This window comes from Ambystoma mexicanum, chromosome 5q (genome assembly GCF_040938575.1).
Source record: "Ambystoma mexicanum isolate Mex_15411 chromosome 5q, UKY_AmexF1_1, whole genome shotgun sequence".
NCBI classification, from domain to species: domain Eukaryota; kingdom Metazoa; phylum Chordata; class Amphibia; order Caudata; family Ambystomatidae; genus Ambystoma; species Ambystoma mexicanum.
The window spans coordinates 585375232-585519410 of record NC_090933.1 but is presented as its reverse complement, the minus strand read 5'-3'; the positions used below and the strand labels follow the sequence as shown (position 1 = coordinate 585519410).

General features: G+C 45.9%; 1 long non-coding RNA gene across 1 annotated transcript; it reads right to left on the bottom strand.

Annotated features, from left to right (window-relative positions):
- Positions 1–27372: 27372 nt before the first annotated feature.
- LOC138498609 (uncharacterized) lies at positions 27373–135833 on the bottom strand. The gene is made up of 3 exons (XR_011278781.1): positions 135675–135833; positions 30438–30591; positions 27373–28317 (listed from the first exon to the last, which is right to left on the bottom strand). It is a non-coding gene; the product is annotated as an uncharacterized lncRNA (long non-coding RNA).
- Positions 135834–144179: the final 8346 nt, after the last annotated feature.

The following is a 144179-nucleotide window of genomic DNA, read 5'->3' as shown; positions in this document are numbered from 1 at the left end:
GCTTTTAAGGCATGCTCTTGGACTGCTTGAACTGTGTTGGACTGAACATGTCCAGCTGTGGTTCCCGTGCCAGGAGGCTCCGTGCGTCTGGCATGCAACGCCGCCTTCCATTGTGCCCGGCTCTGGGGAGACGCAGTAAATGATAGCGGACGCTTGGATATTAATGTGGCATTGTCCAATCCGTGCAGACGTCCAGACTGAGCTGCGGGTGCAGAGAGGGGGGCGGCGGGGGTCGGTGTGTGGGGTACGAGTTCAGGCATGCCCCTGTGCAGCGCCAGAGTTAGTTTAAGGCCTTGTGTGAGCTGCCTCACTTTCACCCTCATTATTTTTGTAGATTGCCTAAGCCTCGGCGTTTAGCGGCCTGTCAGGTTGGACACCGGCACAATGCTGTGTTTTCCTTTGAGGAGCACATAGAAAAACAAGCCACCTTCTGGGTTTAGGGGACTTTGTGACAGATTAAGGGCTTAATAATTGAGTTAAATCGCCTTCCTTTGTATGAAATCCACAACCTCCCCCCGTTCGCGATGTGAGGTGTGGCCACGAGACCACCTTGACATTCTCTGGAGGTGTTTGCCACCTTCGGTGCCTGGGGTCCCGCTCACCGGTCGGTGGCGTCCTTAACGGGCAGACACAACCATTACACTATTAGAGGGCCCCCGGACACGCTTCTGTGTATTTGTGAATGCGTGTCACAGGTTTTCGACGTCAACACCCCCACAGTTTCGTCGAAACTTAATTTCAGTGTCACTTGACATGCTGGAAAAGTCGAGCGCCATATTTGAAAGGGAAATACTAGATTGCTGGAAAGTACAAATGACTGCCCCCTTAATCGAATAAATGAACGTGATTTCATGTATTTTACAGGCACGCGCGTGCCGAGTGTCTTTTCAAATCCACATGGCTTTTCCCACATCACAATGAACACAAACCCAATAACCATAGTGCGCAGTGTGGGGTGGACAAAAAAGCAATGATGACTTGTCCTGGTGGACCGTTCCGTGGAGTTGGTCACGATGGAAATTCTAGGTGGCATTTAGTTGCCACTGGAACCCGTTACAGTTCTATGGGTTTCTTGGACACGAACGAATTGTAATGCAAAACCCTGCAGACGATTTCAGGCGCATCCTGGTGCCTGTTATTAATCTTAGTGTGACTAAACGCACGTGCCGCGCCTGGATCCAGCGCAAACCATTTGTCGCTGGCATTGCCACTAGAGTTAACAGACATGATTTGCTTTGTACTGCGCCCCTAAATGAATTTCAGAAGTAAATAAACTTTGCAAGAGTTCTCCCCAGTGGCAGCCATTTTGAGCCATGCTGCTGCCTGTTCTCTGCAAGCCTCTATATCTTTAGATACAGGGACGCAGAGGGGCACCGATCCCGTGCAAACCTGTTCCCTTCATGCCCACCACAGCTGAATGACCACCACAGCAGAAAGAAAACGGCATACAAAATCTCCCGGCATGCAAAAAAGGGCATGAACCCAAGGGGAAGAACTGGGTGGCACTCGAACACACATCGCACTTAATCCCCACAACGCCGCGCTGTCCAATGCCCCTATTCTTTCTGTATTAGTTTATTTACAAGGCTCGCCGAGTAAACAAGAATATCCCGGAGAACATGTCCGGCTTTGATCTCTTTGTAGACTGTAGAGTCTGTGTGCTTTCGGATAAGCGACAGGAGATAGGGGGCCTCGACAGAGGCCTTCATGGCACGGCACGTTGCAGAGTTACTCTCACTGCATGAGATACCTTCGTCTTATAATGGTTTAAATAACATGGCAAGTATCGTTTCCAATTGAATTTATTAAAATAAGGAATGTCTGTTATTTTATGCAGAGCCACCCTCTCGACACACACGATTTTCCAGCTAAAGACATTGCTTCGTTGTTTCATATTCCAGGCACCCTGCTGTGCGTGACTGCTGTGCTGCGTGTCTGCTGTGCTGCGGCTGCCTGCTGTGCTGCGTGCCTGCTGTGCTGTGGCTGCATGCTGTGCTGCGGCTGCCTGCTGTGCTGCGTTCCTGCTGTGCTGCGGCTGCATGCTGTGGCTGCCTGCTGTGCTGCGTGCCTGCTATGCTACATTATGGAATGTAAGGGATGGAAAATGGCCACGGTGGGCGGTAGCGGACAATCTCGCTGCGTAGTGTCCGGCTACACTCAGCCTCCATCTTCTCTCCAAGGGCCGCAAGGGGCACTACTGCCGTCCCAGGGGAACGGCGTTCCATTGGTAAGGGTCCCAGACTGGCACAAGTGATGCTCGCGTCTTTGGTTTGTGAGCCTATCAGGGGCCCTCCAGACTTTCTGCAAAGGGATCCCCAGGTTTTGTTTTAAGCCTTCCCTTCTTAATTCTCAGCGTAGCGTCTGGCTGAGCGTGGCCCGCAATAGATTGTTGTGATGGAAAAACGTGCATACATAAACACTCCGTTTTCCTTCTTGGGGTGCATAACGGGGGAGTCATTTTCACAGACCATGCCCATTTTTCTTGGGTTTCTATCCCTTATCGCTTCTTCAATCTACTTGTTCTTTAATTTTTTTCGTTTTTATATTTTTTGCAAAAACAGTTTTTAAACGTGGCTGTTACGAGGATGGAAAGGTGATCTGGTATTGATATAAAGATCCGCCACTATAGACATACAAAGACAAAAGCTGCCCACATCTCCATCTCAATTTAACAGCATTTAAGCAGTCCAAAAGCACGTCTTAATACGGTCTGGATCCTAGGGTGTGAATCTTGTCTGTGAATCATACATACAATGTATATTATTATTTTTAGTGAACCTATATAGTACCATTTCCAAAAAGCCCCTGAGACGTGACCTGATCCAACAGAAACAAGTGGGCTGAGCAAGGGGGCAAGCCTAAGCGAAGAGTGAACTCACAAGACACAGCTCTTCTTTGGGTGCGAAACAGCCACATTTTAAATCACACAGCAAATCCTCAATGCACTTCTAAAATGTGACTTTTCATATATATACTTAATATCAACAATTCCTATATAATTCACAATACTTTCTGCAGGCAAACTAGTCCAGGCGAACCATGGCTCTCCGCCTGCTGGGGCGATGCATGGTGGTGAGGCCCTGTCCCCTCCTCAGCGTGCCTTCAACAGGTGGTGTTACCGAGAGGCAGCCCCCCTTTCTTGCCGGGCCCAGCTGCCCCCGGTCCCGCCACCCCGTTCCCCTGCTGTGAGCCTCCGATCGCTGTGCCCCATTCCGGCTCCGGAGTCCCCCGCAAAGGGATCTCTCTGTCCCCAAGGTCCTCCCCCACCTGCCCCCCTCCTCCCCTCCTTACCAAAAACAGGTTAAGTGGAATGGGAAAAGAACTCTGAGGTGGCTCGAGGGCTCCAGGCGGCGGCGCAGGCATGGCAGCGACAATCTGGCAGGACAAGGTGAAGACCTATGCTCACCTCGTCCCCCCAGTGCTATATTGAAGCCCCCCAGGATTGGTGTCACCGTTCCCCCTCCCCCACCGAGAGTCTGAGCCCACAAAACCACCTCCACCGGCCCTCCACTGGGGAGCCAGTTACTCCTTCTCCCCTGCCCGCCCACACTAGCGACCCCGTAACTGTGGGTTTTCGCCTTTGTGGGCTGAGCAAGGGTACATGCCTAGGCAAAGAGTGAACACACGTGAAAAATATCTTCTTTGGATGCCAAACTGGCCACATTTTTTTTTATCTCACAGCAAATCATCAATGCACTCCAAAAATGTGACATTTCAGATATATACACAATATCAACAATTCATTCATAATTCACAGCATTTTCTGCTGGAAGTGTTTCAGGTGGACCATGGCACTCCACCCTGACAGGCTGATGCATGGTGGTGAGGCCCTGTCCCCTGCCCACCATGCCCTTAACGGGAGGCATTACCGAGAGGCAGCCCCCCTTTCTTACTGGGACCAGCTGCACCCCCGTCCCTCTGTTCCCTTTCCCAGCCGTGAGCCTCTGGTCGTCATGCCCCATTTTGGCTCCAGAGTCCCCTAGAAAGGGATCTCAGTGTCCCTATGGTCCTCCCCCACCTGACACAGGGCGCAGAGGCACAGGTGCGTGCCCTGTCGCGGTTTACTACGAGGTCACACTTGACTCAGGGAGTTCCTTCACCCCCAATCACGGTGGCGCACAACAAAGCACTATTAGTTTGTTAAGGTTCAAATGGTAAAGCCTCCAAACCCATCTCTCACCACATCCCAACAAATACCTGGTGCCACAATGAACTAGGAACCAGGCCTGTGTGTAGTAAGACTATAGATGTATTAATTTATTCAAACCAAATTCGGCAAACAGACTAACATCAGCCACCAATGCTGTGGCACCACAAGAGCAAAAATAACTTCCGTAATGGCACCAACCCAGAGATAATACTGAGATATGCAGTCACAATTTCCTGCAGCGTTCTTTCCAAATCACCCACCAATACGGGAAACAAACAATTCAAGACACACAGTGATTGCAGATTTGGTTATAATACCCTTTTCTCCCAGCAACCCCCACCCTCCAAACATCAATTAGGCTTGGCGCCTCTGAATTGAAGGCAAGTGGCAGAGAGTGGAAACAACATGGGAACATCGTTTTTGGGATTCTGATAAAAATGTACCCTTTGGAAAAAGGGATTCAATGGGAAAATCGTTTTTTCACTTATTACCACGGATGCAACATGAGAGAAAGAAAAGCAATGGGAAAATTCATTTTGCCACGCTGAAAAAGAACAGGAAGAGCTTTGTGGTTAGGGTAAGGGCACAATGGGAACAAAGGGGTACCACAGATGCAAAGGAAATATAAGGGTTCAAACTTCTGATTTAAAATGAAGGGGATCGATGGGGAATTTCGTTTTGAACCCTGCACACTCAAGTGGAAACAGAGTTTTGGGATTAATCCTTTTGGCAAATCTTTATGTCTATACTGGCTCAAACACACTGGGAAGAGCTTGTAAGTTTTGAATGCCAACAAAACACACCCCGTGATTTCTATAGGGGAATTCATTGATTTACTTTAATTAAATATGCTAAGGATCTATACAGACAAACAGGATATTTTGCTATGGGGAAATAACTAAAACAATGAGAAACATGCAGGGCCTATGCAATCTATGGCTTTGGGGATCCTTTTAGTTACAGGAGAGGCCTTGCAATGCGCATCGGGTAACAGCAGGGCACCTCTGGGACAGCAAGGGTGTCAGTCATAGATAGCGTCCTCTGACCCCTCCAAGGGATCCTAGTCAGCTTCAATGTCTCCTGGTCCCTATCTCCAATGCAAGATTTGGGGCCTCTCTGCTTGGGTGTTTCTTGCATGAGTTCAGCAGCAGGTTACCTCCCGTAATAAATGAAAAAGCACAGTTCTGATGCAAACTGTTTACCTATAGGGCAAATTACATCACAAACTTGTAATGATTCCCGTGTAAGGGATTGGTTGGTTTTCTCTACACACCTCCCACCTGTGTGCTAATAGGACAAGGAGATGAGTAGTGTGAATTAGGAAAGCTGTTGGAGGAGAAAGCTTTGTCATCCCAAACAGACATATGGGCTCAGCCTGTTTAGACTCTGAAAATCTACCAACATGCCAAGTACCCTAATTTTCCAAATCTTTACATGTATGGGTATATTTTTAAGAACTACATTTTAAGGAAAATACGATGATGCTAATATGAAGTCGGCATGCCCTTCCTATGCACAGATATGGGTTTTCTTCATTTACTCAAGAGATGTATCAGTGAAAGATATGCCACTTCATAGTTGACATGTTCATTTTATCCTTCACCCTCACACCAACTTTCAAATCTCTTGGAATCAAGGGAATGCCCAAATCAAATTTTCTTTAATAACTTTAGTTATGTTCATCACACAAAAAATATTTTAGCATGGTTCAAATGGGGTTACTGTCACCTTTAATAAAAGTCTGCAATGACCGTTGTGGCATATAAGCTGCACCTTCTATGAAATAATATGTGTTTTTCTATTAAATAAACTCCAGTTTTTTCTTTATTCGCTTTCAGTTTCATTTTCCCTTGAGTATGTGATCAGCCGCAGGCTGGCTCATGTTTATCTTCGCCTCTCACTTCAAGGTCTGTAATGGCACTGGCTACAACCCTAATGGACAGTTTATGGGAATTGCAACATCAAGGTCACTTCTGCAGACAGAACAGGCATGGCCTTATCTGTTTACACTGGGGTTTCATTCTAGACAGTGTATTTATTTCTATATTTTTAAGCAATGGTCCTGACTGATGGTTGACAACCAGACATCCCTCTTCAGGATCAGCAGAGGAAAGGTCTTGGAGATTGAGTTTCATGTTTAGGAGAAATTACTGGCTGCCTGTAAATTTCTGCAAGCAATGGCTTTTAAACTCACACACAATACACTTTACATGACATTTTATAAAGCACCTAATACAATTTACATGGCATGTTTACCTCCGGGTCCCAACAGGTATAGGAGCCGTGAGTTAATCGCCATGTTATATTTATTTTCATGTCTTATTCTTCGACTTTAGTGATCATAGAATGTGCATGAGCCATCACTCTGGAAACTTTCCCAAGTTCACTTCTGGGTATCCGGTTCACCTAATTTTTGTTGATGTGGCCACACTTCATGGTTGCATGCAGCCCTCTGTTTATCCTTTCAATTCTTTTTTATTATTCATTTTTTGAACTACCTTTGTCCTAGTACTGACTGGTTTCTTGTGTTTATTATATCTACACACACGCTGCAGCTCCATCTCACACTGAGGCTGATCAGGTTTTACAGCATTATTATCACACGGGTGGCACTGGCTTTAGTGTAGACTGTGTAATCCGTCTGAGTTTGTATACATTAGCCAGTTGCCCCAGTTTTTAATCTATCTTCAGTACACATATCTAGTGTTTTTTTAATTTTCATTTACTCCTCAGGGGTCACCTTTACTTTTCATCTGACTCTGGTCCTGAGGAAGGCTTTACCAATCAATGCCGAAATGTAGGATACACCAGCTTTTGTAATACTCTACCGAGCAGGTGGCAGATGGCTGTGTTCAAACTCATGCAACGACTCTAAGTAGGCCCTGAGTAGATCTATTGAATATCAAGCATGAACTTGAACATTTCTTTTCTTGAGTCTTTGCAATCCATACCATCAGGCAATATATGTAACCATTGGGTTAGATTGCTTGTATATCCAGATACAGACCTGTTATGAATGATTTAATAGCAGTTCAACTGTATGAAATGAATTGATGCATGTTAAACTATTTCATGCCAATATTTCAAAATATCTTACAATGCTTTTTGTTTTTGTTGTTTTTTTTGTTTTTAGCACATTGAATCTAGGTTGAATTAATAGCTTGGGAATACTATTCCTTCACAAAAAAAAATATTTTTTTTTGTTTCTGTATTTTTTGAACTGTTTATAATAAATTGTGATACAGATTTTGACTAGAACATCGAGCTGTACGTGTTTCTTAATATAGTACTTCATACAAAATAATGTATGTTTTTTCTGACACAAAGAGTGTAGAATTGATTAATACATGAGACGGGCCCTTGCCGATATATGTGACTGACAAGGGCGCGTGCTCTAGCAATTAAGACTAACATTTATACCACACACCTCTTTAGGAGAGTTTTTGGAGGGATTTACTTTCATACAGAGACAGGTTGCAGTTAATTGGTTTGACCAGTATACCTTGAATCCTTTTCCTGTTGGGACGCACACTTGTATTTACTTGTTATTTTCCCAGTCCCAGACAGAGCAGGGAATCTCCCTTTAGTTTATCACTTGTATCCATGTGTAACATACTTCTATAATATCATAGTTGCAAAATACAAGAATATCACTTCTGGATTGTCCATATGTATGGGGCAGTTATATGAGAAAAATATGTTCGAACTCTGAAAGTGTAGTGAGCACCCCTCTTAGAATACTGTCATTTAGATGAGGAAAAGAGAAGTTATTGTATTCCTTATTATTACAATGAGTTTGGTTTCACTTGATATGACTGGAGCACAATCTGGTATTACATTCAGGATAATGTACACACTGTTATCTGTCCCTTTAACTAAAAGTGCAGCTCTGCATGGATTCAGTAAAACAGTATTGTCAGCCACATGTCTTTCTTTTTCATGCTGAAATGCCTTGAGCATATCTATGAACGTTTGAGAGGCAAGCCCACTTTCTTTCCTTTGAGATTTAAGCCTGTGGTTGGTCGAATAGGCCTCATGTCTAACATTACCATTTTTGGGCTGGCCTTATACTTCAATAGGACTTCCCAAATCACTATGGACTCTTTATTTATGGCATTCAGGGGCTATATTTCACACCCCACAGGTGCCCCTCCTGGCTCTTTGATTCCAGTGAGACAGAGAGAAGAGCACGGAGAGAATGGGGTTTCTGTTCCCTTGTGGCCTGGGTTAATTCCAGGAATCTCTGTTAGCGCATGTCCACCCTTTTCCCGTCCAGAGGGAGTGGCACTCTGGTCTGCAGCCCACTCTTTTCGAATTTGGTCCTGGACCCCTCCCATTCCGGTAGCTCCACCTCTGGCCTGTAGAGGCAAGGAGTTATTTAATCTGCCAAAAATAAAAGAGAGGTTAAGTATTTTATACAGTACTCATTTCTCCGGTACGATCAACGTGCAAATTGACAACAAAACAAACAACGAGCTACACATTACCTTTCAGTTGGCATATTCAATTTCAGACATGATCATTGCTTTTGGTACATTCCTGATAAGTGTAAGTTATTTTACTCCCTGTAAATGTGTGATTTTCTCCATCAGGGTTTCCATTCCTTACTTTTATTCTTCAGATGGTTCCTGGTCTCTAATCTCACAGGGTTCTTCAATCAGTTGCAAATTCTGTCTGGGATGGCAGCTCTTCAACTGATTGATATGGACCCATTTCTCTTTTGTAAGTTCTCATTTAGGGATGCGATCTCAAAGGTGACAGGTGCGATTTTATTGACAATTTCAAAAGCCCTGTGCCAAGAGCGGAGGAACATCTGCTCTTTGGTCTGGTTCCTTTGGATATTTTACAGGCAGACCCAGTCTCCTACTTCATACTCTTTCTTAGTGGTCTTTAAGTCGTAGTGGGGTTTCATCCCCTCTGCTGACTTCTTTAAATTTCTCTGAGTGCAATGACAAGTGTGCTGAAAGTGTTTTGTACATTTTCAATGTACTCATGAGTTGTGGACGCGTTGATCAGGTTCTGCTCTTGAGTTCTGTAGAGCAGATGCTGAGGTTGCACCATTTTCTGTCCTGTCATGAGCTCGAATGGAGACATTTTTGTCGCATAAGATAGTGTAGACCTGATGGCCATCAGTACAAGTCATAATCGGATGTCCCAACTAGGTCCATAATTCGCCACAAACTTCTTGATGATCTCCAAAATTGTTTTATTGTACCTCTCAACTCCCCCACTCGAGTCTCGGCGGTAGGCAATGTGGAGTTTTCTCTTTACCCCTAGTATCTCCCACATCTTTGTCATCACCTTACTGGTAAAATTACTTCCTTGGTCTGACTCAATCCTTTGAGGAAGGCCGAAACAAGAGAAGATGTGATTGATCATTAGGACGGTAGCTGTTTCCGCCTTGCCATTTGGGCCAGAAGACCTTCCACCCACTTAGAAAAACAAGCATGTCACGATCAACATGTACTTGTTTCCGCCAGAGGAGTGACTCACTGGCCCAATGAAATCGACTTGCAACATCAAACAAGGCAGTGTCATTCCCCTTTTCTGCAGGGGAGGTTGGTGTCTGAGGGAACTTGGCTGAAAACGAAGTACACACAAGACACCCCTTTAAGTATAGGTCGAGGTCCTGACCCATGTGTTGCCACCTCCCAAGATTTCTAAGGTTGTATGAAACCCCCTGTAACCGGCAGTGGTCATGTAATTGCAGTGACTTAACATCAGGCTTTGAAATGAGGTAGGTACCACTCACTGGTCCCATCCAGATATGAATCTCCGTACCAACAAACCGTCTTGGACTCAGAACATTTTGGAAAACAACACCCGGAGATCCTCTTTCCCGATATAATCAGATTCTGTCAGAGGAAAATTCATGGGGTTTTCAATGTTGATAACATTTCCCAAAAATAGGGTCCTCTTTTTGTGCCATAATCAAATCAGCATCTGGAGTTTCTTTACTCCACCGGACAGTTGAGAATTAATTTTGAGCATGTGTTTGGGGCCTGGTGACAGCTGCGACCTGGATTTCCCCCAAAAGTGATTTGGCTTCTAAGAGATCCTCGTGGATAGCTCTAGTTTTGGCCATATTGTCAGCCAGGTAATTTCCTGTTTTGTCTGGTAACTCTATTTTGAGTGACCTCTGATTTTTTTCCAATAGATGGCAATTTCATTAAAGGTGACCAGATCATCAATTGCTTGGATTAATTTCCCGTGCTTGAGCGGTTTGTTATTCACACACAGCATGCCTCGATTTTTCAATTGAACAGGTGCTCCACGACCCATTCCTGACATAATCTGAATCAGTGATTATGATCAGTTCTTTGAATTGCTGTTGCACGGCAGTGAAGATGGCTTGATGTACAACCATCAACTCGGCCACCTGACTAATTTGGAGCCCTATTTTGTACCAAGCAGAGGGCTCTGGGATATCATTCACCCAGGCACTACCAATGTCAGTCACTAGTATTTTTCACCCGTGATTATCAACATGGTAGGACCATGCATCCACATAAACTGTGGGTATCCCCTGGCACGTGTCTTCCCCATAGACTTTGTGCAGGGAATTAAGGTACGCCTCCATATTGTCTTTGGTTTTTACACTTTCATCCTTGAGACAGTTCTCTTGAGCACAGTCATGCAAGTCAGCCAAAACATGCACTAGAGGACTCTTCTTGTTTAGGCCATATCTGACCTCCAAAGGAAAGCCTTCCATGGACAGAATCCAGGAGATATTGCAAAGGCTGGTGAGGAATCTCGACAATGATGTGCTCCCCTGGATGAATGGGCGGTAAATCTTCAATGCCCACACCGTTGCCAGGCATCCCTTTTTGCAATCGTTGAACTTTTCCTCCATAGAGGACAAAGTATTGCTTGCGTACGAGATCACTTTGTTGACCTTGTCGTGCTTTTGGCATAATACTACCGTTAAGCAAGTATTTGAGAATCCCATCTCCAAGAAGAATTCCTTGTTCATTATTGGGTGAGCCAAACGAGGCACTTGGGAAAGGCTTCTCTTTACTTGTTTTACTGCCACAGATTGTTCGGGACCCCACTCCCACTTGACCCTTGAATTTAATAAATGGACCAAGGGTCGCATGACCTCTGTGTAGTCCTCTATGAACTTTCTACTATAATTAGTGATTCCAAGAAGGCTTCTTAGTTCAGGCAGAGTAGTAGGGTCTTTCAATTTCAATAATGATTCCACCTTTTTTGCCTGGGGACTGAGACCCGTAGGGGTGATTTCATGCCCTAAGAAGTTCACGCAGGTCTTACACCACTGTGCCTTCTGAAAGGACAGTTTTGCTCTGGCTTTCTGCAAATGGGTCAGAACATAGAGTATTTCAGCTATGGGTCCTCCACAGTTGAGCTTTTGATTAAAACATCATCTACATAGGCTAGGTTCCCCTTTCGCCCAAGTTGGGCATGGCCTTAAAGGATAGTTCCGGGACTTTTTTTTTATTGTCCCTACGGGTCGGCCATGTGTTTGTAAGCATAAATCGGTAGATCGTAGGAAACTTTCCTATGGACCTTACCCGACTTTTCGCCCATTATCGCACTCGAAATCAGCCGCCATTTTGTGATAATCCTATCATTCCGCCGCATCGCCCTGGCTCACCTGCCTTTGCGGCACTAAATCAAATCCCCCGCCCCTGAAACAGACATTATCAAAACATTCATATTCCCCGCCTCTCTCCGTGACGTTACTGTGCTGCGTAGGCAAACGCGCCCAGGCGTCTTCTACGCGACTCCACACAGACCCCGGAAATCAACACAGATCAGCTCACAATACAGCGCACCACAATTCGGAATATGAAACTGTACTTTGAAATCAAACCGCAAGATTGTAAATGTGGTAAAGTACATTTATTTGACATCAAATGTTTAGAGAATATTCAGCGATTTGCATTTTTATTTGCTCATGTTCCAAAAAGTTCGTATTGAGGAACGCGATGGTCCTTTGCTGTACACAGGGTCTTAGAGCATCTCACAATACAGCGCCACAATTCGGAATGTGAAACCGTGGTTTAAAAGCAAACGGCAAGATTGTACATTTGGCAAAGTACGTTTATTGGACATCAAATGTTTAGAGAATATTCAGCGATTTGCATTTTTCTTTGCTCTCGATCCAAATTAGTTCGTCTTGAGGGAAGCGATGTTCGTGTGCAGTACATGGGGTGTTGTTTTACGATAAAAATAAGCTCTTCGGTCGCACTGATAATCGCATGGCTGTTCCAACAACGAGGCACTAGGCCACCACAACGGTAGGTATGTTGCATCTAACCGTTAGTACCGCGTAAGGGCATACTTGTACTTGGCGATCGTCCCATAAAATGGTCAGGGTGGTAACGTTGTTCATGCGGAGAAGCAACTGGCGGCTGTAGAAGCTGTCCGCCGGTGTCCGGTACTCGTGACACAGACAGTAGTGAACGATGTACCTAAAAACATAAAAAATGAAATTAGTCTCACCATCAGATCCTTATTAAAATCATAGCGAGGACAGCGCTACTGGGTGTACACAAGTGTTTAAAGGCGTGGCGAGGCAGGGAGGGGGGGGAGTGGAGTACAAGGTAAGTAGCATAAAATAATAAATAAATAGGGCCAGCTGGTGGCAAGTGCAAGGTAAGTGCAGAACAAGTGCTGGGAAGGGGGGGCTGTAGGATACTGAGACAGTCCCCCAGTGCAGGGGTTGACAGGGAGGCAGTGCAGGTGGAGAGTGGAAGGGCCCAGGACCGAGGTCGCAGACAGTGGACCAGTTGTAGCAGGGGAGAGGGAGAGAGAAAGCAGAAGCAAAGAGGAAGGTTTTGAGGTGCTTCAGTAAAAGCAGATGTTTCTCCTCAAGTTAGTGCGCGGTAGAAAACAATATGCCACATAGAACGAACAAGTACAACTGAACCCGTCTTTAAAGCCACTGTATAGTAATGAAATTGCGGTATAAACTCATCAAAAGTTACTTACATTATATTTGCATTTTCCATTGTGTCTCTGTGTAGGGCAGACCCGAAACACCACTCCTTCTTTGCCGACGTTACTTCTTCTAATGAACGTGGCTCATCGTTTCGTTTCTGAAATTTTATTCATTATCTTTTTTTTTCAGGATGGTCCCGGCCTGTCAAGGTCAAATCACAATAGAACCTTATACTGGGTCGTGGGCCGTTCCGCCACCCGAGCAAAACATCAAAGCAGCTGACCTTCACTTTGAGCGAGCACACATTTCTAGTTAGCTGCAGTTAGTGTAAGGGCATCTTGTCTGCGTGCCTTTTTTTTTATTGTCCCTATGGGTCGGCCATGTGTTTGTAATACGGAAACATTCTATAATTTTTGTAAAAATGATTTATATTACTGTTTGGTTTAATTGCAATGGGCCTGCAACATGAGGAGACTCGAGAGAACAGACAATAAAATTACAATCATTTAAACCGTGATGTGTATTTCTCAATGAGCTCTGCTTTAGGTGGACATGGAACAGAGGCAATGTTGGGTGGCAATGCAGTTGTCCCCTGCATAGGTTCGTTCACCACTCCATGTATGTGCCTATCGAGGACATCTACGATAAGTCTCTCAATAAACTCATATTGCATATCCTCAAACACTGGTTTGATCACCCATTGTTTACTTCTTTTAGTGAAGGCCTTATTGTAGCGAAGCGTCCCTAAAGTTCCGGTCGTCCTACTTTGTTGACGGCCAACATTATGGTTATGTGCCAAGACCGCTAGAAGAGTCCGATTTATCATGCCTTCCATGCCAAAATGCAATCTTTTGGGCCTGTACTTTAGGCACATATTGTGGAACACCTCCAAATCTCCTGTGTGGCAGAATTCCGTGAGTCCCCTCAAATCTCTTGTTATAGTTTTATCAAATACAATCTTTTCAATGGCCTTGTGAGTGGGTGATGAAGGAATCAACCACTTCTTCTTCCGTGCCTCCTCTGTGGACAAATGGCCATGTTCACATTTGTGGAAATGCTCATTTGTCGACCATCGATGTACGTTGCTACAGTGCAACATTACTGACCGCCATTTTTCCAGTAGAATTTCCAACGACCCTTCACATGTTTTTGAGCTCCACCAAAGATGGTTGCTGATTGACTTGGACCACTGTGAAATACCTTGCATATCTTTTTTTTTTCCTGCAGCCGACAATTTTTTATTGATTGTTTTTGCAAGATGCCATACGTCAAATTGGTGATTTATATTTTTGTACTCTTCTCTCATTGTCTTGGCAATTGAAACGTGTCTGTCCGTGGCTATCAGGTCGATCACCATTCCCCGCGATTGTAGTTCTTGCAATGATGCTACAAAGCCAACTTTCTCCATGGCCACTGAGGATGTACTTTGTGACACCTGCACGACCACCGAACTCACAATTTTCTTACTTTCCATGTCCTGAAAGTGGTAGGTGCAGTACTTGGCTGAAAATCCTGGGCTGTCGCACTGTCCATCACTGGCTAGCCTGAACCGTTTGCCCGCGAATGTACTATCAATAGACATTTTTTCCATTCTCCAAGCTTCGCTAATGGCTGGAAATAGATAATCGGTTTGGTATTTGTAGAACTGAGTTTTCGCAATGAAATGGATTCCCACAAACTGAAAGAAAGACTCTAACTTTTTAAAACTTGAACCACTAAAAAGTGCAGCCGCTGCACAAAGTAGATTGCCTGCTGGCAGTTGCCCCAGCATGGGTTGTGCAGACCATGCGAACGGATGATATTGTGTACAGGTGGCATGTATTTTAAGGTTAGTGCCTCGAATTGCACGAGTCACATTAATCAATGGCTCCCCACATACTTCCCCACCAACCCAATGCCCACATTTCATCATCATAATAATATCCATCAAACAGCTATCGAATACAATGAATTTGGCCTCTTTCCTTATACTGTCACTCTGCGTCCCAGCTGGTTCGGCCTGTAACGTTGAGGACATGTCACTCGCATGAAAGGTACAATCTCTGATATCGTCTTCCGCTATGCTGAGTGATATTGATGGTGTTTCATTGTCGTCCACTTCATTCGCTTCCATTGCAACATCTGTTCCTTGTCCGGAGATGGGAGAAAAAAACAATGTCTTCAACTTTCGCGCGCTCTTATTTTTTGCGGGTGTGGATTCTGTGAATTGATCTCCGACTGCATCCAAACTACCAGGAGGACATTCACTATCAATGGCTGGTGGTGGTATAGCTCCGTTGTCAATCACTTCATATTCTTCCCATTGGCACGATGCATCTCCAGTCTCAAGTCCCTGCCAAAAGGTTTGACAAGCAACATCTCTCGTTCGCTTCACTGTCTGTGTAGATCTAGTTCTTACACCCACTCGCAACTAGAGGACAGATTAGAAAAGGGATGTTCAGTTTAAACACAACTTACAGTATTGAACTATTGACAGTGAAAGACAACATAATATAGTGAACAGGACACTAACCTTCTTTTGCTTTCTTTTCTTTGAAACTTTCTTGCCTCGAACTTCAACATCTGGACGCTGTTGCTCCGACTCGTGTGTGCATGTCTCCACTTCCTCTCGCGCTGCAACGACTATATTTTCATGATAAGCACATCCATCACTCACTGAGGCTCCATCGACTCCCTGAAACATAGAACTTTCATTAGTATGTATAATAATATTGAAAACACAAAATGTACTTGGGGACCAATACCCATACGTACATCTCAATAGCAAAACACGAATGAACGCATTGTGTAGAACATTCAAACGACAATAGTTCACGCATTGTTGATCTAGTTAGATTGAACTGTCAAGATCCATACCTCGGGCTCCGCATAGACTTCCATTGATGATATTATTGAAGATGACGCTTCAGCAACTCCCTGAAACACAGTAATTGCATTAGTATGGTTTTCTATTTTGTTTAAAAGAACATAAACTTTCTGCAGGCGTCAACGGCTCATCTAAATAGACCTGCACAAAGGATCAGTTGTCTAAAATAAATAATGGATATCTAAATATGATTCGATTTGCTCCATCGTTGGAAGTGTCACCACCCAGAGATCTGCATCAACTACTAGGGGTGATGTTCTTGTTGAAGAAGCTCCGTCAGCTCCCTGAAACATAGTACTTGCGTTAATAAAGAAGGAAGTATAGCGGATGTAATCACGTCATTTGATCTCGCATGATTGATCTGTCAGTATCCATACCTCGAAATGCATAAGAACATCAAGGGACGCTGTAACTGCGGTGCACACTTCTGCAAGCTGTTGCGCCGACCCGTAACTGCATGCTCCCCCTTCTTCTTGGACTAATGCTCCATCGACTCCCTGAAACATAGGACTTTCATTAGTAATGAACACAATATTGAAAAAAGAAGACACATAGGAGGGCGACGACAGAAGGACATACCAATGGCTAAAAACGAAAGAAACATTGTGTGTAACAATCACGCTACAAGAATGCAAGATCTGATGATCTCCATCGATGGAACTGTCCGGAAACGTACCTCGAGCATCTGAGTGACATCTACGGTTGTCGTCAATGCGTTGGACTCCTCAGCATCTCCCTGAAAGACAGTACTTGCATTATTTTGGATAACAATAATTATAACTGAAAACAAAGACTAGAGGACGAGTACTGTGGTGTACCATTAGGTAAAATAATTACACGATCAATTAAAACTATTGATTTACATGCCTAAAACAAGTCAGTGTCAGAATAGCTAAGTAAGATTACCCGATAGGCGCTTGAAGTGGCTGATGACTGCAATAACGACACGGATGGAGAATCTTCCGCCTTCATATTGAGTGGATACATAAATGGGGAAATTATTGTTAGCTAATGCTACACACTACCGCAAGGCCGAGAGACAAATACGTAAACTTGACTCACCAGTGGAGGGATGTGGACGAATAGAGTGGGAATAGCGGTTGAGAGCAATTTTCGCCTCGCTCGCGGTGTTTTCTTCTTTATTAGCAATGATGTGGAGTACATGTCTGGGCTAAAGTGCCTGCTGCAGATGAGGTATCGATCACCCCTCTTGTCCGCAAAGACTTCTAGGACTCTACTTTCTATCTCAGAGGCTGGATATCCGCAATATCGGACCCATTCTCTTATCTGATCTATTGTCTTAGGGAAAACATGCATTATAGTACCTTCAGATTTGTTATGAGTCTTCGAAGGGCAACCGCCAATGGAACAGGCAGGCATTATGGAAAGTTCTGAAAAGTAAAGATCAACAATTCTCTATGAATACCAATGTGTTAAAACATTAAATGACACATAAAAGGTTCAATGCAAGGTCCGTTTTGGTTCTTGGAACTATACACGTTATTCACATGCGGATAAGTATTTCAATAACTTTCAAAAAATAGAAAAAGTAATTTGACTAAACTCAGAACATGTGACTAGTTCCTTGCATGTACTGTCGTGAACGAAAAGAAAACATGGATGCAATTTGATGACTACTAGCAAATAGATATAAATTAAAAAATTGGACGCAAAATGATTATGGTACATGGACTTACCTTGACGAACAAACAGTTAGATGCAGGGATCAGAGTAGTTTCTTGTCGTAGAACAGGGAGCAGTTCACAGGTTGCAAACTGACGAGTTTGCTCAAAGTGGTCACGGAAGTTCACAGAGACGAAGAGCAGATAACCAGCACCTTCACGGGTTGACTAGCAAAGCGCAAAGAAGTTCTCATTAGAAATATGAAGTGGGTTATAAAGAATTCGAAACAGGGGTGTGTTTGTGAATGAATGACGTGTATATGTCGTGGCATTATGCGGATTGCAGGGGGGCGTCCTGCGTGAGGGGGGATGCTTGGCAGGAGACACGGGGTCTGGAGGTAGACATGGGAACAACAACCCATGCTCTATAGACCACTTTGAAGTGTACATGGTCTTTGGCACCTCTTGGCCTTTATCGCTCCCTGACAGCTCCACTTGCCAGCAGCGCAAGTACCCTGGTGCGAACTGCCTTTGATAGGGCGGGGGGGGTGGATCGGGGCGGTGGTCATGCAGACAAGACACAGGAAGACTCGTGAATGGAGACACACTTATGTGGATTGCAGGGGGGCGTCCAGCGTGAGGGGGGATGCTTGGCAGGAGACACGGGGTCTGGAGGTAGACATGGGAACAACAACCCATGCTCTATAGACCACTTTGAAGTGTACATGGTCTTTGGCACCTCTTGGCCTTTATCGCTCCCTGACAGCTCCACTTGCCAGCAGCGCAAGTACCCTGGTGCGAACTGCCTTTGATAGGGCGGGGGGGGGGTGGATCGGGGCGGTGGTCGTGCAGACAAGACACAGGAAGACTCGTGAATGGAGACACACTTATGTGGATTGCAGGGGGGCGTCCAGCGTGAGGGGGGATGCTTGGCAGGAGACACGGGGTCTGGAGGTAGACATGGGAACAACAACCCATGCTCTATAGACCACTTTGAAGTGTACATGGTCTTTGGCACCTCTTGGCCTTTATCGCTCCCTGACAGCTCCACTTGCCAGCAGCGCAAGTACCCTGGTGCGAACTGCCTTTGATAGGGCGGGGGGGGTGGATCGGGGCGGTGGTCGTGCAGACAAGACACAGGAAGACTCGTGAATGGAGACACACTTATGTGGATTGCAGGGGGGTGTCCAGCGTGAGGGGGGATGCTTGGCAGGAGACACGGGGTCTGGAGGTAGACGTGGGAACAACAACCCATGCTCTATAGACCACTTTGAAGTGTACATGGTCTTTGGCACCTCTTGGCCTTTATCGCTCCCTGACAGCTCCACTTGCCAGCAGCGCAAGTACCCTGGTGCGAACTGCCTTTGATAGGGCGGGGGGGGGGTGGATCGGGGCGGTGGTCGTGCAGAGAAGACCCGTTTGCCGCAGGGCCTCACCAAGGAGAGGCCATCTAACTGAATGTAAGAGGATGGCTGCAGGATCTACTACATGGAAGGCAGGGGGGTGAGTTTATAAATACCTCACCCTCCCAGGAGAATATACACTAGATTCATTTAAAAAATCAAAACAACCATTGTTAAAATATATGTTGGGCTTTATTTTAGATTTTAGTTAAACATAAATAATAAACATTACACATTGTAAAGTTGAGGTTGCAGCACATCGAGGGAAAATCCGCGGTATTGTCCACTGTCACTGGGGAAATGTTGTCTAATGGCAAGTACCGCACAGGCAGGTATTACTCTCCGAACGCGGTGTCCGAGCCTCCCGTGAAGCCACCAAGTGAAGCAACGATAGGCCACCAGCCTGTACCACCTGTGAAAAAAAAAGATGCAAACTGTATTAAACTGACCAAACTTTCTTATCAATGTTGATTCAGGTAACACATGTCATTTTTCTTAGAAAAAAATTATATCTAGAAAATGCACTATATGGAACCAATTTACATGCGTTCGAATGATATGTAAATGTAATTTTATATGTGGGAGACGACCATGAAATAGTGGTGGCATCCCTGACATCACAAACAGAGTATACTTACTCGTTACTCGGATTACGCGGACGAACAGTGCCACGAAGTTCGTGCATAAGCACCATCATCATCCTCAACACTGTCCGTGAGAGGCAGGCTTCCCTGAACTCTGGCAGCTCGGTGATGCATTGCGGACTTTGCTCGCCTTCCTGCAGACTTTGCTCGCTTTCCGAAATGTAGGCCAAGCACCCGGAATTTTCACGGCAGCAGCAGTTCTCCTCCTCAGTTGGCATTAGCTCGCACCGATTGCACGTGCACCAGGTGGAGACGCCGTCCATGCGACATGGTCCAGGCTCTTCATCCGTTGACTGGTCCTCCCAACTGCCGTCCGAATCCCCATCGTTTTCGCGTGCTTGCCTTTCCAGTAGTTCCTCCTCGGTGTACTCGGGCTCGTACATATACGGCATTATTGTGGCCATTGTGCGGTAAAGATAGTAAAATAATTTACAGAGATGGTACAGGTGTTCACACGGGCTACAAGCGGCGAAGGTAGCTGACCAGAGCACTGAAACGAGTCACAGAATACTCAAAGTAACACAGAGAGAGGAATGGAATCGAAAATCTGCTGCTGTATGTTGTGAAACGGTCTGTTTATACTTATTGGGGAAAGAGGCGTCCTGCCATTTCCATGGCAACACGTCAATAGCTGAGGCGCAGCGATTGTTGACACGAGACGTGCTTGAAATGGGCAGTACGCGTCTGCTGATGTCAGGCTCAGGGGCGGGGGATTTGATTTAGTGCCGCAAAGGCAGGTGAGCCAGGGCGATGCGGCGGAATGATAGGATTATCACAAAATGGCGGCTGATTTCGAGTGCGATAATGGGCGAAAAGTCGGGTAAGGTCCATAGGAAAGTTTCCTACGATCTACCGATTTATGCTTACAAACACATGGCCGACCCGTAGGGACAATAAAAAAAAAGTCCCGGAACTATCCTTTAAGTAGGAAGATATTACATTTGTTGGCATATTTTATGTATCCAAAGGGGGTTCAAGTCCACATGTATTGCTACCCCCCTCCCCGAAGGTAAAGGCAAGCTTGTACTGGTCTTCCCTACTCACGGGTACTGTCCAGTATCCGTTGGTCAGGTCAATGGCGATATACACCTTTGGCCCTTGCATCTGGGCCAGTCCCTGATCGATGTAAGGAAGGGGCCATCTTGACATCTGGACCTGTTTATTTAACTCGCTAAGGTCTGCGCAAAGTCTCCATTGGCCATTGGGTTTGAGTATCCCCAGTACCGGGTTGTTAAAGGTATTGTGGATTGTATAAATTATCCCACAGGATTCTTAATTTTTAATAATCTCTGTGAGTGACTCCATAGACCAGAGAGGCAACCGGTATTGCTTCACAAATCTGGGAGCCATCTCGTAGTCCATTGTTATGGAGATTGAATGTATCTCTGTGCGTCCACAGTCATACAAATCCACAGCAAAGATGTCCTGAAAATCCCAAAACACCTGTTTCAGCTTCTGCTTTTGCTCCTCGGTCTCACAGGCATCAGCGAGATTGATTCCTTCTTCGACCATCTGCTTAAAGCCTGGAAATTCCTCGGGTTTGGCAATGTTTGTGGTATCCTCCAGCTGGGTGTTGAGATCTCTTGTCATGGTGCTGGCATGGACATGAGGTTTCAAGGATGGGAGGTAGTCACTGTTGACTTGAAATACCACCTCTTCCTTCCTGATGTCACAGGTCACCTCTTCCCCACCATAAGGGCAGCAGGAGTACACCAACAAATTCCCCCCGGGTGAAAATCTTTTCTGGAGGGATATTGTTGTCAAAATTGTAACAGTCATTTGGAAGTGGTCCAATGATCCCATTACCTAAGTCAATAGACTAATGTTGGGCATCAACCGCCATTCCAATAAATGTGTCTGCACCCAAAGTGATACTTCTAGTGTCGCTGTTATCCACCAATATTCAAATGGTGTCATGTTCTAGGTCAACTAGGGCCGTTGGATGTAAATACAAAACTTGCTGTTAGAGGTGAGAATTCAAATTTCTGTAAGCATCCTTGTTTTTAAGATTCTGTCCTCGCTTAATTGTTGGGGGGAATTGTAAATTGTCATTCCTGTCCTAGGATCTTGACCACTTCTCCCATTTAAACTTCAACCACATGCAGCAGGAATTGAGCTGACCAAAATTCTTTGTCAGTGCTGTCAAAGCCCACGCGGTTACCCCTCAGTCGGGAACAGGCTTTGTAATTAATTAGGTCCAAATTAATTGCGAATCGATATAGAATGTCACTGCCTAAGTAAAACGCGGAGGGGACATCTCTCACAACCCAAAAAGGATGTTCGATGCTTTTGTCACCAATGGAGATTTTTAGCATACACCTGCCGGGCTAGAGATGTTTGGAATTTGGAGTTTCCAGGCCCATTTCCCACTATCAATCAACGTAAATGTGGGAAAGGTGTGATCTTTTGGGAGTTTCCTGAATAATGATTTGCTGATGAAGCTTCTTCAATTATTCAGGCATACGCAATCGAGAACAGGCTCCCCCGTCTTTACCAGAATGGGGAAAAACAGCTGTTCACCCTTTATCTGGATGTGGGTCAAACTTTGAGCTGGTTTTTCATCATCTTTTATTTTGGGAGTTGGGTTTTCTTCAGATTGTGAATTGGTATACATTTTTAGAGTATTTCCTTCCAGTGTGGAATGCCACTTAAAGCTGGGAGGGAGGTTGATTTTCAAAAATGGGGAACGGTTCCCATCACCAGTGTGTTCTCCTACAGAGATGACAGTGATGTCTGGGACTTGATTGTTCCTAAAGTGGAATTCTCTTTTATCGGACCATTGTTCAATCATGTGGCATGTGTCATTTAAACTCACATAATTTGTACTTTGTTTTAATTTGATTGGCTGGTTAGTGTGAGTCCAGAGGACCTTTTTCATGCAGTCAATCAGAGGTGATAACCTCCGAAGGAGGTCATTCCACAGTAGACAAGGTGTGCCCTCTGGAGTGACGACTAACACCCGGTGTTTCAAACTATGTCGCCCAATTTTGATCTCCATATCCAGAGTCCCTTCAATGGAAATATCATTTTCATGGAAGTTTTGGAGTTGTCCAGGAAGAGGTGTGAGGGAATTTGGTGACTCTCCCCCCTACCTGAATTAATTTGGTCAAAGGCCTTTTTGGACAGGAGGGTGGCTTGGGATCCAGTATCCACCAGCGCCCAGCATTCACATTGACCCTGTACCTTGACAGAGGCATAACATCGTCCTTCTCTCTCGTCAAGGGGTAAAAGAGAATGTGCATTTTGTGCCAGCGTGGCAGTACATTTTTTTTTATATTGAACTCTGACACTGTGTGATCTTGGACAGTTTTCCGTATCAGAGTCTGGGAATCTGTAAAGAAGATTTTTTGCCCAGATATCTGTGGGACTGGAAAGTTCCCTTTTCCCCCTGATTCTTTGCTGTCCCCCTTTTCCTGGATACAGTTACCAGAGCCTGTTTGGGGGAGGATCCCTCATTGCATTCAGGGTCATCAGGTTGGCATTGTTGGGGTTCAAGGATTGGTTGCTCTGGGTCAGCCCTCATACTTACCCAGTCTAAATCATGGGGCCTCATTAGGAGTGTTGCGGTAAGGCAACAACGATGCCGGTAGTGCTACTGGTGCCGTTTCTACCTCGCTGCAACATTCTGAGTATGCTCGCGGGTGCCGCTCTGGAACGCCTGGTCAGACCAGGCGTGCAGGGCAGCACCTGCGAGCAGTACCAGATGGTAGCAATGGCCCCATTATTAACAGGACCGTTGTTACCATCCTCCCCATTCCCACTGAGCCCTATGGGGGCTCAAATGGAATGGGGATGTACGGGTCTGGGTCCCGCAAAAGGGAATTACCGGCCCCTCCAAGGTCGGAATGGCCCGGTAAGTCCCCTTTTGCAGGACCTGGACACAGGTTTGGGGGTAGCCAGGCCCTTATTACTCGTAATGAAGCCCATGGTCTTTTGGGACCCATTTCTCCTTGGGAGGTATCCCTCCATCCCTGAAAGAGAAGATGATGTTCCCTGAATCTTCCAGGGATTCTTCCCCTTCAAATGAGATGATGCGGACTTCCTCCATAAAGTGGGTTTTTCTATGATGATTTCTCCTACTTACCCTCAGTTCCCTAGGTTCTAGTTTTACGGGGGTATAAGATTGGTGTTCAGGTTCAGAGGTTTTGTTCTGGTGAGCATGGAAGCTTCTTCTAGGGCTTTGCATTCTCCCTTCCCCCGGGTCCGCTCCTCTGGAACCTGTTGGTTGTCAGAGGTTCATACCTGTCATTCCTCTGGGGCACTAGACCCGGGTGTTGAGCTGTTCTGGGCAGTAATTTCCATTACATGCGACCCAGGTCTTCTGTTAAATGTTGGACCTGGCTCTCAGTTGAGACATCCTTTCTGGTTGGTAGATGGGTCTGGATTCATACATTTGCTGCTCCCGGAAAGGGTAGCTGTCCCTTCTTCTCCCAGAGTAGCTTGTGTATTGAGAGTTTCCCTGATAACCCTCCATTCTTGGTCTCCCTTCTCCCTGATTTGAGAATCTGTTGTCCTGAAAGTGGGAGAGAGAGGAGGATTGTTCTGGAAATTGGGGTTTGAAGGGTATCTGGGAAAGAAACTTAGGTTGGGGGTGGAGTATTTGTTCCCTCCTGAGGGAAGTTCTGAAGGAAGTTTTGAGAAAGCTTTCCTATGGCAGTACATACCTGATTGGACCCCCCCCTTGTGCCAGGGGAGTCCATACATACCCCAAGATGGGTCTGTTACCGTTGTATCTAGGGCTGATATAGGTGGTAGGAGCGTTGGTCGGATATCCTGACTGGCTACCACCGATTGGGTAGGATCAGATGGTCTCCTCTGCCTCTCATTCTGCTTATTAGTATTAGTGGGAGGAGTAATTTTAGGCCCCAAATTTCAAAGTCCAATTGGGGGTATTTTTCACCTTTGCAAAAGCGGGTGTGGTTGACGGTTTGGGGTTTTTAGGATTATTTTTGTTTACAGAGGGCTTGACCTGTTCTATCACCCAATCTAGGGTCCTACGTTCAGGGATTACCAATTGGGTCATAATGTATTTCGGGAGCGCATGGAAGTAAGTGTTAATGAACTCCTGGCTATTGGTATTCACCCGCCTATAGTTCTGGGCAAATGCCCATTTGAGCTCTTGCACAAACTCTCTGCGTGCTTGGTCTTCCCCACACTGCAGGTTGTAGGCCGCCTTGCGGGCCTCCTGAGAGTTCTTGTGAATGGAGAAATGCTTTAAGATAGCCGCCTTATAGGTGGGTCATCTTTGGTGATCTTGATCCTCCAGCCCTACAAAGAAGCTGGAGTATTCCGGGGAGAATGTCAATTTGGCGAACAACATGGAATTTTTATCATTCTTGGTACCAAAAGAAGTCATGATTTGGTTATACATTTCTATATGCTCCCATACAGAGTATTTGGCATTCTTGTAGCACTGAGTCATAAACCTCTTTATGGCCTTTATCTGCCGAATTGGGTCTTTCACAAGACCTCTTGTCTGTTTGGCAGAATTTATTTTCCGCTACACCTGAGTCCACTCACCCTCTGGCTCAGAGCTGCTACTATTGGTTGTCCACTCCCTGTCCTCTAGGCGCTCCTTAACTCTCTGAGACTGGGAATCCCTCCCAGAATGACGGGATCTGGTCTGTTCTCCCCTGTGGTGCTGTGGGCTCTCACGGTCACTTCCCTGTACTCCCCTTTTCAAACAGGGGAGTACTCATCTTCCTCATTCCTTCTTCCAGGAATGGTGGAGAATTCCCTCCACCTCCCTGAATGTGTGAAGGTTTTTAAAATACTCTTTTGAGGCCTGGACTTTGCTTCTTCTCTGTCTGCAAAGTGTACCAGGTGGTCTCTTTGTAACTTTAGCTTCTTCCAGTCTAACTCCCTGATCCTTTCATCATAGGAGCCCTCCTGGTCAGAAATACATGCTAGGGTATTTTTAAATCTGGGTAAAGATGAATGCCTGTCAATAACTAACAGGGACTGGCCTTCTGGCTCAGTTTGAGTAGGCCTGGTTGAGTCCAGCTGCCTCATGTTTCCCTGCTCTTGAAAACTGGCAAGCATGAAATTAGCAGAACCCTGTACATATAAGGTGGAGAGTTAGCTTGAGGTCCCTGGTAAAGTGGTAATGACTCTGTGATCAGAGGGTGCTTTTCCATACTCTAACTGGTCAGGGTGCCTCAAAGCCTGTTTGTATTTGGCTATTTCCTTTTCCAAACACTCAGATTTTTTTTTCTTAGCCCCTATCTCTTGGTGTTATATAGAGGCCTGAGATTTCAACTCTGATACCAGTGCTTGAGTAGCTTCTAGCACTGTATTGTGCCAATACCTGGTCACTGAGTCCCTTGTTCTCCTCACAAAGGGACTCAATTTCCTTCTCTGAGGCTTGTATTGTCTGGGCATATTCAGACCTCTTCATTTGCAGGACACTAATCTCTTCCCTTTGTGCACATTTGGCCTGTGTTGCTTGCTGTAGGTCAAACTCTGCTTGCCTCAAATGTTCCATTAATTGTTTGTTTTCTATCTTCACATCAGTCAGTACCTGAGAACATAACTCACTTTTCTGCATGTCCATCCTTAACTGGCACACTTCCTGACACGGAGCACTTTTCTCCTGACAGAATTTGCTATTCTCTTCCCTGAACTGCTCTCTCTGTTGTTTCAGAGTGTTGAAAGATTAGCACATCTGATCGAATTCCGCATGGGAATTGACATCCCTAATGATCAACTGGCTAATTTCAGCTTTCAGTTGTTTAATCTGCGCCTGAAATGCAAAAATGTCCTCTAAGCAGGTTTTATTGTGAACAATGTGCTCACTTAAATTGTGTTGACTCACTCTCAGGTTCTCAAAACTGTCTTGATAATCCTCTTTCAGTGCAGAAAATTGAGCCTCAAGCTCTAAATGTGATTTCTGTTGTGTCACTAACTCATCTTTTAGCTACTGAATCATGTCTGTTGTTTCAACTCTCTCTGTGCTTGGTCCAAAAGCTCAGACTGGTTTTGCACAGAGGTTTTACTATCCTGGTATCTTTCTTCCATGATCATCATATGGAAGTACATATATGCTGTGAGCTGAGTCATTTTAATTTTCTCATCTCTACTTGTCTGTGTCATAAAAAAAATCTGTCAGGGCCTGGTGTAACAGCCCCTTATCCTGCCACATATCAACATTTGCAGAGGTAACTACCTGCATCATTCTAGCGTGCCACATTTCATGGTCCTGTAGTACCCATTCACCTTTAATAAGCTATTTGGATAGTAGGGGATTCCTGGCCATATTGATTTCTGTGGTGCTCATTCTGAAATGTGTTCTGCACCCACTATGCTCTCTATGCAAGGGCAAAATATCAACCCTGTTCCTGCTTCATTTGTACTCACAATGAAGCTCAAATCAACACTGTTTTATCTATACACCGCCATGAAACCCAGGGTACAAGTCTGAATAGCGCCTTCACAACGCAATACAACTTTCCATCCACTGAAATTGAATTGCTCCTAAATGAATAGTCTGCTACTACAGCACTGTCACGAGTGGAAACTCTCTACTAATCTCGGCACAAGCCCCCAGTTTTGTTGTGGTTTATTACGCAGTCACACTCACACTCAACTCAGGGAGTTACTCCCCCCCCAACTCATTATTGTTTAAGGTCCCCTTTGGTAAGTCCTCCAACCCGTCTTGCACCCAAACCCAGCAAATACCCGGTGCCACAATGGACTAGGAATCAGGCCAGCATGTAGTTAGAATATTGATTTATTTATTTTATTTAAGCCAAATTTGACAAATAGACTAACATCAGCCACCAATGCTGTGGCAACACAAGAACAGAAATGACTTCCGTAATCGCAACAAATCAGAAATAATACTGATATATGTAGTCACAATTTCCTGCAGCTTTCTTTTCAAATCAACCACCAATACAGCAAAAGAACAATTCAAAACACACAGTGATTGCTGATTTGGTTATAATACTTTTCTTCAGGCAACCCCCACCCTCAAAACATCAATTAGACTTGACCACATTGAATTGAATGCTAGTGGCAGAGAGTGGGAACACAATGGGAAAATCATTTTGGGATTCTGATAAAATGCACCTTTTAGAAAAAGGCAACCAAGGCGCAACATAGTTTTTTTTATTTATTACCTCAGATGCATTATGAGGGAAAGAAAAGCAATGGGAAAAATAGTATTGTTGCACATAAAAAGAAAAGGCAGGGCTTTGTGGTTTAGGTCAGAGCACAATGGAAACAAAAGGGCATTTTCGTTTTGCACTCTGCACACTCACATGGAACAGGGCTTTGTGATTCATTCTTTTGGTACATCTTTATGTCTATACCGGCTCAAAACACATTGGGAAGAGCTTGTTAGTTTTGAATGTCGACAAAACACATCCTGTGATTTCTATAGGGGAATTAATTGATTTACTTGAATTAAATATGCTAAGGACCTACACAGACAAACAGTATATTTTGCTATAGGTAAATAACTAGAGCAATATTTGAAAAATGCAGGGCCTACACACAATCTATGGCTTTGTGGATAGCTATACTTATAGCAGAGGCCTTGTAATGGACATCAGGCGATAGCAGGGCACCTCTGGGACAGTAATGGTGTCAGTACAGGATAGTCCCCTCTGGCTCCTCCAAGGGGCCCCAGTCAACAGCAATGTCTCCTGGTCCCTGCCTCCAATGCAAGGTTTGGGGCCTCTCTGCTTGGGTGTTTCTTGCATGAGTTCAGCAGCACTTTTCATCCTGCAATAAGTGGAAAAGCTCAGTTCTGATGCAAACTGGTTTACTTATAAGGCAAATGACATCACAAAATTGTCATGATTCCCACAAAAGGGATTGGTTGGTTTTCTCTACCCACCTCCCACCTGTGTTCGAATAGGACAAGAAGATGACGGGTGTGAGTTGGGAAAGCTGTGGGAGGAGAAAGCTTTGTCATCCCAAACTGTGATGTGGGTTCGGCCTGTTTAGACTCTGCAAATCTACCAACATGGAAGTACCCTAATTATAAAAATCTTTACATGAACGGATATATTTTTTAAGAACTACATTTTAAGGCAAATCAGATGATGCCAATCTGAAGTCGGTATGCCCTTCCTATGCAGAAATATGGTTTTTCTTCATTTATTCAGGAGCCTTATTAGTGAAAAATATGCCACTTTACAGTTCCCATGTTAATTGTATCCTTCACCCTCACACCAACTTTCAAATCTCTTGGAATCAAGGGAAGGCCCAAATCAAATTTTCATTAATAACTTTAGTTATGTTTATCACATACAACTCAAAGAGGGCTACTGTCACCTTTAATACAAGTCTGGAATAACCATTGTGGCATATACGCTGCCCCTTTTATGCAATAATATGTATTTTTCTATTAACTAAACACCATTTTTTTCTTTATTCACTTTGTTTCATTTTCCCCTGAGCATGTTTTCAGCCAGAGGCTGGCTCATGTTTATCTTCGCCTCTTCTTTTAAGTCCTGTAATGGCCCTGGCTGCAACTCTAATGGACATTTTAAGGGAATTGTGACCTTAAGGTCACTTCTACTGAAAGAACAGATATAGCCTTAGGTTTAAATCAAGGCACTGTATTTCTTTATTTCTAATCAATGGCCTTGATTGATGGTTGACAACCAGACCTCCCTCTCCAAGATCATCAGCAGAGGAAAGGTCTTGGAGGTTAAGTTTCATCTTTAGGAGAAATGACCGGCTGCATGTAAAAGTCTGCAAGCAATGTCTTTTAAACTCACACACAATACATTTTACATTACATTTTATAAGACACCTGGGCCTTATATCCATGTGTAACATACTTTAATCTCACAGTTGCAAAATACATGAATATCACTTGTGGATTGTCCATATATACAGGGCAGTTAGATGAGAAAACAGTGTCCAAACTCTGAAAGTCTAGTGAGCACTTCCCTTAGCATACTGTCATTTTAATGAGGAAAAAGGAGGTTCTTATAGTTCTTATAATTTCAGTGAGCTAGGATTCACTTCAGATGACTGGAGCACAATCTGGTATTACATTGAAGATAATATACAAACTGTTATCAGTCTCATTAAGTAAATATGCAGCTCTCCATGTATTAAGTAAAACAGGATTGTCAGCCACATGTCTTGCTTTTTCTTGCTGAAATGCAAGGCACATAAATTTACACTTTTGAGATTCAAGCCCACTTTCTTTCCTTTGAGATTTAGGCCTGTTTTTGGTTCAATAGGCATCATGTCTGACATCACCATTTCGGTGCTGACCTTACACTTCAATGGGACTACCAAAATTACTTTGAGGTTCTTTATTTCTGGAATTCAGGGGCTGCATTTCACCCCACAACCTTAATTTGGATGATGAAAAAGGAAGTTCTTTAATTTCTTATAATTGCAAGAAGTTTTGTTTCAATTGAAATTACTGGAGAACAATCTGGTATTGCATTGAAGATAATGTACACACAGTTATCTGTCTCTATAAGTAAAAAATGTAGCTTTCCATGGATTTAGTAAAACAGCATTGTCAGCCACATGTCTTTCTTTTCCTTGCTGATATGCACTGTGCATATCTTCGCACTTTTGAACTTCCCAGCATATGTCTCAATCATTTGAGATTTAGGCCTGTCTTTAGTTCAATAGGCCACATGTCGGACATCACTATTTCTGTGCTGGCTTCAGACTTCAATGGGACTTTACAATCAGTCTGGCCTCTTTATTTCTGGTGTGCAGCAGCTATATTTCACTCCTCAGGTACCCCCCTCCTGTTTCGATGATTCCAGTGAGACGGAGAGAAGAGCAAAGAGAGAGTGGGGTTTATGTTTCCTGGTGTCACAATATGTCTCAGACTCAAATCTATGGAATAAGGAATGACTCACCATGACTAGTTCCAGACCTCTGGCGTATCTCCATCATGGCACATCCACTGTTTTCCTTGTCCTAAGGGAGTAGTGATCTGGTCTGCACTCCACTCTTTTTGGAGTTTGGGTTTTGGTCCTGGACCCCTCCCTTTCCAGTAGATCCACCTTCGGCCTGTAGAGGCAAGAAGTTATTTAATCGGCCGAGAAAAAAAGAGAGGTTAAGTATTTCATACAGTACTAATTTCTCCAGTATGATCGACATACAAATTAACAAAACAACCAGTTACACATTACTTTTCACTTGACGTATATAATTCAGAACATGATCATTACTTTTGGTACATTCCTGATAAGTACAAGTTGTTTCACTCGATGTAAATATGTGATTTTCTCCACCCGGGTTCCCATTCTTTACTTTTATTCTTCAGATGGTTTTTGGCTAGACCCTCACTGGGTTCTTCAATCAGTCGCAAAGTCTGTTTGTGATGACAGCTTTTCAACTGATTGATATGAACCCATTTCTCTTCCATCTGTTCTCCTTTAGGGATGTGGATCTTATAGGTGACAGTTGAGATTTTGTCGACAATTTCAAGAGCACTGTGCCAAGAGAGGAGGAACTTCTGCTCTTTGGTCTGGTTCCTATGGAAATTGTACAGGTAGACCCCGTCTCCTACTTCATACTCTTTCTTGGTGGTCTTTAAAACATAGTGGGTTTTCATCCCCTCTGCCGACTTTTCTAAATTTTGCTGAGAGTAAGCAAAAGCATGCTGAAGGTGTTTTCATACATTTTCTATATACTCATGGGTCGTGGACTCGCTGATTAGGGTCTGGTCTTGAGTTCTGTAGAGCAGATGTTGAGGTAGCACTATTTTTCGTCCACTCATGAGCTTGAATGGAGACATTTCTGTCACAGAAGATGGTGTAGACCTGACTTGCAAATCTAACCAAGGCAGTGTCATTCCCCTTTTCTGTAGGGGAGCTCTGTGTGTGAGAGAACTTGGCTGAAACTGAGACACCCCTTTCAGTTTGGGTCAAGGTCCTTACCCATTTGTGGCCAGTATGCAACCTCTCACAAGATTTCTATGGTTGTATGAAACCCCCTATGACCGGCAGGGGCTGCATCATGGGTGTGACTTAACATCAGTCTTCGGAATGAGGTAGGTACCAAACACTGGTCACATCCAGACATGGATCTCCATACCGATAAACCATCTTGGATTCGGAACATTTTGGAAAACTTCATCAACACCTGTAGATCCTCTTTCGCGATATAATCGGATTCTGTCAGAGTAAAGTTCACAGGGTTTTGCAAATGTCAATAATATTTCCCAATAATCGGGTCGTCTTTTTGTGCAATAATCAAATCAGGATCTGAGGTTTCTTTACTCCACTGGGCAGAGTTCATTTTCGGCATGTGTTTGGGACCTGGTGACAACAGTGACCTGGATTTCCCGGTACACGGATTCAGCCAAGTCATTTCCAGCTTTGTCTGGTCCCTCTATTTTGGAATGACCCCAGATCTTTTTCCAATAGATGGTCATCTCATTAGAGGTGACCAGATCATCAATTGCTTGGATTAATTTCCTGTGCATGAGTGGTTTGTTATTCGCACACAGCATGCCTAGATTTTTCCAATTAATCATGTGCTCCACAAACCCATTCCTGACATAATCTGAATCCATGATTATGACCAGTTCTGTTGGTGCTGCACAGCAGTGAGGACATCTTCATGTACCGCCATCAACTCTGCCACCTGACTACTTCTGGGACCTATTTTGTGCCCAGCAGAGGGCTCTGTGGCATCATTCACCCAGGCATCCCCAATGGCAGGAACTAGTTCTTTTTCCCCCATGATTATCAACATGGTAGGTGCACCCATCTACATAAACTGTGGGTATCCCCTGGCACGTGTCTTCCTCATAGATTTTGTGTGGGGAAGTAAGGTACGCCTCCATATTGTCCTTGGTCTTTAGATGTTCGTCCTGAAGACAGTTTTCTTGAGCACAGTCATGCAAGCCAGCCAAACCTTGCACCAGTCGACTTTGTTTTGGCCATATCTGACCTCCACAGGAAAGCCTTGGATGGACAGAATCCAGGAAGTAATTCTGGAATTACTCACATTCCCTCTTCGGATTCGGTCACTTTGGAGATATTGCAAGGGCTGGTGAGGAGTCTTAACTATGATGTGCTCCATCTGGCTGAACGGGTGGTAATTCTTCAATACCCACACCGTTGCCAGGAGTGGCTTTTCTGTTAGGCTCACCTCCTCTCCGGTGTTACTTCGGTGAGCGAGCTCTATTCAAGAGATGTGGAGATTTGTAGCTGACAAATCCTGCCTACTGTTGTAGCCCTCTGCTGCAAGGCGACAACACACAGAGGGATCAAACAGTCGGAAGGCAGGACACAACACCCATGACACACCTGTTTGGAAAAGTAAACAACAATTAGTTCACTCTTCCTCGGTAAGTCAACCCCAAGAACCCACAAGTAACTAACCCACCTCTGTAAGAGGAAGTATCGACCCCTGAAGGAGGACTGGGTAGCATGGGTAAGATGGCTAGTGCACCGGTGTGGGATTCAGCATGGAAAGGACAACCCTGAAACAACAAGAGCCCCCACTATGAATGCAGAGATTATACAAGTGATACCAGAGTGATTCAGGAATGAGAGTTCTCTTACCCATAGAGGAACCGGAGAGGAATGTCTTGGAAGTCCAGAGGGTCCTAAGCCTATCTTGATGGCACGAGGATGCCTGCAATGATATAAATCCAAGTACAGCAGTTCCCTATTTCCGACGGTACGCGGATGTCTAACAGTACTAATAATGCGTAGCGTCTCTAGTCCAAGTGCTGGGAAATCGGAACTATCCGTGAGGTTAGTAAATGGATTGATTGAAGATCTGTGAAGCAAGCTGAAGTCCTCAAAGCAGAGCAGGCAGCATATGGCAAGAGCAAAGCAGGTGAAGTCCGTGAAACAGGCTGAATTCCTGGTAGATGAGCGGGCGGCGTTGCACAAAAAGGGCAGAGCAGTCAAAGTCTGTGTAATAAGCAAAAGTCCTGGTAGCAGAGCGGGTGGAGTAGTACACAGGGGCAGAGCAGGTGAAGTCTGTGAAACAAGCGAAGGACCTGGTAGCAGAGCAGGCAGATTTGTACAAAGGGGAGAGCAGGCGAAGTCCGTGGAACAGGAATGCCGAGATCAATGAACAATAGAATCAAGAAAGACAATGTGCAAGGAACGAGAAGGTAAAGCCACTTAAATCAGAAGTGCCGAGGCATGGTAGAGGCGGTCCTTATTTACTTGGAATCATGTGACTGTGCGTCACGTGAGCGGGGTGGCATTTATCTTCTGCTGCCATGACAACAAACCCAGAACGATGCATAACATCTCCAGGGCAGCCACCAGCGTGTTGTGAAAAGGCATGTGAATGGAACACGCCCCCTGACTGGCAGCCCCTAAAATCTGGGACTGGTTAGTGTTTTATTCCGGTATGGCAACCTACTAGGTACAGAGTGCACAGCATGCCTCCTATTCCTGACAGTTTCACACTAATTGAATCTTTCCTCCACAGAGGACAAAGACTTGCTCGTGTACAAGATTACTTTGTTTACCTTGTCGTGCTTTTGGTATAATACTGCCGTTAAGCAGGTATTTGAGAACACAGTCTCCAAGAAGAACTCCTTGTTCTTTATGGGTAAGCCAAACAAGGCGGTTGGGAAAGGCTTCTCTTAAGTTGTTTTACTGCCTCAGATTGTTATGGATCCCACTCCCACCTCACCCAGTCATTTAATAAATGGACCAAGGGTCATGTGACTTCTGCATAGTCTTCAATGATTTTTCTAGTCTGATTAGTGAGTCTAAGAAGGCTTCTTAGTTCTTCAGTTAACTCCTCAGGAAAGGCCAGTTTCTGAGAGCATGAAGGCAGCCCTCCTCAGGAAGTTCTGTAAAATACCAGAACAGTATCTCAAGAGCTTCAGAGAGCTTGGAAAGAATAGTGAACAGACATTTGAAGTGTTCAAGCACTTGTTGAAATATCTGAGTGGGTGGGTGCCCAGTAACAAAGTTTACACATTTGAGGGGATGTACAATTTGATTGCGTGTGAGCATGTATTGAAAAATTGTGATGTTGACCTACACCAGCATCTTGTGAAAAAGACTATCACAGACCCTAGTGAGCTTGCAAAGGCTGCCAACAGGTTTGTGAGTACTCGAGTCCAGAAAAAGGCTCAGGCAAGCACACCCAAACCGGAAGAGAAATCGGCGGACAAAAAAGTTAACACCGGTGGGAAGGACAAAGACCCAACCCAATCCTATTCGAAGTCTGGTCCCCAAAAGAACAAACGGAAATCCCAAAACTCTAGTTCAGCCGTGCACACTGAAAAGAAGATCGCAGGCACTTCTAAGATTGGGACACCCATGTTCTCACCACCCAAAGGTTGTTTCATGTGAAAGTGGCTGGGCCATAGGAAAGGGGATCCTGCTGGCAAGGGCTTACCCAAGCAAGGCATAGTGACTGTTGGACTCGTAGAAGAGGCCATCATTATATTATTATGGGCCTCTTAGAGGACTTGCCACTAGTCCAGGGAGTGGCTGAATGTGGATTGGTTACACTGAGCGGAAACTGGAGCAGGTCTCCAGAAGAAATCCCAGTTCCCAATAATACTGAACTCTATCTCAAACATGTGCCTGTAAATGGACACAAAACCCCTGCCGTCTGAGACAACAAAGCTAGTGCCACTACTGTCATCCGGCAGTGGGTACAGCCAGGCCAGTATATTGATGCACCTGATTTGTGCATCAGTGGGTTTGATGGAAAGAGTAAGTGCCCCTTGGCAATAGTAGAGTTCAGCTGGCGAGGTGAAACAACCCAGCACCATGTAGTGGTGAAAGACTCCATCCTGTCCCATGTCTGTTGGGTACTGATCTTCCTGATCCTGAAATAGTCGCAGTGGCTACCTGATTGAGGGCCAAAGAGAGTGCCAGATTGAACACTCTGAGAGCCTTAGGGCCTGGAGTGCTTCCGGAGGGCTTGTTGGAAGTTCCACAGACTACTGAATCACCTACTCCTGCAGAAGAGGGGCTAGTAGCCACTGAGGACCCTTCTTTGGTAGCAGGGGAATCTGTTACTTCAGAGTTGCCTGGTGCAGCGAAGGCGCAGCAAACAAACCTGAGGGGGAGGACCAGGTGGGTGCAGATCTGAAGGGCTTGCCCTAGCTGGATGAGTTTGCATCAGCTGCGGCCCCAGACAAGCTGACTTCTTCACAGCCCAGAAAGAGTGTCCCACCCTGGCGGGCCTGTGGAAGCAGGTGGAGGAGCAGGCAAATGGCGAGGACCCTGGACTGTTCAACGTGGACTGGGAGGATGGACTCTGCGTCACGTGAGCTGGGTGGCATTTATCTTCTGCTGCCATGACAACGAACCCGGAACGATGCATAACGTCTCCAGGGCAGCCGCCAGCGTGTTGTGAATGGCATGTGTATGGAACACACCCCCTGACTGGCAGCCCCTCGAATCTGGGAACTGGTTAGTGTTTTATTCCGGTATGGCAAACTACTAGATACAGAGTGCACAGCATGCCTCCTATTCCTGACAGTTTCACACTAATTGAATCTTTCCTCCACAGAGGACAAAGACTTGCTCATGTACAAGATTACTTTGTTTACCTTGTCGTGCTTTTGGTATAATGCTGCCGTTAAGCAGGTATTTGAGAACAGAGTCTCTAAGAAGAACTCCTTGTTCTTTATGGGTAAGCCAAACAAGGCGCTTGGGAAAGGCTTCTCTTAAGTTGTTTTACTGCCTCAGATTGTTATGGATCCCACTCCCACCTGACCCCGTCATTTAATAAATGGACCAAGGGTCATGTGACCTCTGCATAGTCTTCAATGATTTTTCTAGTATGATTAGTGAGTCTAAGAAGGCTTCTTAGTTCTTCAGTTAACTCCTCAGAAAAGGCCGGTTTATGAGAGCATGAAGGCAGCCCTCCTCAGGAAGTTCTGTAAAATGCCAGAACAGTATCTCAAGAGCTTCAGAGAGCTTGGAAAGAATAGTGAACAGACATTTGAAGCGTTCAAACACTTGTTGAAATATCTGAGCGGGTGGGTGCCCAGTAACAAAGTTGACACATTTAAGGGGATGTACAATTCGATTGCGTATGAGCATGTATTGAAAAATTGTGATGTTGACCTACACCAGCATCTTGTGAAAAAGACTATCACAGACCCTAGTGAGCTTGCAAAGGCTGCCAACAGGTTTGTGAGTACTCGAGTCCTGAAAAAGGCTCAGGCGAGCACACCCAAACCGGAAGAGAAATCAGCGGCAACAAAGTTAACACCGATGGGAAGGACAAAGACTCAACCCAATCCTATTCGAAGTCTGGTCCCCAAAAGAACAAACGGAAATCCCAAAACTCTAGTTCAGCCGTGCACACTGAACAGAAGCTCGCAGGCACTTCTAAGATTGGGACACCGTTGTTCTCACCACCCAAAGGTTGTTTCATGTGAAAGTGGCTGGGCCATAGGAAAGGGGATCCTGCTTGCAAGGGCTTACCCAAGCAAGCCATAGTGAATGTTGGACTCGTAGAAGAGGCCATCATTATATTATTATGGGCCTCTTAGAGGAGGACTTGACACTAGTCCAGGGAGTGGCTGAATGTGGATTGGTTACACTTAGTAGAAACTGTACGGGGTCTCCAGAAGAAATCCCAGTTCCCAATAATACTGAACTCTATCTCAAACATGTGCATGTAAATGGACACAAAACCCCTGCGGTCTGAGACAACGCAGCTAGCGTCACTACTGTCATCCGGCAGTGGGTACAGCCAGGCCAGTATATTGATGCGCCTGATTTGTGCATCAGTGGGTTTGATGGAAAAAGTAAGTGCCCCTTGTCAATAGTAGAGTTCAGCTGGCGAGGTGAAACAACCCAGCGTCATGTAGTGGTGAAAGTCTCCATCCTGTCCCATGTCTATTGGGTAATGATCTACCTGATCCCGAAATAGTAACAGTGGCAACCTGATTGAGGGCCAAGGAGAGTGCCAGATTGAACACTCTGAGAGCCTTAGGACCTGGAGTGCTTCCAGAGGGCTTGTTGGAAGTTCCACAGACTACTGAATCACCTACTCCTGCAGAAGAGGGGCTAGTAGCCACTGAGGACCCTAGTTTGGTAGCAGGGGACTCAGTCACTTCAGAGTTGCCTGGTGCAGCGAAGGCGCAGTGAACAAACCTGAGGGGGAGGACCAGGTGGGTGCAGATCTGAAGGGCTTGCCCTAGCTGGATGAGTTTGCATCAGCTGTGGCCCCAGTCAAGCTGACTTCTTCACAGCCCAGAAAGAGTGTCCCACCCTGGCAGGCCTGTGGAAGCAGGTGGAGGAGCAGGCAAAGGGCGAGGTCACTGGACTGTTCAAAGTGGACTGGGAGAATGGACTCTTGTATAGTCACCCAAAATATTCTGAGGGTGAGGGTACCAGAAAGCTTTTGAATCCCCAATGCTACATAAAGTTCCTTTTGGATTTGGCTCACCAACTTCCTTTAGCGGGTCACTTGGGAGTGACTAAGTCAACAGACTGGTTGTCTGTGTACTTTTACTGAGTGCAGTTCGGCGTAAAGGTTAAGAAAGTTGTCCAGTCCTGCCGAACTTGTCAAGCTTCTGGCAAGTCAGGTGGAGCCACAAAGGCCCCCTTAATTCCACTACCCATTGTTGGGTGGACCTTTGAGAGAATAGGCATGGATATTGTGGGTCCTGTGGATCCTCAAACCAGCTCAGGGAACAGATATATCTTTGTGGTTGTAGACCATGCCACAAAATACCATAAAAGCCCCAGTGGTTGTGAAGGCTGTGATTGGGATATTCTCCCATCTTGGATACCCCAAGCAAGTCATTTCTGACAGGCGATCAAACTTCATATCAACATATATGAAGGCCATGTGGGAAGAGTGTGGAGTGACCTATAGGTTCTCTACATCCTTCCATCCACAAACAAATGGGCTTGTAGAGTGGTTCAGCAAGACCCTGAAATGCATGATAGGTGGCTTGGAAGAGCACCTAAGGAGAAAATGGGATATTCTCTTGCCATGCCCTATGTTTGCCTACAGGGAGATGCCACAGAATGGAGCAGTGTTTAGCCCCATTGAGCTTCGGTTTGGACACCTGTATGAGGTCCCCTCAGTCTAGTGGAAGAGGGATGGGAAAGCAAACCCTCATCCCCTACACGAGATGTGGTGGACTATGTACTCAGCCTTCAGTCTAGAATGGCAAAGTACATGGAACAGACAACAAAGAACCTAAAGGCCAATCAGGAGCAGAGGAAGCACTGGCACAACCAGAATGCCACAGTGACAGTCTATTCTCCAGGCCAGTTGGTGTGGATTATGGAGTCTGTTAAACACAGTGCCCTTCAGGACAAGTGGACCGGGCCTTACTGTGTGCTAGAAAAGGTCAGTGAGGTGAATGATCTCATTGAAGTGAAAGGACCTAAACAGATGTGCATGATCTTTCACGTCAACTGGCTAAAACCCCATTATATCCAGGATTACTTGGTCACGGCATTAGTGACTGATGGGGAGAATGAATGAGGAGGAGACCGAACCACTCCCAGACCTCCTGCACACTGAAGCCACAGATGGGTCAGTTGAAGGTGTTGACCTTGCAACAGACCTGTCAGAACAACAACTGACCGACTGTCACTATTTACTGGGACAGTTTGCTGGTCTGTTATCTTTGACTTCCCGTCATGCAGATTGGCACATCCATAATGTGGACCCCAGGAGGAAGTAAGCCGGTGAAGAGTAGGATTGACCGGATGTCCAATAAGGTCAGTGACACCATCAAGGAGGACATTTCCAAGATGCTCTCCCTTGGAGTGATAGGGCTAGCCCAGTGGTACTGGTCCTTAAAAAGACCCAGTGGTGGGAAGACTGAAGTTTGCTTTTATGTGGACTACAGGGGCTCAATTCTGTCACAAAGACAGATGCTCACCCCATTCCTCGGGCAGATGAGCTCATTGACAAGCGTGGTGCTGCCAAGTACATGAGTACTTTTGACCTTAAAGTGGGATATTGGCAGGTCGGCTTTACAGATGGTGCAAGAGAGAGGTCAACAATTTCACCCCGGAAGGACATTATCAGTTCACTGTGATGCCCTTCGGATTGTAGAATGCCCCTGACACTTTTCGACAGTTGGTTAACCAGGTTTTGGCGGGTCTGGAAAACATAAGTGTCGCCTATTTAGAAGACATTGCTGTCTTCAGCCACATGTGAGAGCATCATTTATCCCACCTGAAACAAGTGCTTCAGGTGCTGCAGAATGCAGGTCTGATTGTCAAGGCCAGGAAGTGCCAGATGGTGCAGGACACAGTGACTTACCTAGGCCACCTGGCCAGTAGCGGTAAGAAACAACCTCTGGAAGCAAAGGTATAGGCTGTGAAGGATTGGGACATCCCCACACAAAGACGCAGGTGAGAGCCTCTTTAGGTCTCTGGTCATTCATCAGAGGGTATGGGACCATTGCCATGCCTGTGAGTGATGTAACCTGCGAGAAAACGCCAAAAAAGGTAACTTGGACCCCCTCCTGTCAAACCTCCTTTCAGGATTTAGAGGATGGATTGTGCAGGGCCCCAGTTCTGGAAGTACCAGACTATGGTCAGGAGTTCATTATCCAGACAGACGCCTGTGATTTTGGGATTGGAGCAGTGTTAGCGCAGCTGCACTCTGAAGGGGTAGAGCAACCTGTCGCCTACATTAGCCGGCTTTTGAAAAAAAGTGAAAGGAAGCGAGCTGTCATAGAAAAGGAGGTGTATGCAGTCATGTGGGCCATAAAGAAGCTGAAACCCTACATCTTTGGTTCTCGCTTTACGATCCAGACAGACCACCAGCCTCTGTGATGGTTAATAGCCATGCAAGGGGAGAACCCAAAGCTTATGCGTTTGGCCATCCCTATAGGGATTATATATGGACATCCAGCACAAGTCAGGCTAGCCGCATGGAAATGCAGATGGCCTGAGCTGGTTACTTTCACCTTCATGATGAACCAGACCTTCGGTAGGGTGGTGGTTCACATGTTGACGCTGGGGGGCATGTGAGGAATTCAACCATCCATACAAAGCGTATGCGCTCATCTGGGCTTTTTTGAAATTTTGTAAGAAATAGAATGATGGGAGATCAACCTCAGAAAATGTGTGGGGCTAATCTGCATACATTTTCCTATGCTCGCTGCTAAACAAACACATAATCACATATACTCCTGGGGGACACAACCTACAGACGAAGTCCACCCTATCACATTTTGTCAGAATGTGACAGCCACGGGTACATCAAGGCATCTCAGGAAGGGGATGGCAACACCTTCCTACTGCTATGTCCAGCCTAACTAAATATCAAAGGTTCCATGGATCTGCCCTGTTCTATTGTCAAAGTTCTGTGTGGTGGCAGCGCATACTGATGAGTTGAATGAAGGCAGGCCTACGAAGAGGCCTGTTCACAGAACTAACACAAGGGACAGGAAACTAACACCTATTTGATATGCAATGTTTCAACCTGAAGCCAGCTCCCATCCCCTCTGTAAAACGGCCAGTGAATGTCATGTCTGGGACAACTGTTTACATTAGGCAACCCCTGTAGGGATCCCCTTTTCAGAGGGAGGAAGTATGTGAATTGATGGAGACAAAAAGTCTGTTCTCACCACAAACTCCAAGGGAGACCTGCACTTTGATCGGGAGTCACATAGAAATCAATTAACCAGAGACACACTTTGATCCACAACAGACAGGAAGATGGGTGGGACCTGGTAGTACATGTTGTCACCGCTTACATTTCCTGTTGCACAGCACTCTGGTTATGACCTCACACATAACAGAAGATTGTTGGTGGGGACCCAGGATTGGTTCATTAAGGTAGGCTTAGCCTGCACCAATCACTGAGGCCCATTTGGCTTTAAAAGAGGGCTGGGCCCCTCACTTAGCAGATAATTCGATGACTTTGAAAGGAGCAAGAAGAAGGACTCACTTGGACCCTGGCTGAAGGTGCAGTCTGCCTTACAGCTTCTGCCAGTGAAGGATGGCCAGGATTTCGAATAGGGAAGTAAGATTCCCCCCCTAAACATCTCCCAGGTAACAGAGGTAGATCCCAGACTCACAGGGCACATCCAGCAACTCCAGAACCGGCACCCACCGAGCACACTGCATGCCCTGCTAGGTTCTGCCAGCAAGCTTCCTAGGCGGGAACTTCTAGAGAGTCTCTGAACAAAGGACAAGTTAGATGCCTGCCAACACTCTCCTCAGCTTTGGGCCATCCACCTTAAAGGACGACACAAGCCCTGCGAAGAAGCTAGGAGGAGTGCCACAACAAGCATCAACCAGCATCCATCTTTAAGGATTTTTTGAGACAGTTGAGCCTTTGAACCATGACCGGCTGCATCACTGACTGTTGTCACGCCGCAGTCACTAAAGCCATTGAAGAAGCCTCGCCCAGCGTCCAGATCCACCAACAAGCACAGAGACAATGATTCTTCACCCCGAGCCACCGTGTAGGCAAGCCTGCAGGTGTCCGTCCAGCCTTGCTTGCTGAACTGCCTGCTGCCTGATACCCGCAGCTGTCTCCCTTCTTGAACTCTGTTGAAGGAGCTGCAAAGCGTCCTGGAACCGACTCTAAGCTGTCGAGCATCAAGATCATCTCAAGCACCAGGTACATTGGGGTTCTGTCCCCCTGGTCCTTCTCCGAAGGCCCCTAGTGACATTTATAACCCCCTGCTTCCTTGGTGCTGAAACCAAATAACCTTGAACAGTTAAGGCGGATTGCCTTACCGACTACCCTCCTGTCAGTCTCCAGAGTGCATCCCTTTCCTTCGTGAAACTGTCTGTCCTCTGTGTTTCTTTACAGGGAGGGTTGTATTTTGTATTGTGCTAGAAATGTCTATTGTAATATTTATAATTTATTTGTGGTTCCAATCTATTTGGATATCTTCTGGTGTACTAGACATGTGGGACTGATTTGTGCCCCAGAAGTTGATTCATCACACCTGAATAGGTCGTTCCTGATGATATGCAGACCCCACAGGCTGATGGTGCTGACATGCTCATTGGGTGCGCTGACCCATGGCTCCCCCAGGACAGTCTGGGATTGATCTGAGACCAAGCGAGCAATGCCCCTGGGCATATCCGACCAAATCAGGCAAACAACGAAGTCAAATGTTTGATGTGCTCCTTTCTGCCCAATCTCATCAGATCATTACCCGCAATGTGCACATTTACCAACCCAGGGCTTGACAGCCACCTCCTCACCTGTCCTTCCACAAATGAAGGCACCTAGCACACTTGCAATCCTCCACAACAAATCCAGTGAATGTCCATGGCCGCCACCTTGGACAGCAACCACTGTCTTTCTCGCACCCTCTGCTCCATTCTCCACACGAACAAGTGCTCCATGACCTATAACACTGGCTTCTCTGTCTCCTTCCTCAAAGAGACAGAAAAGACAGTGCATTTAGAAAATATCACAGTGTGTACATTTTATTAATTTATTTTTTTAATTTGTTATTTCATCATCTGAGCCCTGATCGCCCCCATTCTCCTCTGTTTCCCCTTTAATGCAGGAGGTGTGGTTGAATGTATCCCTTACAAGCGTGTGATTTCCACTGCTCCAATGCCTTTAATTTCCCTTCCCACGTACCCATAACCTGCAGCAGTAATGGCTGTCCCAATTCTGAAAGAATGTGGGGCAAAACCCATCCCCTCTATCCCAGAGACCTTCAAAGCTTTCTCAAAGATCTTCCTGAACTGGCACCTGGATAGGCATGCCCCATCCACTTGCAAGGACAACGGGCCCACCAGGTTACCCCTGCACCCTAGGTATCCCGTTGCCCTCCTATCGAGCAGATGTTCACCATCGTATGTGCCATCATAGTCACCCTGGGCCATTTACTCTCCTGTTCGGTTTAGACTTCCTCAAAAAAATGTGTGCCATGGCCCCTGCCTTGAATGATAAATCATCCCTGGACAAGCCTCCTAGAAAATCGGTCATGGAACTCCCCATCAGTTCCCCGACCCTGAAAGCCCCAAAGAACGCTGCCATGAAAACTGCTCTGAACAGCGTCCTTTCCCAGATATCCCGATAGATTTGCTCCAGTACCTGCACCATTGTTGCCCTCTGCTCTAGGTCCAGAGGTCTCCTACTATCCCCCATCCCCCCCCCCCCTGCCCTAACCCCCCCTGCCCCCCTCCAGTGCCACTGCATTTCTCAAACGGGTTAATGCCTTTTTAATTGCAAAATCAGTGGAAGACGGGGGCCTTCCTTCTAGGCCCGCAAAGAAACCAATGGCTACCATCTTTGTTTTGGCTACCCCTACTGTCACCGACCGCCCCACCCCCCAGCATGCAAGTGACCCAAAAATCGCCTTGCGGCATGTTTGTAGAAAATGTCAACAAGGCCTTCCCCGCTCAGAAGTCCCTGAATTCCATTAATGCTTTCTCATATGCCCTCTTTGTCTTCCCTGATACCGATGCATTTATCAGGGATGCTAATTCCAGGCACCCAGCTCCCAAAGAGCCTCAGGGAAATTCGCCATTGCTAGGTCCTCCCCAGGCAACCATCGATGGTACTCCTGCATTTTAAAACAGGACAAAGCATCAGCCATATTATTGAGGACACCTGGAACATGTTTTGCCCGAAAGCAAATATCTGCTTTTAAACACAGTAAGACCAATCATTTTAGCAACCTCAACACATTTCCACTTCCGGCTGTCTGGCCACCTCTTACCATACAACGTGTTGCCCAAGATTGCCCCAAGTCCCACACTCTGTGCTGTATCTGTGTATCGGCCAAACTGGTCATCACATTTCATTTTTTCCCCCCTGTCCCGTACCCAGTTAAACTCCCTCCGGAAATTGTCCCAAATGATCAGTCCGGTTTTTGTTCATTGGTCAGCCTGGTGTGGTAATGTGGTTTAGTTAAGCCCGACATTGCCCTCCTATGGAACGGCAGAAAGACCTCCCCATTGGAATGATTATGAGGACAAAATTCAACTGACCTACCAAACTCTGCATCTGCCCAAGGGTCACCATTCTGGCCCTGAGGCAGGCAGCAAATGCTCCCCTGAAGTCCCGCACTTTGTCGCCAGGTAGCCGGCATTCACCTGCCTCCCAGTCAATCTCAATGCCCAGAAAACACAACGAGGTGGTGGGTTCTCTGTTTTTTCCACTGCCAAGGGCAACCCCATGTTTTCTGCTACCTCTGAAACGTTCTCAGCACACTGGTGCACTCCTCAGTCCCCTTCTATCCCATGAACAGAAAATGGTCTAGGTAATGCAGTACCTTTGCACCCTTACATTTCTTTTTGACCACCAACTCTAGAAACGTACTAAATCTCTCAAAGTAATCGCATGAAATAGTGCACCCCATTGGCAAGTGCCTGTCGTAGTAAAATTGTATCCCTACTTCAGGGGTGCACAACTGATTTTGACAGAGGGCCGAAAGTACCTTACATGAGCGCTATAGTGGGCCGAAAAGTAAATGTGGGTGGGGCGGTAGGCGGGGCGTGGCAGGAGGCTTTTTAAACCCCCAATTTGTACTAAACACATGGAAAAAGAATGTTTTTGAGGGGTAACGATTTTTATTTGCATTTTGTACTACACATTTTCCATTGTTATAATTTATTTCTATTTAGTTTTTGTATCTCTCCTGTTTAATTAACTTATATATATTTTATTGACCTTAGATACACTATGCCCCATGGCCCCCTCACCCCAACCAAACACTATGCCCCATGTCCCTCACCCCCAACCAAACACTATGCCCCATGGCCCCCGCACCCCCAACCAAACACTATGCCCCATGGCCCCCTCACCCCCAACCAAACACTATGCCCCATGGTCCCCTCACCCCCAACCAAACACTATGCCCCATGGCCCCCTCACCCCCAACCAAACACTATGCCCCACGGCCCCCTCACCCCAACCAAACACTATGCCCCATGGCCCCCTCACCCCCAACCAAACACTATGCCCCATGTCCCTCACCCCCAACCAAACACTATGCCCCATGTCCCTCACCCCCAACCAAACACTATGCCCCATGGCCCCCTCGCCCCCAAGCAAACATTATGCCCCATGGCCCCCTCACCCCCAACCAAGCATTATGCCCCATGGCCCCCTCACCCCCAACCAAACATTATGCCCCATGGCCCCCTCACCCCCAACCAAACACTATGCCCCATGTCCCTCACCCCCAACCAAACACTATGCCCCATGGCCCCCTCACCCCCAACCAAACACTATGCCCCATGTCCCTCACCCCCAACCAAACACTATGCCCCATGGCCCCCTCACCCCCAACCAAACCCCCCAACTCAGCACACACACAAACATGCACCAATACAGACCCGAACCCCCACCCCCCAACTCAGCACACACACAAACATGCACCCATACAGACCCGAACCCCCCACCCCAGCACACAAACATGCACCCATACAGACCCGAACACCCCACCCCCCAACTCAGCACACACACAAACATGCACCCATACAGGCCCGAACCCCCCACCCCCCAACTCAGCACAGACACAAACATGCACCCATACAGACCCGAACCCCCCACCCCCCAACTCAGCACACACACAAACATGCACCCATACAGACCCGAACCCCCACCCCCAAATCAGCACACACACAAACATGCACTCATACAGACCCGAACCCCCCACCCCAGCACACAAACATGCACCCATACAGACCCGAACACCCCACCCCCAACTCAGCACACACACAAACATGCACCCATACAGACCCGAACCCCCCACCCCCCAACTCAGCACACACACAAACATGCACCCATATAGACCCGAACCCCCCACCCCAGCACACAAACATGCACCCATACAGACCCGAACACCCCACCCCCCAACTCAGCACACACACAAACATGCACCCATACAGACCCGAACCCCCCACCCCCCAACTCAGCACACACACAAACATGCACCCATACAGACCCGAACCCCCCACCCCCCAACTCAGCACACACAAACATGCACCCATACAGACCCGAACCCCCCACCCCCCAACTCAGCACACACACAAACATGCACCCATACAGACCCGAACCCCCCACCCCCCAACTCCAAACCCCCACCCCCAACTCAGCACACACACACTCAAGCATGCACCCATACAGACCCGAACCCCCACCCCTCCAACTCAGCAAACTCTCAAACAAGCACCCATACAGACCCGAACCCCCACCCCCCAACTCAGCACACAAAAAACATTCAAATCAAAACATTCATACACATCCGACACACATCCGACACCCCCCCACCCCGCATCTCAACATACACACAAAATACATTCAAATACAAACATTCACACACCCCCCACATCTCAACATACACACAAAATACATTCAAATACAAACATTCACACACCCCCCACATCTCAACATACACACAAAATACATTCAAATACATTCATACACATCCGACACACCCCCCACCCCCGCATCTCAACATACACACAAAATACATTCAAACACAAACATTCATACACATCCGACACACCCCCACGCCCCCGCATCTCAACATACACACAAAATACATTCAAATACAAACATTCATACACATCCGACACACCCCCCCACCCCCGCATCTCAACATACACACAAAATACATTCAAACACAAACATTCATACACATCCGACACAACCCCCACCCCCGCATCTCAACATACACACAAAATACATTCAAACACAAACATTCATACACATCCGACACACCCCCCACCCCCACATCTCAACTTACACACAAAATACATTCAAATACAAACATTCATACACATCCGACACCCCCCCCACCCCCGCATCTCAACATACACACAAAATACATTCAAACACAAACATTCATACACATCCGACACCCCCCCACCACCGCATCTCAACATACACACAAAATACATTCAAATACAAACATTCATACACATCCGACACACACCCCCCCCCGCAACATACACACACAAACATAAAGCAAAACAAACCCGACACACAAACACAAACAGACAATTTACCGGAGATGTGCTGGAAGGCAGGCAGGTAAGCTGGAACGCTGGAATCGCACTACGACTGGCGTGGTCCAAGGCTGAAATGCCTTCCGGCATCAAGCCTTATGGACCACGCCAGCCGTAGTGCTGGCCCTCCATTGGTGCAGCACACACGCATTACGTGGCTCGTAGGAGCGACGTGATGCGTGTGTGTGCTGAGCCAATGAGGGCCAGTGTTTTCACCGGCCCGGAAGACAATAAAGACTTTCCTAATCCATTAGGAAAGTCTTTGTGCCTCGCGGGCCGGTCAAAAGGGCATGGCGGGCCGCAACTGGCCCGCGAGCCGTATGTTGTGCAACCATGCCCTACTTGGAACCCCAGCAAGTGATATTCCTCAGGGGGTACCGGCACCAGCCTGAAGGCAACCTCAATGTCCGCCTTCACCAATAGTACCCCTTTACCCATTTCTTGCAACCGTGAAACAGCTGAGTCAAAAGAGGCATACCTTACAGAACATAAGTCATTATAAATGGCATTATTAACTGATGCCCCATTTGGGAAAGATAAGTTATGTATTAGCCTATACGTCCCTGGCTCTTTCTTTGGGACAAACCCTAATGGGGAGCAATCCAACACATGCAGAGGTAGTATAAAAAATGTACCTGCAAATCTTCCCAACTTGACCTCCTTTGCCACTTTATCGATCAGCATTGATGGTTGTGACCTGGCAGATTTCTGGTTCTCTGGCACCGGGGAGAAAGAGGTGAACTCCTTCCACTGGTATCCAGAAGCCTTGTGAAAACCCATTCACTAGCCACCCAGCATCACTTACCCAAGGTTACCTATTTGCCCATGCCCTCAACACCTCCACGTACGAGTGAGGGTAGTCCCGTCGGTGGATACTCCTACCTCTGCTCTTTACTGCACTTAATGCATTTTTATTCCCCATGTCCTGACAGCCCACAGAATGAACAGACATGCTTACCTTTGCAGACTGGCCTAGAACACGAGGATTTGTTATACGCCCAGCATGCCCTCTTTTTGTCCCCACTTCCTCCGCTGTTCTGAAAGGGCTGTACCGGTAGCCCGGTGTTAAACCCTTACTGCTGGATTGGCGTGCAGCTAGTCCATAAATCCATGGCCCCAATCTAGCACAGCCTTCCCTGCCTTTGCACTCCTGAATCTCTCATCATACACCAACCAAGCGCGAAATATACAGTAATTATACATTGTCAAAAATAAGAGATTGTATGACCACAAATTCTGACTAAGCTCCGGACATTTCACCATTAGTATGGCTGTGAATATCGAAAAACCAGTCACCCAGTAGGCCAATGATCTTTCCACAAATACTTTCTTGTCCTTCCCTTCACTCTTTATCTCCTTGCACTACTCTACCTTTCTGTTGTCCAAGAGTGAGAATATATCTATGGATTGGGGCAGAGGCTTGCCCTGACTGCCCACCCCCCACCAACATGGCCCCAGCACCACTGTTGTTGTGCCCTGTGCTCTCACCCTACCTGTATTATTTATCACACTCCCTGCTACCTGCAAATGCTTACCTGCTCCCATCTGTGTACTCATCGTTGGTCACATTAGGGGACCCACCTCTTCTGACATCATCAGTGGGGCTGGATTTACTGCCCCATGACCAGCTCACCCTGAACCTTCTCCCCCCTCTGTTGCTGTACCTGTGGCAATGGAACAACCCCGGCTGCTGCTACCAAGCCCAGCCATTGGGGCCCTCGATGCCAACACCCCAGTTCCCTCCAGGTGGCTCCCCATCCCCACAACTTGTGAACCTGAGGGTGGGGAGCCCCATCCGAAATCCAACCCCAGCCCATTATTCGGCCCCAGGAGCCTGCCTGACCCGGACCCCCTTGGCTCCAAAAGCCCCCTGCGGCTCCTATGTTATCGCTGGCCCTGGCGTTCAATGCTGGGTTTCTTGCCCCTGCTCCTGGGTCACTGTCACATGGCCCACCAATCCTTCAGCCCTTACATTCCCAGCGCTCCCTGCCGCATCCCCAAAGTCTGACGGTTGAGTGGGAGCGGATGCCACAGCTGCTGCCCGTATTGCAGGTGCTGTAGCCGCACTACCCTGCTCCCTTCTTTTTTTCTGGTGGTAAAGCCACCATGGGGGCCACTTTCTTACTCTGTGGTTGTCATGATCTCTGCTTCCAAAAGATCAGGACTTGCCCGACTCCCTTGGAAGCAGACCCATAACCCCGGTTCCGAGTGCCAGCCAGTCCCAATTGGGACCTTTTGGACCCTGTCCTGGCACCAGTGGCACCAGGCTCATAAAGATGCCCAGTCCCAGCGCTGGAAGCGCCGGGCTCATAATGCTTGGGTGGACTTACCTGCAGCAGACCATGCTGCTTACTTACCTGCCAGTTGAACCCCTGATCCTCTTCTGTTTGGGACTACTTTTCCTGTTGGGTGGGGCAGGAGCCACTCCCTAGGTTCAGAACACTGGAACTCTTCTGGAAAGCAGGAACTCTTTTCTTACCTAGGCGTGGCTGTGGAAGGAGACACCTAAGCACTACAGGAGGCTATTTAAACCACACCTGATGGATGAATCTTGCTTTGCGTTATTCTGCATTCTCAGCAGCAGAACGCTCATCGTGTCTTCTGCTTCTGATCCTGGGCCTAAGGGAACAAAGGCTTACCATCCTGGAATCCAGTCTTCAGCAGCACCTGTAAAGACAAAGAAAGAACAGGTTAGCACTACGGTCTTCAGTGGCAGCGCATCTCTTACCTGGTCCATCGGCTGTCACCAATGCCTCGCGCTGCATTCCGGCATCTGAAAGACAAAGGCTTACCTACTCTTCGCATGCTCCGGAGGTCTTCGCACTGCATTCCGATATCTGAAAGACAAAAGCTTACCAGCTCTTCGCACGCTCCGGAGGCCTTCGGCGCTGCATCCCGCATCTGAAAGACAAAAGAAGGTGCGTTTAAAGACATTGGGCAACTTTATTACTCACGTGCCATTACTCCTTCCCACGCCGAATCCAGTGGGTATTCCAGCACCCTTCAGCTTCTCTAAAGCTCCGAACTTGTATCTGCAAGATAAAAGGGACAGTTAGTGCGCATCGTGAAGCAGGCTACAAGCGCTTGCTTACATGCTTCCAGGCGCTTCTATTCCTCACGCGGGTTCGATCCTCAACTCTCATCAGCCCGCCATCCGCCATCGCCGGAACCCTGCAAAACAAGAGATATCATTACAAAAGACTTTTAAGACATTTGAAGTGCCCAGAACTTACCGTTCGTGCAGTTAACGACGGACAGCAGTCCTCTGAGGTCAAGAGGCCTGCACCCTTATCCAGTGAAGAAACTGGTTACGGCACCCTGCCCCGAGGCAGATGGAGAGCTCGGCGTTCACTTACCTAAGGTGAGAGCGTTAACCTTTGGGGTTCTACAGGAGAAGAGAAAGGGAAGAGGAGAGAGGCACCCAATAACCCCAGTTCATTAATCCCATATTTTCTATCTGCAGACATCTTACTCTTCGAGTCAGGCATACAGTGCACAGAGGTCCAGCCCAAAGAGCCAACCGTGTGTTACACATCACCTTTGAAGATACGGCATTCACCCAGTCAAGACCGGCGCCTCTGCGGGAATCAGGTGAGCGTTACAGTGGTCTAGAGTGCGGGAGCTCCACTGTGTTGGCCTCCCCTCCACCAGCGACACCCCCACCGGTCCAATCCCCCCACTACCGGGGAGAGATCCCAGCACTGATACCAACTCTTACCCTTGCAGCACAGCGATGATGGCCACCAATGTTGTCGGGTCCATCTCTTCCTTAACTGTTTTATTTCATTATTTATTTGTGTGTATATATATATATATTTTCATTTCGCATGCCTCCCCCTCTGCCCTCTCCCTGATATATTATGCCCACACACAAAGACCATCTTGTTTGCCTCTCAAGTATCCAAAATAACTCCTTCACTGCTAAGCCTAGGCAACCTAGGTTTCTCACTTAAAGTTGCCTCGTCCTGCAAAACCATAAACCATGTCTCTCTGGAAACACACAACCAACGAACCCTGCCTTTACTTTCAAAACTTTTTAATGAAAGCAATGCACCGTTCCTTCTCAAAGCAAAACCCAGTTCCCCCACGAGTTATCTGCAATGTTAAAGCCTGCATATAAGCAACAAACAAAAACCCAGCCTCGGCCCAGTGCCCTCCAGCCTTGACCCAACAACACCACTCCCAGTCTATCCCCTCGCTGCCCACCCCACCCAAACCTCCTTACCTTGCTGCACCCCCGTCCCCGGCATAGAGATGAGGGAAAGAAAAGTAATTCTTTCAAGTGTGCTCCTTCCATGCACAGAGACCCGGCAGCAGCAAAGGCAACATGTCCCAAGTCTGGGGCAGCAAAACAGAAAAGAACTCTGAGATGGCTCGAGGGCTCCAGGTGGCAGTGCAGGCATGCCAGCAACAATCCGGCAGGACGAGATGAAGACCTATGCTCACCTTGTCCCCGCAGGGCTCTATTTAAGCCCTCCAGGATTGGTGCTCCCACACCCCCTTCCCTGCCAAGCCTGAGCCTGCAAAACCACATCCACCGGCCCCCAATTGGGGAGCTGGTTACACCAGGCATCTGCCTACTCCTTCTTCCCTGGCGACCACCTGCCCACCCAACCTAACAACCCCATAATTGTGGGTTTTTACCTTTTGTTTCTACTGTTTGGCTTGGATTTCTGCTTACATGATTTATGGATCCATTGGTCAAAAATGGTGCCTTTTTGTAACACACATTTTAGAAACATTTGAAAAAAAACAGCAACTTTGCAATTGGTTCTGTAGGGGAACACATAGAACGCTCCAATGGAGGCCTAGTTTCCAAAAGTACCCAGGAGAATTTTGCAACACATGTTATTGCTGTCTGTGTCCGCACAAATCATGAGGTGCTGTCTCATGAATATATGCCAGCACTGCCTCAGTAAAACTCATGTGCCTACTGCTGCTTGTGCACAAAGAAAATCAAAAACTGTGTCTCATTAATCTATGCAATTACACCACCTTTCAGGCATTGAGACCTTTCTCAACAATAAACAGTACAGATGAATTGTCACTGTAAAATGCATTTCCATGTTTCTTGTGCCAAACACAAATCATGAAGCATGTCACATTATATGCTAGTATTGCCACTGACAAACACATATTCATCATGCGTGTTGCCTGAAATCTGCCCCAAATCACACCCTGCCCTTTGAACTTGAACCTGTCACCCTCAGTGACTACAGCTAGCCCCATGTGAGCCTTATTTCCCCATAACTGCCCCAATGTTTCTCTCTTTGCTCAAGTTCTGCCCCAATGTCACTGCTTAAGAACTCCCCAATGTCACTCTGTGCACAAAGTTCTGCTCCAGCGTGACTGTTAGTGCCTTTGTTCTGCCCAGTATCACTCAGAGTGCCCAGGTTCTGCCTCATTGTGCCTCTCAGTGTCTAAGGACTGCCCCAATGTGGGTCTCTGCACCCAAGTACTTCCCGAATGTGGTACCGTGGACCCAAATTCAGCCCCATAGTCATTATCCCTACCTCAGTTCTGACCAATTTCGCTCTTAGTACCTACATTCTGCCACACATTACCCTGCCTACCCCAGGTCTGCCCACAGACTGTTTTCTGTGCACAAGTTCTCAACCTATGTGGTTCTCATAGCCTATATTTTGTTCCACCGGGCCCTCACTGCTACAATCTAACAATATTGCTCCCTTTGCTGAAATGTGTGTCAACGTAGGTCTCAGTGCCTAGGTTCTGCATCAATTATGTGCCAATGTGGATCTCAATACTTACATTCAGCCACAATATCAGTCTCTGTGCTGTGGTAGATCAGAAGTAGGATACATACCTATGTGTATCATGTTCAACAAGGTTAATTATAAAATAATAAAAACAATGCCTAACTTTCCTTATCCTAAGGTTTTCCCTACCTCAGAGAACTGAACTATGGTGCTCTTCATCAATAGTAAAGTCCAGAATCAAAAAGTCTATCCTCTGTCCCAAAACTAATCCAAGCTGACCCTATCACTATTTCTAAATAAGAGAAAGTCAAGGAGAATGCACCCCTTCTCTTGGAATGCATTTTCAGCACGGCCCCCTCAGTATGGGATTTTCAGATAGTCCTTTGCTAGGTCTTGCAATAAGTGCTCCAGTTCTTTAAATGGCTCTTCGACTTCGATGCCCTTCTATATTGGTTCCTTTCACTTTTCAGAGTTCTCTCTGGACTTCCTCTGTTTCTTAAAAACACAACTCTTCACTCTTCTTTAGGAAAAAAAACATATGTATTCTGATAACCACTCTTTCTCTTCCTTGGTTGTCTTCTTACTAAACCAGGCAGGTGGAGGCCTTGTTGGACTATTATTATTCTTATCACTTTGCCACTCTGCCACGATGAGTATGATCACTCCAATCTTTATATTTGGTCTTCCAACACTCTTGGAAACTACTGTTCCATTTAACTTTCACACCCTTTCCCTGTGACTCCTGTGACTTCTGCTCTCCCCTTTACCTTGGCTGCAATGGGGGTGCATCACTGTGTCGGTGTGCTTCCTCGCTTCTATTTTGTTCTTCATCAGGATGGTTTCTCTGCCTTCTTCTGTCCTCTTCGGGGACACACTTCTGTGTCTATCTGTGATATCTGCAAAATTGAGGTTTGTCATCTCTCCCCGCTCCAGCCACCACCTCTCTTGCTTAGTTCCCTCCTGGGCTTCGGTTAGAATAAATAGACCTGTTGTGGTCTGTTCCTTGTGCGCTTGCCTTCAGTCATGTCAGGGTTGGGGGTCTTCATCAGCCCATGTTGAAGGTCCCTTTAGGGATTCTCAGTCTCTTGGTAGGTTTCCTCCACCCTGGTCTCCAGACTTTGCCCCTCAGATACCTTATCTCGGTTGTGGTTTGGTCTTCATTCCAGCCGGTTTGAAACTCTTGGGTCTCTCTCTCTCTGGTTCTCTTGGCCCACTCAATTTTATCACACAATGATGAGGTTTCCTCAGCTTCTCAGTATATTCTTTCATTTGTGTTGGTGTTCTTCATAACTCCTTTTGGTTTTTCGTCTCAGTGATTGACAGACAAATTCTTTTTCTCTCCTATGCTCTTACTATTCACAGATCAAGTTGATATTTTTCTTCTGGTATTAAATCACAATAACATATGTAGGAAGAATCTGATTGTCTGTCAAATGATAGAATTGATGGGTTTATAAGGATAATGAAACAGGAGTTAAGCTCTGTGCTATTAATTTGGAGGAACGGTCGAGACAAATAAAAATCCTCAATAGAGTGTTTTGGAGTCTGGAACGACTGTTCAAGAGAGGAATGGTGAATTCGGATAAATGCTGGTGTTGTGGAAATGGATTGGGTAGTTTGGAACATCTGTTATGGGACTGTGTGCATGTACGGGGATTTTGGCACAATGTTTGTTGCATCTGTTTGCGTGTTTTGAATTTGGATGTTGAACTGGACTTCATAACAATGATTTTGGGAGGTGGTGAGCTGCTTGGGGACCTCTCGGTCTCTCTGAAAAAGTTTCTGCTCCGTGGTGCTGGTTTGGGCAAGAAGATGGTGTTACGGGGCTGGAAAGCTCAGACTGCTCCTGCTGTTGAGGATTGGTTTGACAGGATGTCTGGTCTTGCAAATGTGGAGAGGACGATTTACAAGAGACAAGGGAAATTAAGATTACATGGAAAGATTTGGGATGACTTCATGACTTTATACTACTTCTTTGCTGGTTATATGTATATAGTGTTCCGCATGATATTTCATTGTTTAGTATTGTTTATTGTATTGATCTGCTTGGTTATCTTTGTATGAATTTTACAAATAAATAAATAAAAAATAATTAAAAAAAAAGAAACAGGAGTTTCTCATTGGAATGGGAGTCCTTATCCCCAAGAGGGGAATCTCACACTGTGAGGTTCTGCTTCCCGACAACCCTAGGGGGAATGTTTCATTGTGGGCTCACCTCCCCAGCCTCACAGGAAGGGGCTCCCCCCTGGGGGAATGTGACTGAATCCATCGATTCCATTGACACAGTGCCCAGTATCTGCCCTAACATGGATCTCAATCCCTAAATTCTGGCCCAGTGTGACTTTCTGTGCCCTTTGCCTCCCACAACTTGGCTCCCTTTGCTCAAGGTCTTTCATAATATGGCTCTCAGTGACTAAGGTATGCACCAGTGACACTCAATGTGCTGAAATACTGCCCAATGTTCCACTCAGTTCTGCTTCTATGTTGTTTTCTGTGCCCAATTACTGTTGGAATGCAACTCTCCTACTCGAGACATACCCCAACATGGATATCTCTGCCCAAGCTAAACACTATTGTAACATGTCTTAGTTCTACCCCAATGTCAATAGGTTTGACCTCATTGTGGCTCTCTGGGCTCACATTCCTTCTCAATATTACTCTCTGTGTGAAAGTTGTACTCCAATGTGGCTCTCAGTGTACTAGGTTTGTCACAATGTCACTCCATGCCCAATGTATGCCCCAATATCTCTGTCTGTGCACAGTCTGTGCCCCAATAAGGCATTTGGTTACCAGATTATGCCCCACTGGCACTCCCTCTGACCCAGTTATGTGTAAAGGGATTCTCACTGTCTAAATTCTACCTCAATGTCACTTTCTTTTTCCAGTTTCAGCACCATCATGTCTACTAGTGCCCCAGTTCTGATTCATTGTCATTCTCAGTGCTCCTGTTCTGCCCTATGTGACTCTCATTGCTACCAAAATTGCCCAATCAACCAACTTCAACCTACCCACATGCAGAACCACCCCCCCACAAACACGCGCATACACGCGCGCACACACACACACACACACACACACACACAACACACAAACACATTTGCATACATATATGCACAAACTCGGGTACTATGAGGCATAGTCATGTAGAATACTCTCTATCAGGATAACCCAAAGGGATTTCTCTGCATGACTGGACATTTTTGGCACATCTATAATAGGAGGGCATCGCCCCATCCACCTTTATTGGTAGGCCACTTATCCCTGTAACATACTTCATATGCATCTAACCGTAATATTACTAGCATCAGACAAAGAAACAACCTGGTTCCATTTCTTGCAGGGGAACTTCAGTTCCTTTTTCTCCCAAACAGCAATGCACTCTTGTAAAGATATTTTTGACTTTTTTCTATTATAGGGATGTGCCCACAGCACTAGTAAGGAGAAAGCTGGAGGCTAAAGATCCCAGAAAAATGCCAACAAATTGTTGCAATTTGCTTTGCCTGGGTTGTGTGATTGGGAGGTGCGTGTGCTGGCCAAATGGGAGCGCTCATAGGGTAGGATCTGGTCACCGTGCGACTGGGTGACATCATCATTAGGCACAGCCGGTCCATTCCAGAAGTCTGCAGGTTTGCTGGGTCTCAGACATGGACCTATTAAGGGGGAGGAGGTGGTGCCCCCTCTGTCGAATCATGGTATTCTGTCACTTCTGCCCAGAGCCTTTTCCTGTGAGGCTAGGGAGGTGAGCCTGCTACACAATACCCTGTGTAGGGGTAGAGGCAAGTGGGACCTCACCAGAGAGATTCCCCCTTGGGGACAAGGACTCTCGTTCTTATGGGGTACTCCCTGAGCCAGATATCCCCGTCTCCTCTACACAGACATCTACTGAAGAAAGACATGAGCAACCTATCGGAAAGTCTTATTATCATTCAAATACTGTAATTATATGATATGATATGATATGATATGAGAGTTTATTTGTATAGCGCATATACACAAGTATTTCAAAGCGCTTCAAGGTAGGGGAGGGAGCAAGGGAAAATAGACCATTGAGAATAAATGAGGGAAGGAAGCGGGCGGGGGGAGAGGAAGAAACACTAACTATCATACTAGGCCTGATGACATTTTTGATAGTGCAAGAGCATTGACAATAAAAGACTGAAGGGGTGCTGGGGGGTGAGGAACAAACAGTAACTTTTGTACTAGGCCTGTCGACATTTCTGATAGTGCAAGTGCATTGATTATGATGAGGGAACATGGGAGAGAAGAGAAGGTACAGGCAGCGAGAGGTAGAGAAGACTGAGAATTAGTGAGTATGGTGAGTAGATGCAACAACGACAAAATTCAGTGACCATGAGCAAACAAACAAATGGAATGAGCATGATTCAAGAGTAAATACTGAGCACAATATGATTCAAGAGTCCAGTTGGCCTTCCATTGAGTCAAAGTCTACAATGAGCACAACATGATTCAAAAGTCCAACATGACCACACCAAGAATGAATCATTGTGAATCAAAAGTCAATATAAGCATTTAGCATCATAACGATGATGGTGCCTTCATAACGTGGTCATCAGTTTCTGACTTTGGAGCAAGGCAGGTTTGTTGAAGCAGAGAAGGCATTGCAACTCTAGTAGGCAGAGGAAGCGGAATGTTCGGAATGATAGCATTACTGTTAAGGTGCCCGGACAAAACAGGCAATGGGCGGTGGGTGGGAAGGAGGTGGAAAGGGTCAGCAGTGTAGAGGAAGAGGCCAGGGAGAGGGACAAAGGGAGCGGGGTGAGGGGTGTGGCATGGTATGCCAAAAAGTCCAGACAGGCCAGACAGGGATCAACGGCCTTAGAGTGGGCCTTGGAGCTGGGGGCCGGCTTCACCTCGCCGCTCACTCAATTGGCTATATGATGAAAGAAACAGCCAATCGGGCTGCGGGGCAGCCTCTAGGCACACGGATGCAGCGATCATACCCGCAGAAAAGATGGTGGCCATCTTCCAGAGCACATGATTGCACTTAGGTGTTATGGGTCCCAGCAGACCAAGATCCTCGACCATCAGCAGGAGGGAGGGAAAGGGAGTGAGAAGCCAGGAGCTGCAGTCCAGCTGACTGCAGAGCGTGGGAAGAACAGGCAGACAGGGATCAACAGCTTTAGAGTGGGCCTTGGAGTGGTACCTGTGAAGGAAAACCTGAGTCATACTGAGAAGAAGAAAACCAGTGGAAGAAGAATGATTACGAATCAAGCAGAAATGAAGGACTTCAGTGCTGCGCTGAATAAGTCCCATGGCATCGTAATAATAAGAGGAGGAGGAGACCTAGAGACAGAGAGTTCTCCTGAGAGTTTAAAACTTGCTTGTGATGGTACAGAGAAGGAAGATTGGACGTGCAGCTTCTGATGCAGATGGGAAGTAAAGGTGCAGCAGTGAATGCCTGGCTTCGAAGATGAGAAGAGAAACAGAGCACTCAGAGGGACACAAGGCGTTTATGTCTTAAATGAGGAATAAGTGGTGGCGTGACCATGAACAAGCCGTGGTGGACTAGTTGGTCAGCAAACAACACAGACACCACTTTTCACTGAGAAAGAGAAGAGCGAACCGAAGGAAGAAACGAGAGAGAGCCTGTATGAGAAACAACTCAGAAACAAAAGAGCCAATTTACCAACCCACCCTGTTTCACCACCCAGTGACGTTATCCCTGAAGAGCTCAAGTAATGGGTAAAACAGGAGAACCGGATGTGACGAATCAACTTCCAGGGAACCAGTGGTCCAGGGCTCAATATCGGTTTCTAAACCATCAATGAGCCCCACACCTCTAGTACACCAGAAGGGATCCGAACAGATTGGAAACACAAACAAATTATAAACCCCCTTGTCCAATTTTGGTAACATGGACGGAATGGCAAGCTTATCTCTGCAAGGTTGGGGACCGTAGGTTAGTTGCAACACAGCAAAAATACAATTATTACCCACCCAATGATAAAAGGGACTGTCCAGTCAAGGTTGTATAAAAATATCAAATGTATTATTATCACAACAGACAGTTCTAGCATACTATGAAATAAAGCCCACCCTATAAATGAATGCAGAGGACAGGCAGTTTCAAAGACGGAAAAGGAATGCACCCTGGATACTGATAGGAGGGTAGTTGTTATAGTAATTAATTGCAATAGGTCAAGGATACTTGGTTTCAACACAAAGGGAGCAATGGGTCATAAAAGGTCACTAGATGCCTTCAGAGAAGGACTAAGGGGACAGAACCACAATGTACCTTGTGCTGTAGATGTTCTTGGTGCTTGACAAGGTCAAGTCAGTTTCAGGGTGCTATGCAGCTTCTGGGACAAAGTTCAAGATGGGAGACAGCTGCAGCTATTAAGCGGCAGGTAGTTTGGCAATCAAAGCTGGTAAGACGGCTTCAGGCTGGCCTACATGGCGGCTCAGGGTCAGGAATCATTGTCTCAATGCTGGTCAGTGTTTCTGAAGCACTGGTCGAGGCGTCTCAGGCAGCTTTAGCGACTGCCACAACACACTCCTGAGAGACCAGACGTAATGTTTACATTGACCTCTTGTGAACAGCCCTCTACAAAAACACTTGTTTGATAATATAATATGTTCACAGGGTCACTTGCTTCCCCAGGACCATTCGGGTTTTCTCTTATGTATATAATTAGTATTCATTAAATTCTCATATACCACTCAAGATTATGGCCCTCATTACAACCCCGGCGTTAACCATGGCGCTATTAGCGCCATGGTTAACGGCGGTAACTTAACAATTCCACCATGGTGAAATAGGGAATTACCACCCCATTCCAAGGTTGGCGGGGCGGTAATTCCCCATTTACCATTGGCCCTTCCCCATTCCCATTTTTTCCCCATAGGGCTCAAAGGGAAAGGGGAAGGTGGTAATTACGGTACTGCAAATTGCGGTACCGTAATTACTTTCAAGGTCCCTTTGCGGGTCCCAACCTTAACTGCTGGTCCAGACCAGCCGTTAAGGTCGGGAGCCGCGAAGGGACCTCGTAGTAAGGCGTTAAGGGGTTAACGGCACTGCAACCTTTTATGGCGCCGTTAACCCCTTAACGCATGGGTCTGTCGGACTGTCGCTGTTTACTGGGACAGTTGCTGGTCTGTTATCTTTGACTCCCATCATGAAGATTGGCGCATCCATAATGTGGACCGCAGGAGGAAGTAAGCTGGTGAAGAGTAGGATTGACCGTATGTCCAATAAGGACATTTCCAAGATGCTGTCCCTTGGAGTGATAGGGCTAGCCCAGTGGTACTGGTCCTTAAAAAGACCCAGTGGTGGGAAGACTGAAGTTCGCTTTTATGTGGACTACAGGGGGCTCAATTCTGTCAGAAAGACAGATGCTCACCCCATTCCTCGGGCAGATTAGCTCATTGACAAGCTTGGTGCTGCCAAGTACATGAGTACTTTTGACCTCAAAGTGGGATATTGGCAGGTCGGCTTTACAGATGGTGTAAGAGAGAGGTCAACATTTCACCACGGAAGGACATTATCAGTTCACTGTGATGCCCTTCGGATTGTAGAATGCCCCAGACACTTTTCGACAGTTGGTTAACCAGGTTTTGTCGGGTCTGGAAAACATCAGTGTCGCCTATTTAGAAGACGTTGTTGTCTTCAGCCACATGTGAGAGCATCATTTATCCCACCTGAAACAAGTGCTTCAGGCGCTGCAGAATGCAGGTCTGATTATCAAGGCCAGGAAGTGCCAGATGGCGCAGGGCACAGTGGCTTACCTAGGCCACCTGGTGAGTAGCGGTAAGAAACAACCTCTGGAAGCAAAGGTACAGGCTGTGAAGGATTGGGACATCCCCACACAAAGACGCAGGTGAGAGCCTCTTTAGGTCTCACTGGGTACTACTGGTCATTCATCGGAGGGTATGGGACCATTGCCATGCCTGTGAGTGATGTAACCTGCGAGAAAACGCCAAAGAAGGTAACTTGGACCCCCTCCTGTCAAATCTCCTTTCAGGATTTAGAGGATGGATTGTGCAGGGCCCCAGTTCTGGAAGTACCAGACTATGGTCAGGAGTTAATTATCCAGACAGACACCTGTGATTTTGGGATTGGAGCAGTGTTAGCACAGCTGCACTCTGAAGGGGTAGAGCAACCTGTCGCCTACATTAGCCGGCTTTTGAAAAAAAGTGAAAGGAAGCGAGCTGTCATAGAAAAGGAGGTGTATGCAGTCATGTGGGCCTTAAAGAAGCTGAAACCCTACATCTTTGGGTCTCACTTTACGATCCAGACAGACCACCAGCCTCTGTGATGGTTAATGGCCATGCAAGGGGAGAACCCAAAGCGTATGCGTTTGGCCATCCCTATAGGGATTATATATGGACATCCAGCACAAGTCAGACTAGCAGCATGGAAATGCAGATGGCCTCAACTGGTTACTTTCGCCTTAATGATGAACCAGACCTTCGGTAGGGTGGTGGTTCATATGTTGAGGCTGGGGGACATGTGAAGAATTCAACCATCCATACAAAGAGTGTGCGCTCATCTGGGCTTTTTTGAAATTTTGTAAGAAATAGAATGATGGGAGATCAACCTCAGAAAATGTGTGGGGCTAATCTGCATACATTTTCCTATGCTCACTGCTAAACAAACACATAATCACGTATACTCCTGGGGGACACAACCTACAGATGAAGTCCACCCTGTCACATTCAGCCAGAATGTGACAGCCATGGGTACATCAAGGCATCTCAGGAAGGGGATGGCAACACATTCCTACTGTTATGTCCAGCCTAATTAAATATCAAAGGTTCCATGGATCTGCCCTGTTCTATTGTCAAAGTTCTGTGTGGTGGCAGCGCATACTGATGAGTTGAATGAAGGCAGGCCTACGAAGAGGCCTGTTCACAGAACTAACACAAGGGACAGGAAACTAACACCTCTTTGATATGCAATGTGTCAACCTGTAGCCAGCTCCCATCCCCTCTGTAAGAAGGCCAGTGAATGTCATGTCTGGGACAACTGTTTACATTAGGCAACCCCTGTAGGGATCCCCTTTTCAGAGGGAGGAAGTATGTGAATTGATGGAGACAAAAAGTCTGTTCTCACCACAAACTCCAAGGGAGACCTGCGCTTTGCTTGGGAGTCACAGAGAGCTCAATTAACCAGAGACACACGTTGATCCACAACAGACAGGAAGATGGGTGGGACTTAGTAGTACATGTTGTCACCGCTTACATTTCCTGTTGCACAGCACTCTGGTTATGACCTCACACATAACAGAAGATTGTTGGTGGGGACCCAGGATTGGTTAATTAAGGTAGGCTTAGCTTGCACCAATCACTGAGGCCCATTTGGCTTTAAAAGAGGGCTGGGCCCCTCACTTAGAAGATAATTCGATGACTTTGAAAGGAGCAAGAAGAAGGACTCATTTGGACTCTGGCTGAAGGTGCAGTCTGCCTTACAGCTTCTGCCAGTGAAGGAAGGCCAGGATTTCGAATAGGGAAGCAAGATTCCCCCTTCCCCTAAACATCTCCCAGGTAACAGAGGTAGATACCAGACTCAGAGGGCACATCCAGCAGCTCCAGAACCGGCACCCAGCCAGCACACTGCATGCCTTGCTAGGTTCTGCCAGCAAGCATCCTAGGCAGGAAGTTCCAGAGAGTCTCTGAACAAAGGACAAGGTAGATGCCTGCCAACACTCTCCTCAGCTTTGGGCCATCCACCTTAAAGGACGACACAAGCCTTGCGATGAAGCTAGGAGGAGTGCCACAACAAGCATCAACCAGCATCCATCTTTAAGGACATTTTTGAGACAGTTGAGCCTTTGAACCGGGACCGGCTGCACCACTGACTGTTGTCACGCTGCAGTCACTAAAGCCATTCAAGAAGCCTCGCTCAGCATTCCAGATCCACCAACAAGCACAGAAACAATGATTCTTGACCCGAGCCACCGTGTAGGCAAGCCTGCAGCTGTCTGTCCAGCCTCGCTTGCTGAACTGCCTGCTGCCTGATACCCGCAGCTGTCTCCCTTCTTGAACTCTGTTGCAGGAGCTGCAAAGCGTCCTGGAACCGACTCTAAGCTGTCGAGCATCAAGATCATCTCAAGCACCAGGTACATTGGGGTTCTGTCCCCCTGGTCCTTCTCCGAAGGCCCCTAGTGCGATTTATGACCCCCTGCTCCCTTGGTGCTGAAACCAAATAACCTTGAACAGTTAAGGCGGATTGCCTTACCCACTACCCTCCTGTCAGTCGCCAGAGTGCATCCCTTTCCTTCGTGAAACTGTCTGTCCTCTGTGTTTCTTCATAGGGTATGGTTGTATTTTGTAGTGTGCTAGAAATGTCTATTGTGATATTTATAATTTATTTGTGGTTCCAATCTATTTGGATATCTTCTGGTGTACTAGACATGTGGGACTGATTTGTGCCCCAGAAGTTGATTCATCACACCTGAATAGGTCGTTCCTGATGATATGCAGACCCCACAGGCTGATGGTGCTGACATGCTCAATGGGTGCGCCGACCCAGGGCTCCCCCAGGACAGTCTGGGATTGATCTGAGACCAAGCGAGCAATGCCCCTCTGCATATCCGACCAAAACAGGCAAACAACGAAGTCAAATGTTTGATGTGCTCCTTTCTGCCCAATAAAATCAGATAATTAACCCCAATGTGCACATTTACCAACCCAGGGCTTGACAGCCCCCTCCTCACCTGTCCTTCCACAAATGAAGGCACCTAGCACACTTGCAATCCTCCACGACAAATCCAGTGAATGTCCATGGCCGCCACCTTGGACAGCAACCACGGTCTTTCTCGCACCCTCTGCTCCATTCTCCACACAAACAAGTGCTCCATGACCTATACCACTGGCTTCTCTGTGTCCTTCCTCAAAGAGACAGAAAAGACAGTGCATTTAGAAAATATCACAGTGTGTACATTTTATTAATTTCTTTTTTGAATTTGTTATATCATCTGAGCCCTGATCGCCCCCATTCTCCTCTTTTCCCCCTTTCATGCAGGAGGTGTGGTTGGATGTATCCCTTTCAAGCGTGTGATTTCCACTGCTTCAATGCCTTTAATTTCCCTTCCCACGTACCCATAACCTGCAGCAGTAATGGCTGTCCCAATTCTGAAAGAATGTGGGGCAAACCCATCCCCTCTATCCCAGAGACCTTCAAAGCTTTCTCAAAGATCTTCCTGGTACCTGGATAGGCATGACCACTTGCAAGGACAACGGGCCCACAGGTCACCCCTGCACCCTAGGTATGCCCGTTGCCCTCCTATCGAGCAGATGTTCACCATCGTATGTGCCATCATAGTCACCCTGGGCCATTTACTCTCCTGTTCCATTTTAGACTTCCTCATAAAAATGTGTGCCATGGCCCCTGCCTCGAATGATAAATCATCCCTGGACAAGCCTCCTAGAATATCTGTCATGGAACTCCCCACCAGTTCCCCGATCCTGAAAGCCCCAAAGAACGCTGCCATGAAAACTGCTCTGAACAGCGTCCTTTCCCAGATATCCCGATAGATTTGCTCCAGTACCTGCACCATTGTTGCCCTCTGCTCTAGGTCCAGAGGTCTCCTACTATCCCCCCCTGGTGCCGCTGCATTTCTCAAACTGGTTAATGCCTTTTTAATTGCAAAATCAGTGGAAGACGGGGGCCTTCCTTCTAGCCCCGCAAAGAAACCAATGGCTGCCATCTTTGTTTTGGCTACCCCTACTGTCACCGACCCCCCCATCCACCAGCATGCAAGTGACCCAAAAAACACCTTGCGGCATGTTTGTGGAAAATGTCAACAAGGCCTTCCCCCCTCAGAAGTCCCTGAATTCCATTAATGCTTTCTCATATGCCCTCTTTGTCTTCCCTGATACCGATGCATTTATCAGGGATGCTAATTCCAGGCACCCAGCTCCCAAAGAGCCTCAGGAAAATTTGCCATTGCTAGGTCCTCCCCAGGCAACCATCGCTGGTACTCCTGCATTTTAAAACATGACAAAGCATCAGCCACATTATGGAGGACACCTGAAACATGTTTTGCCCGAAAGCAAATATCTGCTTTAAAACACAGTAAGACCAATCATTTTAGCAACCTCAACACATTTCCACTTCCGGCTGTCTGGCCACCTCTTACCGTACAACTTGTTGCCCAAGATTGCCCCAAGTCCCACACTCTGTGCTGTATCTGTGTATCGGCCAAACTGGCAATCGCATTTCGTTTTTTTCCCCCCTGTCCTGTACCCAGTTAAACTCCCTCCGAAAATTGTCCCAAATTAGCAGTCCGGTTTTTGTTCGTTGGTCAGCCTGGTGTGGTAATGTGGTTTAGTTAAGTCCGACATTGCCCCTGCTATGGAACGGCAGAAGGACATCCCCATTGGAATGATTCTGCGGACAAAATTCAACTGACCTACCAAACTCTGCATCTGCCGAAGGGTCACCTTTTTGGCCCTGAGGCAGGCAGCAAATGCTCCCCTGAAGTTCCGCACTTTGTCGCCACGTAGTCGGCATTCACCTGCCTCCCAGTCAATCTCAATGCCCAGAAAACACAACGAGGTGGTGGGTTCTCTGTTTTTTCCACTGCCAAGGGCGACCCCATGTTTTCTGCTACCTCTAAAACGTTCACAGCAACCTGGTGCACTCCACAGTCCCCTTCTATCCCATGAACAGAAAATGGTCTAGGTAATGCAGTACCTTTGCACCCTTACATTTCTTTTTGACCACCAACTCTAGAAACGTACTAAATCTCTCAAAGTAATCGCATGAAATAGAGCACCCCATTGGCAAGTGCCTGTCGTAGTAAAATTGTCCCCCTACTTGGAACCCCAGCAAGTGATATTCCTCAAGGGGTACCGGCAGCAGCTGGAAGGCAGCCTCAATGTCCGCCTTCACCAATAGTACCCCTTTACCCATTTGTTGCAACCGTGCCACAGCTAAGTCAAAAGAGGCATACCTTACAGAACATAAGTCATTATCAATGGCATTATTAACTGATGCCCCCTTTGGGAAAGATAAGTTATGTATTAGCCTATACGTCCCTGGCTCTTTCTTTGGGACAAACCCTAATGGGGAGCAATCCAACACATGCAGAGGTAGTACAAAAAATGTACCTGCAAATCTTTCCAACTTGACCTCCTTTGCCACTTTATCCATCAGTACCGGTATCCAGAAGCCTTGTGAAAACCCATTCACTAGCCACCCAGCATCACTTACCCAAGGTTACTTATTTGCCCATGCCCTCAATACCTCCACGTACGAGAGAGAGTAGTCCCGTCGGTGGATACTCCTACCTCTGCTCTTTGCTGCACTTAATGCATTTTTATTCCCCAGGTCCTGACAGCCCACAGAATGAACAGACATGCTTACTTTTGCAGACTGGCCTAGAACAAGAGGATTTGTTATATGCCCAGCATGCCCTCTTTTTGTCCCCACTTCCTCTGCTGTTCCGAAAGGGCTGTACCGGTCGCCCGGTGTGAAACCCTTACTACTGGATGGGCGTGCTGCCTTGCAGCTAGACAAAAAAATTCATGGCCCCAATCTAGCGCAGCATTCCCTGCCTTTGCACTCCTGAATCTCTCATCATACACCAACCAAGCACTAAATATAAAGTCATGATACATTGTCAAAAATAAGTGATTGTATGACTACAAATTCTGACTAAGCTTCTGACATTTCGCCATTAGTAAGGCTGTGAATATCGAAAAACCAGTCACCCAGTTGGCCAATGATCTCTCCACAAAGACGTTCTTGTCCTTCCCCTCACTCTTTATCTCCTTGCACTACTCTACCCTTCTGTTGTCCAAGAGTGAGAATATATCTATAGATTGGGGCGGAGGCTTGCCCTGACTGCCCACCCCCCCACCAACATGGCCCCAGCACCACTGTTGTTGTGCCCTGTGCTCTCACCCTACCTGTATTATTTATCACACTGCCTGCTAGCTACAAATGCTCACCTGCTCCCATCTGTGTACTGTAACGCTCACCTGACTCCCACAGAGGCGCTGGTCTGGTCTGGGTTGCTGTGGCCTCTTCAAGCGTGATGCGCAGAATTCGGACCACCGATTGAACAGGACCCCCAAATCTTGCTTGTCTGGCCCGTAGGAATATCCTTCTGCAGATGAGAAAGGGGATTAACTGTCTACTGAATAATGTGCTTGCTCCCCCCTTTCCCCCTTCGTTCTCCTCTGACTTCCTCCAAAACCCCGGTTTAAGCTCACCTTATGGTTTGGAAGGATGAACTCTCCATCCTGCTTCTGGTGCCGGGGCGCGCGTTCGTCCAGTTACTTCACTGGTTTTCAGAATGGAGCTGGCAAATCCACTTGACTTTACTGAGCGATACGCCGTAAGTATGAAGATGCAAATGTTCAAGTGTGAGCCTTCTTTTATGTTGTCTTTTTCTGTCCTTTATTTCAGGTGCAGAACAAAGGCGATGCGTTGAGGGGTTAAATTGCTGGGGTAAAATCAGGTGAGTTAGTGATGAGGGTCACCCCTCTAAATGTCTTTATAATTCCCCAGTAATGTCTTTTGTCCTTTCCCCATAGGGGCCGGGGTGCAGTACCTGCCAGAGATGTGGCGCCGACCCGAGATGTGGAATGGTTCACCAAGAATAGCCGGTAAGTAATATGGCTGAAAATTCGGCTTTCCTCTTGTGTTCCCTTGCTCACCTTTTGTCTCTTCTTCTCTCCCGTAGGGGCGGTGCAGAGATGTGGCGACCGGCACTGAGAGCCGCGATGGAGCCGGGCGGCGTCTCGGGAACAGGTGAGTGAAGCGCGGCGCTGCAGCGAGCAACGTGGTGCTTTTAAATGGAAGTCTTGCTTCAGGAATGCTGGCGTGAAGATTCCGGATGCAGGTAAGAAGGTTGAAATAGTTCTTGGTTTTCACCTTTCTCTTCTCTTATTCCCTTACAGGTGTTCCAGGTTTGAGGCGGGCGTGGCTGGGGTCCAGGTGCAGGAGCAGACACGGTGAGCGTTCAGCTGCTGGGATGCAGAACAACGCGAAGCATGTGTGGCTGTCCGGGCGTGGCTTAAATAGCCTTGGAAGAAGTTCCAGCTAAGTATTCTTCCACAACCCCACCCAAGTAACAAAATAGTTCCTTCAGAAAAATAGTCCCTCCTAAGCCTCATTTGGCTTGGTTCTTCATGCAGCATGGTCTGCATCAGGTGAGTGTGCAGCATGGTCTGCTTCAGGTAAGTGCACCAAACACTTCCCCTTATGAGCCTGGCGCCTATGGCGCCAGGACTGATGTCCAACATGAGCCTGGCGCCAACGGCGCCAGGACAGAGTCTAAAGAGCCCCTATAAAGGGCCGCTGGGCTTTTACCCGGGGACGTGATGCCTGCTCCCGGGGGTGCTGGGCCTGGCCTGGTGCTCCGGGGGTAGGCATCATGACAGCACTCCCCCCCAGGGCCCCTCCCAAGGCCTTTTCCCCAGGAGGTTTCGGTTTGTTCGGGAAATTCCGATGGAACCTTTTTACTAGCCGAGGTGCATGTACGTGGTCGCTGGGTTCCCAAGATCTTTCCTGAGGCCCGTACCCCTTCCAATCAATTAGATAGAAAAGTTTTGATTTTGAGATCTTAGAGTCCAAAATGTTCTTCACCTCGAATTCAGGCTCCCCATCTATCTGGATTGGTTCTGGTGGCTTTATTAATCTGGTTCCTGGTTGCACTGGTTTCAAAAGCGACACATGAAAGACGGGATGAATCCGCATGTTAGTTGGTAGATCTAGCTTGACTGCCACTGGGTTAATTATAGCTTTGATCGAGTAAGGGCCTAAATACCTTGGATTAAAAGTCTGAGGTCCCTTGAGCGATAAGTGTTTGGTAGCCAACCATACTTGATCCCCTATTTGGTATGGAGGCGCCTCCTTGCGATGCAGATCCGCATTCTTTTTGTATTTCCCTTTCGCATGTTGTAAGTGTGCAGTAGCATCCTTGAAGGCTTGAGTAATCATAGAATGCAAATGGTCCACTGCGGGCATTTCGAGGCTCAAAGGTGAGTCCAGGTCTGAAGTACGAGGGTGATGTCCATATAGGGTATAAAAGGGGCTCTGACCAGTTCCAGAGTGTATTGAGTTATTGTATGCATATTCAGCCACCCATAAAATGTCCTTCCAATTACCCTCCGATTGGTGTAACATACATCGTAGATATTGTTCAAGGGTCTGGTTCGTTCTCTCCATCTGACCATCGGTCTGTGGGTGGTGGCTGGTTGAGAGTCTTACGTCGATTTGTGCCAGTTGACAACACTTTTTCCAAAAACGAGAAATGAACTGGCTTCCCCGATCGGAGATTAGTATGGACGGGAATCCATGCAGACGGATGACATTTTCGAGGAATTCCTTGGCAAGAACAAAAGCTGAAGGTAATCCTTTCAACGGAATAAAATGGGCCATCTTGGAAAATAAATCCACCACAACCAGAATAGTATTGTATCCATTACAAGAGGGCAGGTCCGTGATAAAATCTAGTGACAAGGTGTGCCAAGGTGCTGGTGGAATGTCTAAGGGTTGAAGAAGACCGGCGGGTTTTGTTTTTTGACCTTTGTTTTGGGCGCAAACTCCACAGGACATCACAAAAGATTTAATATCTTTTCGCCAGGACGGCCATCAGAATTGTCGTTTAATTTTTTCCTCTGTTTTGGCAATGCCAGGATGTCCTTCCATCAGAGCATCATGATGACGGGAAATAACCAGTTCTTGCAATTCCTTTTCTGGCAAAAATAAACGTCCTTGGAAGTAAGGTAAGCCATCATTGATTGAAAAGGCAGACCCCCTTTTGATCCAATCCTGCAAGGCTGAAGAGTCCAGGAATAGTTTTACCCGTGCTTGAATGTCTTCAAGGGTTTGTAAAGTGGTTATCCCCAAGATTCTTTGTTCGGGAATTATCGGCACAGGTTCTGAGTTTGTGTCCATTTCTCCCATTCCAATTCGAGATAGCGCGTCCGCTTTGCCATTCTTACAGCCAGGACGGTAGGTGATTACAAAATCGAACTCAGCAAGGAATAAAGCCCATCGGAGCTGTCGTGAAGACTGAGCCTTGGCAGTTTAATATTGTAAATTTCGGTGATCAGTGATCACGGTGATGGTATGCCTGGCGCCAAGAAGATAATGCCGCCAAGCCTTAAAGGCGGCCTTAATGGCTAATAATTCCTTATCGGTGATTGCATAATTTATCTCCGGGGGCGAGAACTTTCTGGACCAAAATGCTACGGGGTGCAGTTGGTTGGTTTCGGGGTCTCTCTGTGACAGGACAGCTCCCATGGCTAAGCTGGATGCATCGGTTTCGACTATATATGGAAGATCAGGACGCGGGTGTTTCAAAATAGGTGCGGACGTAAATTTAGTTTTTAATTCCTGAAAGGCCTGTTCAGCTTCCTCGGTCCATTCAAAACGTTTATTCTTCCGCAAGAGTGCAGTGATGGGTTGCACCACCCGTGAAAATTCTGGGATAAACCTGCGATAAAAATTGGCAAAACCAAGCATGCTTTGGACACCTTTCACCGAACTAGGTGATGACCATTTAAGGATGGCATCCACTTTCCGTGAGCCAATTCGGACCACTTTAGGTGTCAGGATGAATCCAAGAAATTCAACCTCGGTTGTATGGAAAACGCATTTTTCCAGCTTTGCAAAGAGTTTGTGCTGGCGCAATTTCTCAAGGACGGCTCTGACATGTTTCTGTGATCAGATTCCGAAGAGGAGTACACCAGAATGTCACTGATATACACGACACCACAGACATCTATGAGTTCCTGAAAGACATCGTTCATGAAGAATTGGAAGGCGGCAGGCGCATTGCACAACCCGAAAGGCATCACCTGGTATTCGAATAGTCCATATTTTGTACGAAAGGCTGTTTTCCATTCGTCGCCTTCTTTAACTCGTACCAGATGATAAGCCCCCCGGAGATCTAACTTGGTGTATATGCAAGCGTCCTTCACCTGGTCAAGGAGTTCAGGGATCAAAGGCAGAGGGTAACGATTTTTAACAGTTATCTGGTTCAATGCATGGTAACCGATACAAGTTCTAAGGTCGCCTTCTTTTTTTGGCACGAAGAACAAAGCCGAGGATGCCGGGGACTTTGACGGGCGAATGTAACCATTGGCTAGGTATTGATCTAAATATTGTCTCAAATGCAGATTCTCCGGCTCAGTAAGGGCATAAATCCTGCTACAAGGGGGTTGTGCACTGGGCACCAGATCGATTTGGCAATCGTACAATCTGTGAGGAGGTAGCGTGATGGCCTGTTCCTTTTGGAAGACGTCCTGAAAGTCTTGGTATTCCGGAGGTAGTTGCATGGAGACAGAGGTTACTGATGCTAGACTGACCTTCAGATTTTCTGGGTAGCAGGTTCGTGCACACTCTGGAAAGGTTATTCTCTTCGCTCGCCAATCAATTCGAGGATTATGTGTCTCTAACCAAGGGATTCCGAGTATAACCTGAAACTGTGGAGCCTTGATTACATCAAACACAACTGCCTCCCGATGGCCGTCCGGACCTACAAGTGTTACCTCAGCTGTGGAATGTGTTACCGGTCCCGAGGCAATTTCGGTTCCATCGACTGTGGTGATGACATCTTTGCTGGTTTTAGGACGCAGGGGGAGGTTAATCCTGGAGACCAATTCACGATCCACATAGTTTCCTATAGCCCCACTATCGATGTATGCCTTTATTGCATGCAACCGCTTAGGCTGTTCCGGATCTACGAGGACCATTGGCACAGTGAAATGCGAGGTCTGAGAGTTTGTTTTCAAGCTCGGCAAGCGGACCCCTATGCTTGTCGGGCGGGGTCGTTTCCCGATACAGAGTTTTCATGGATTTGCATTGGCTCATAGGCTTCAGTCCCCTTGAGGTTAGCGTGGGTCTTGACTAACACCCGGGTCTTAAACTTGGACCGATATGCTTTTCTGTTTTACAGTCTGTGATCCAATTGGACCACTAAGTCTATATATTCTGAGCACTCTTGGGGCGGATTTACAACTTGGGCCTGACATCTTTAAGTTCTCCGCGTAGACCTCGATAAAATAACGTGATTCTTTTATCCTCTGGCCACCCAGTTTCCACAATTAGTTTATTAAAGGTTGCAATGTAGGAAAGGAGGTCTTGATTGCCCTGTCTCAGAGATAGAAGTTCGTCATCTAGAGCCTGCTCCTGGGAGTGACGAGCAAATAACCTTTCCATGCTTGCTTGAAATCTTTGAAAATCACGAAGAATCGGGTCATCTTGAGTTACCAGTGGAACTGACCAATCGGCAGCACTGCCGCTGAGATATGACAATACAAAGGCTACCTTGGTCTGATCATTAGGGAAGGCCCCAGGTCTGCACAGGAAATGCAAACGACACTGATTCATGAATATGGCGAATCGTTTGGAGTCCCCAGCAAAACGTTCGGGTGGGGCCAGCGGCATATTTCCAGGTAGATTAATCTGCACCGGGTTACTGGAAAGCACAGGAGCGGGGTTCCCTCCGGAACCGGGTAAAGGAGTTTGTCCAGCTTGACCTTGCAAAAGCTGTCTAGCCAGGTCATCAGCTCTTTCCTTTGTTACAATCACTTCCCTCCTGAGAGCATTAGTCTCTTGACGAGCGGCATGTACTTCGGCCCGTAGTTCCCCCAGTAGTTGGGCGAACTGGTCAGTCTCGGAAGTTTCCATAGCGCCTGGGTGGGAATTTGTAGGAAGGCTTCGCGTTCTGTAACGCTCACCTGGCTCCTACGGAGGCGCTGGTCTGGTCTGGGTTGCTGTGGCCTCTTCAAGCGTGATGCGCAGAATTCGGACCACCCATTGAACGGAACCCGCAAATCTTGCTTGTATGGCCCGTAGGAATATCCTTCTGCAGATGAGAAAGGGGATTAACTGTCTACTGAATAATGTGCTTGCTCCCCCTTTTCCCCCTTCGTTCTCCTCTGACTTCCTCCAAAACCCCGGTTTAAGCTCACCTTATGGTTTGGAAGGATGAACTCTCCATCCTGTTTCTGGTGCAGGGGCGCGCGTTCGTCCAGTTACTTCACTGGTTTTCAGAATGGAGCTGGCAAATCCACTTGACTTTACTGAGCGATACGCCGTAAGTATGAAGATGCAAATGTTCAAGTGTGAGCCTCCTTTTATGTTGTCTTTTTCTGTCCTTTATTTCAGGTGCAGAACAAAGGCGATGCGTTGAGGGGTTAAATTGCTGGGGTAAAATCAGGTGAGTTAGTGATGAGGGCCACCCCTCTAAATGTCTTTATAATTCCCCAGTAATGTCTTTTGTCCTTTCCCCATAGGGGCCGGGGTGCAGTACCTGCCAGAGATGTGGCGCCGACCCGAGATGTGGAATGGTTCACCAAGAATAGCCAGTAAGTAATATGGCTGAAAATTCGGCTTTCCTCTTGTGTTCCCTTGCTCACCTTTTGTCTCTTCTTCTCTCCCGTAGGGGCGGTGCAGAGATGTGGCGACCGGCACTGAGAGCCGCGATGGAGCCGGGCGGCGTCTCGGGAACAGGTGAGTGAAGCGCAGCGCTGCAGCGAGCAACGTGGTGCTTTTAAATGGAAGTCTTCCTTCAGGAATGCTGGCGTGAAGATTCCGGATGCAGGTAAGAAGGTTGAAATAGTTCTTGGTTTCCACCTTTCTCTTCTCTTATTCCCTTACAGGTGTTCCAGGTTCGAGGCGGGCGTGGCTGGGGTCCAGGTGCAGGAGCAGACACGGTGAGCGTTCAGCTGCTGGGATGCAGAACAACGCGAAGCATGTGTGGCTGTCTGGGCGTGGCTTAAATAGCCTTGGAAGAAGTTCCAGCTAAGTATTCTTCCACAACCCCACCCAAGTAACAAAATAGTTCCTTCAGAAAAATAGTCCCTCCTAAGCCTCATTTGGCTTGGTTCTTCATGCAGCATGGTCTGCATCAGGTGAGTGTGCAGCATGGTCTGCTTCAGGTAAGTGCACCAAACACTTCCCCTTATGAGCCTGGCGCCTATGGCGCCAGGACTGATGTCCAACATGAGCCTGGCGCCAACGGCGCCAGGACAGAGTCTAAAGAGCCCCTATAAAGGGCCGCTGGGCTTTTACCCGGGGACGTGATGCCTGCTCCCGGGGGTGCTGGGCCTGGCCTGGTGCTCCGGGGGTAGGCATCATGACAGCACTCCCCCCCAGGGCCCCTCCCAAGGCCTTTTCCCCAGGAGGTTTCGGTTTGTTCGGGAAATTCCGATGGAACCTTTTTACTAGCCGAGGTGCATGTACGTGGTCGCTGGGTTCCCAAGATCTTTCCTGAGGCCCGTAGCCCTTCCAATCAATTAGATAGAAAAGTTTTGATTTTGAGATCTTAGAGTCCAAAATGTTCTTCACCTCGAATTCAGGCTCCCTATCTATCTGGATTGGTTCTGGTGGCTTTATTAATCTGGTTCCTGGTTGCACTGGTTTCAAAAGCGACACATGAAAGACGGGATGAATCCGCATGTTAGTTGGTAGATCTAGCTTGACTGCCACTGGGTTAATTATAGCTTTGATCGAGTAAGGGCCTAAATACCTTGGATTAAAAGTCCGAGGTCCCTTGAGCGATAAGTGTTTGGTAGCCAACCATACTTGATCCCCTATTTGGTATGGAGGCGCCTCCTTGCGATGCAGATCCGCATTCTTTTTGTATTTCCCTTTTGCATGTTGTAAGTGTGCAGTAGCATCCTTGAAGGCTTGAGTAATCGTAGAATGCAAATGGTCCACTGCGGGCATTTCGAGGCTCAAAGGTGAGTCCAGGTCTGAAGTACGAGGGTGATGTCCATATAGGTTATAAAAGGGGCTCTGACCAGTTCCAGAGTGTATTGAGTTATTGTATGCATATTCAGCCACCCATAAAATGTCCTTCCAATTACCCTCCGATTGGTGTAACATACATCGTAGATATTGTTCAAGGGTCTGGTTTGTTCTCTCCGTCTGACCATCGGTCTGTGGGTGGTGGCTGGTTGAGAGTCTTACGTCGATTTGTGCCAGTTGACAACACTTTTTCCAAAAACGAGAAATGAACTGGCTTCCCCGATCGGAGATTAGTATGGACGGGAATCCATGCAGACGGATGACATTTTCGAGGAATTCCTTGGCAAGAACAAAAGCTGAAGGTAATCCTTTCAACGGAATAAAATGGGCCATCTTGGAAAATAAATCCACCACAACCAGAATAGTATTGTATCCATTACAAGAGGGCAGGTCCGTGATAAAATCTAGTGACAAGGTGTGCCAAGGTGCTGGTGGAATGTCTAAGGGTTGAAGAAGACCGTCGGGTTTTGTTTTTTGACCTTTGTTTTGGGCGCAAACTCCACAGGACATCACAAAAGATTTAATATCTTTTCGCCAGGACGGCCATCAGAATTGTCGTTTAATTTTTTCCTCTGTTTTGGCAATGCCAGGATATCCTTCCATCAGAGCATCATGATGACGGGAAATAACCAGTTCTTGCAATTCCTTTTCTGGCAAAAATAAACGTCCTTGGAAGTAAGGTAAGCCATCATTGATTGAAAAGGCAGACCCCCTTTTGATCCAATCCTGCAAGGCTGAAGAGTCCAGGAATAGTTTTACCCGTGCTTGAATGTCTTCAAGGGTTTGTAAAGTGGTTATCCCCAAGATTCTTTGTTCGGGAATTATCGGCACAGGTTCTGAGTTTGTGTCCATTTCTCCCATTCAAATTCGAGATAGCATGTCCGCTTTGCCATTCTTACAGCCAGGACGGTAGGTGATTACAAAATCGAACTCAGCAAGGAATAAAGCCCATCAGAGCTGTCGTGAAGACTGAGCCTTGGCAGTTTAATATTGTAAATTTCGGTGATCAGTGATCATGGTGATGGTATGCCTGGCGCCAAGAAGATAATGCCGCCAAGCCTTAAAGGCGGACTTAATGGCTAATAATTCCTTATCGGTGATTGCATAATTTATCTCCGGGGGCGAGAACTTTCTGGACCAAAATGCTACGGGGTGCAGTTGGTTGGTTTCGGGGTCTCTCTGAGACAGGACAGCTCCCATGGCTAAGCTGGATGCATCGGTTTCGACTATATATGGAAGATCAGGACGCGGGTGTTTCAAAATAGGTGCGGACGTAAATTTAGCTTTTAATTCCTGAAAGGCCTGTTCAGCTTCCTCGGTCCATTCAAAACGTTTATTCTTCCGCAAGAGTGCAGTGATGGGTTGCACCACCCGTGAAAATTCTGGGATAAACCTGCGATAAAAATTGGCAAAACCAAGCATGCTTTGGACACCTTTCACCGAACTAGGTGATGGCCATTTACGGATGGCATCCACTTTCCGTGAGTCCATTCGGACCCCTTTAGGTGTCAGGATGAATCCAAGAAATTCAACCTCGGTTGTATGGAAAACGCATTTTTCCAGCTTTGCAAACAGTTTGTGCTGGCGCAATTTCTCAAGGACGGCTCTGACATGTTTCTGTGATCAGATTCCGAAGAGGAGTACACCAGAATGTCACTGATATACACGACACCACAGACATTGATGAGTTCCCGAAAGACATCGTTCATGAAGAATTGGAAGGCGGCAGGCGCATTGCACAACCCGAAAGGCATTACCTGGTATTCGAATAGTCCATATTTTGTACGAAAGGCTGTTTTCCATTCGTCGCCTTCTTTAACTCGTACCAGATGATAAGCCCCCGGAGATCTAACTTGGTGTATATGCAAGCGTCCTTCACCTGATCAAGGAGTTCAGGGATCAAAGGCAGAGGGTAACGATTTTTAACAGTTATCTGGTTCAATGCATGGTAACCGATACAAGTTCTAAGGTCGCCTTCTTTTTTTGGCACGAAGAACAAAGCCGAGGATGCCGGGGACTTTGACGGGCGAATGAAACCATTGGCTAGGTATTGATCTAAATATTGTCTCAAATGCAGATTCTCCGGCTCAGTAAGGGCATAAATCCTGCTACAAGGGGGTTGTGCACTGGGCACCAGATCGATTTGGCAATCGTACAATCTGTGAGGAGGTAGCGTGTTGGCCTGTTCCTTTTGGAAGACGTCCTGAAAGTCTTGGTATTCCGGAGGTAGTTGCATGGAGACAGAGGTTACTGATGCTAGACTGACCTTCAGATTTTCTGGGTAGCAGGTTCGTGCACACTCTGGAAAGGTTATTCTCTTCGCTCGCCAATCAATTCGAGGATTATGTGTCTCTAACCAAGGGATTCCGAGTATTACCTGAAACTGTGGAGCCTTGTTTACATCAAACACAACTGCCTCCCGATGGCCGTCCGGACCTACAAGTGTTACCTCAGCTGTGGAATGTGTTACCGGTCCCGAGGCAATTTCGGTTCCATCGACTGTGGTGATGACATCTTTGCTGGTTTTAGGACGCAGGGGGAGGTTAATCCTGGAGACCAATTCACGATCCACATAGTTTCCTATAGCCCCACTATCGATGTATGCCTTTATTGCATGCAACCGCTTAGGCTGTTCCGGATCTACGAGGACCATTGGCACAGTGAAATGCGAGGTCTGAGAGTTCGTTTTCAAGCTCGGCAAGCGGACCCCTATGCTTGTCGGGCGGGGTCGTTTCCCGATACAGAGTTTTCATGGATTTGCATTGGCTCATAGGCTTCAGCCCCCTTGAGGTTAGCGTGGGTCTTGACTAACACCCGGGTCTTAAACTTGGACCGATCTGCTTTTCTGTTTTGCAGTCTGTGATCCAATTGGACCACTAAGTCTATATATTCTGAGCACTCTTGGGGCGGATTAACAACTTGGGTCTTGACATCTTTAAGTTCTCCGCGTAGACCTCGATAAAATAACGTGATTCTTTTATCCTCTGGCCACCCAGTTTCCACAATTAGTTTATTAAAGGTTGCAATGTAGGAAAGGAGGTCTTGATTGCCCTGTCTCAGAGATAGAAGTTCGTCATCTAGAGCCTGCTCCTGGGAGTGACGAGCAAATAACCTTTCCATGCTTGCTTGAAATCTTTGAAAATCACGAAGAATCGGGTCATCTTGAGTTACCAGTGGAACTGACCAATCGGCAGCACTGCCGCTGAGATATGACAATACAAAGGCTACCTTGGTCTGATCATTAGGGAGTGCCCCAGGTCTGCACAGGAAATGCAAACGACACTGATTCATGAATATGGCGAATCGTTTGGAGTCCCCAGCAAAACGTTCGGGTGGGGCCAGCGGCATATTTCCAGGTAGATTAATCTGCACCGGGTTACTGGAAAGCACAGGAGCGGGGTTCCCTCCGGAACCGGGTAAAGGAGTTTGTCCAGCTTGACCTTGCAAAAGCTGTCTAGCCAGGTCATCAGCTCTTTCCTTTGTTACAATCACTTCCCTCCTGAGAGCATTAGTCTCTTGACGAGCGGCGTGTACTTCGGCCCGTAGTTCCCCCAGTAGTTGGGCCAACTGGTCAGTCTCGGAAGTTTCCATAGCGCCTGGGTGGGAATTTGTAGGAAGGCTTCGCGTTCTGTAACGCTCACCTGGCTCCTACGGAGGCGCTGGTCTGGTCTGGGTTGCTGTGGCCTCTTCAAGCGTGATGCGCAGAATTCGGACCACCGATTGAACAGGACCCCCAAATCTTGCTTGTCTGGCCCGTAGGAATATCCTTCTGCAGATGAGAAAGGGGATTAACTGTCTACTGAATAATGTGCTTGCTCCCCCCTTTCCCCCTTCGTTCTCCTCTGACTTCCTCCAAAACCCCCGGTTTAAGCTCACCTTATGGTTTGGAAGGATGAACTCTCCATCCTGCTTCTGGTGCAGGGGCGCGCGTTCGTCCAGTTACTTCACTGGTTTTCAGAATGGCGCTGGCAAATCCACTTGACTTTACTGAGCGATACGCCGTAAGTATGAAGATGCAAAAGTTCAAGTGTGAGTCTCCTTTTATGTTGTCTTTTTCTGTCCTTTATTTCAGGTGCAGAACAAAGGCTATGCGTTGAGGGGTTAAATTGCCAGGGTAAAATCAGGTGAGTTAGTGATGAGGGCGACCCCTCTAAATGTCTTTATAATTCCCCAGTAATGTCTTTTGTCCTTTCCCCATAGGGGCCGGGGTGCGGTACCTGCCAGAGATATGGCGCCGACCCGAGATGTGGAATGGTTCACCAAGAATAGCCGGTAAGTAATATGGCTGAAAATTCAGCTTTCCTCTTGTGTTCCCTTGCTCACCTTTTGTCTCTTCTTCTCTCCCTTAGGTGCGGTGCAGAGATGTGGCGATCGGCACTGAGAGCCGCGGTGGAGCCGGGCGGTTTCTCGGGAACAGGTGAGTGAAGCGCGGTGCTGTAGCGAGCAACGCAGTGCTTTTAACTGGAAGTCTTCCTTCAGGAATGCCGGCGTGAAGATTCCGGATGCAGGTAAGAAGGTTGAAATAGTTCTTGGTTTTCACCTTTCTCTTCTCTTATTCCCTTACAGGTGTTCTAGGTTCGAGGCGGGCGTGGCTGGAGTCCAGGTGCAGGAGCAGACACGGTGAGCGTTCAGCTGCTGGGATGCAGAACAACGCGAAGCACGTGTTGCTGTCCGGACGTGGCTTAAAAAGCCTTGGAAGAAGTTCCAGGTGAGTATTCTTCCACAGCCCCACCCAAGTAACAAAATAGTTCCTTCAGAAAAATAGTCCCTCCTAAGCCTCATTTGGCTTGGTTCTTCATGCAGCATGGTCTGCATCAGGTGAGTGTGCAGCATGGTCTGCTTCAGGTAAGTGCACCAAACACTTCCCCTTATGAGCCTGGCGCCTATGGCGCCAGGACTGATGTCCAACATGAGCCTGGCGCCAACGGCGCCAGGACAGAGTCCAAAGAGCCCCTATAAAGGGCCGCTGGGCTTTTACCAGGGGACGTGATGCCTTCTCTCGGGGATGCTGGGCCTGGCCTGGTGCTCCGGGGGTAGGCATCATGACATGTACTCATCGTTGGTCACATTAGGGGACCCACCTCTTCTGACATCATCGGTGGGGCTGGATTTACTGCCCCATGACCAGCTCACTCTGTACCTTCTCCCTCCTCTGTTGCTGTACCTGTGGCAATGGAACAACCCCGGCTGCTGCTACCGAGCCCTGCCTTTGGGGCCCTCGATGCCAACCCCCCCATGTTCCCTCCAGGTGGCCCCCAATCCCCACAACTTGTGAACCTGAGGGTGGGGAGCCCCATCCGAAATCCAAACCCAGCCCATTATTCGTCACCCAGGAGCCTGCCTGACCCGGACCCCCTTGGCTCCAAAAGGCCCCTGCGGCTCCTATGTTATCGTTGGCCCTGGCTTTCAGTGCTGGGTTTCTTGCCCCTGCTCCTGGGTCAATGTCACATGGCCCCCCCAATCCTTTGGCCCTTACATTCCCAGCGTTCCCTGCTGCATCCCCAAAGCCTGACGGTTGAGTGGGAGCGGATGCCACAGCTGCTGCCCGTATTGCAGGTGCTGTAGCCGCACTACCCCTCTCCTCTTTTCTTCTGGTGGGAAAGCCACCCTGGGGGCCACTTACTTACTCTGTGGCGTAGAGTGCGTGGGCTCCACTGTGTTGGCCTCCCCTCTACCAGCGACACCCCCACCGGTCCTATCCCCCCACTACCGGGGAGAGATCCCAGCACTGACGCCAACTCTTTCCCTTGCAGCACAGCGATGATGGCCGCCAATGTTGTCGGGTCCATCTCTTCCTTAACTGTTTTATTTCATTATTTATTTGTGTGTATTTATATGTATTCATTTCACATGCCTCCCCCTGTGCCCTCCCCCTGATATATTATGCCCACACACAAAGACCACCTTGTTTTCCTCTCAAGTGTCCAAAATAACTCCTTCACTGCTAAGCCCAGGGAACCTAGGTTTCTCACTTAAAGTTGCCTCGTCCTGCAAAACCATAAGCCATGTCTCTCTGGAAACACACAACCAACCAACCCTGCCTTTACTTTCAAAACGTTTTAATGAAAGCAATGCACCGTTCCTTCTCAAAGCAAAAGCCAGTTCCCCCCACGAGTCATCTGCAATGTTAATGCCTGCATATAAGCAATGTGCAGCCCAAAAGGAACAAAAAAAAAACCCAGCCTCGGCCCAGCGCCCTCCAGGCTTGACCCAACAAAACCGCTCCCAGTCTATCCCCTCGCTGCCCACCCCACCCAAACCTCCTTACCTTGCTGCACCGCCATCCCGGGCATAGAGACGAGGGAAAGAAAAAGAATTCTTCTAAGTGTGCTCCTTCCATGCACAGGGACACCGCAGCAGCAAAGGCAACAGGTCCCAAGTCTGGGCCAGCAAAACAGAAAAGAACTCTGAGATGGCTCAAGGGCTCCAGTTGGCAGTGCAGGCATGTCAGTGACAATCCGGCAGGACGAGGTGAAGACCTATGCTCACCTCGTCCCCGCAGGGCTCTGTTTAAGCCCCCCAGGATTGGTGCTTCCACACACCCTCCCCTGCCGAGCCTGAGCCCACAAAACCACATCCACCGACCCCCAATTGGGGAGCTGGGTACACCAGGCATCTACCTACTCCTTCTTCACTGGCCACCACCTGCCCACCCAACCTAACAACCCCATATTTGTGGGTTTTCACCTTTTGTTTCTACTGTTTGGCTTGAATTTCTGCTTATATGACTTATGGATCCATTAGTCAAAATGGTGCCTTTTGTAAAACACATTTTAGAAACATTTGAAAAAAAACAGCAACTTTGCAATTGGTTCTGTAGGGGATCACATAAAACTCTCCAATGGAGGCCCAGTTTCCAAAAGTACCCAGGAGAATTTTGCAACACATGTTATTGCTGTCTGTGTCCGCAGAAATCAGGAGGTGCTGTCTCATGAATATATGCTAGCACTGCCTCAGTAAAACTCATGTGCCTACTGCTGCTTTTGCACAAAGAAAATCAAAAACTGTGTCTCATTAATCTATGCAATTATACCCCCTTTCAGGCATTGAGACTTTTCTCAACAATAAACAGTACAGATGCATTGTCACTGTAAAATTCATTTCCATGTTTCTTGTGCCAAACACAAATCATGAGGCATGTCACATTATATGCCAGCACTGCCACTGACAACACATATTCATCATGCGTGTTGCCTGAATTCTGCCCCACATCACGCCATGCCCTTTGATCTTGAACCTGTCACCCTCAGTGACTACAGCTAGCCCCATATGACCCTCATTGCCCCATAACTGCCCCAATGTTTCTCTCTTTTCTCAAGTTCTGCCCCATGTCACTGCTTAAGAACTCCCCAATGTCACTCTGTGCACAAAGTTCTGCTCCAGCATGACTGTTAGTGCCTTTGTTCTGCCCAGTGTCACTCAGAGTGCCCAGGTTCTGCCTCATTATGCCTCTAAGTGTCTAAGGACTGCCCCAATGTGGGTCTCTGCACGCAAGTACTGCCCAAATGTGGTACTGTGGACCCAAATTCAGCCCCATAGTCATTATCCCTACCTCAGTTCTGACCAATTTCGCTCTTAGTACCTACATTCTGCCACACATTACCCTGCCTACCCCAGGTCTGCCCACATATTGTTTTCTGTACACACGTTCTCAACCTATGTGGTTCTCATAGCCTATATTCTGTTCCACAGGGCCCTCACTGCTACAATCTAACAATATTGCTCCCTTTGATGAAATGATGTGTCAATGTAGGTCTCAGTGCCTAGGTTCTGCATCAATTATGTGCCAATGTGGATCTCAATACTTCATTCAGCCACAATATCAGTCTCTGTGCTGTGGTAGAACAGAAGGAGGAGACATACCTATGTGTATCATGTTCAACAAGGTTAATTATAAAATAATTTAAAAAATGCCTAACTTTCCTTATCCTAAGGTTTTCCCTACCTCAGAGAACTGAACTATGGTGCTCTTCATCAATAGTAAAGTCCAGAATCAAAAAGTTTATCATCTGTCCCAAAACTAATCCAAGCTGACCCTACCACTATTTCTAAATAAGAGAAAGTCCAGGAGAATGACCTCCTTCTCTTGGAATGCATTTTCAGCACAGCCCCCCTCAGTATGGGATTTTCAGATAGTCCTTTGCTAGGTCTTGTAACAAGTGCTCCAGTTCTTTAAATGGCTCTTCAATGCCCTTCTTTATTGGTTCCTTTCACTTTTCAGAGTTCTCTCTGGACTTCCTCTGTTTCTTAAAAACACAACTCTTCACTCTTCTTTAGGAAAAAAAACATGTGTATTCTGATAACCACTCTTTCTCTTCCTTGGTTGTCTTCTTACTAAACCAGGCAGGTGGAGGCCTTGTTGGACTCTTATTATTCTTATCACTTTGCCACTCGCTTGGAAGAGTATGATCACTCCAATCTTTATATTTGGTCTTCCAACACTCTTGGAAACTACTGTTCCATTTAACTTTCACACCCTTTCCCTGTGACTCCTGTGACTTCTGCTCTCCCCTTTACCTTGGCTGCAATGGGGGTGCATCACTGGGTCGGTGTGCTTTCTCGCTTCTGTTTTGTTCTTCATCAGGATGGTTTCTCTGCCTTCTTCTGTCCTCTTCGGGGACACGCTTCTGTGTCCATCTGTGATATCTGCAAAATCAAGGTTTGTCATCTCTCCCCGCTCCAGCTACCACCTCTCTTGCTTAGTTCCCTCCTGGGCTTCGGTTAGAATAAATAGACCTGTTGCGGTCTTTTCCTGGTGTGCTTGCCTTCAGGCATGCCAGGGTTGGGGCTCTTCATCAGCCCATGTTGAAGGTCCCTTTAGGGATCCTCAGTCTCTTGGTAGGTTTCCTCCACTCTGGTCTCCAGACTGTGCACCTCAGGTACCTTATCTTGGTTGTGGTTTGCTGCCATGCAAACTGGCATTCTCCTGAGTTCCCAGCTTCTTCCTTCCAGCCGGTTTGAAACTCTTGGGTCTCTCTCTCTCTGGTTCTCTTGGCCCACTCAATTTTATCACACAAGGCTGAGGTTTCCTCAGCTTCTCAGTATATTCCTTCATTTGTGTTGGTGTTCTTCATAACTCCTTTTGGTTTTTCGTCTCAGTGATTGACAGACAAATTCTTTTTCTCTCCTATGCTCTTACTATTCACAGACCAAGTTGATATTTTTCTTCTGGTATTAAATCACAATAACACAAGAAATCTGATTGTCAAAGGATAGAATTGATGGGTTTATGAGGATAATGAAACCGGAGTTAAGCTCTGTGCTATTAATTTGGAGGAACGGGTGAGACAAATAAAGATCCTCAATAGAGTGTTTTGGAGTCTGGAACGACTGTTCAAGAGAGGAATGGTGGATTCGGATAAATGCTGGTGTTGTGGAAATGGATTGGGTAGTTTGGAACATCTGTTATGGGACTGTGTGCGTGTACTGGGATTTTGGAAGGATGTTTGTTGCATCTGTTTGCGTGTTTTGAATTTGGATGTTGAACTGGACTTCATAACAATGATTTTGGGAGGTGGTGAGCTGCTTGGGGACCTCTTTGTCTCTCGGAAAAAGTTTCTGCTCCGTGGTGCTGGTTTGGGCAAGAAGATGGTGTTACGGGGCTGGAAAGCTCAGACTGCTCCTGCTGTTAAGGATTGGATTGAGGGGATGTCTGGTCTTGCAAATGTGGAGAGGACGATTTACAAGAGACAAGGGAAATTAAGATCACATGGAAAGATTTGGGATGACTTCATGACTTTATACTAGTTCTTTGCTGGTTATAAGTATATAGTGTTCTGGATGATATTTCATTGTTTAGTATTTATTGTTTATTTTATTGATTCGCTTGGTTATCTTTCTATGAATTTTACAAATAAATAAATAATTTTAAAAAAAGAAACAGGAGTTTCTCATTGGAATGGGAGTCCTTATCCCCAAAAGGCGAGTCTCACCCTGTGAGGTTCTGCTTACCGCCAACCCTAGGAGGAATGTATCATTGTGCGCTCACCTCCCTAGCCTCAGAGGAAGGGGCTCCCCCCTGGGGGAATGTGACTGAATCCATCGATTCCATTGACACAGTGCCCAGTATCTGCCCTAACATGGATCTCAATCCCTAAATTCTGGCCCAGTGTGACTTTCTGTGCCCTTTGCCTCCCACAACTTGGCTCCCTTTGCTCAAGGTCTTTCATAATATGGCTCTCAGTGACTAAGGTATGCACCAGTGACACTCACTGTGCTGAAATACTGCCCAATGTACCACTCAGTTCTGCTTCAATGTTGTTTTCTGTGCCCAATTTCTGTTGGAATGCAACTCTTCTACTCGAGACATACCCAACATGGATATCTCTGCCCAAGCTAAACACTATTGTGACGTGTCTTATTTCCCATTGTCAATAGGTTTTACCTCATTGTGGCTCGCTGGGCTCACATTCCTTCTCAATATTACTCTCTGTGTGAAAGTTGTACTCCAATGTGGCTCTCAGTGTACTAGGTCTGTCACAATGTCACTCCATGCCCAATGTATGCCCCAATATTTCTCTCTGTGCACCAATAAGGCATTCGGTTACCAGATTATGCCCCACTGGCACTCCCTCTGACCCAGTTATGTGTAAAGGGATTCTCACTGTCTAAGTTCTACCTCAATGTCACTTTCTTTTTCCAGTTTCAGCACCATCATGTCTACTAGTGCCCCAGTTCTGATTCATTGTCATTCTCAGTGCTCCTGTTCTGCCCTATGTGACTCTCATTGCTACCAAAATTGCCCAATCAACAAACTTCAACCTACCCACATGCAGAACCCCCCCCACAAACACACGCATACACGCGCGCACACACACACGCACACACAAACACATTTGCATGCATATATGCACAAACTCGGGTACTATGAGGCATAGTCATGTAGAATACTCTATATCAGGATAACCCAAAGTGAGTTCTCTGCATGACAGGACATTTTTGGCACATCTATAATAGGAGGGCATCGCCCCATCCAACTTCATTGGTAGGCCACTTATCCCTTCACTAAAGTTTGGACTGCAGAGAGAGATAGCTTGACTGTAACATACTTCATATGCATCTAACCGTAATATTACTAGCATCAGACAAAGAAATAACCTGGTTCCATTTCTTGCAGGGGAACTTCAGTTCCTTTTTCTCCCAAACAGCAATGCACTCTTGTAAAGATATTTTTGACTTTTTTCTATTATAGGGATGTGCCCACAGCACTAGTAAGGAGAAAGCTGGAGGCTAAAGATCCCAGAAAAATGACAACAAATTGTTGCAATTTGCTTTGCCTGGGCTGTGTGATTGGGAGGCGCGTGTGCTGGCCAAATGGGAGCGCTCATAGGGTCGGATCTGGTCGCCGTGTGACTGGGTGACATCATCATTAGGCACAGCCGGTCCATTCCAGAAGTCTGCAGGTTTGCTGGGTCTCAGACATGGACCTATTAAGGGGGAGGAGGTGGTGCCCCCTGTGACGAATCATGGGATTCTGTCACTTTTCCCCAGAGCCTTTCCCTGTGAGGCTAGGGAGGTGAGCCTGCTACTCAATACCCTGCCTAGGGGTAGAGGCAAGTGGGACCTCACCAGAGAGATTCCCCCTTGGGGACAAGGACTCCCGTTCTTATGGGGTACTCCCTGAGCCAGATATCCCCATCTCATCTACACAGACATCTACCGAAGAAAGACATGAGCAACCTATTGGAAATTCTTATTATCATTCAAATACTGTAATTATATATGATATGATATGATATGATTTGAGAGTTTATTTGTATCGTGCCTATACACAAGTATTTCAAAGCGCTTCAAGGCAGGGGAGGGAGCAAGGGAAAATAGACCATTGAGAATAAATGAGGGAAGGAAGCGGACGGGGGGGAGAGGAATAAAGACTAACTATCATACTAGGCCTGATGACATTTCTGATAGTGTAAGAGCATTGACAATAAAAGACTGAAGGGAGGGGGGGTGAGGAACAAACAGTAACTTTTGTACTAGGCCTGTCGACATTTCTGATAGTGCAAGTGCATTGAATATGATGAGGGGACAGGGAAGAGAAGAGAAGGTACAGGCAGCGAGAGGTAGAGAAGACTGAGTGGTAGATAGATGCAACACCGACAAAATTCAGTGACCATGAGCAAACAAATAAATGGAATGAGCATGATTCAAAAGTAAATACTGAGCACAATATGATTCAAGAGTCCAGTAGGGCTTCCATTGATTCAAAGTCCACAATGAGCACAACATGATTCAAAAGTCCAACATGACCACACCAAGAGTGAACCATTGTGAATCAAAAGTCAATATAAGCATTTAGCATCATAACGATGATGGTACCTTCATAACGTGGTCATCAGTTTCTGACTTTGGAGCAAGGCAGGTTTGTTGAAGCAGAGAAGGCATTGCAACTCTAGTAGGTAGAGGAAGTGGAACGTTCGGTGTGATAGCATTATTGATAAGGTGCCCAGACAAAACAGGCAATGGGCGGGTGGGTGGGAGGGAGGTGGAAAGGGTCAGCAGTGAAGAGGAAGAGGCCAGGGAGAGGGACAAGGGGAGGGGGTTGAGGGATGCGGCATTGCATGCCAAAAAGTCCAGACAGGCCAGACAGGGATCAACGGCCTTAGAGTGGCCCTTGGAGCTGGGGGCCGGCTTCACCTCGCCGGATCCCTCAATTGGCTATATGATGAAAGAAACAGCCAATCGGGCTGTGGTGCAGCCTCTAGGCACACGGATGCAGCGATCATACCCGCAGAAAAGATGCTGGCCATCTTCCAGAGCACATGGCTGCACTTAGGTGCTATGGGTCCCGGCAGACCAAGATCCTCGACCATCAGCAGGAGGGAGGGGAAGGGAGTGAGAAGGCAGGAGCTGCAGTCCAGCTGACTTCAAGGGTGGGAAGAACCGGCAGACAGGGATCAACAGCTTTAGAGTGGGCCTTGGAGTGGTACCTGTGAAGGAAAACCTGAGTCATACTGAGAAGAAGAAAACCAGTGGAAGAAGAATGATTACGAATCAAGCAGAAAGGAAGGACTTCAATGCTGCGCAGAATAAGTCCCATGGCATCGTAATAATAAGAGGAGGAGGAGACCTAGAGACAGAGAGTTCTCCTGAGAGTTTAAAACTTGCTTGTGATGGTACAGAGAAGGAAGATTGGACGTGCAGCGTCTGACGCAGATGGGAAGTAAAGGTGCAGCAGTGAATGCCTGGCATCGAAGATGAGAAGAGAAACAGAGCACTCAGAGGGACACAAGGCGTTTATGTCTTAAATGAGGAATAAGTGGTGGCGTGACCATGAACAAGCCGTGGTGGACTAGTTGGTCAGCAAACAACAGACACCACTTTTCACTGAGAAAGAGAAGAGCGAACCGAAGGAAAAAACGAGAAAGAGCCCGTATGAGAAACAACTCAGAAACAGAAGAGCCAATTTACCAACCCACCCTGTTTCACCACCCAGTGACGTTATCCCTGAAGAGCTCAAGAAATGGGGAAAACAGGAGAACCGGGTGTGACGAATCAACTTCCAGGGAACCAATGGTCCAGGGATCAATATCGGTTTCTAAACCATCAATCAGCCCCACACCTCTAGTACACCAGAAGGGATCCGAACAGATTGGAAACACAAACAAATTATAAACCCCCTTGTCCAATTTTGGTAACATGGACGGAATGGCAAGCTTATCTCTGCAAGGTTGGGGACCGTAGGTTAGTTGCAACACAGCAAAAATACAATTATTACCCACCCAATGATAAAAGGGACTGTCCAGTCAAGGTTGTATAAAAATATCAAATGTATTATTATCACAACAGACAGTTCCTGCACACTATGAAATGCAGCCCACCCTGTAAATGAAAGCAGAGGACAGGCAGTTTCAAAGAAGGAAAATGAATGCACCCTGGATATTGATAGGAGGGTAGTTGTTATAGTAATTGATTGCAATAGGTCAAGGATACTTGGTTTTAACACAAAGGGAGCAATGGGTCATAAAAGGTCACTAGATGTCTTCAGAGAAGGACTAAGGGGACAGAACCACAATGTACCTTGTGCTGTAGATGTTCTTGGTGCTTGACAGGGTCAAGTCGGTTTCAGGGTGCTTTGCAGCTTCTGGGACTAAGTTCAAGATGGGAGACAGCTGCAGCTATCAGGCAGCAGGTAGTTTGGCGAGCAAAGCTGAACAGACGGCTTCAGGCTGGCCTACATGGCGGCTCAGGGTCAGGAATCGTTGTCTCAATGCTGGTCAGTGTTTCTGAAGCACTGGCCGAGGCGTCTCAGGCAGCTTTAGCGACTGTCACAACACACTCCTGAGAGACCAGACGTAATGTTTACATTGACCTCTTGTGAACAGCCCTCTACAAAAACACTTGTCTGATAATATAATATGTTCACAGGGTCACTTGCTTCCCCAGGACCATTCGGGTTTTCTCTTATGTATATAATTATTTTTCATTAAATTCTCATATACCACTCAAGATTATGGCCCTCATTACAACCCCGGCGTTAACCATGGAGCTATTAACGCCATGGTTAACGCCGGTAACTTAACGATTCCGCCATGGTGAAATGAGGAATTACCACCCCATTCCAAGGTTGGCGGGGCGGTAATTCCCCATTTACCATTGGCCCTTCCCGATTCCCATTTTTGCCCCATAGGGCTCAATGGGAAAGGGGAAGGCGGTAATTATGGTACCGCAAATTGCGGTACCGTAATTACCTTTAAGGTCCCTTTGCGGGTCCCTACATTAACGGCTGGTCCAGACCAGCCGTTAAGGTCGGGAGCCGCAAAGGGACCTCGTAGTAAGGCATTAAGGGGTTAACGGCACCGCAACCTTTTACGGCACCGCTAACCCCTTAACGCCTGGGTCATAATGACCCCTATATAACAAATCTTTAGTAACATTTTATTTTCACATATACAATATTAAAGAGTTTTTACACAATTTCTAAAAAACAGACATTTCACAATAGTATCAATTAGACTGTGCACATTCAATATTCTGTACTACCATAATCAATTAACAATTTATAAAAGTAGTTTCTTGTTAAGGATATGTTGTTTGCTCTCCTCTCTCATAGAGAAGCACATCCCAGTCCATTCAACATTTGACTCTGTGTTCATATCACCCATTATTTCTTTCATACCACATTCATACCTTACCCGACATGTTTCATTCATTTCATACTTTCACACTTATAGCTAGGAAATTCTTCAGGGGTTTATTGTACCACATTCATTTGAAATGTACAATTGTGTTTGTCTTCTTTCGGACTATTTCCTGGGATTGGCTTCAAATGACATCCCGTTAATCCCTTCTTCCGGTCCAACCACCAAACGGATAACTACTGATTTTATTTGTCTCAGGTGTCCGGATTTCTTTTCAGCCGATTATTTAAATGATTCTGCTGTGTCCCTCCATCATACCACCACTTCCTTGATTGTTCTTCTGTGCAGTGTATTTTAGGTCTCTATGTTCTTGGGCCATCGATTGACTTATAGCTGGGGTAGTCCCGGGTTATTGTTAAAATATGTTGGCTTCAATTGGCAGATTTTGGTGCTTAACTCTCTGTGGGCCTCATTACACGGTAGGCGGTAACCATGGCGCTATTAGCGCCATGGTTGCCGCTGGTACCGTACCGAGTCCGCCATGGTGAATGGCGGAATTACCACCACATTCCAAGGTGTGTGGGGGCGGTAATTCCCCATTCACCATGGCACTTCCCCATTCCCATTTGAGCCCCCATAGGGCTCAATGGGAATGGGAAGGCGGCAATAATGGTACCGTAAATTGCGGTACCGTAATTGCCTCCAGGGTCCCTTTGCGGTCCCGTTCCTTAAGGGCTGGTAAAATCAGCCGTTGAGGTCAGGTCCTGCAAAGGGACCTCGTAATAAGGCGGTAAGGGTTTACCGGTACCGGTAACCTTACCGATAACGGTAAACCCTTACCGCATTCCGTGTAATGAGGCCCTATATCTTTAGTTGTTAGTGCTGGGTCCTCCATGGCTGTGTTAATGGATACAATCAGCGTTGATTCTCGGGTTCCTTTTGTTATCCTTCCCCTCCTGGGGTTCAGATTGTTCCTCACCCCGCTCCTGTCTGGGTCGTCTACCCTCTTCTCCGGTTGCTTGGTCTTCTTCTGTTGTTGCCGTTCGCCTGCTTTAGCGACTGTGGCATAACATCAGTCAGCGGTGCAGTCGGTTGTGGCTGTCCTTTAAGGTGGATGTCGGTAGATGCATGTCAATGCACTCCTCATAGCTTCTTCACTGGGCTTGTCTCATCCTTTAGGGCGGATGGCCCAAAGCGGAGGAGAGTGTTCTAGGCAGCTTCCTTGTCCTGGGTTTGGTTCAGAGACTCTCTGGCACTTCCCACCTAGTAAACTTGCTGCAGAGGCTAGCAGGCACGCTGTGTGCTGGCCGGGTATCAGTTCTGGAGCTGCAGAGGTTCCACTGGATCTGGTATCTCCCTCTGTCCCTTGGGAGATGTTTAGGGGAGGGGTCTTGCTTCCCTCTTGGAGGTCCTGGCCTTCCTTCACTGGTGGAAGATGTAAGGCAGACTGTACCTTCAGCCAGGGTCCAATGCTGAATTCTTCTTGTTACTCCTTGCAAAGTCGTCCTATGATCGGCCAAAAAAGGCTCAATCCTCCTTTAAAGCCAAATGGGCCACAGTGATTGGTGTAGGGTAGGCCTACCTAAATTAACCAATCCTGGGTCCCCACCAACAATCTTCTGTTATGTGTGAGGTCATAACCAGAGTGCTGTTCAACAGGAAATGTAAGCGGTGACAACATGTACTACTAAGTCCCACCCATCTTCCTGTCTGTTGTGGATCAACATGTGTCTCTGGTTAATTGAGCTCTCTGTGACTCCCGATAAAAGCGCAGGTCTCCCTTGAAGTTTGTGGTGAGAACAGACTTTTTGTATCCATCAATTCACATACTTCCTCCTCTGAAAAGGGGTTCCCTACAGAGGTTGCCTACTGTAAACAGTTGTCCCAGACAACAATCTCCTGTATGCATGAGGTCATAACCAGAGTGCTTTGCAACAGAAAAGGTAAAGGGGTGAAAACATGTAATACTATGTCCCACAAATCTTCCTTTCTGTTGTAGATCAAAGGTTCTCTCTGGTCAATGAAGCTCACTGTGGTTCCTGATTAAAGCAGCATGCATCCCTTGAAGCTGTGCCGAGACCAGACTTTCAGGTGCCGTCAATCCACATACTCATACCTTCTGAATGTGGCCCCCCTTTGGGATGACTACTATAATACAGGCAGTCCCAGACATGACATTTCACAGTCAATCAATACTAAGGGCAGGAGCTGGCTTCAGGTTGACACAGTGCATATGAAACGTTGGAATTTCCTGTCTCCTTTGTTAACCTCTGCAGCCAGGCCCCATGTGGGCCTGTTTGAAATACACTCTATTTGTGTGTTAATTATGTTAATCTCTTCCACCAGCTTCAGGGCCCAAAGAAAGGACAGGGTGGTTCAATGAAGCCTTTGTTAGTTCATTAGGCTGGCCATGGCAGGGGGAATGGCTGTCATATCCCAACTAAATATGACAGGGGCGACTCCGCCTGTAGGCTGTATCCACCCAGAGTACACAGGTCTATATGTATGTCGTTCGGTGAGCATAGGAAAATGTGTGAGGATTATCCCTACACATTTTCCAGAGGTTGATCTACCAACATTCGGTTTCATTTAAAATTTCAAAAAAGCCCAGGCGAGCGCACACCCACCGTGTAGATGGTCAAATTCCTCCCACCAGGAGGGGGCCAGTAGATAATAATTGGAATGTTCATACTCGTCCGAGTCAAGATTTAGTATCAAGAGTGTGTGAAGAAAGTAAGGATCACTAATGGAACACTCATACTCGTCCCAATCAAGATAAAGTATCACAAAAACGTGAAGAGAATAGAAATCATTACTGGAACACTCATACTCACCCTAGCCAAGATAAAGCATTAGAAACAGATTAAAAGAGTGAGAATCAACACTGGAACGCTCATACTTGTCCCAGTCAAGACAGAGTATCAAGAATAAATAGAGTGAGAACATATATATTCATCCAAGTCAAGAAAAAGGGAGCACATTGAATAAAAATAAACATTTAAGTATGAATGAAGAGAAAAGAATAAGGAACCAGGGGATAAGACAAGACGAGTATAAAACGGAGAGAAGGAGTAGTCAAAGAGAAAGGATACTTGAAACCTGTAAAGATCCTGTGTCAGAACTGTGGGACTTTATAAAAGTAGTTACCAAGAACTACTTAAAGGTCTGATACTGAACTGAATTTGGTGAAGAACCAGCTCACAGGAGAAGGGAGTTATTCTCTTGTGCTTTATGTTGTTCTAATAGTGGTAGGGTCAGAGTAGGGTAGTTTGGAACAGTGGACTGATCTTGATTTGAACTATCATTGATGGCTGAGAAGCACCTCAGTTAGTTTGGTTATGCAGGGCCTTAGTAGAGGGAAAGTTAGTCGTTTTGCACTTTTCATTTAATAAATCAGTACTGAAATAGCAGATCAGAGTCCGTGTCCATCTTCTGACCTGCTACACCCCCCCTTTGTCCAGTGCGTCCGAGGCCCAGCAGCAACGAGGGCTGCAGACAGAATTGGTTTGAAGATGTAACAAATGCTCATCAGAGGGCTTTGAGCGAGTAAGCACCATGGGGACTAGGGGAGCAGGATCAGAGGGTCAGATGGTGCAAGCCCTCTTTGATGACAGGCCTCCTGGCATTGGTCCCATGAGCATTGAGGAGTGCCCTCTTTCCATGGATGGGAGTAGTGGAGCTCCTTCTGTCTTGGGGTTGTTGTGCCTGGGTGGAAAGAGGAGTCTAGGAAAGGTGTGCAATCTGTTTCTCCTGGCTGCCATCAGGGGTCAGCTGGTGGGATGGGAAAACCTTTGCTCCTCGGAGTGAGGCTCTGGATGCATGTGGGCCATGGCGGATGGAGGAATAGTGTCAGGGGGGATGGCCAGGTCAAGGGTGGATCCGGCCACACAGGGCTTGCTCCCATATGGCGTGGAGGAGCCGTCCTCTTGCCATGCAGCGAATGGTGAATTGTTACATGGTAGTGGTTAAACTACGATTCCCGGAGGGGTGTTCGAGTCTCCGGGATAATGTGTAGGACATGGAGGAGTGGCTGTCCTGTCAAGTGAAAGTGGTGAAGAAGGGGAGTGAAGGAGTTGTCCTCTGGACACGTGAAAGCGTGTCGCTGGATCTCCCGGAGGGGTTCTCAGGACTCAAAGGACATAGGCAGGGCATGGTAATGGCCTTCTTGCTGCAGAGTAGTTGTGAATCAAAGGAGAGGAAGAGTGGTCCTCTTGCAAAACAGTAGTTTTGGAGTGGTAAATGGTGGAGCAGAGACATGGAGGAGTGGCAATCTTACCATGCAGTGGTTCTGGAGCTATGGCTCAAATAGGGGTATTGTGCCTCAAGGGGTGGGTCAGGGCGAAGAGACGTGCTCCTATTCCTTTCCATCCTGAAGTTTTGGAGCTGGTGCATGTATGAGTGGTCCTCTTGCACAATAGAATTTGAGGGGGCTTGTCGGTGTAACACCAAAGACTGCATGGAAAAAAAAAACATTGGCAGTCTGGGCCCGGAGTAGATGCTGCGAGGATGGTATTAGTGGTTTGAGGAAGGGTTTCTTGGAGAAATACTTGGTGCTGGGGGTCTGGTCTACTGGGGCATTTTCTCCTATGGCAAGCAAAGTACGTTGGGAAGATGTTGGGACACAGGTGATGGTGAATGGTAAGGCTTGGATGCGTGGGACATTGGTTTATGGGATTATGGGACGAGTATGTCCTGACATGAGCTCTTCGCCAATGGCACCTCCTAGGTTCTGGGTACAGAATGTCACAGTCTGCCTTTGCACCATGTCGCCTTTGGGCAAGTTCACACAGAAAACCTCCCCAGGTTTTCCCGTGTCACGTGTGCAGTGTCTCTTGCGCTGGTTTGTGTGGGGGGCACTCTGCATAGTGGTCAGAGATGGTCAAGGGCATTGTGGCATGCATGGAGATTGGGGTTCAGTCATATCCAAGGATGGATGTGATGGGGTCACTGCAGTGTGACTGGTACATGCGTCAAGGGCACTGTGTTGTGCATTTGCCCAAGTGGGGTCTTGGTGTGCTCGTACTCCTGTGGCCATGGTTCATGATACTCTCAGGGGCCATCAGGTTGGGCAGTAGAGGGTGGATCACAAGGGCTGCTAAAATGTTTGTCTTGCCTCCGTTGTGCGAGATGGAGCAATATGGTAATCTTCCTCTTCTGCAGAATAGGGCAGCAAGTGGGTTGTGAAGGGGGTTCATTGGTGTTTAAGGCCAACCATACGGAGGAGGAAGGGGGCACTGCTAGATTGGTTTCTACCATGGGTAGACTCCAGATCCAGTTGTGGAGATGAAGGGGCTTAGTGGGTCAGGTGGAAGTGTATGGGATAAACTCAATTGAGAGTCTGGGAGGGCTTGGAACTCCAGGTGTTTATGGGAGGAGTGCGGCTGGCAAGTCCCAGCTGGATTCTGCAATTGGTAGAGTCTGCATCCAGCTGTGGAATGGAAGGGGCTCAGTTGATCAGGTGGAAGTGTAAGGGAATGCACTCAACTGGGTGCCTGGAAGGGCTTGGAACTCCAGGTGTTTGTGGGGAGGAGTGAGGCTGGCAAGCCCTGGTGTGGCTTCTGCCATGGGATGGGAGCCAGACTTCAGATCCGGCATTTGAAAGAGGGTGTCATAGTAGTGGGGAGAGGCCCCAACCGGTAGGTCAAGGTCCCTACGGTGGTAGGTTTAGCACATTGCATTGACTTTATACTGGTCCCAAGTATTTTGGGACACAGGTAGAGGGATTTTTCCTCCTTTTAGGGGGCAAGGCTCGCAGCTTTTCGCTGAGGCAGCCATTCCCTGCACTCAGCGAACAGTGCTTAACCAGTGGTCACAGTGGTGTGGAGAAGAGGGCTGGTGTGTGGTCAGTTCACAGGAGTCTGCTCATGTTCGTAGGACAATTCTTTGGGCGTGGGGGAGCTATGCAGAACCACTCACATGCTTAAGTATGCATGGTCTAGGAGATGTTGATTATGTTTTGATGACATGCATTTTTGTAAATAATACGGCCAACTGCCTTCCAAATGATAATTGTATTTGCTTTCTCATTGGCCTTGCCGCCTGCGACACCCATGTATGTCACACGAGATTTCGGGATTCTTGGCAGCATGCAATGATTTTATTTTCAATGCTTTCTGAGGGCATGCTCATACAAATCTTAAAGGTTAGGTAGACAATATTGAGGGTGACAGGTTCTCCAATGACCAGGTTGGTTTATTAGGGCAATAACAGCTGATTATAATATAACAAGTTTTAAATAAATGATGGCGAGCCTGAAATTTAGATTAGCACCTTTGGCCCAGCAGAAATGGAGCACTCCGGAGAGCTTCCTGCCATCCCCGTGGTGTCTTCCACTGGTGATAAATCTCTGTGTTCCAGCTCAAGGCGAGACTGGACGATTCCCGATTAGTTGCAGCTTTCAGTGTTAATACAAGGGAGAGGTAAGCAGGGTTTCATAATAACAAATAATACAATCTGCCTAGCTCTCCCTTGCTATAAACAGTTAAAAATGCATTTTCATTTGAAATATTTATTCCAAATAAACAGACACCCTCTTATGACTTGGTGGACGTTAATTTAGACATGCTGAAAATTACAAGTAAAAAGACAGAATGATCTTATATCAGATGGATTTTTTTAATGTTTTGGAAAACATAATGTACACCAATTTGAAAATGTCTTGCAATCACGAAATTAGGAACTCAAAATTGTGTAGGAATCAAAAAGTTGATCGCTCATTGGTCACAAGTGTTCATTTATGGCAAAACACCCTAATTACTGCGCTGCTTAAAATTGAAATGCAATTTAAATGGATTTTACACATTAAATTCTATTTTCTATAGAAGTATGATGGAGGGGAACCAACCCACCAATACTGTCGATTGGGATGAATCTCTTCTCCCTTTGATCACCCCCTTTTCTAGTCCCTTTATGCACTAGCAGATACATTCATTCATAACTATTATTTAGACGATGATCATCAGGTATTACCCAAATTGACCTTTTACAATTGACCTTTTGCACAATTGACCTAATTATAGTGGTCCTGATTGACCTTCTGCACAATTGACCTTTATATTATGTTAGTTATTTTATATATGTATTGGGTTGGTTTTGGATTATAAATAACATAAGGGGATTTGGCGGGGAGTTGCGGGGGTTTTTGGATTGGGTGGGGGCCTGCAGGGGTTTCCCCTGCATATATGTCCTAATTGACCTTCTAAATTAGGTCACTTCTCCTGAGGTAAATTGTGAAAAGGTCAATTGGTATACAACCAATATCACAGAGCAGAATACTTTCAATCCCTGTTAACCTGTAAAATGCATTGGCAAACATAACTTACAGACACGAATATTACTTTACTCTTGTCAAATCAGAGAACATTAATTAATTTCCATTAAGCAGAGTCCCCACACTAAATTACACATTTATGGGGATTTGCTTTTAAGGGTATCAATTTACGAACTTTGAAAGTTTATTTGGTGAAGAAGGGGCATCAGGACTCTGCACAGACTGGGTTCTCTCATGGTGCCCTCTGGCAATCTCTACTCAGTGCCTGGACATCGGTGATGCCTTCAGATACTTCCTAGAATCAACTCCAGCATGGACTCCCTTCAGCTTCAGTGCTAGCCAGGAAAGGTAGAAGAAGGGTCGTATATGAGCTAGTAGGGATTTGCCGGGCTCCTAAAGTATTATCACACAAGAAAATGGGCAAAAATACTTTATATTTCAATTATGTGCAAAAAAACACATGCAAGCACTAATTCCAAGAGGACACACAGCACAGCTAAATTGTCCCGGCTAATACCACCTGGCCCCAGGGGATGATGGTGCGCCTCCTATCTAAAAGTGGATGGGTAAAGGAATCAATAGATGACATATAGTCTCTGATCAGATGTTTCTGTTGTTTTCATTATTTTTATACCATCACACAACCTCTTCAACCTCACTTCCACCTTTCCAAACAAAATCAACATTTTTACAAAAATGAATAAAAGGTTAGTGGGACCCAGGATTCTATCTACAGCAAATCCTTGTATTTTGTAATGGTCAATAGTCTGGGAGCACAAGCTTCTAAAAACAATCTTTCAATTTATTCAAACTGAATTGATATTTTAAAAGACCAACTAGATCTAATGAAGGGGTCTAGTATACTTAACACCTCAAGATTCAAGTTTATTGTGGATCATGGCTTTTTATTCACTAGCCATCGCCACCTTTGTTGGCCAGTTTTAGTGGGGTCATTTTTCTTTTTCCACCTTCATCAGGAGGGTTTTAGCTAACAAAATGTATATTACGCACATCTATAGCTTGGTGAGGTACAATTGCAGCAGATATTAAAGCATGCGTGGATAGGCAGAACCAATGTACAGCACTTCTGTGACTCTCTCACTGGAGATATTGTGCTACTTCTCTCAACATGGAATATCCCATCTGATTGGATATTTTCATTGACATTGTAATGGAGGTGCCGAAATGAAGATGAGATACCAACAACTGAATGCAGTAGGGGGCAGCCCCCATCCACTTAAAGCTAGGCAGAGACATTTGTATGGAGTCATTTAGTATTGTAAATGTGTGAAAATAGAACTCATATGTTAAAAGACATTAGTGTTTCAAATGGTGTTATGCTTATAAAGTCGAAAATACTTTTTTATCAGGGTTTAGTAGGTAGGCAGGATACAGAAAGCATATTATAAAAAATTGAGCAGGAAAATGATTAAGTGTTTTTACTATACCCAGACAGAAAAGAACTATACCATTGTGTAACCGACAATGCCTTTAACTAACAATGCCTTTAACTGAGTAAAAATAATGCTTTAAATCAAGAAGCCTTCTGCAGACAGTGGCAGCATAAGTCAGCCCTGGAGTTGAAAAATTCAAGGCCACAGTGCCGTGTAGAAACCAGATAAATAGTCTGAAACCAGATATATAATGAGGCTATATGTGGATTTCTCACCAAGGGATGCAGCTGCGTGACCATATTTGGGATAATGTGGCCGGGAAAATCCAAGTTTATGTGCCAGAATGTATTTCAATTTGAAGGGTTGAACAGATAAGGAATAATTGCCTTGTGCACGAGTATAGTCAGTGGAGAGTTCTGCCTAGGCATGTTTAGAAAAGGGTGGGGGTTCGACTCTTCTTTCTCTGACAAGTATAAAAGGAAGCTCCGTTTCCGTTTTCAGCAGGGAGCAGGGGTTTGTGTACTTGACCACGATGCTGTTTGTGTCAACTTTAAAGAACCAAGGCTTTGCGGTCTTTTCTTTTTTCAAATCTATCTCACGCTGAAGATGTTATAGCGTTAAGCAGCACCGGCGAATAATTCATTACTCGCGCTCTGAAGCATTTCTGATGTCCAACACGCCTCGCGGCATTGAAAAATACTTCCTGGAAGCGGTGAAGAAACGTACACTGCGAGGACTTCCTTCAAATTTCACCCATAACACGCAAACAGCTGAAAGAAGCCTGCTGCCCGGCATGGTGAAAACTGACAGCGTCGGAAGACGTGGCCGGAGGATACCGCAGGGGTAAGTGCTTCAGCCAGCCTATCACGCTGTGTAAACTTAACAAAGTTTGGGTGTTCTATGTGTACTATTCTCTTTCTCGCCTCACTCCATGGACATTTATTTCAGTGCAACTTAGTGACCATCGCACGCACACGTGTGCGTTTAGTTTCTTTGGATTCCACAACTCAATTAGCACTGTTTGTGCTTTGGGGACACAACACTTGGTTACATATCATTACAAAACATTCATGGCTTCCCAGGCCAGTAGAGAGGCTATAAGAAAAGAGCAGGCAGCTAGCCTGTTCAATGAAACCCTACCAACAGCCACGGAAAAGGACACAGTAAGAACAGAGAAATCAAGGGATAACACAGAGATTTCACTATTGAAAGAATTGGAGAAGCTAAGGAAAAGAGAAACAAGCAAATGGTGGGAAGAACATTCCCTACAGAATTACCTGGATGTGGGCAGGATTCCCCGAGGACTAAGAATCCTGACAATACCATCCTTTGAAGAACAGGATCCAATTATGCTTAGAGAATAGGGAGATGCTTTTGACCAATGTTCAAAAACCTTTCTGTGCATCCTAGTTAAATATGCTGGGAGTGATCGGACTAAAATTCTCACACAAATAGGCGAGCTTGAAGAAAAATTAAAAAGCATAAAGGAGAGTGAAGAAGGGAAGAAACTTAAAACCAACATAGAAAATGGCCGAAAAACATATGAAGAGGAGATAAAATTGAGGAAACAGCGAAAGTTTTTGCGAGACAAAGGTGATTATGAACAGGGCAGAGTATATACCTTTGCACACTGCCTTGACCAAATGAGGCAAAAGGTAAAGGAGACGGTGGTTCCTTCAGGACCTGTTAATGAAACTAATCAAGAATCTATAGCATCTAATTCCGAGTCTGATATTACAGAAAATGAAGACGAAGAACCCTTAGTACGCCTCAATTTTATAGAAGAAATGAGGCTGCTATGCCAAGATGGCCGCTCAAACAACAACAAAAAAACACGAGGAAGTGCGGCCTCAACAAGAGGAAGAGGAAGAGGTGGCAAAAAGCCACGAGGAGGCAACAAACACAAACAACAACCCTCCTCCAAGATCACTGCGCTCTGGCAAATGAACAAAAACATTGAACTAAGTCTAAATGAACAAGAGATTGTCAATTTGTCCAATCATGTTCTGACAACAGAAGAGATAAAAGCATTCAAATTAGGACTCAATTCTTGCCCTCTGGCAGGTTTTGATTACGTACAGACGAGATTAGATCTGGACAGTTTCATACGTAAGTTACGGTTAAAGAAGTTCTTTGCCTCTAACACATACAAAAAGAAACTGAAACCGTAATTGGAAGGACAAACAGATGTTACTATTGCAAATATGGACACTCTCACTACATTAGTCACTCTCCAGCAGGAAAGTGAGCAGATTCCGGCGGAAGCACTTGATAACTTGGAAAGACCTGTCATGGAACAACTGGGTATTTGCACTGACTGGCCATCTAAAAGCAAACTCAAATGCAAATCCAAGTTTAATCCATTAAGTGATCAGAATGTCCATATCGAAGCTTTCTCAAATGTGGTAATTGATGACCTCAAACAAGAAAGAAGAAGAAACAATAAACACATCAAAAGCAATCTCTCCTGGAAACAACGAAATGCTTTGTCAGACATATGTAAAATGGACAAATATGTAGTTAAACCTGCGGACAAAGGCTGCAATATAGTCCTAATGAATAAGGAGGACTATATCAAAGAAGCTTATAGACAGCTCAACAATGTCAAATACTATGAAAGACTTGCAGGTATACTGGAGGAAGATATGATGAAATTCCTATTCACCAAACATTCCATTACTCCCACTATATACTTCCTCCCAAAAATTCATAAAAATCCCACTAGACCTCCAGGGAGACCCATAGTCACATTGTGTGACTCACTCCTCGAAAATATGTCCAAATTTGTGGACGAAATACTCTGCACTTTTGTTTCCACTCTACACTCATATATTAGAGACACCACAGATTTTCTATGCAAAATTGATGACTTGCCATGGAACCAACATAGTTGCTGGCCACCATGGATGTGGTGTCACTATACACATCTATCCAACATGAGGATGGCATTAAAGCTTGTGAAACTTTCTTGAAAATGCGTTCCCTCAACTAACTCGACCATTCTACCATGATCCTTGAAATGGTGAGACTTTGTTTCGAAACCAATGTTTTTCTTTTCAATGATGAATTGTTTCGTCAAATTCAGGGCACCGAAATGGGTACTACATTTGCACCGTTATATGCAAATCTCATGATGGGTAACTGGGAGAAATCAGTGGTATGGGCTGAAGAAAATGAGATCTTCACTGGCAGAATAATTCTGTGGCTACGCTACATAGACGATTTATTCATCGTGTGGAATGGCACAGCTCAATCTTGGCGAGAGTTTGTTAAACTCTTGAATGTCAACAATCTGAATCTACAATTCACAGAACAACACAGTGTACATTCAATCATTTTCCTCGATGTGAAAGTTAAAATTGTAGACCAAAAAATTGGGTGTGAGCTCCATAGGAAAACAACAGGAGCTAATATTCCTCTTCATGCAAACAGCGCACACCCTAAAAGTCTTTTGTGGAGCATCCCTTATGGCGAATTTATTTGCATAAGAAGGAACTGTACCGATATAAAAGACTTTGACCAAGCAAGCCAAATCACTGCCCATAACTTCCTACAACAGAGATACCCTAAGAAAGTGATTGAAAGATCTTACCTTAAAGTTCGGGATATGAACAGACAAGATCTATAGATGACATCTAAATCTGATTCTCGGGACATTACAGAAGAGAATACTACCAGATTGATACTAACTTTTGGAAGCCATTCTTCTACTATACGAAACATCATTACTAAATATTGGAAAGTTTTGAAAGTGGACAAAGATTTAGGCAGTATACTAAAAGAACGACCTGATATAACTTTTTGCAAAAGTATGTCCATAAAAGATTTAGTAGTTCAAAGTTATATGATTTCAGAAAGTGTATCCAAAGGTAGCAATTGGCTTTTAGGGGGACGAAAGGGCTTTTTTTAAGTGCAGCAAATGTAAAGTGTGCAAATATGCTTTCAATTGCAGCAGCTATATTCATCCCCTCCTACAGACATTGATACAAATTCAGGGAAAAATTACATGTGAGTCCAAATTAGTTGTATATGTCCTGACGTGCCCATGCCTTAAGTGGTATGTCGGCAGCACTAAATGTAAATTAAAAATACACATATTACAGCACATCAGAGCCATTGTCAACAAGGACCACACATAACCCATGGCAAAACACTTTTCTGAGTTCCATGATGGAGGCCCTAGGACCTTGACATTCTTCGGTGTCCACAAAGTCGCAACAGGCCCAAGAGGAGGCGACAGCGAAAAACAATTGTAAAAAGAGGAAACAAAATATATAATTGATTTTGAAAGTAAAAATCCGACAGGCCACAATGTAGACGAGAAGTTATACACTTTCTTGGGAATGTAGCTTACGTACATCTAGCTCTCTACTTCCCTCTTTCTCCTCTCTCCACGACTTTCCTTTGGGGTAGTCGGTTTCTTCTATGTAATATTAAGTACTTGCCTTTCTTGGAGACACAATTTATTAATGAATTCTTCCTTTCTCGTTGCTTCTTTCCTTCCACTTGTTCTCGATTTCCTGCTCTGTCTTACTGTGTCCCTTTTTTTTGGTGGAGGATTTCAAGTCAATTTTTATTTTTCATTAACTCACTTATTGGTGACACATACCCACACAGGTATAGGATTACTTAGACTTTATGAACAAACCTACTGCTATGCCAGCTAATAATATGAAGAAGCGAGAACAATATTATCACCACCCTATGTGTATATTCACAGGTCTCTTCAAGAGTCATGTTATCAACTGAAGAGCTAGTATGTGGCATTGTTTTTTTAGATGGCATTAATGTACATGATTTGAATATCTTTTACTATTGTATTAGTTTACTGTACAGTTTGTATAAGCACCTTAACAAAAGTCATGGATTGACAATCTGCATGATCGTCATGGACTTTTAAATGTATTTTTAAAGTATTTGAACCTTAAGACATGATAAACATACATGATGTTCATTCTTTTAAGAATGCAGTGGCACTTTGTCTGCACTATGCATTGACTCCTTTCCTTTTGGAATATGTTGTGTGGTTGGCCAAAAACATTTAATAATCATTATGTTTGGGCCGATCGGGTACAGATGGTATTAACTTCTAGCATGCGTGAAACATATGTTGTATATTGGTTATAATTGGTTAAAAGGCACTTTCACTTTAATGAATGACAGAGATATTAGGATCCAGTCATACAATTATGCTGCTTTTCTTTTGCACTATGCACTAGCACTTTATCAATATTGTATCACACAACATCATGCTACCATATAGAACCTTGTTGCCCACGATTCTAGGTACCATACATAGGAAATACTATTGTCAAGGGCCGACACACACTAACTGTCATGGGCGCTACTCCCGAGGGGCCAGGACTGGCCCAGCGCCCTCAGAAGCAGACCCGTCTTCCACTACTCCGGACCCAGCAGACCCCTACAGGGGCCCTTTGGACCGTGTCCTGGCGCCTTTGGCGCCAGGCTCATGAAGGGTTTCAGTCCCGGCGCCATAGGCGCCGGGCTCATATTGATAAACAGTGTAATAATGCTTGGGTGGACTTACCTGAGGCAGACCATGCTGCATATTTACCCAGAACAATCCAGTGTGGTTGAAGTCCCCAGCCATCAGGGCTGGGAGGAACTATTCCCTCCATTCAGGAACTCTTTTCTTACCTGGGTGGAACCGGTGGAAGAACACACACTGGAAGCACTTCTCTGCTATTTAAACCACGCCCGATGGAAAACACGTGCTTCGCGTTATTCTGCAGCAGCAGCAGGACGCTCACCGAGTCGGCTCCTGCATTCCAGGTCCAGAGTCATCTTCAGTTTCCGCGCAGCAACCTGTGGATGAAGAAAGACACAGAACAATACTTACCAGATCCCGGAATCCAGTCACCGGCAAAACCTGCAAAGAATAAACATAAGGTTAGAAAAGTGCAACTCGCTCGCAGCCGCGCCCGCTTACCTGATCCATCCGTGATTGCAACGGAGCTAACCGCGGCCTTCTCTTCGGCAGCTTCTCTGCACCTGAAAGGCAAAGGACATAATCAAAAAGGGGTTCGGGTGAAGGCAGTCGCATTCATCTTAACTTACCAGTTTTTGCACGCGCAGAAGCGGCCGCATCAACCGCAGCATCCCGGCACCTGAAAACTAGAAAAAGGACATTATTAGAGGTGCCATTAAAAGCGGCCAATGATCATTATACTTACGTGCATCGGCACGTGCAGTGGCAACGGATATAAAGCCCGCAGCATCCCGGCACCTGAAAACTAGAAAAAGGACATTATTAGAGGTGCCATTAAAAGCGGCCAACGAACATTATACTTACGTGCATCGGCACGTGCAGCGGCAACGGAAAACTACGCCCACAGCATCCCGAGGCCTGAAACAAAGGAAAAGGGACATTATTGAGGTGCCCATCTTTTAAAGCCTAAAGACTACAGTATACTTACAGGCATCCGCTCGTGCAGTAACGGCGGCATCGCTCTTCGGCATCCCAGCACCAGTGCCACAACTTAGGCCGCAAAAGACTTGAGCCTCAACACTGAACTCATCCAGTGACGTAACTGGAATCCACGCACCCCTGCACCAGACGCAGGATGGAGAGCTCAGAATTTATACGCCTAAGGTGAGAGCTCGCCGAGACAAGTAGAAAGCTAGGCTGTGGGAGAAACTGGCGATTGGTGGGAGAAGGAATCCCATCAAACGGTGATTAACCCTTTTTCTTCCACCTGCAGAAAACTTACCCTGCAAGTCAGACATTCGATAAGAGGAAGCCCAGTCCTGAGAGTTGTCCGAGCTCTACGCTTCTCAATTGAAGAAACGATAGCAGCCCAGCCGGGATCAGCGCCTCCGTGGGAATCAGGTGAGCGTTACACTAACATGATAATATGTGAGTATGGTTTCGGCACATAAGGCACAATGAAATCTGAAATAAATCCCGGTAGAACAGTGGATGAACTGAAATGTGTACGCATTCTGTATGAATATTAACAAAGCAGTTTGCAAATTACAGAATGATTGTATTATATACTACATGACTCTTGTATTATGAATTTAAGCTAATGGTGGGTAAAGAAAATTTTTTAATTTTGGCAATGCTACAATTAGGGGTGTAAACTTAAGCACCTTCACACTGTGAGTATTTCAATTCCATATATTGGACACTCACCTGTTTACTTATTGAATGCCGGAACAAATCTCACTTTTAAAGATATTGTAAGATACATGCACCTTGTGAGAAAGATGTGCCCTCCCCAAGATGACCGACAATAGCAGAAGTCTTGTAAGTCACCTTTTCACTGTTTGTTATTATGTTTATGGGTTAATGAGCTCCCATTACAGGGCGGAGTGACTGTGAGCAAGCCACAGGAGTTTGGCAAAAATGCGTCAGTTAGACTCTCAAGGCACTGGGAAGCCTTTTTAAACTGCTATTTGCTTAATAAAGTTTTTACTGTATGCAATTTTTGTGAAGCAGTTTTGTTGTTGGTTCCCAACAATTGAAGTTTTTTCGGCACTTTACGCCGTATTTGGGTGGATTCCAATGCAGATGGGAGTGCTGCTTTAAAGAACCAAGGCTTTGCTGTTTTTTTATTTTTTCAATATATATATATATATATATATATATATATATATATATATATATATATATATATATATATATATATATATAATTTGTGGTAACCTTTCAGGGAAAAATAATAATGGCAGTCTAGATTTGGGAAAAAGGCAAGAAATTAACAGCATTTAAAAATCACAAGTGAAAATGTATTCATGAAGAACCCCAGCAAAGGTTAACGGAGGGAGGTGGAATATAAACAAAAATAACATCAGAGTAAGAGTATAATGTTTATATAAGGGAAGAAAATATTGACTCGAGGTACCCGAGCAATAGAGAGAGATACCAGGAGGATACCTGAGAAGAGGGGATACCGGGGAGGACACCCGAGAGAGAGGATATGCCCATTTGCCTAGCGTTTAAAGACAGCTGGAAGGAGTTTTGCACCCAGAACCCAGTTAATGGGGTGCTTAGGAGACCAAGAGAATTTAAAGATTCCTTGAAAGGGGGGAACTTGCGTTTTGTAAAGAAACACACATATTTAGGACAGATATTCATGTAGCCGGCTGGAGTCTGTCTGATTTTGTCACATGTCATGTTATGTTGTGTGTCTAATTTGTTATATGTTATGCCTGTTTGTTTGTTTCATTTTATGGCGTAACTGTCTGTGTGCACTGTAAAACATTGGAAATAATATAAAATGATGAAAATAAGGTGCATTACATACAAAATGAATTTGGTGCAGAGGACAAGTAAGTGAGCCTACATGTAGGCTCACCAATACGCAAACACATGACAGAAATACATTGAACAAGAGAAGAATTAGCACATGGATAGCACTGTCATAGCCAGCTTAGCTATTCATCACGATGAGATCACGAAGAGGCTTGGTTGAACATTAATGTTTTCAGCGTGTTGAGGAAAGCAATGTAAGCTTCATTCATTTCCTAGTGCTGGTGGGAGGGCAATCCAGTTTTAAAGAGCCGGATGGCTAGAGCTGGGCCCCCCAGTTGTGGATTTATAAAGGCAAACATATATATTGGACTGACCAGGAGGGTCTGATGGACTAACAAGAGTGATTCACTCTGATAAGTATGAAAGGGCGTGGACAAAAAAAGCATCTTTTGTGTGATGGCCATGAGTTTAAAAAAAGGAATGCATTTGTTTACTGATAGCCAGTGCACATTTTTCCTGGCTTATGAGAGGCTTCTGTATGGGAATATTCAGTATTGCCTAGAGGAATTATTCTTTGTGGTATATATTTTTTATTGAGGAATTGTCCATGAGTGCCCAGAAGAGGGGCATTGTAGTGGCAAGGAATGAGCAATTCCTAGTAGAAAGGAAAGGCTTGAATGCATGAAAAACCATTTATGTATTTATTTATTAGAATGTATAGAGCACACAAAAGCCCTTAGGCATCGTGGTGCTTTTACAAAGAAGAGGCTTGCAGATTACAAAGAAAATGGCATACATAGTGGTTGCATGCCACAGCTTCACCTGTAGTTATAGGACAAATACATACTGTAGTTACAATGGATGAGTTGCATGTTTAGCTTACATTTGATAGAGTAGAAATTGAGTAAACACATGGCATAGGTGTTAATTAAGCAGCAGGGGAATACATATAGACACTGCTGGGGAAATAATAGGGGTAGTTAAAGAGGGTAGTTTTAAGGGTTTTTGGACGAAAAGATGAGTAGGGATGGTTCTGCTCTAAGTTCGCTAGGGAAAGCATCCCATGGTTTGGGAACATTGTGGGGGGAGGCCTAGACCTCCGGCATTAGCTCTTTTGATTAGTGAAACTTGCAGTTGAGTGACATGGTGACTTCCTTTTGGGTCAGGTTGAACTGACTATTAACAGCATCAGTTAGATATGCTGGTGCTGTGTGAGACATACATTTATGCGTAATGGTTAGGATCTTGAAATTAATTATTCCTTCACGGGTATACAGTGAGCAGCTCACCTGGCGTGAGTAATGTATATCCTTTTGAGAATACTGAGAGTTGCACAAAGCAACACTCTGCACTATTTAGAGCCTGTGAAGATTTTTTGCCAGGATGCCTGCAACGATGGCAGTGTCATAGTCCAATTTAATTCTGATAATGGCACAGGCAAGGAATAAAAAGTTTTGTGGGGAAAGGAAAGGGCTGAATGCATTAGTGAACATGGTAGTGAAGCAGAAGCAATGGCACTCAAATGATAAGTGCAACAGAACAGATTGTAGCATGTAACCTGGCACGACATGAACAAGGGTGAGTGGAGGAACACTCGTAAGGGTTGTTGTACAGCTGCAGAAATAGTGTTGGGATTGAAGGAGGTATTGGTGAATGTAATGAGATCCGGAGCAAGTGACTTTACACAGGTTATTTACACTAACGTGCGGGCAGGAGCAGGCATCGCCTCTGCAGCTGAATGGTCTAATGTTATTTATGTTCTCTATTATTTTTGATTTAGAAAGCCCTATGAAGTTGAAGGGGGTTGTTGGGTCCTCTGTGACCTGTTTTCTGGAGAGTTTTGAGGATAGCATAATGTACTGAATGTGGGTTTTTGGGGTGCTCCTAAAAGTCCTTTTTCAGGAGCTCCACCTTGTGTGATGGGACAGCCTGAATGGAGTTATACCAGGGTGAGTAGTATATAATTTTGAGACCTTGGCGGCCAGGCGATGAGTTGGGATTCTATTATTATAGGATTCAGATGATTGAAGAAAAGATTGAATGACAGAGCCTGAAAGCATAATGATGGTTCTAATGTTACCAAGGAAAGCATGTTTGTGTATTTGAGACGCGCACCATTTAGACACAAGCATAATTGTGAAGGCATGAAAACAGCAGAAGGCCAATGAGATAGTTTGGGTGAAAACTAAAGGATTTTGTTATTGTGGCAGCATGGTAATATAGCCAGCTGTGTGACCTGGTGGAGTAATGATGAAAATATTTTATAAATTCAGGCGCAGGCCATGAACATTTATGAACAAGAGGAAGAGACTGATGTCCTCCACGAAATTAGAGGCAGCCATAACACAGGGAAACATGGCAAATGATTAAGAAGCAAACAGAATTAAATAAGAATCATGAAGGACAGTAATGGTTCAGATAAAGAGATTTAGGTTAAACAACATCATAGATGACAATACAGCCATACTGGGCTTAAGCATGAAATGGTACTTTCCTTACAGCATCACTCAGAAAAAGAAAGCAAGTGTGTTTTAGTATACATGAAAAAGAAAATGAAATAAATGCTCAATATAAATAAGAGAGGATTAGAAAAAAGGATTAAAAATGTTAGGGAGACTTTGGGCCTCTGTTAAACAGGATCAGTAAAAATAAATCGGGAAAAGATGAAAATGATTAATTATCTTAAATAAAAAAAATGAATAAAAGAAAAATTAAGGAAGGGAACAATTGGTCAAATGAATAAAAGAATAGGGAATAAACCCAAAAACATAAAACGGACAAAAAAATCAAAAAATTGAAAAACAAATAGCACTTATGAGGTTTCCTGGACAACAGTAAAAAAAGGAGCGTAGGGCAATAAAAAGCATCAGTGACCATGAAGACCAAGAAAAGGAGTATGGCTGACATAAAATTGGGTCAACCAAACAAGGGAAATTACACACAAAGCCATTTTAAGAAAATATGGTGAGGTAAATAAAAAACAATGAGTGCCTGTAACGATTTTGATTTATTTTACAGATAAAAGTTATGGACCTTTGCATGGAAGCATGACAAATGTCTTCATGGCCTTAATTAGGGAGAAAAAGAAAAAGGTAAGTACTAGTTCACGCTAAAAGGGTGTGGACACACAATTGACCAGCATCAAAAGTAGGAAGATCCAGGTGAGTAAGAGGAAATAAGGTATTAGGAAACACAATGTCTTCAAGTGTTCAGCTGTTTTTCCCAAGATAGGTACAATCAGCTATGGAAACAGTAGAAAATAGATGACAACATGGCTATTTCAGACAACCACAGAAAACAGAAGTTAAATTGAAGGTGAGTAATTATTTTTGTGTTCATAATGCCAAAAAAGGTTGATGTGACAGGGGTATGCAATTATTAGAAGAGGCAAACATTGTTATGTACAATAAAAAATGGAGGCACATAGTAAGAATTGGTGCCATAGTCTCAAAAACAGGGATAGACTACATTAAGTTTGGCAGGGATGGTGTGCAGCGAAACACCTCTGTTTGTCTCCATAGGAGGAACGCAAAGCACAAGCAAAGGCCATGGTCCAATAAAGACAAGAAGAGAAAAGGAAGAATGGCTGCTGAGCTGAGGAAGTATTTACTGCTAACCAGGAATCACGTGCAGCTAAGCTGAGCAAAGAACCAAGCATAAACTAAGTATCCTGCGGGGTAGTTGGAAAATAGTTGTCTATGTGCAACAACGAGTATGGGAGAATGATCCAGAAAGTATTTTTTGATTGCAGAAAAGGAGGAAAGGGTTGAAGTTAGAAGCAAAACCTGACCCCTTAACAGTGCCTGAATGACTTTTGCTCCCATTTTGACTTTCTACAGACAAGGGGGATCCCCAAGGACGTCTCTGTCAGATGCTACGGACATACCTAGAAGACCAGAAAAGGAGAAGACATCTTTCTTTAATTGTTATTTTTATTTCCTTAAGGTTGCATGTGTCACCCTCAAGAAAAATAAAATGTGTCCCATTCAGGACAGCGTATGTATGGTATAATATTGAAAACAAACTCAGGTTCTTGCCGGCTGACACAGAGCAAAAGATGGGGGTGTATTTTGTTTATGAGGCAGGAATGACCCATAAAAAAGAAATGTTTAAATGAAAGTGTCTTATAGTTTCTCTAGGAGGCAGGAGTGTTCAATGAGAGGTAGGGTATGAGAGCTGGAATGTGAAGCAGAGGGTTTATTTTAAGGAAATGGTTTGATAGGGAATGTGGCAAATAAAAGAGACATGTTTATTTTACAAAATAACTCATTCAGTTTTATATTACAGGTATACATCGAGGGACCTGTATACCTCAGAAGATTAATGTTGAACCGTGTGAGGAAAGAGGGAGGTCATAGAGAAACCCAGTGGAAGCCCGTCCAAGGTTGTTTGTCTGAATTGTGTCTGCAAAAGACTCCCCCAACCCTATGTCCCCATGCTGAAACGTCCCCTCTTTTAGACTCATTTGAACAATGGATTTATTGAAAGAGAGACACTCGAGAAAAAGTGAACTCTTTGTGAAAAAAGAAAAAAAAGACAATGGACTCCTGTTCTAAGCATCAAAGAACCTGGGAGACTGACTGTGAAAACAGCTCAAAAGAAAGGACAAAGGCAACAGGACACAGACGTTCCACCGATGCCAAAATGAGATGAGTAAAGTGGAAGAAGATGTGTGGAACAAGAGGGAAAGATACAGTTTGAAAACATTGTGTATATATGTGTATATATATATATATATATTATATATATATATATATATATATACATATATATATATATATATATATATATATATATATATATATATTCAACAGAGGTAGCAGGCGCCCCTCTCTCGGAAGAACAAGGCATGATAACCTGTTCAGTGGTTGTTAACCACATTGAGAGTTCGCAGCCATCTGCTTTTTGCTCACTGTACCTTTCACAGATGGGAAATTGCCAAATTGCCATTTGCATATCAGTCTTTGTCCCGCCCACATGGGCAGTCCAGCACCGAAATGCTATGGCAATTCCTCTCAGAACAAGAGTACCACCAGCAACCCCACACACGTGTTTCAGCCTTGTTGGGCATCATCAGTGAGGTGAAGCTGAGCCTCTCTAAGCACAGTGAGCAGGGAGCAGATGGCTGCGAACTCTCAATGTGGTTAACAACCACTGAACAGGTTATCATGCCTTGTTCCCACCAGACGTGGACTCCCTGCTCACTGTGCTTAGAGAGGCTCAGATTCACCTCACTGATGATGCCCAACAAGGCTGAAACACGTGTATGGGGTTGCTGGTGGTACTCTTGTTCAGAGAGGAATTGTCATAGCATTTCGGTGCTGGACTGCCCATGTGGGCAGGACAAAGACTGATATGCAAATGGATATTTCCCATCTGTGAAAGGTACAGTGGGCAAAAAGCAGATGGCTGCGAACTCTCAATGTAGTTAACAACCACTGAACAGGTTATCATGCCCTGTTCTTCCGAGAGAGGGGCGCCTGCTACCTTTGTTGAATTTGTTGAAGGAACTTGGGGTTGGTCACCCTAGGTTACCTGGGGGCAACCAGACGTGGACTCCCTGCTCACTGTGCTTAGAGAGGCTCAGCTTCACCTCACTGATGATGCCCAACAAGGCTAAAACACGTGTATGTGGTTGCTGGTGGTACTCTTGTTCAGAGAGGAATTGCCATAGCATTTCGGTGCTGGACTGCCCATGTGGGCAGGACAAAGACTGATATGCAAATGGATATTTCCCATCTGTGAAAGGTACAGTGAGCAAAAAGCAGATGGCTGCAAACTCTCAATGTGGTTAACAACCACTGAACAGGTTATCATGCCTTGTCTTCCGAGAGAGGGGCGCCTGCTACCTTTGTTGAATATATATATATATATATATATATATAATTATATGCATGGGCAGAAGAAGAGGAACAAGTAGAGATTGTATTTTGTTGGGGTGGGAGTTGCGGACAAGATATGACATATGAAAAGACAATGGGCTAATGGGTTATCTCAAATCTTGACCAACCTCTCGAGTCTCACAATGGCTGTGAAATTATCTAAGGCATACAATTTAAAGTAAATTGAGAAAGGAAAGAGGGACTTAGATGAAAGAAGATAAAAGAAGTTTCGAGACACGCGCATGTTTTCTTTTAAGAACAATAATATGTTAGTATTTGACAAATTGTAGAATTGTGATAGAATATTTTTAGATAAGTATGAAGGAGGATGGACATGGATATGGTTGAAAGTAATTGTTTTAGCATCCAAGAACTTTCAAGATGGGGACGTGTAACGGAGGTGCCAAAATGAAGATGCAGTACCAGCAACTGAATGCAGTAGGGGGCAGTCCCTGCCCACTTAGAGCTAGGCAGAGAAATGTGTATGGAGTGATTTAGTATTGTAAATGTGTGAAAATAGAACTCATAGGGTTAAAAGACATTAGTATTTCAAATGGTGTTATGCTTATAAAGTCAAAAATGCTTTTTATCAGGATTTAGTAGCTAGGCAGGGTACAGAATGCATATTATAAAAAACTGAGTAGGAAAATGATTAAGTGGTTTTACTATACCCAGACAGAAAAGAACTCTACCATTGTGTAACCAGCAATGCCTTTAACTGAGTAAAAATAATGCTTTAATTGAAGAAGCCTTCTGTAGACAGTAGCAGCATAAATCAGCCCTGGAGTTGAAAAGTTCAAGGCCACAGTGCCCTGTAGAAACCGATAAATAGTCTGAAACCAGACATATAATGAGGCTATGTCTGGATTTCTCACCAAGGGATGCAACTGCATGACCATACTTGCGATAGTGTGGCCGGGAAAATCCAAGGATGTGTGCCAGAATGTATTTCAATTTGAAGGGTTGAACAGATAAGGAATAATTGCTTTGTGCACGAGTATAGTCAGCGGAGAGTTCTGCCTGGGCATGTTTAGAAAACGGTGGGGGTTTGACTCTTCTTTCTCTGACAAGTATAAAAGTAAGCTCCGTTTTCAGCAGGGAGCAGGGGTTTGTGTACTTGACCACGATGTTGTTTGTGTCAGTCTGACGTGAAATAAAACCTGATGAACCTGCCCCCTGCCTGCTGCTTGAAATACTGTTGCTGAAATGCCAAAGGGTCTCAGAGTGTTACGCTTAACTGGCTCCCACAGGTGCGTCGATCTGAACTGGACAGCTGCGGTCTCCACCAAGGTGACGCGTAGTGCTGAGATGACGGACTGGACTGGCCCACCTAGCTTCGTTTGCTTGGCCAGTAGGAATATTCTTCTGCAAAAGGAGAAAGGGAATTAACCACCCCTGGAGTTGAGCGTTAACCCCCCCACTACCGCTGTTCTCCCCACTGATCACCTTTGGTGCCCCCTCTTATAGTCTCACCTGATGGTTTGGAAAGATGAGCTCTCCATCCTGCATTGAGCGCAGGGGCACGTAGATAACCAGTTGCTTCACTGGCTCGAAGGAATTGGTGAGTTCCAGTACAATATTGACTCAGAGATTCCCGTATGTATGTAGTTCGTAAGAGTTCAAATGTCGGACTTTCACTCTTGTCCGATTCCTTGCAGGTTGCAGCTTGACCCTAGTGAAGAGTTCCTCGTGGCAAACGGTAATATTCAGGTAAGGATTTGTTTTATCCAACACAGCTCGATAAAATAATGTCAATATGTAACCTGTTGCTTTCTTCCTTATTCAGGCGCTGAGAGAAAGTATGAAGTCTCTGGGAATAATGCCTCTGGCGGTAAAATCAGGTAAGTCTATTGTGGTGAGGAGGTTTCCCCTTGTTTGTCCCATTGTTTCACCTTGCTGTCCTTTTGTTTCCCCTTAGGGGCTGGGGTTCGGCGAGGATGCAGTGGAAGCTGCGCCGACCCGTGAAGAGGAATAGTACCCCCGGAGGTAAAACCAGGTAAGTCTATGGGGGTAACTAATATTGCCTCTGTGTATTCCCTTGGCTCACCTTGCTGTTCTTGTCTTCCCTTTAGATGCCGGAGTGTGGCGGGAACATGCAGAGGGATTCGGTGGAATCTGAAGATGCTGCGAAGGCCGGTGAGCTCAGCGCGGCGCTGCAGCAGGCGAGGCGACGCGCATAAAATAACTTCTTTCTTCCAGCTCGAAGGCGCGATGGATCGGGAATTCAGGTAAGGATCAAAGGTATTGCTCTTGTTCTAACCTTTTCTCCTTCTTTCTCCCTTTTTCTAGGAGCTCCAGACTCGAGGCGGGCATGGCAGAAGACTGGATGCAGACTTGCAGGCACGGTGAGCGTTACGCTGCTGGATGCAGAATAATGCGAAGCGTGTGCTGCTCTTCGGGCGTGGTTTAAATAGCCGCCAAAGTAGTCCCAGGTAAGTATTCCTCCCCAGCCCCACCCGAGTAAAAAAATAGTCCCTATGTAAAGTAGTCCCTTCCAAGCCTCTTTTGGCTTGGAGATCTTGCAGCATGGTCTGCATCAGGTAAGTTTGCAGCATGGTCTGCATCAGGTAAGTTTTAATCTATGAGCCTGGCGCCTATGGCCCCACAACTGACTCTCCATATGAGCCTGGCGCCATAGACGCCCGGACTGCACCCAAATAGCCCCTAGCAGGGGTTGTTGGGCTTGCTTGGAATAACTTGATGCCTGCTTCCTGGGTTGCTGGACTTGGACTGGGTCCCCGGGGTAGGCATCATGACACAGAGGGTCCCAGAGAGTACCAGAGGGCTCCAGAATGTCCAGGAGAGCCTGGTAGAGTGGAAGAGGTGCTGAAAGGCAAAATCGGGGTCCAGGACCTACGAGAACAACACTATTCCCATTGTGTTGGTAAAATTACTTATATTGCTGCACAGGATCGCAGATCCTCAAATTGATTTGTTGCTCCACGTTATGCCAGCTACAAATACTCCCAGTTGGGCTGTAAACAGTGTATTGTTGCATACGACTGGAAGTCACTAAATGGATTGCTCACTCTTTTGCTCTGCGTGCCTCGTGCATGCGATCTCCCTCTTTTGATTGCACAAAATTACTCTGAAACCCCTTTCCCAAATGGCTCCTGTCTTTCTTCTGTTAACATCGGCCCGTCTTCATTTAGGATCCCTAGTATTCTTCCTCGCCCCTGTGTCTTTCAGGGAGCACATCACAAACCTATGGATTTTAGACCACATTTATTCAACACTCTGTGGTGAACCAGAAGAAGGACTCGGACTACATTGGGTCATAGTTAATTAAGTTTATTTAAATAATAGCTATACAGCTATGAGGGAAATTCCGTGCCTAGCAACACTAACACTAAGGGAGCACGTCAAGTCCAAAGTAAAAAAAAAAGTCTTCTGTCCCAATCCTAAACAACTAACTGGCCCCACCACTTTAGAAAACACTTAACTAAAAAGGAAAAAAGAAGGGGTACTTGCACACTAGCCTCAGTGTATTTTCAGTATGAGCTTCTGCCTGTACCAAGTTATGCTTGACTTATTCTCAGTCAGTCCTTAAAGTCATTTTTCAAAGCAGGTTTTTCTCCCCAGTCTTTGTATCTAGTCATGGGTGTCACTTTCCTTTTAAAAAAGAAAACTGCCTCTTGGTGTTAACTTTTCTATCCCTTGTGACGTATCCCAGAATGTCATCACTGCTTCTGAAGGGGGAGGCCCTACCCATGAGGCCAGGGAGGGGAGGCTGCTACCCGATAGTCCCCCTGGGTGTGGTACTCAGCGGTAGGATCTCATGGGAGGGGAATTCCCCTTTGGGACCAGTGATGACCACATCAGGCGAATGCAGTATTTCCACAAATACCATGATTCTAGGCCTCCTTCCCACAATTACCTAATTTCTCAGACCCCTCATTCCTCTTCTTTTATTCTTTCATACCCTATGTACTTTGCAAATCCAGTTAATGTAGAAAGTACTCAGACAAGGACGATTCTCCACACCCACGCCCCGTTAGAACTGAGACAAGGTGGAACTGCAGAGCAATAGCGAGTTATCATTGAGACCACTTTTACCAGTCTAGTGGTTATTTGTTGTTGTTCTTTATTTATTTGTAGGGTGCTCCAAACCTGGAGGTATCGGGGCACAATTACAAGGAATTCTCATTTTCTTAGTTACATTACATATCAGTCAGTAAAACACAGGTAGCAAAAAGACCTAGAATAAATACATACAGTTATTTACAGCACACCAAGGCGATTCTACTTGCAAGTGACCTAGGTTCAGAGTGAGGGGAATGTATTTAATCTTTAGAGGTAAGACTTTTATGGGAAGAAATAGAATAAAAACCAAGAAAGGACTTGACATAATGTCAAGTCCTCCCCGGAGGAGCCATGAGAGCCAAGAAGAACCCAACATGCACACGGGCATTGACCAGGACACCAAGGAGAAGAGAGCCTAAAGCTGGTCCTGGACCAGAGGACTGCACAACACGTGAACAAGCAAGTCCGCTGGGTGCCACAAAGGTCCAGGAAGCATGGGAGCCAGAAGCCACGCTAGCCTGGAATGGAGAAGCATTGTGTAGCTGCCACAGAGCAGGGCAGGCCCAGAGAAGGAAGTGGAGTCACACAAACAAGCCCAGTGAGTGCCACAGAGCTGACAACTGTGCAGCCTGCAAGAAGAGGTACCTGGGTAGTTGGGAAGACCATGGTGACTCAAGCAAGTTGGGACACAGTTTACAAACCAGGGTCTGGGTCCCAAAGACAAGTAAAGGGAAGGAAATAAGTACATCCAGTTGTACTTTGGGCTGGCAGGAGAGTAAACCAAGCCTTGGGACAGACAAACTATGGGACTCACACCCAAATAAAGAGAACTGGGACTTGCTGAACAATTCTTACAGTACTTGGCAGGTTAGTGAACCAAGGCCGCATTATCCACCACACCCTGGGAAGACTCCAGGCCAATCCTTTTCACTGCATCATTTGGTGAAAGAGAACCAGGTCTGCCCACCAGGATTAAGGACCCACCACAGTCTGGGGAGCCTCCATGTCAATCTTCTACATCATAGTGCCTGGTGAAAGGGAAGCAAGTATACCCACCAGGGTCAGTGACCCAATTCACCTTGGGAAGCACCCAGGCTATTCTTATTCGGAGCAGTACCCGGTGAGAGAGAACCAAGGCTGCCAATCAGGATCTGGTACCCCCTGAGACTAAAAACTGACTTTTGTCCAGAGGAAGGGAGTCAACCCTGTGGACCAAGAAGACATCACTTTGATTTAATTAGCTTAGCGTGTTAAGGACAGATTTAGGATTTTGACATTGGAACTTTTTACTTTGGACATTCTGACACTAGTTATTTCAGTTGAGGCAAGGGAACCCCTCTTCGGTTAGGGCAAGATTAGGTTTACTTTTTCTCTTTTTAATCTAATAAACGTTTGTACCCAAAACATGACCACTCTGTGTCAGAGTTTTACTTCTGCACCCTTACAAGTGGTGCCAGGAGTGGGATCTGGCCTGGCTGATACAAACCAGGGGACCATCCGATTTATCAAACTGACAGGCCAGGCCACCATCCCAACAGTACCCACCAGGGAATCCATTGGGTTTGACCTCTGTAGTAGCCAAGACCTGAACATTGCCCCAGGGGAGAGACAGATAATACCCACAGGTCTGGTTCTAACTCCCCATTCAGACACTTATATCCGAATAACGTCTAAGTCAGGATTAACATGGAAATATGGCTTCGACGTGTTAGCAGGTGTAGCAGACACTGTTTATCGGGGAGATGTGAAAGTACTCCTATACAACAATGAGAAAAATTCATAGAGGGTGAAGCTTGGTGATAAAGTGGCCCAAGGGATTTTGGAGATAGTAGTATTCCCTGATATCCTTGAAGTCCCAGATCAAGAAAACATTCAGAGGGGGATGACAGGGTTCAGTGAGACTGACCAAGCTCCAGACCTGGGTATAGAAACCCCAATCCCTAAGAACAACCACAACGAAATTGAGATAATTCCAGGCCTGCCCTTTGCACAACGGAATGACCCCATACTAGCAGAGGCTTTTCAAAAGGTGATTCCCGAGACAGAAGGAAGGAAGAAAGGGGAGGGGGGTCACTAAGCACGACTTACCCTATAGAGGGGACACTACTGATGAGGGTGTGGTTTGATCCCAAATATTCCCAGAGAGCCATCAACAGGTAGTTCTGTAGATAGACAATGCTCACCTTACGTCTGTCCATTTAAGGTCTCCAAGACCCAGGAACAAGTTGTTAATAGATTCAACTGGCACGGGATCTTTATGGAAGTCAAAAATGTTGTGTTGAAATATCCATTATGTCAGAAAACAGACCCGCAGAAACCCCCGCCAGCCCCCTTAGAATATTTACCTGTTATAGACATTCCCTTTTCTAGAATAGGAATGGATATTGTACGTCCCCTAGAACCTTCCAAGTTGGGGGATCACTATATACTGGTAATACTAGATTACGCTATGCATATTCAGAAGCTTTTCCCATGTGAAGCAATACCTCACAGCATATTTTGAAGCACCTAATACCATTCTTATCAAGGGTAGGTTTCCCAAAGGAAATTCTTACTGATCCAGGTATGCCATTCATGAGCAAAATCATGGGAGATGTAAAGGAAATCCTTCACATTAAGACCCTCAGAACGTCTGTATATCAGCCCCAGACAGACATGCTTGTTGAGCAATTCAACCATGCCCTAAAAAGAATTCTTAAAATCTTGTTGAAACAGATGGGAGGAACTGGGACATGATGGTACCATGGGCCTTATTCACCATTAGAAAATCTCCACAAAGTTCTCTGGGGTTCTTGCCTTTTGAACTTTATATGGACGAGATCCCAGAGACGTGTTGCATTTGCTTAGAGAGACCTGGGAAGAGAGTGAGTAAGAATGCTACCACTTACACAAATGGCACAAAGAATTAAAGAGCATTTGGCCGTTGTTAGAGATATATTTAATTCCAAGTTAACTAGAGCACAGGAACATCAAAAGGATCGTTATGATAAAAAAGCAATCACCCACTCCTTCTCTATTGGACAAAAGGTCCTTGTCCTCCTTCCCACCTCCGAACATAAAATGATATCTCGGTGGTACAGATCATACAAGATTATTGAAGAGACCGGACCAGAGTCTCTCAACCTGATAGATGCCTCAAGTTCCAAGTCTAGCATATAACTCTGTTGAAAGAGTGGAGACAGGATCCGGTAGAGTCAACTTCTGCGATCATGGCAAGCCTCTTAGCTGAAGAGGATGACACTCTGAACCTGTTACCCAGTGATCTCCCTGCTCCTCAACATAGAGATATTGAAGATCTCTTGGACCAGTTCCTGGATGCATTTAGTTGTTTACCCCTGAGGGTCAGGGGAATATGACACCATATCGGAACACCGCTGGGGAAGGTCACAAACTTAAAACCGTACCGGATACCGAGATAATTTAGGGAAATATTAATCCAAGAGGTGGATAAGATGTTGGAAAGTGATATTATAGAACCATCACAGAGACCATGGCCCTCAGCAATATTCCTGGTGGCCAAACCAGATAAATTGTGGTGGTTTTCTATTGATTTCTGAAAGTTAAACACAGTGGCCCTCATTCCGAGTAGGGGGGTAAGGGATACTAGGCACCAGTAAGGAGACTGGTGCCGGTAATCCCTTACCGCCATTCTATGGGGTCCCTTAGCGGGTCCCTTCCTTAACGCCTGGTCTGACCTGGCGTTATGGACGTGACCCGTTAAGGGACCTGGGCGCAAATAACGGGCTTGACATACGCCAGCCCGTTATTTGCACCCTCCCCATTCCCATTGAGCCCTATGGGGGCTCAAATGGGAATGGGGAATGGTTTGGTGAATGGGGACTTACCGGTCCCGCCAAGGCCTGACCAGACCGGTAAGTCCCCATTGCACCAAATCGGACACTTAGCGCCATTACTACCACCAAACTCGGAATGAGGGCCTGTGTACCTGTTTGATAATTACCCAATGCCAAGAATTGATGGCCTCATCGACCGACTGGGCACCGCCATTTACATTTCCACAATTGAGTTGACCAATCGCTATTGGAAGGTCCCTCTGAACCCTGATGACAAAGAAAAGACTGCCTTCTGCCCCGCTAGAGGACCTTTCCAGTATAAGGTCCTTCTTTTTGGTCTTCATGGTGCCATGGCAACTTTTCAAAGGTTAATGGATCAAGTACTCAACCATACACCAATTTCTGTGGGGGCTACCTAGAGGACATTGGTATACGCAGTCGTACTTGGGAAGAACAAATGTTGCATCTATACCATATTACCCAAGCCCTATGGCAAGCCAGACTAACCACCAACCCAAAGAAATGCCATCTTGCCCAGTTGCCTGTAAAATACCTGGGTTTCTGTGAAAGACATTCCATGCCCTAAACTAAAAGAGACTTAAGGGCTTTCTTAGGGTTAATAGTCTATTATACATGTTTTTTCCCAAATTACTCATCCATCATATCATGCCCAACTGACAAATTGAGAAACGCAGATTGCCTGAAGATCAAGTGGGAAAAAACAAACGAGGCTTGTTTTGATTCCGTCATTGTAATTCTTTGTAGCAAACCCATTCGCAAGGTACCAAATTTCAACATTGTTTGTTTTACAAACTGATGCATTCAAGGTAGGGCTCGGAGCAGTGCTGTCCCTGCACAGTAAAAAAGTGCCTTCAACAGTGGAAGAGCTGTCCATGAGGGCTGATCACAAGCACAGGCATGAAATGGACGTTGTTACCAGCATAACATCCTTCCCCCATCACGGTTTCTTCTCCATAGGAACTCAAAGTTGTACCCATGGAAGTCACTTAGGCGTGACTAAGGGTCCCACCTGTAACCCCTGTGGGTCACAGGTGCAACCCCTGTGATCTCCTTGCAAACCCTATATAAAATACAATTGAAAACATTTCTTTTTTAAACCAGAAACTCTTGGACTGCTGGGCCCGGAGACCCCCCGCGCCCTCTGCCGGAGGCAGACCCATTACCAGCAGAGTGAGGCCATGAGGGTCAGGCAGGGCTGACTTCCGCCTGCCTCTCACATTGCTGAATACATACGCTCAATTCATGCGCAGCTTAGGCAAGAGCCTCACAAGCCAGCCGCGCCCTTGACACCACCAACAGAGGAGCGATGCTCCTTCCCTACTCCCTCCACAATTTCAGGTGTTGTGAATTAATGTAAACTGTAGTGTCCTTTGCTTAGAGGTATTGCTCTTTGCCTCCTGTGACATTGTAACTTGTTGTTGCTGATGACATACTGTTTGGGTTTCTTTCCAGCGGTACACTGGCTGTAACTGAAGCTGTTTGTTTTCAGCATAGTGTGTGCCTTGCCTGTGCAGTGTCCTGTTCTGTTTGCTGTAAGTAAGTAGGGTGGTTCGGGCCTAAGATGCCTCGGCTAATGCCTACTTGATAGTGTTTGAAGTAGCAGAGCCATTTGCCACTGGATCACTGGTCAATATTGGGTGGGCGAGTAATGTGCCCAATTTGCCCTAATATTACAGACGGTGGAAGAAAGGATGGAACTTGGCTTCATTCTCATATTATTGGGATCCCGAGTTCACTTCTCTGTGATGTAAACCGCGCCCCAAACTGTGCCGTTTCCCAAAGATGGGCGGTGCCTTTAACCCTCGAGTGTGATGCACCCTTCCGCCCCATCTCCCTTCTCCCATCCATGATGAAAACGCTGGAGGCATTGGTCTCTCCCCTCCTCTCATCCTATATGGAATCTTCAGGTTACTTTGATACGTTTCAATCCGGTTTCCATCCTGGAAAAGGCACTGAATCAGTTCTTAATTCGGTTTTCGATGACCTCACCCGGATAGTTGATCAGGGCGGGGTGGGTGCCCTGCTATTACTTGACCTCTCGGCCACGTTCGACATGTTTGATCACTCTACACTTATGTCCCGTCTGTTGGACTTGGGCCGCGGGCCTGGGGGGTCAGGTGCTGAACTGGTTTGCAGACTTTCTGACCGACCGGTCTCAATCGGTCTTTCTGCCTCCTTACTATTCGAAATCTATTGCACTGTTCTGTGATGTTCCTCAAGGGTCGGCCTATCGCCCCTCCTTTTTAATATTTACATTCGCCCACTGCTCCTTTTCATTCTATCTCACGGCTTTCGATTGTACTCTTACGCTGATGACACACAGATCTTGGTACGTCTGGATCTCTCTCGGTCCGACACTGCAGCCCGTCTCAGCAACTGTCTTGTAGATTTAGGTGCTTGGATGGCTACCAACTCTCTCAAGCTTAATGGTAGTAAAACAGAAGTACTGGTGGTAGGGACAAACACCCCCCTCAACTACTGGACTCCGGACTTCTGGCCCATGACTCTTGGCCCTTTCCCTCTCCCGTCTCCTACGGTGAGAAACTTGGGAGTAAAGTTTTCTTCTTCTCTGATGATGAATGAGAAAGTGGGCATTATCTGCAAAGCCGGCCATTTTAAACTGCGGACGTTAAGAAAGGTTCTTCCTTTTATCCCGGGTCAGTTTCATGCCCCAGTGGTCGGAGCATTGGTTCTTAGTACAGTGGACTACTGTAATTCACTGTACTTCGGCCAACCACACTATCTGCTCAATCGGATCCAAATGCTCCAAAACGCTGCTGCTCACACAATACTGTGCCTGCCAGCATGCTTGCATATGGCCCCCTCCCTGCGTCAGCTGCACTGGCTCTCCATTGAACAATGGATCCATTTTAAATCTATGTGCCTTGTTCACCGGGCTTTCTATAAGGCTGGAGCTGAATATTTGCAGGAGAAGTCTATCCACTATGTGCCAAATCGTCCTCTAGTCTCCCAGCCAAAGCATGGAACCTACTTCCTTGGGCTCTCCATGCTACTGTTAATCATCTGGCCTTCCGACATGCTCTGAAGACTCTTCTCTTTTAGCACTCTTTAGAATCATTTTTTTCACCTTCTACTCCCTAGCGCCAAGATGCCTTTGGCGTACGTTGCGCTTTACAAATTCTCATAACATAACACCCTGATAGGGGGAGGGAGGGGTGCAGCCAGCTTCCACACCCGGCCAAGGCGGCTGTCACCCTGGAGACTCACGACGCATCACTTTCAAAAAGTTCATAGGGAAAATTTTACGATTTTCTTGAAGTCGCCATAGAATTGATGCCCATTACAGGGAGACTCCCTCGAGTTCCAGGAGACCTGTCTTGCAAGAGAACACCCAAAGACTTTTGTCGCTACTTGTACATGGGAGGAGGTTACTGTCTTTTTCTTTGCCTGCCCCCATACATGCCAATATGCCCCATTCCAGTCAGGAAATATTGATGCAGTCCTGGTTTTAACTTTGCATTCTGGAACCTGTAGTCGTGATTTTATAATAGGGAAATCTCTGATTACAATTAACGGAATGCAAAGTTGAAACCTGCAATTGAGCATTTTGGCATGTATGGTGGATAAGAAAGAAAAACCTGACCCATCCCAGTTGTCCAACAAGATGGTCGCCGTTGAAGGATGGGAAAGAGTGGGTGGAAGAGGGAGATGCAGCAGGGGTGGGAGGCACTGGGATGACAGCCATGGAAGTGAGGGAAAGAGTAACTGCAGCACAGTAACAGCTTGGGTTTACAGCCTGGAGTGGAAAACAGAGACTGACAAGGAAGGGAGGCAAGTGTGGCAATCGGCAGAAGGAGGCAGCCAGAATGGAAAAAGTGAGTAACAGGCAGAGTGTGTCAGTTAAGTGTGAGAGGCTGCAGGAAGTGGAAGGCAAGGAGTGACTTGACAAGAGAGACAGGGAGTGTTAGGAATGGGAGGCAGCAAGTGACGGTTAGGAGAGGGAACTCAGGAGTTATAATTAGGAGCAAGAGGAAGGGTGGGACGGGGTTTGGAGGGAGAAGTGACAGGAATGGGAACCCATAGGGACAATCAGGAGCAAAATGCCAGAAAGTAACAGCAGGAAAATAAGTAGTTTGATGAGGTAGTAACAATGTTGTGTTTTCATTCTGTACTGCTAATTCCGAACTTAGCTGTGCCCAGTGGCTGCATTGTGTTTTCATTCTGTCCTGCTCATTTTGAAACTAGCTGTGCCCAATGGCTGCATTGTGTTTTCATTCTGTCCTGCTAATTTTAAACTTAGCTGTGCCCAGTGGCTGCATTGTGTTTTCATTCTGTCCTGCTAATTTTGAACTTAGCCGTCCCCGGTGGCTGCATTATGTTTCCATTCTGTCCTGCTGTTCCTGTCTTGTTCTGTCCCTTCTAATTGCACTCTGCACCGTGTTCTCCCCCAGTGTCTCCACCCCGCTCTTCTCTCATTCACCACCCACCACCTCCTCTCTCCTCTTCCCCCTCCTATGCATCACTTATGATGCCCTCTGTTTCTCCTATCTTCTCCAACTGTTTTTCCATCGACTATCCTACCCTTCTCACTAAGTCTGGTTGGAAGAAGTTCAAAAAGGATATCCTGGTCTCCAACCCAGGCCCCCCTGTCGCTGATACTTACACCAGCACTTCCTCCAGACATCCTCACTAGCATCCTCTTTGTCGTTCCTTTGACATACCTATAGACTCTTCATATGGTTTCTGTGCTCTCTCCTTTCTCTTCTTCTCCCATTAATGGTGACAGCCAGTGGGAGGCCCTCCTGGCTTCTCTCCACTCCTCTAAGGTTATCATTAATGTTTATCTTAATGGCACGGTCTTGGTGCAAGGCTCTCTGGCCAACCTCCTCCTCTTTGATAGACGCTTCCTGCGCCGTATGAATTTCCTTTCCTCTCCCGCTGTCCCTTCTCTTCCTCCTCCTTGGCTACCTTGCCCTCTCCTCCTACCTCCTCTGCCCTCCCTCGGGCTCCTTCTACACCTCCGCAGGGAGTACCTCTGATTTGTACCCCTCCCGGGAACTCTTTCAAGAATGGCAACCTTCTCCACCTCGCCACTCATAACTCTTGCTCAGCTGTCAAACACTCCTCTGACATCTGCCGTCTCCTGGAAGAACTCGACTTGAATGTCCTTGGTCTCACTGAGACATGGTTAACGGGCAGCTTTGTCACAAGCTTTGACACTCTCCTTCCTGATGGCTAAAAGATCACCTCTGCACCCAGATCCAACCATTCCGGTGGGGTTGTAGCCTTGATCTTCCCGGAGTATATTCCTACCTCTATCATTCCTACGCAGGCCTACTCCTCCTTTGAATACCTGGTCTGTAGGCTTTCTCTCTCTCCTGGCCAGCCAAAGTGGCTATTATCTACCGGCCACTTGGTCAGAACACCTACTTCCTTTCCGAATGGGCGGACCTCTCTTCCTCCCTCCTGGCCTCAACCACTCAACTCCTCCTCCTTGGTGACTTCAACATCCACCAGGATGCTTCCTGTCCCACCATGGGACTCTTTCACAACCTTTACGACTCTCTCCCTCTCTCCATTCATTCCTCTGGCCGACTCACGCTGCAGGGCACACTCTTGATGTTCTGATCTCCTCAGACCTCCCCCTCTCTAACCCTCTCACCACTCCTCTCTCCTGGTGTGACCACTTTCTCCTCTCATCTCATCTCTCTCTTTCTACCCCTCAGGCCAAACCTACCCCCACACTGCCACCCACTTTCTCAGTCATTCGACCCATGAAGCGTGTATCAGTTGTGGCTTTCACTGCAGCTTTCTCTCCCCCTACTGCACTTCTGGCTGACTCACACCCTGACACAGCCCTTTCCATGCTCCACTCTGCTATCACTGATACTCTTGATGCACTTGCCCCTGTCATGAGGATCCGCATGAAGCCTAAAATCAAGTGCAGCTCCTGGTATGACTCAGACCTCATCACCCTTAAACGCAAGTGTAGGGTGGCTGAGAGGAAATGGTTGGCATCTTGTACATCCTCTGACAAACTGGCCTGCCACCTGCTCCAAAGGCAATACCGACTCTCTGTCCTCCCTAAGAAGAGAGCTCACATCCAAACCTGCATTTCTGCAACATCTAACAACTCGGCCAAACTCTTTAAAATCTGCAAGGAGATGGCCAATCTTGCCACAGTCACTACCTCACCTGCCCTCTGTACAGCCCTGGCTTCTCACTTCATCTCTAAAACCCAGGACATCCTGTCCACCCTCTCGGCTTCTCCTGCTTCTCCCTCCACTCTCGCCTCTTCCTCTGACCCGCCTGCAGCCACGCCCCCTCCCTTCTCTGCCTTTCCTCTCTTCTCTCCTGACGAGGTTTCTAGACAAGTTCGATCTATGAAAACCTCTTCAAAACAGGTTCTTCCCTGTTCTTCCAAAACCATCAAGGATCACATTGACACCCTCGCTGCAATCTTGGCTGACTTCTGCAACCACACTTTTGCCTCTGGAACCTTCTCCTCCCCCCTGAAGCACTCTCTTGTGCACCCTCTTCTCAAGAAACCCTCAGCCGACCCCTCCCTTCAGGGTAATTTCAAGCGTTCTCGTTCACTCCTTTCCTGGGCAAACTCCTGGAAAAGCTGGCCATATTCCAGCTTAATCTTCATACTGAATCCGTTGGTTGTCTCCATGACCATCAGTCTTGCTTCACAGCAGCCAGAAGCATGGAAACTGCTCTCCTAAACATCAGTGAATACCTTCTCTCTAACCTTGATTCTAAGCTCCCCTCGGTCCTCATACTACTTGATATCTCTTCTGCCTTTGACATGGTCAACCATACCATCCTGCTCAACTGGCTCTGTGATAACCTGGGTATCACTGATCAGGCTCTGGCCTGGCTGACTCCTTTCCTATCTGACCGACCCTCCCAGGTCCAACTTGAGTCCTTCTCTCCTCTATATCTCTCTCCACCTGTGGTATTCACCAGGGGTCTAACTTTTCTCCCTAGTTGTTCAACAAATACCTGACACCTCTCGCCCACTGCATTGCTGCTCTCTGCTCCAACTTCCAGTGCTCTGCAGATGACACTCAACTCACTTTCAGGCTCCCCTCTGCTGCCTCTTCTCCTTCTCGCATCCCGGGTTGTCTGTCTGCAATCCAGGAGTGCAGTGCTGCCAGTGATCTCTGCCTGAATGCCAGTAAGACTGAGATCCTCCTCATCGGCACACCTGCACCCTTCTTTCCCACCACTCTCTGGCCGGCCTCCCTTGGCCCTCTTCCTGCTCCCACCTGTGAGGCTAAGAACCTCAGGGTTATCTTCAAATCCACACTCTCCTTCTCTCCTCACATTTCTGACGTCTCTAAGAAGTCAAACTACCAACTGCACCTCCTCAGATATATTCTTCCTTTCCTCTCCTTCCCCCAGAAGCTCACTGTCCCCAAAGCTATGGTTCTCTCTAGGCTTAACTACCGTAGCAGCCTCTTCTCAAATCTGCCTGCCGCTACTCTCCGTCCTCTGCAACTCATTCAGAACAGGACTGCGAGACTTGTCCTTGGCCTCAAGCCCAGGGATCGTATCTCTCCAGCACTGAAATCTCTCCATTTGGCTGCCAGTGGCTGCAAGGATCAAGTTCAAGACCCTTTGCATTGTCCACAAGGCCTTCAGGGGCCTGGGACCAAAATATCTCCAGCTATCTGTTCGGAAGAATCTTCCTACTCAAGCTCTTTGCTCCTCCACCTCCAACTGCTTGAGGGTCTGTCGCTTTTCCAAGCAATGAGTTGGGGGCAGATATTTCTCTTCGGCTGGCACCTCCCTCTGGAACAGCCTCCCTGCCTCTCTGAAACTTGAGCAGAACCATCTCTGGTTCTGCAAGCAGCTCAAGACTTTCCTCTTTTCTTCTGCTTTCTCTCTTCCTCTTCCCTGCTGATCTCATGTCTGATACTGCACTGGTTACCCAGCTAACCTCTGAACCACGGCCTAGTTCCCTGCCCTCCCGGTTGCACACCTGCACTCTCTCCTTTCAACCCTGCACTTTGGGCTGTATCTGCAACTCTACAGTTCCCCTACCTGCACTTATCTAACACTGGTTGTCTGCACTTAACCCATGTACTGCCACCTGTTGGCCGCACCTCTTGTTTTTTGATGTTTTGAATCTTCGTCTTGCACTTGCTCCTCCTCCCCTTCCTCTTTCACGTTTCCCCTTCCCTCTCCCCTGCACTTGTGCAATTTCAATGCCACTTGGCCTAGGAAGATGGTTGTCTTGTCCTCCCTTTGTTCCCCTCCTTTACCTCGTCGCACCTTGAAACACTTGTGTACAGCGCGCTATATATGGCATATCAAATAATATCATATCATAACAATCAGGACTGTAAAACAGGGAATGCTGATCAGGAGTGCTAATAAACTGGTAACAACCAGGGTGTGCCAAGGTTCTCAAGAAACGGTGACACAGAGTGGGAGAATGGGGGTATTGATGTGGCACTGGGCAGTGCACCTACCACTCATTAAGTTAGTTATTTGCCGATATAACGTAGCATACAATTACCAATTAATACTGTGATTGTGCTTCATTACTCAATTCTATCTGTGGTGCTTAATTGGGGTGGCTATTTGAGTTGGCACAAAGCATGTGACAATGCCAGAACATGCGTGTAGATCGAAGTTTAGCAGGCAGTGGTATGAGTGTACCGTGGCCTTTCATATTAGCAATTTCATAGGCCACCCATTCCTCTGGCATTTCTTGCATCGGCGGATGAGCGATTGGCAATTGGACAGACTCAATAATTATCATATGTACTTTTCCCCAGCTATTTCCGGTATGACTCGTCTGTTGTATTTCTACTTAATTTATTTCATTTTGGCGTTACCCGTTTGTGTATAATGGCAATGGGCCGGACGTGTGAGAATACTCCAGCATGGGGTTTAAAGGGCTGGGGTTTAGGGCGATAAGTGGCAACTTTTGGTCACAATTTTACATGGGTAAAGAATTGTGCCACATGTTTAAATGTGCTGGGGAGGATGAGAACAAAAGGCAATCAGAAACCATTGGGATGAAGAAAACATATTGTCATAGAAGGCATAGGGCCTTTCAACTGTTGTAAATTAGAAATGGTGAATAACCTCAGGAGGGGGGGTGGCAAGCAACTGCCCCCATGTTGTTAATTATTGGCCTGCTGACACGGACCAACATTGTGGCATGCGTTGCAAAAAATGTATGGGTGGTAATGTGCCAGTTATACAATGCGTTTGTTGGAGATATAGGAGAGATTAGGAGAGATACTGTAGATGTAGGGGTACTGTATATGAGGGGCACTAAGTGAGCCATGACATACTCAGAGGAGACAGTAAACAGAATACAGACAACAAATAGCTGGCCTACATTAGTTGCTTACAGTACAGATGGAAATGCAGGTTAAGCACATTTTAAAATTATCCACTTCAGGGTGAACAAGTCATCTATCCGGTTTGCACTATATACATATTAACCCAAACTAACCAATTAACACCTTTCCTATTAATTGATCATTTACCCTTAACAAAGCAGTGCAAACTAGGTTCAGATGACATGTCAAAAGTAATGTGCTGTTTTTACAGTAGAATTAAAGCATGCAGGCAGAGTGCATTAGCTGTGATTCCATTACACAAGCTGCGAAGGAAGCACCTTGGAGAAGGCGCTATTGTGTGCTGCAGGAAGCAATTGTTACAAGCATCTTTCGGAGGTAGTTCTCTAAGGGAAGAGATGGCAACCAGCTGAGGTGAGGTGTATACATCAGGAAAAAGGCAGTTTTTTAGTGAGATGGACAGGGATAGCCTATAAATATAGGAGACCGAAGAGGTGTGAGCAGATGTTGTTCAGATGACAGAATAGCAGAGTAGCAGACAGCCGGCAGGCGAGCAAGTGACAGGCCAGGGTTGTGCAGTGCAAGATTTTCCAGGAAGCTGGGGCTTTGAGATACGTGCGGTGTCCGGTTTAGGGTGAAAGGATCGGATACAAAGCTTTGAAATACAATTGTTTCGAATCAAAAGGACCGGAACAAAACAAAAAAATCAAATGCACTTATTTTTTTGGGGGTCCCCTCCAAACCCCTGTTTTTTTGGGCTAAAACCACAAATTTAAGCTATACCAAGGCCAAGAAAAATAATACATTTTAAAAAAATACATTCGATCATTTTTTTTTCAGTCCTTTTGAGTTGAATGTATTGCATTTGACCCTTTTGAATTCAACCCTTTGACTGGACACCATGGTGTCCTTCGTGGGTGGCTGAGCTTTGCAGAATCCACAATACTCCTGTATGCTGATAGTCCAATTCAGACGGGTTTCCCATGATAACAGCGCAGAAATCTCACCCACACTTGAAGTGAGTATACATATGGATAATTAGCTTTATCTTTACAGTCAGTCAGGATCAAATGGTCATTTTATGAACAATGGGCCTTATTACAAGTTTGCCGGTCCGGGAAGTACGGGTCCGGTAAGCTTACTGGTACCGTATTTCATGGACCGGCAAACTATGAGTTGTGCTCGTGGGTGCCTTTCTGCCTGCCAGGTCTGACCTGGCAGGCAGAGTGGTACCCACAAGCACAGCATGTCGGATGCACCGGCACCATTATAAATGGCGCCGGTGCTTCCGACCTCCCCATTCCCATTGAGCCCTAAAGGGCTCAATGGGAATGGGGAGCATTCTGTTCCGGCACCCGCGAATGGGCAATTACCAGGTCCGGCAGGGCTGTAATGACCCGGTAATTGCCCATTCGTGGGCACCAGAAATTTTTGGAACTTTGGTGGCAGCCTGCCGGTTTTACTGGCACGGCTACCGCCAAACTTATAATGATGCCCGCTATCTTTTTAGCATTTGAAAGAGATAAATGCGGAAGTGTAAAGGAAGAAAAAGAAAGCTGGCCTGCTGTTGTGTGTTTGTTTTTGTTTCTTCTCTTAGACTGTCTTCTGCCAATTGTGTTGGGACCCAAGGTCTGTGGTCTGTGGTCTGTGGTAAGTCTGTGGTAAGATAAGAAATGTGAATGTTTAGTCATGAATACAGACTGGTCATGCAATCTAAGGTAGAGGTGCTATTTTGTATTAATGTTCATACTGCATAACGTGTTTCAAATAATAGTGCATATAAAAGAAAAGCATTTTTCAAACTAAATCAGTGGGGTTGTGTTTTCTGGCTCTAAGTGTATTCAATGACAAAGAGGGTGTGAAATTACAGGGAAGAGCCCCAGTATGTCAAAAGAGGTAACACATTTTACCAAAGGTGGTAAAACAGGAGGTTAAGTCTGGCACACTTAGTAAGCAAGTTTAAAAGCGTATGTTGCATGGGTGATTGGTGAACCATTCACAATGGAAAATGTTTAGGAGCAGATCTGTCAAAGACAGTAGTCCAGCCTCGTAGATAAGTTGCTGGAGAGACAGTTAGCACTGTCAACATTTCATTTCAAGTGTGTTAGGCCCAGAAGTCTGTATTTAGAGTTGAATCCAAATAGAATACAGGTGATAGAAGGAGGTCTTGTCACATCATAGAAGGTATCATCAGAATAACACAACACCACTATATCACCATAAGAAAATATCAAAAGATTATGTAATGGCCCTCTGACAAAATCCCTAACAGAGCCACTTACGCTGTCCCCACTGGCAGCAAAGCGGCTGGTCTCACCCCAATCCAAAGTTACAAACTCTGGTCAGATCTACTGGGGAAGAGGGGAATAGAGGCTGGAGCTCCCCGAACGATGCAGTGCAAGGCAGAGGGGGTCTTCATAGCAAACAGCTGGCGGGGCTCATGAATTGAAAATGGCTCCAACTCCTCTGAAGCGTATTGTTAAGTGGGGGTGCTGCCAGGTCTATTGATGGCAATGCTGTGTTGGTTTGGGCAGTCCTGTGCAAATCAACCCAGGATGACATTGGCAAATGAGGGTGAGTACATGGCATGTACTAGCTGCACGAGAAAGGGTGGCAAATGGGAAATGACACAATGAGATTGCCACACACCCACTAGCACATGGGAGTTGAAGGTGTGATTAAGATATTAAGATTGGAGTATTTTTGTATTAAGGCTTACCACTGACAGACAGTGTGATCTTTGGCAAGGCATCATATCGCATTGTGCCTGGTTTGCTCAACGGTGGTTATAGCTGCACAGCTGGCATGGCAGATTAACTGGTGAAGGTGCAGCTTGGTCCGTTGCTAGAGGGGCTGAGGCCTCTGTTGACAACTCGTACCCAGTCAGACCCTACCAGTAATCTAACAAGAAATGTGCCTGTCTTCTGTGTTTGAAGTGTCATCCTAACGGATGTGCTTCTCGTACAACCTAAGTGCCTGTGCGCAGCTGGGAATGGCCCATATTCTGGAAGTGTTCGCCTACGGTCTGTGGTTTTACTGTGTCTTGAACGCCACTGTTCAGGCTGTGTTTCCTGTGTGGGTTGATGCCTGTATTCCCCCCTGAGCTTGAATTGATTGTCTCAAAGCAGTGGTTCCCGTTTTCCTCTGTGCTTGAAGTGCCTTCTTACTCATGGCATTGCATTTCTAATGGAAAAGCCAACAAGTGTATGTTATGTGGGGCTACTGGCAGACTGGCAGAGGCAGCTTTGATATGTTTTCTTATAGTATCATTACATTAAACCCAGCATAAGTATGTTGTTATATGGTAACATGGCACATATTCGTGCAGCCACCATGGACCAAACACATCTGCTAGTGAGGAATGTGGTCTTGTGGCAGGCCTTGGGGGGGAAGAAATGAGGGTCTCTCTGCGTTCCTTGACACACTCAATATTTGAGAACTTTCTAAAAAATGAAAATGCTTCAGAAAACCTCAACATCTGTACATTTATATAACCTGCTACAATCCTTTTTTTTTACATATCCCGACAGCGGATGACTGTAGATTTTCTTGGTTCTGGCTCAGTTTCTAAGGGTTGAATTTGTTGACACACCTTCTTTCATTTCATGCAACAGCCATGTGTTTTCTTTCCATTGCATGGGATCATTTGGCCTTGGACATCTGCTTACATTCACAGTAATTTTGTAATTTGGGCCTACACACACTGATATTAATGCTACATAGGGTGATCCATTCTTGTATGAAATGTATATCACATTGCATGGATATTGTAACCATATTTTTTTTTAGTGTACTGAGGAACAATGCTATGTGATGCCACTTCCTGTTTTATTAAGGGGTGAACGGTTGTGGGCCATCACTTCCTGTGATGTCACTTGGGAGCGGGGTCAAATGACATCACTTCCTGTGATGTCTACCCAAGCTCTTCTTTTCTAATGCAGAAAAAAGCCTATTGTGCATGTGGCCGTTTTCAAGTGGGAAATCAATCACGCAATGAGTCCATCAATATATACCGGCCAATCTTTTGATTATTTAATGAACTGGAGCATTATTCATCAACATTTTTATTGTATTGATTTCTGAAAGAACATGTATGCAGAACAGAGAAAACCAAACGTAAAGCTGACGTCCTGCCATCACCTCTGCCTTTACGTGCTCCCCGGACCCTTTCATGATGTCCTAGAATTAGGTGTTGGGTCCAGCTTCATCACTGTGATGAATTGCCATCTGGAAAAGGTGTGAATACCCAGGTTTTAAATATTTATTAAATAATAAAATTATGCAAGTAATTCCATCTCTGAAGGGGTAATCTGCTGATCAGATTCCCCTATTATATACTCCAAGCCAAAGGCATAGTGTTTATTGGTGTCCTGTTGCATCGGTATCCTGATTAGCAGTGCCTGCTCTACCTGTGGCACAGTGCAGGTTCAGAGATCACAGCTGCCCCTTTCAAAGATGCAGTGACAGCAAAGTATCTACGGTGCAGGGGCTGTATTTAATACAACCCTGTTCCAAAAGCTGCATAACTCTGAGGATCCTCTCCTGGTGGCACAGTAAACTGTAAACATAAGCCATACCTGAGTTTGGGTAGGTTGACCAACATCTCTCTTAGTTATCCCAGACACATTAAACAAATATCACACATGTGTCAGCCCTGTTAGCTCCATCCAGCTGTGAAAGGGTTATGAATATTTGTTCCAGAAAAGGCTCCCCCTGCCCACTAGCAGGACTGTAGCCTTGGGGGATTGACTCTCCATGTTCCTTTTTAAGGGCAGGTAACACCCTTTACCCATGGACAGCCATGTCACAGGAGGTTGGCCTGGGAACATGAATCAAAGGGCACAGAGATTCACAAAGGGCTAGGCCTCACACCAGAGTGCTGCATTTCTAAAGGCCTTTGATTCTATTGAGTAGGGAGGGGGCAGGTTTAGTGGACCCACGGACAGACCTGTACTGTTTGGGGAAGATTCTGACATCTTGTTTATCTCCGTCTCTCTCTGCTTCCGGCCCCCTCCACTTCCTCTACAGCAAAGCACCTTGGTTGTGACTTCAGGAGGACAAAGTCCACTTCTTTTAAGAACACGATGGGACCACTAGGGCAGGCTACCTTTTCTCCAGTCACCTGTTTATAAGAAGGGATGTTAAACCACTCCTTTGAATCATCACTGGAATCCAACCCTGGAAAATTACTTCTCTGAATCCTGCTGAGAGAACAGTCCTTTCTAAAGTCCTCCAGTTGTAAGGTGAAGGCAGGTGTTCCAAGGCAGAGGTGAGCTTGTGTCCCATAGCTAATCAATGGGACCATTGGGGGTGATCTCTGCTACTGTACCAAAACCTGCATCCCTGCCAACTACCTTGTTGCATAGTACCTCACCTTTTAGCAGGACCCCTGAAGCTATGTGCTGGCCTCCACCAGATTTGAGACCCTGGAGTGGGACTCACATCTCCTGCAAGCCCAAATAGCTAAGATCCCTGTGTTTCTGATGCTGACCCACTGAGAGCTTTGATGAAAGTGTGTTCAATGTCAAGCAAATCACCAGGACTCTTCAAATCGCCCTTTGGCATTCATCGCTCTATGTACTGCCATTTGCTGTTTGACACCTTCTGACGCTACACCAATCCAGCTGAAGTGCATAATTTCCTCGGTTCGAACCAACGAAGCACTGCTGCCTTTCACTGCTCGAGTCACCATTTGAAGCACCAGCACTTTCATTGCTGCTCCTGTAAGTCAATTGACCGAACACTGGTGTCCTCCAAACATTGAGCTCTGAGCCCCCACATCAATTGACTCACCTGCACAGCTTGGTAATAACTCAACCTCCGTCGAACCTCGACTGCCGACCGAACCTGGTGACCGCTCGATCTGCACAGCATCAAGACTGCAACTACCTTCCGTTCTAATTAACACCAGCTTGCTACTGGACCATCTTGACTGCCGCATCCACGAACCAACGAGAACCTGTGAATGACAGAGAGAAGCCTGGTTTGATGGCTTTGAAACCCCCCAAAACATTTACAATCGTATTAATGACTGGCACCCCCCCCCCTAGCCAATTTATGGGCCCTACAGACTGTGTTAGGTCATTTGAAACCCTTTTAGGAAGTTCAGGACATATCCTTTTGTACATTGTGGTCTTTTGACATCCCTTTAACCCCTATCCCATCACCCACAGTGCTGAATGTGTTCTATCTTTGCATATGCTGTGTTCCTTCTACAGAGAAAGAGGAGGGGGATTACAGTATTTTCTAGTTAGTTAGATTTCTCATGTGTCTGTTCTGTTCTGTACATGGAAGCACGGTTTGGCAGAAAAAGTCACTAATCCACAGCGCTTGTATTCTAGAGAGTTGAGAAGAAGGCACCAAGGCTGCAGGTGTCTGGGGGTTGTGGTTATACTGCCAGTATAATACCACTGAGAAAGTCCAAATCCAACATAGGATGGCATACCGCACAGGGGCAATGCAAGGGGTAGTTTGCCAAGACACATTAATGCATGTTACACAAAAGTGGGTGCAAGGCCAATAAGCACAGACAGTTAAATCGAATATATAAAGAAAAAAGAAATGTAATATTGACAATAAAGATCAGTACCGCATGTAGTTGAAGTTCATTAGTTGGTGAATGTTCAATAACCAAAGGAAACAAGAAAAGAAAAGCACAATACAAATTAAAATGTGAGTGGCTGCAGCAGCACAATCAAAAAACAAGCTACTTCAAGGTCTTTGGAGATGTAAAATTGTATTGAACTAAGCATATGCCCAAGGATATTACCTTAACTTCAAATTAGAAACCTCTAATTGCAGAATGAGGACAGTGCCAAGAGGAAATCTGCAGGGATGAAACAACATATTGTAATTACCAAAATCAAAAAACCAAAAATAAATAAAGGCGCTTAGGAAGTTGTCAAAAAGTATACCTCTAATGCTTCGCGATTGCGGTAAGGCTGAAAATAGGAATTGAAGAAAACAAAAAATCAATGTCGCTAACTTGCAATGTTTCATTGCATGGTGAAGTGTAATCACAGTACGAGTAAGGATGAAACCGCGGCATCTTAGGGAAATGATTATGAATGCCAGTACTTAATTTAACCATGACACGTAACTGCAATTCGTGTGGGTTAACAAACATCAATTGCTTAATTAGGTGCTCTGCATATATGATGAAACAGGATTATGTATTAAAGGGCCCGGTGGATCGTGAAAAAACGTCTTACCTCGACGGAGGTAAAAGAATAACAACAAGGATTTCAACGCGCAAGCCGCAAAATGAATGTAACACTTAAAAACATGGCCTCCGAAAGGGAGGCAATGCGGTATGGGACGTTAATATGAGCGTGTAATGGCTCAGTCAGAGCCGCCATGTTGGGTGTAGGGAATAAGGCTGGAATAGAATGGAAACAGCAGCGCCAATTAGACCCCAAGGCCACTTGTGTGGAAAAAAACACTATTACGCCATATAATTAAACAAACCTAATTATAAGATTAAAATTATATATAAGTGAGAAATTAGGAGGCATCAACTACAATTGAGAGAATACCAAAAATAAATTCATTACGAATAAAGTTAAGTGGTCATCAGTGTGCCCAAACAAGAACTTAAAAGGAAGGATGAAGAAATAAATGAAGGAAAATAGAAAAGTACAACTAAAGTAATAAGGAGGGGGTGGGTAGGGGGTAAAGAACGGGTAATTACCCCAACCAAGACTAGAGGTGCTGTTTATGAGTGCGCTGCTGAATACCAACAAAAATGCATACATTAAAAAAAACAAATACAGGGATTACACTGGCACCAGTAATATGAGGCAATGGATCAAACATGATTTAAAGAAAAGTAGCAAATTCATGATCCGAATTTAATCCATGATATACAGTTCGATATTTACATATTAGTTTGGCTTCCAATTGCCGTAATTTCAAAGTTAGGTTGCCACCTCTAGGGGGCAATGAAACTTTGGATAATCCCAAAAAACGGATGTCATCCTTACAATCCAGTTGATATGATTTTTGCCAATGATTGGCAAGGGGATATTTCACATCCTGACTACCAATTGTAGCCAGATGTTCACGAATGCGTATCTTAAGCGGTCTGATAGTGCTACCGATATATTTGAGACCACAAATTACTGCTAACGTTCCACTGTCACTTAAAGAGATGTGGATATTGCCTATTCTTAAAAAAGATTCTTTAGATTCTACAGTGGTGGGTAATTATCAACCCATCACAAAAGTGTAGTTTCTTTTCAAGGTATTTGATAGAGCAGCCTATAAGCAATTTCAAAGGTATATAGACACAAATAGACTGCTGGGTCCCCGTCAGTCGGGCTTTCTAACTCAGCATGGCCATGCCATGTTGGATTTGCGAGCTAGGCTTTCTAATGTAGTGGATAACGGACAGGTTGCATTGCTAATGTTGCTCGATCTGTCAGTAGCCTTTCGATTTGGTGGATCATGGCCTTCTGTTAGAGAGATTGAGAATGCTCGGTTATTGCTCTGACTTGGCGATCTCTTGGTTAGCATCTTTTTTGGGCCCATGTCACACAAGGGTGATGGCTGATGAGTTTCAATCACCTTCTGAATTGTTAACATGTGGGGTGGCTCAAGCATCTTGTCCCTCCCCCATTCTGTTTAACATGTATATGCTCCCATTTTTTGATCTCTTGCATGTCGCCAGCGTTTATTATACTAACTATGCCGACAACACCCAGATATTTCGGGCACTTACAGGGGAGTATGAGGCAGATGTAGCTAGGATCAATCAGATATATTCATTGATTCAAACATGGATGGCCTCCAACTCATTGGCTCTGAATGGCAGTAACACAGAGCTCATGTTGGTGGGTTCTAGTCAACGTCTAAAACACTCGATCCTGACTATCTGCAGTTTAGGATCGATGATTGCAATATCCAGGTTATTCCTTGTGTTAAAACTCTTGAAGTATACCTGGTCCCAGCAAAACATGCTCTTCATGTCAAATCTTCTTATGCATATACTGTCAATCTTATAAGGCAGATTAAGCCATACCTTTCCACAGGCAATATATTAATGTTAGATACAGCTTTGGTAAACTCCAGAATAGATTATTATAATAGTCTTCTGGTGGGTACAGCCAAAAGTAATATCAGAATTCTACAAAATTGAGCTGTTACAGCCATGTGTGGGTTGGCAAGGACAGAACACATGACACAGGCAAGGAGATCCTTGCATTGGCTTCCAGTTCGTCATCACACATCTCATAGGATTCTGGCTCTTACGTACAAATGTCTCTCGGATCAAGCATCTACTTGTCTGTCGCACCGAGTGTGGAATGCACCTGCTCTGCGCTCTAATGGGAATAGGAATCTGATTGTACCACGTTTTAAACTGAAAAAGTTTGGTGGGACTTGTTTTGATATTCAGGCACCTGATTTGTGGAACTCCCTTCCGATATTTCTGATCTGTCAGGCTTTTAAAGAGCTATAAAAACCTGTTTTATTTAATTCCAAGGATTAGTGTGACAGTTTTTTGCTGTTGACATTGGTGCCTGACTCTCTTTTCTTTCTTATCTGACGCTTCTCCTGTTATTTGTATTGTCTGTGAGCGCACTGAGGCCTATGCGCGTGATGCGCTACATAAAAGTGAAATAATAATAATAATAATAATACATTTGTATAGAACCTTAATTGGACTATTCCTTTATTTTGGACTGTTATACTTCACTGTTTGGGTTGCTACTGAACCACGTGCACACCCCTCTAGAGAGTATAGCCTTCCCTCGTCCCACGATACCACAAAAGGCTAAAGAGGTATATCCCCTAACTCTGCCTGTTTTACCTTCATGATTGTTGTGGCTCTGGGTTTGTTGAAGTGTGAGGGCTGAGTGTGCGTTTTAGCCTCTACTCATCCTTGTACTCCTGCAGGGCATAAGTCAATTACAGTGTGACATCATGTCTTAGCACAAAGACATCATTGACGCTGCTCCTGGGCTAATAGTTTACCTGACTCCTAGTCGCAGGGCCACATGTTGCACACTAACCCGTGTTGATCATTGAAATCGCACATGACGTCGCTGCTTTCAATTTCCAGGCATAGTTTCAAAACACACCTTTTGGACTTGCAACCCCGATTAGATCAATGAACTGCACAGGAGTGCAAACACAATCCCCATAGAAAGGCTGAGATAGGGAAGTTGCAAACATTTCGATGAGCGATATATCCTTCTGAGGTCTTCTTCAATGGCTGTCCAGTGTACCGTGAATACATGTACTTACAACGTTTTCAATGATCTGATCTGTGCCAAATTAGCAGCACATTTAGAATGACTGAGTCTTTTGTGAGGTTAATTAGGCCAGTTCAAACGAATTCTATTCCTATTGCCCCTTCCACTTTCTTAGCAATAAACCACACTGAAGCCACCAATATCAGTCTACATCACATAGTCGAGGCCATTTCAACTTGGTCGAAAAGATGATGGGAAAATTAAAACACAATGGGGTAATTTTCCATGAGCCATACCGTAAATAAAATGCATAAATGCTTGCATAACCCTTTTATGCCATTTCTTCACTGTATGATTCATTTTCCTCAATTTGTATGGTGGAGAGGAGGGGCGGAATTCAACGTGCAATTATGCAACCTCCCTTCATCCCCACCATAGAAGTGCCCCAGCATTTCCGCCGGCATGCATTTTCATGCCCGTACAAATGCTGGGGAGCCCTAGGTAGCCTGCCTGATTTGTGCAAAAGCATAAAGCACGCTGGCTCCATCGGGATCCATTGTACACGTTTTCTGCCAAGCTTGCATGGCAAGCAGCGTGTACAATTAAACACTGCCTACCATGCTCGTATGGTAGGCAGCGTTTAATTGTAATTGTAAACACTACCTGTCACGTGAGCATGGCAGCCGGCGTTTAACTGTAAATGTAAACACTGTCTGCCATGTGGGATGGTAGGCAGCATTTACTCCTTTACAGGACGGAGTGCAAATGCACGGGCAAAAGGTGGCTAGTGTACTCCACCTCCTGACCTGCACATTTGCACTCCGCCACGCAAATGACCAAAATGTGGTGCTGGGAAGCCGCCTACCTGTATGTTTACAGGTAACAGCTCCCCGCCACCAAATTACCCTCCAGAGCAAAATGAACGCCATTGTTTCACACCATTTTAAATCATTCATTACTGCATGAGAGAACAGCACTTTTCTTCGTTGCTCCATAATCTGTATCTATCTAAATACAAGCATGTAATATGGAGCAAAGAAGAACATTGTACCTCTATCAAAGAATCACTTTTCTCATTTCACATGGAGCTCAGAATCAGGCCCTCCGTCGTCTGGGTGACTGTGCGGCAAGGTGGTGTTTGTGATTGTAGAGAACTGATTAGTGTAGAGCCCTTACTGATGTTAATGCCTTCTCACAGGGCATTCCATGAGATAATTGCCTAGAAACAGGTAGGCATTCCTAGTAAAAGATAAAGTTGTAAGCGATCAAAAATCCTAAACCAAAGGAGACCAGTGCTGTTGAAAGAGGCACGAACAGTTGCTTTTTCAAAAAGGTTATGAAGTATTTAAATAATTGTTTATGACATTTCAATGTTAAATTCCCTATTTTGAATTTTCGGAAAGCAACAAAGTAAGTAATATATAATTAGGCATTTTATGTAATCCAATAAATTATAACATGCAGTCTCAATTGTCGAATAAATAAGATACATATAGTAAACAATGAGGCAGTAATGCAACATTTGGTTGGCCATACATGGTAGTAACGGCCCAAAGGCAACATCAATAGGCCCAAACAAATAGATCGTCTTTAAAATAGGAGGCCGGTCATTACCACCCTCTATAACCCACCGAATTATGAATTATTTCTATTAGCACCGCGGGCAAAATATCCAGTGTGCTATGGGTCATTTTATGTGAGGAAAAATGCTATATGCAAGTGCAGCAGACACGTTTGCTCACGGATGAAACCTTTAACTAAGATATTCACTATTAAAATCAACACCAGGACTCCAGCTGGAACCCGTCGACAATGTCCATGGCATGAGGCTAGAAGAGTGGCAGCGCCGTGGAGAGATCTAAGTAGCAGCGGCAGGCTGAGTTCTTTGGTTTTGGGGTTGGATAGCCGGAAAGTGTGGCAGGGGGAGGTGAAGGCAGTGCCAAGTAGCGTGAGGCAGGTGGGATAGGTGGTAAGACTGTCAACCATTTTGATGAGGTGAGGATGGAGGAGTAGACAAGGCAAGATGAACTGAGGTAGCAGTAGTGGACACAAGTGCTGTAGGTTTGGGGTTGGCTAGCGGGACATATCTACAGAGGGTGGTGCAGACTGAGACAGGTGGCCTATGGGCGGAGGGGTTGTGCGTAGTCCATCGACTATTTCCATGGTGTGAGAAAGGATGGAGTGGATATGGTAGATGGGAAGCAAGGTAGCAGCAGTTGGCCCGAGTTCAGTAGGGTTGGGGTTGACTAGCAGGATTAGCAGGGGCAGTATATGCAGAGTCTGGTAGTGTCAGGGAGGAAGGCGTAGGCAGGAGCAGTTTATACAGTGGAGGAACAGAGGGAAACAGAGGAGGGGTACCCCTGTACCCGGTGTTAGGGAGAAGACCGGGTGGCGTCTAGCTAGTCATGTGGCACGAGGGGTAACGTGATGGATGGCCTAGCTGTTGAGGACGAGAGACTCATTGATGAGGTGGCTCTTGAGTTCTTTTCTTAATTGTAGGAGCGTGGGGTCGAGTTTGCAGCTGACAGGGACGAGGTTCCATAGTCTTGGGAAGAGAAGAGAAGGCTTGTTTTATGGTCCTTTCCTTTATGCAGCAGTGGATTTCAATTCTGCTCGTACTCTTATAGAATTTTACAGACATGTATATTAGTTAATAAAATCAAAATAGAAAAAAGAAGTGAACAATAACAGGAAGAAAACAGGTTACAAATGCCAAAAGGATTCAAACGGAAACATGACGGGTGAGTGAATCGAAAGTGGAATTACTCATTCGCTTGTTGGGTAATTATACACCAGAAACTACCTGTCATAAAAACTGCTCAAACATATTACTTACCAAACAAACAATGACGATATAGCTTCATATGTTTCTAAGTCAGAATAAGACTTTCTCATTAGCTCCTAGAGTTAACACGTCACAATTCCATTGGTCTATTGGCGATTCCTGTTACATTTTTGTTGGGTGGTATGTCAGGGCTCAAATCTGCTTTTGCAATTAAAGTGTTGTTCCAATGTTCACTGGTTTCCCCAGAAATAGAGAGTTGTTTGCCATGTGTGTTGTGTTCCCCCTGCACCCTTTCCCTTCGTCCTTCTTCTCCCTCAGCCTAACACCCATGACCCTGCTATTCCTTCCCAGACAGCGATGAGACTACTAGAATGTCACTCTGAGCATTCTGCTGTGATGTCCTGGGTGGTCAGGCGGGGAGGAATTGTGACCAGGCATTGGCTGTATGTACTTGCTCACCTGCATAAAACAGTCTTCACAAGCCACTCTTGTCCTCCCTACTTCCTCACAGCATATCGCAGTTGCTATGTTTGTAGTACTACTTTTTTGCACATTACATGGTCATATAGAACCATAGCTGTCAAGACGATATTCCCAGGGCACAACAGATGGTGACAGGAGTGGGGGAGAGGGTAGGAGAGCAGCACATCTACAGATTCAACAAAGGCATTCGGGGTATCGAGGGCGGAAGTGGGGGACTCAGACATGTGCAATGGAAAGCATGGCAATACGTACCATTTTACAGCTGTGTGATTACAGAGTTGTGTGGCCTGGCTAATTTTCCAGTCTCACACAGTGACTTCGGTTGAAATCCTGTCCGCGGCAGTTTCGATATCAATTGTGGACAGAATTTGCTTTAATTCCTCGAAAACACATAAAGAAATGGTGTCCCTCCTTTGAAAAAAAGTGGGCAGACGCCGTCCACCCAATTATGCCCGAGACGTGTGCCCTGGGTGTATTTTGTGGAAAGTTACATTCGGTCACTGCTCCCAGACTGTCAAACATGTGTAGCTAAAAAGAAATCTCTAAAAAGAAATCTCTTTTAGAAGCACCAAAACAAGTGACCCCAAAAAGCAATTCCCTTGAACGCAGGACTAACACTGTGCAGGTCTTTCAGGCTACATGTCTATAGTGTGCTTGGGGACTGCTATGTTCAGAAGAACACACTCTGCATCTGGTATGGCAGATCCATATCAACTCACCCAGATGTAATCCCTTCACAGCCCCATTTCCAGAATGTTGCAAATATGACAGGCAATGGCAAGCTATTTTATTTATTGCATATTTTTAAGGCGCCTATACACAATGTGTTTCCAGGTG